The following is a 111,466-nucleotide window of genomic DNA, read 5'->3' as shown; positions in this document are numbered from 1 at the left end:
CAAATACCATCACACTGGGGATTAGGCTCTAACATAAGAATGTTGGCGAGACACATTCAGTCCATAGCACCTGGTATGGTCCTTTGTATGAAACCCCCCCCTTTTTTTTTTTTTTCTTTTTTTGAGACAGAGTCTCACCCTGTCCAGACTGGAGTGCAGTGACGCAATCTCGGCTCACTGCAACCTCTGCCTCCCAGGTTCAAGCAGTTCTGCCTCAGCCTCTCGAGCAGCTGGGACCACAGGCGGGCACCACCATGCCCAGCTAATTTTTGTGTTTTCAGTAGAGATGGGGTTTCACCATATTGGCCAGGCTGGTCTCAAACTCCTGACCTCGGGAACCACCTCCTCGGCCTCCCAAAGTGCTGGGATTACAGGCATGAGCCAGTGCGCCTGGTCAAAACCTCTATATTTTTATTGAGTAGAATAATGTAAAACGAGCCCCAATGCCATGTGCTAGATAAGTCATTAAGCCTTTAGTTTCCTTGATTTCTCCACATGTAAAATTTGAGTAACACTAAGAAGATCGAGAATGTAGGTAGAAATTCCAATTCTGGGGAATACTGGTTTGAGACAAGAGGGCTAGCTAGTTTCCTGCTCTCATTCCTCTGCAATTCAATATATTTTACCCTGAGCATGGTGTCATGCACCTGTAGTTCCAGCTACTTGGGAGGCTGAGAGCAGGAAGATTGCTGGAGCACAGGAGTTCAAGTCTAACCTGGGCAACATAGGCCCAGTCTCAAGTAATTAAATGCTCTCTGTCCTCTTACAGCAAATCTGACTATCCCCAGCTTCTGTTGTTTCCCTAGCTGTCAGGGTGCTCACTGCTCTCTTCTCTTCACTTTGATATTTGCCGCCTTTTGTTCTTGTCTCTCTCATGGAGAGTCTGGCTTCACCTTTTTTATGGTGATAGTTCAAAGTTTAAATCTCCAACATTAGTTACTCAGATTTGAATCTTGTTTACAGATGGATGGAATTTGCTGTTTAATTTGCAAATTCTAAATGGAACTCATCAACGTTTTCTCCAACCTCAAACCTATCTATTACCCCTCTTACCTCTTATTCAGCCTTGGTGTGTGTTTGGCTATATATACTATTCTACCTGTATAGATGATGTCAGTATAAAAATGCTGAAAGAGAGCTCAAAGAAAATGGGTCACGTACCCTCAAATTGAATTCTGATTCTGTCACTAAGCAGCCATGAAGCCATGAGACCTTGTGCAAGTATTCTTTTCCAGACATAAAATATTACCTAATGAATATGCATTTCCAGGGTAGAAGTGTTCCTTAAGTACATTTTTAAATACAGTCATGCATTGCTTAACGACAGGGATATGTTCTAGGAAAAGCACCACTAGCCAATTTCTTTGTTTTGTAACATTACATAGAGTATACTTATACAAACCTAGATGGTATATATTTTTATTTTCTATATATTTTATCATATTGAAAACCAAATGTCCCAGCATCATTACTGAATATCAGTCATTTCCCTACTTGATCTGCGGTGCCAACATCAAGTGCAATATATTAGGTTTCTATAAATGCTCCCTTAAACACTTATGAGACCACTGTCATATATGTGGTCCATCATTTGTCTGAAGCACTGTTATGTGATGCATGACTGTAACACTATTAGGCGGGGAAAGTAGAGTCCCCTTATGAGAATTGCTGCCCTCAGTTTTCATAGAAAATCTTCATTATGCATCCAATGATTTATTTATAGGAAGTGAATTAATGTATGACTACTGCAGCTATGAAAGAAATACAACTTGAGAGGCAGTCTATGTGACCAAAGAGTTGGGAAATGCTTTGGCTAGTCTTCTAAAGTGTACAGTCTTCTAAGGTGACCAAAGTGATAGACTTGTGATTCCTTTGTTGTCGTCTCATCAAAAGTCTGATCTTACCCCCAACCTCCAACCAAAAGATAGGGATCTGCAGTGAGAAGCTCAGCAAAGGGATTAGAAGCCAGAATGGCTGTACCTAAATGGCCAAGTCAGGATGCCAATTACTGGGTGCAGTGAACTGGCTTAGGGATTTACTCCCTCACATCCATTTGACCCTTCCTCTTTGAAACAATGCAAATGGAGGAAATGCTGACAACATTGATTCTAGCTGAATGGGCATAGCATTTAACTGGTTAAAAGGCCATTGCTACCCTCTTGTCTTTCAGAAATGGCCATGTAATTCGCTTCTTGCTGATGAGACACAAATAAGAGGATTGTTGGAGGTTTCTAGAATTCTTTCCCACTCTGGAGAGCAATTGTAAGCACTTGTTTGTCTCCCACTGGATATACGCAAGAAAACATGAAGCACTAATTGCGGCTGGTAGCTGTCTTACCACCTAGGAGTAGTGAATCAGCCGTAGAATGAGGCTGAAAAGGTGAACAGCAGAGTGGAGAGAAAGAAAAACTCATATTTGATGACCTTCACTGAGTCTACCAACCACAAACATGTCCTACCTCTTAACTTGCATTGCATAAAATTAAAAATTTCTTTAGTATTTAAGTCTGAGTTGGGTTTTCTGGTACTTGCAGCCCCTCAGTATCCTAACATACGCTTGCGATGAAGTATTATCCTCTAGTTGTCTCAAATATATGGTGATGTACTGCCTCCTAAACAAACAGACATATGTTTTCTTCTACTTCTATATCACCTATACTTGTGGAACTCAGGCTTCAATCTGCAGTAAACCACCTGAGGAGCACACTAAAATGCGGAGCCCAGAGGCCTACCCCCAGGGATTGATTCCGTAGGTGGCTATAAATCCATTTTCTTTAACTTTAAAACAATATTTTAGACACAGGGTCTCACTATGTTGCCCAGGCTAGTCTCCAACTCCTGAACTTAAGAGATTCTTCTGCCTCAGCCTCCTGAGTAACTGGAATTACAGGCACATACCACCACACCCAGCTCACGAATTCACTTTTGACAACCCAGGTGACTGTGACACAGAATACAACAAACACTGCTGTTGTTCAACCGATATCCATTTCCCTTTTAAGCCTTACTAAGAAGACCAAGATTTCATAAGGGTAAGAAGGTGAGGTGCCAGTTCATCTCAAGGTGAATTTTGAAATAAGTGTGGCCATGTGACAGTTCTGGCCTAGGGTCAGGTCCCTTCCTAACTGAAAAGGCAAAGCCTCATTAGGAGAAAGCTCCTGGAAAACAGTTGGGAGGCCTGGTGTTAACAGGTGTTGTTTTGCCACCATGAGGACAAATATCACAAGCCAAGGATAAAGGAGAAGTAGGCTACAGGAACCCTGGGTCCGTAAAAACATCCTCAAGCAGCTGCACCACTCCTGTCCGCCTATTTCCAGACATCCAGTTAAACTGGAAAGATGGACCCCTATGTGGTGATGCCATTGTGGTCAGGTTTCCGTAATGTTGAGAAACACCTCATATTTGTTAACATACAGATGCTCCAAGGACCACGCTGAGAAATACTGCCTTATTAAGCTAGGTATCCAGAAGTTTCTTAATGGTTTGAACTTGACTTCTTCTCTTGTATTCCCTTCTATTCTTACCTGTGTCAGAGGTGTGTGAACCACAGCAACTCCATCTTAAATAGGAGCTGGGTAAAATGAGGCTGAAACCTACTGGGCTGCATTCCCCGACAGTTAACGCATCCTAAGTCGCAGGATGAGATAGGTCAGCACAAAATACAGGTCCATAAAGACCTTGCTGAGGAAACAGGTTGCAGTAGGCCAGCCAAAACCCACCAAAAGCAAAATGACAAGAGTGACCTCTGGTCGTTCTCCCTGCTACACTCCCACCAGTGCCGTGACAGTTTACAAATGCCATGGCAACGTCAGGAAGTCACCCTATATGGTCTAAAAATGGGATCCACCCCAGTTTAGTGTACCATCAAGAAATAACCATAAAAATGGGCAACCGTCTACGGAGTAACCATTCTTTTATTTCTTTACTTTCTTAATAACTTGCTTTCACTTTGCACTCTGAACTCGCCCTGAATTCTTTCTTGCACAAGATCCAAGAACCCTCTCTTGGGGTCTGGATCTGCACCCCTTTCCTGTAACATATTTCTGGTGACCACAAAGGGACTATCGTGCAGAGACCCTGACCAACGGCTACCTTTGCGTAAGTAGTGGGGTCCTGTAACATCTTTCTGGCAACAGGGGAAGTGACTGTACTGCAGAAACCCCCGACCCAAAGGCGAACTTTGGGTAAGTGGTGGGGTCCAGTAACATCTTTCTCACAAACCACAAAAGGGACGATACTGAGGAGACCCCCCCCAAACCCAAGGAAAATAGACTGCAGCAATGATTGGATGACTTGGGGTAAGCGGTGGGGTACCCAGGTAAAGAATGGAATTGGGTTAGAGGTCCCCCTTAGGGGAATTAAGAGTCTCTCCAAAGACTGAGTAGGTTAAAGGCCCCTCTTAATAAAAGGCAAGGACGCTTGACTGACCTTGGGTTACAGGCCCAACTTAGGAGGGTTAGAATCCCTTCTAAGATTTAGGGGGTTGGTTAGAGGCCCCTCTCAGTAAAGTCCCTAAGAACAGGTTTGGCACTATGGGATGTTAACTGCTATTCTCTTTGGATTAATCTGCCTTGTACTCTTTGCTGACAGCTATGGGTGACAGGATTAGGCATGTACAGGATCATGGGACATGGGGAGCTTTTCCCCTGCTAAAAGGGGAAACTTGAGAGCTAATGGGACTGCTGGAAAAGACTCCTTTGCTACCAACAAGCGGCGGCCTGGACTTTTTCATTGTCGGAGGGAAAAAGTGGGTTTCCCTGGCTTCCCTAAGCCTTCACCTTCCCCACCCTGCCACAGGCAATACGTTCCTTCTCTACCTCCTTTTTTTTTTTTTTTTTTTTTTTTTTGAGATGGAGTTTCACTGTTTCACTCAGACTGGAGTGAAGTGGTATGATTTCGGCTCACTGCAAACTCCACCCCCTGGGTTAGAGCGGTTCTCCCGCCTCAGCCTCCCTAGTCGCTGAGATTACAGGCACCCGACACTACGCCTAGCTAATTTTTGTATATTTAGTAGGGATGGGTTTTTGCCATGTCGACCAAGCTGGTCTCAAACTCCTGACCTCAGGTGATCCATCTGCCTCGGCCTCCCAAAGTTTTAGGATTACAGGTGTGAGCCACCGCTCCCGGCTCTACTTTTCCCTTCCTATCTTTTATTCAGGGCAACCATCTTGCCCAGAGACCACATGTTGAAACTCCAAGTCAGAGGTTGGATTAAAGATGACAGGGCCCATTTGGGGGCAAGTTTAAGCCTTGCCAGTTTGATATTGGGTGCTAAGCAGAGTGGCTAATGTCTATGTTTTATCACATGTATTTTGCTCTGGTCAGAATGAAAAAAATAATTTTCCTTTATGATGCGGCTTGGTCCCTAGGGCAGTGGTGCCACAAGCCAGATCACTAGGGCCACTCAGGGAAAGGGAAGCCAGAAGCCTGGCATGCCAGCAAAAGGGTAAGCATTTCCGGCCAGTTAGATTTCTGGCTTCTCTCTCTCTGTGCAAACGGTTAAATGAATGATAAAAAACAAATGAAACAAACACAGTGTTTATCTCCTCTGTAAAGTTTCAATTAATGTGAAAAAGAATTCTAAGGCTAGTCTTAAGCTGATGTATTTTGTAGTATAAATTTGCTTTTCTGTGTCGAGGGGTACCTTCAGGATAAAACATGGACCTAGAACACCTGTAAGCCTGCTTTTCAAGACCCAGCAGGCTGGTCAGTAGCAAACTGGACTGCAGTTCCCTAAAACAAACAAACAAAAAACTGGATAAAGTCTCCACCTTGTTTTATGTCCTTGGGGGCCTGACTTTTTAACTATGTGGCAGTACTTTCTTTTGGTCTCCGCCTTCAGGGAACAGGAATTTTAGGGTTCATGTCACAGTTAGCTTTAAAAACCATATTAAATAGTTAAAAGTCTTCGCAAGCTCAAAATTAACTATTCTAAATTCCTGGGAAAGGAAACGGAGGCCGCCCTGTGCTGTAGCTCAGTAACAAAGGTTTTTGCACTTTCACAGTGGTGATCCAGGTCCATTTCCCCACCCAGGAAGTAAGTTGTTTCTGGTTTAATATCTGCACGACCTTGTCTATTCTGTTCTCCTCCAGGGACTGTCTTAAATTTTCCTTTCTCTAACCACCTGGGAGGTTACCTTTGGTAAAGTTCAAAAGCTAGAAATATTGGCTGTTTGGCATAAGAAATTCTAAAAGGACTTTTGAGTGCTATGGTTAAAATCAGTTTAATTAAAAGCAGATATTCAAGCTCTAACAGCCTGGACTCCTTGGGAAAAGAGGCACCAGAGACCAGTTGCCAGGCCCTGTTCTTCCAAGGGCTCCACCCTAAAGCCAGTAATCCAATTAAGAAACTTAAAACTTGGCAAATGAAAAATTTTACAACTACTGTAGTAATCTTCTGTCTTTCTGTGTAGCTATATATGTGTTGTGTGTAATGTTTATATAAAAGAACCCTAATTAATTGGCTTAAACATAAATAAACACTTAAATATTTTGAAAGCAAAATAAAAACTGTAATGCCTTTTAGTTCATGTAACTTTAGTAATTTTGGGGAAATAAAAACAGTTTTAAAATGATTGATAAAAACATTTAGTCTAAATCATGCAGATCAGATATTAAGTTTGCTAAATGCTTTAAGGTCATAAACAGCTTCTTTGACTTTTAAAAATTGTTCAATTTACCTACTTTAAAGCCATTAGATTCTAGATATGGCTTGGGGACATGTGAAATTAGCCATGTCCCCTACCTATACAAAGAAGATTATTTAAAAAGAGATTTTATATAAAAAAGGATCTCGTGTGATAAATTCTTGCCCTAAAGTTAAATGACTGGTTGTTTAAAAGGAAGAATATTTAGGGCAAATCAGAAAGTCCAAGAATGTCTTAGATAGTCTGTGTAAATTGTGAAAGATTTGTGAAAGGGAATTTATGCAAGAAACATTGTACAATTCAAAGGTTGTTAGGCCTCCTAAATGCTTCGTAAAATGCCACTATGACTCCTACTGTACAACTTGCCTGCTTTACTGCTAGATAAGGCATGGGAACATGTGGAGTTAGCCACACCCCTAGCTATGCTGGAGAGTCAGCCCTTATCTGCACTTCTGCCTGGTGTGTCCTAGGCTAGGCTCCACACCTAGCATACAATTCAAATTGCTTACTAACCAGGGCTTTCACCAAAAGTAAAAGTCACTAAAAGTTAACATTTAAACATGTAATTGAGACTATTGAAGAAACACTTTTACCTGTAAGGTGTGCAAGGAAAGTAAAATGTATTTTTGGTAAAAGATGACAAAAAGGCATGAGAATGTAGATTTTTTTTTTGCCTAAAGGGTTAAAGAATTGTTTTAAGTAAGACAGAATAAAGCTAAAGGTTTAAATAGTTGTAAAAGGTTTGTAAAAAAAATAATTATAAAAGAGAGTCTGTGTGTGGACATTGGCTGAATTAAAGGGATATTATTCAGTTTTTCTATAAATTAAACATTGGAATAAAAGCACAACAGGCTTTTCTTAGAGCAAAACCGTGCTTATGATCTGCTCTTTAACAAAAACTTGTAAAGGGTTATAAAAGGCTTATGAGAATCTTACCTTATGGTCAAACTAAGATTGGATGGATTTATTTATAAGGTTTTATTAAGAATTGGGTTTGACATAAATAATGCACTAATGCAACAGTGACATTTGGTTTATTCGGTACAAAAGTCATAAAGGAAGTATTGTCAAATATAAAATGGTGTTTGGTTTTCTTTGGGCTGTATTTTCGTAACTGTGTTATTGGTATATATTCCAAAATTATGGGAAACTCCTATAACTCTGATATGACTTAGTGTACATTATCAGTAACAATTATAATTGTTACACAAAATCACTGTATGCCACAGAGGTAACAAATTTCCTTGTCAATTGTTTCTTTGACTGTGGCTGCCCTAAAACATTTTGTAAGCCACAGACAATTGTTAACTTGTTTTAATCCTCTTCAGAAGGTGGTTTATAATCAATTATAGAACTCTAACAGGTGTTCTTAAATGCAGGTTTTTCTAATAACTTTGGAGATTGTAACATTAGAATAGAGAAAACACCTTTTAGAACTCTCATGAAGAGCTGGACTGTTCATGAATATAAAATAGAACAGGTCTTAACTAAATTAACTGAACCAATGGAAGACTGAAGTAATCCTTTTAACTTTGCTTAAAATGTTGCTGATCCTTTGTTTTGTTTTTCAGAGTCAAGGAAACTTTTCTTTTGAGCTTTTCTATTTATAGCTTTTAGCAATTGAGTAAAATATACTACTGTGAACAAAATTTGGAGTGTATTTGTTTCTCTCTACCTGATTTCTCCAGAATTTGGAAACTAGTTGTGAGTATTCTAATTTATGGCAATATAGTTATTTGCATAAGTACAATCAGAATCTGTTTTCTTTTGTAAAAGGGCACAATTGGAGAAACTGGTTATTTTACCAAGGCTTTTATTGGAACGGTGTGTTTTCCTTTAAGGAATTAAAATTAACGTGTAGAGCCAGTAAAAGCCCTTTGGGGAACTGGCCTCATACCTTGCCTACACAGTCCCTGTACAGGGTTTCTGACTTGTGGTAAGTAAATGTCACTTTCTATCAAGTCCAGTAGAAGTAGAAGTAAGTTATCTTGGGACTGCAAGAGGAAAGAAACTTACCCAATTCATAGGTATTAGAGGGTACAAACCCATGGCTGGACTCAGCTTTTAAAAAGTCTTATCTGAGATTCCTTATAAAACAGAGTTCTATCAAAGCCAATTTAAAAACCTATGTGAAAAATAATTATTCTTGCTGCACTTTATACAAATAATCAGGCCAAGTATAATAAAGTAAATCAGTCTCACCATGATTTGTCTTTAGTAAAAATGGATAACTGGAGAGAGAAATATTATGTTTCAAGAACTATGGGACACTTGTTATTAAATTCTAGTCTCATTAGTTGTTTCTGTTTCTGCAATTTAGGCTAACCCTGCTTACTCCTGTGAACCAACCAGTAATCTCTGACTGTTGCTCAGAAAAAAACAAGAGAATGGGTAATATAAAAGTCTGGATCAGTATTCTAATTCTGGGCACATTACAACCAACTAACCCTATACCAGCTTAGCTCTAAAAGTTGCCCAGTTCATGAAAAGCCTTCTAATTTAGTTTACTTAGAATATAACTTTACTTATTTTGCCTTACTCTTGTGGAATATATTACTGTTATATTCTTTGTGTAGGAAAACAGAACAAGCCTACTAAATGTTTCTTTCTTTTTTTTTTTCTTTTTTTTGAAATGGATTCTCGCTCTGTCACCCAGGTTGGAGTGCAGTGGTGTGATTTCAGCCCACTGCAACCCCTACCTCCCGGGTTCAAGTGATTCTCCTGCCTCTACCTCCTGAGTAGCTGGGACTACAGGAGCACGCCACCATGCCTGACTAATTTTTGTTTTATTAGTAGAGATGGGGTTTCACTATGTTGACCAGGCTGGTCTCAAACTCCTGACCTCATGATCCACCCACCTTGGCCTCCCAAAGCGTTGGGATTACAGGCATGAGCCACCATGCCCGGCCCTAAATATTTTCTTAAATTAAACACTTATTAATCTTCCAGATATCACCTTTTGTCAAAATTCAAGAATTATGAATGAACCTTACCATACTGATGCTTTCTTACTAAACTCCTCTCCACCCTGAATGCAAGAGATCCTCATAGTTAGGCAAGAATATCATCACCCCATTCAACCTGAAAAAGCTACAGAAGATGGATCTTCATCCCTCTGCAACCCTCAGGATTAAGGTTTCCCCCTCCTTTTATAAAAGGGAGGGGGAAATGTCAGAGACATGTGAACCAGAGCAACTCCATCTTAAATAAGAGCTGGGTAAAATGAGACTGAAGGTTACTGGGCTGCATTCCCAGACGGATAAAGCAATCTAAGTCAGAGGATGAGATATGAGGTCAGCACAAAATACAGGTCATAAAGACCTTGCTGATAAAAACAGGTTGCAGTAAAGGAGCCAGCCAAAACCCACCAAAACCAAAATGGCGACAAGAGTGACCTCTGGTTGTCCTCACTGCTACACTCCCACCAGCACCATGACAGTTTACAAATGCCATGGCAACATCAGGAGGTTACCGTCTATGGTCTAAAAAGGAGAGGCATGAATAATCCACCCCTTGTTTAGCATATCATCAAGAAATAACCATAAAAATAGGCAACCAGCAGCATTCGGGGCTGCTCTGTCTATAGAGTAGCCATTCTTTTATTCCTTCACTTTCTTAATAAACTTGCTTTCACTTTGCACTGTGGACTCGCCCTGAATTCTTTCTTGCATGAGATCCAAGAACCCTTCTCTTGGGGTCTGGATCTGACTCCCTTCCTGTAACACCACTATTATGGTTTTCTTCTAACGTATTATGTATTCCTTTCAGTCTTGTTGAGATGAAAAGGAATAATGGGTTCTAATAATAAACAGTCAACCATAAAACTCAACTTTATTTGATTTTTAAAAATAAAATGAAAGGTGACATCAAACAGTACTATGCAATATGAGAATATTAATTTCTCCTAAATTTTACTGAAAGCAAAAGTTACTTACTGAAAGTTACTAAGATTGTGGAATATAATTCAGTTTTTCAATATTTACCAAATTGGGAAGGGGAGAACAGCTACACTCTGGAAAATATTAGGGAGGCACTAATTATAACAATTTCACAAATGAAAATTACAGATTCTATGCTTTAGATAGTAACATATCGGTTATACAATACTTTTTATAATGCACTATGTTAAAATTTGCTCTTAGCTGGAAACAGGGTTTCATTTGATAAGACATATATTTCAGTGTATTTTATATTATCCCGAAGAATTTTTTAACATTTCAAATATAATGCAACTACTTAAAATTAAGAATTTTTACAGCAGTCCATCCATTGCTTATAAAATAAATGCAGCAGTAACCTGTTTCAGTAGCTTCTAAGTAAACTCCTTGGAGATAATCCTTTAGTATTTGAGTGAGGAAAGTAGCTTGGTCTTTAACCTGACTCCACACATCATATTTGTATCATTAATACCCTTTTCTAAAATGGTATTCAGTTTTCAACTATAAAAGAAAGTCAAAAGTTAAATATTAGCCTATAAACATTTCAGGAAAAACTTCTTAACTGTTAAATGGAACCAGAAAACTTATGTAAGCATTTCTATTTTATTATCTGAAACATTCCTCCTAAAAGATCTTCATGTGAAGAATTTTGAATGATGCATATAATTAGTTACATGTGCATCTCTACGCTGTCATCTTGTGAAGAGATACTACATTAATTCAATGAGAGTAGTCTATCAAAGGTGTGTTTAAGAAGAAGAGAAATGTTACAGAAGTTGAATTCCAATTAACTTTATGACTGATTGCAGGGCCACTGGAAACTCTTCTTGTAAATCAGAATGGGAATCTTCTTAAGTAATGGGGGCTGGGCAAGATAGTAACAAATGAGGAACTCAATTATTTGACTCTTAATTCCCCTTTGTGAAATAGGGTCCCTTTAAGAGAGAGGAGAGGAAGGCCCTGGGAGGGATGCCTAAAAAGAACAAGGTTACCTGGTTTAAAGGAACTATTGACCATAAATTTGGTCAATGCAACTTTTCTTTCCCCAACAAATACACGCAAACCACCTTGATTATCATAAATAACAGTGGCAGGACCAACATTGCTATTAGAAGGGTCTTTGGGCTGGGGATGAAGTGGGCCAAGGGACTTCTCTTGCTGTTTATGGCCGGGCGTGGTGGCTCACGCCTGTAATCCCAACACTTTGGGAGGCCAAGGTGGGCAGATCATGAGGTCAGGAGGTCGAGACCATCCTGGCTAACATCGTGAAACCCTGTCACCACTAAAAATCAAAAAAGGTAGCTGAGCATGGTGGCATGTGCCTGTAGTCCCAGCTACTCCAGAGGCTGTGGCAGGAGATTTGCTTGAACCCAGGAAGTAGACGTTGCAGTGAGTCAAGATTGTGCACTGTACTCCAGCCTGGGTGACAGAGTGAAACTCCGTCTCAAAAAAAAAAAAGCTGTTTATTTGGGATGACTTGGCACCTGGCTGGGAAAAGACTAAAGGCCCTTGAAGCCTGTGCTTAGCACCATCACTACTATCTGGCCCACTTCAGCATTTGCCTAGCATCCTATTACCCTGTCAGAGTCATCTGCTCTTCCACTCCACCCAGCAGTCTGCTCTGGCCCAAACAGGAGGCCTAATAGAGACCTCTAGAGTCATGAGTCTTGCAGGCTGCCTCACCACCACCAGACTTGTCTCTATTCTGTCCTGGTCCCATATGAAAGGCCCATGTTCCTTTTCAACTCTAGGCATGACTTCCAGCCTTCTCAGACTTCTCTAAATTGGTCCTGGTCACTGAAGAAAGAAGGAAAACATGTGGGGGCAAAAATCTACATGACTCTCCATAACAAAATGTTTTGAAGTCTCTTGTTTTATCTTAAAAATTCATGCAAATTTGTCATCCTACTCGATAATAAGTTTTTTAATATAAAATGTTTTAAATAACCCGCTAGTTAAATGAGTGAACCTTTTTCTTTAAAAGATGCTCAAGTAAAATTGGTACTCTAGGAAGATGTCTATGATCAGCCTGTGACCCCACAAATTGCAAGCATAGCAATCTATACATCCAGGAATCCACACTCCAAAGGCAGAAGCATGGAGATTTAGACTCTGGTGTCTACATGTGTGCATGATGTATGTCCCTCCTCACCACAAATTCCATAGATCCCTATTCTTTGACCTAAATATCAGTGAGGGGGGAAAAATGGGGTGGGGCAAAATTACGTCTTTCAAAAATACTCTGTAATTTTAATTTTTAAGTAATTCAGATGGGCTTTATTCCAATTTGTCCCAATTAATGAGTTGTAGCTAGGAGTGTCTTTTCTCACCACCTACATTTTGCTATTTTACCTCAATTTGTTTTAGCTGTATAGTTCTATATTTGCAGTAAGAAAAAAATATAATCAAAGTGTCAAGTTTATTACCTCATCTCTTGTCTTCCAGTCATATTCTCTCCCTGTTGTTCGAAGACCAGTGTCGACTGAGGTTAACCAAATCCGATCATTGAACAGAAAAAGTAAATTAGGAATTTAAGAGTAAAGGCAACCAGAAAATATTTTGAAATATCTATTTGCTTTCTCCCTATAAGTCTCCCTTTTCCCTTCCCCCTCTCAAATGTCCCTGTTTTTTCTTCCCTCAGAGGTTTGTGGTAGGCTCCCTAAAGTCCAATACAAGGGCTGACAAACTCATATGGGAATAGGCAGATCACGTAAACAGTTGAAGTGGGCTGGGTAAAGGCAAGAGGGAGCCGTGTGGACTGTGGCAAGCTGCAGAGCGTCTGCTCCCTCTATAGACGCCAACTGATACTCAGCCCTATCTGTTGCCACATACAGGAATGAGGGCTGAGTGCTGGCTGACCTTATTTTTTCATGAAAACTTCAAAATCTGCATTTTTAAAATGCAAAACATTTGTTTCTATTTGGCAACTAATTTTAAAATTTTAAAAGAAAACAAGTGACTCTTAAACAAATTAAGAGTCAAAGATCCAGTCCATGTGCCTACCATTTGTGACTTTTGTCTCAAACCCATGAGGAATACAAAGTGATGTGTTTCCCTCTATCTAAAAATGATTACAGAGGAACTCATGAAGAAAAGGGGCCTGTGAGCACAAGAACACTAGGGACCTGTGCCCTGCTCCCTGACAGTGCTTAAGATCTCTGACTCAATAGCACTTCTTAGGGTGACCCAAGGGGGCTGATGCTAGGCCCTGAGTTCCCAGCCTTGCCATAGACTCCTGTGCCCCAAGAGTGATTTGGAAGCAGCAGAGCAGCAGACTTTCAGAGACTGTGTGGGCTGGGGAAATGGTCATCTCAGTGCTAGCCCACTTGGACAGGTGACCCAATAGCAGAGGAGGCTCCCTAAATCACAGTGCTATGTATGACCCTAGAAGAGGGGGTGGAGGGTGAGCCACAGGAACCTCTGAGGTTCAAATTGCTGCCAAGGGAAAAGTATAATTACTTATTGAATATCTGTCTCTCCTCCCTGTGAAGGCAAATACCTCATCTGGCTCACTCACCGATTGGCTCTTGGCACAGTACCCAGCACACAGTGGGGCTGAATTTTATAAAAAGTATGCAATTGAGAAATAGTGAGATATAAGATACTGAGAAAACCTCACTCTTCGTACACAATTTGAAATCATGTAAATCCCTCCCCCAAAGCAACGATTCATTAAGAATTGCATAATAGATAAACCGATGGATCACATGAATTGTAAACACTGGGATGGTGCAGGTTAGAGTTGCAAACCCAGAATGTGTCCTCAAGCTGGGACAGCTGGGAGAATGTTGTCATTGGGCTTGGGAGGGCAGGGATGCTGAGCAGAAGATGAAAGATCCTGAGTGTGCTTTTTCTAGCAAGCTCCTCCTATCAAGTCTTCTCTGTATAATGCTTAGCATCATGATGCATGCAGTTGGATGCTAATAAACGTAACTATAACTACTCAGTGACTATCAAAGCATACTCAAAGCAAGTCATTTGACTTGTAGCTGTGACCATGGTTTGGAATACTCACTGAGCATGGGTAAGGTTCCCTCTTCCCTTCAGTTGCTGGGAGCAAACCAGCTCTCCATACCTGGGCTCCTGTGAGAGAGTCTGTTCCCTCCCCATTCCTGCACTGCCAGCACCATGTGGTTCCAGCCTACCAGGGCAGCAACAGAGTGCACCGCAGAAGCTGCTCTCCCCTGACTAGTGTATGGAGGGAGGGACACGGCAGAGGAAGGAGCCACCTGGATTTTAGGGTCTGGAAGTCTCTCATATGTGACCTCCCAGAGCAATGTGGCAGCCAGGGTGGGCCCGAGGATGGGGACTAATGATAAACTCACATAGTGCCCTCTCAAATCACTTTCTTAGAGTTAAAGGAATTTTACATGTATTGAAGTTCCTTCTCAATAGTTTTCCTACCACTAAAGGTCTATCCCTTACCCATGACATTGGTGTTACTATTCCTTTGGGTAAGCTCTGATGCTTGGACTATTAGCAGCTTGCTTAAATCAGAAGTTCCCTGAACCTAGAGGAGAAAAGTCAAAATTAGTCAAAAGAGCATTCTTTGATCTCTAACCTGGCTTCTTTCTAACCTTTCCAAAAAGTATAAAAAATAAGCCAAAGCGTAGAGCTGGGTCTTCAATCTTGGCTCTGTATTCTAAATTTCAAATCCTCTTTGATGTTGAGAAGTCTTAGACCAACAAATTCTCCTTGCATATTTAGACACCAGAGAGGAAATTTCTACACCTTACTTGTAACTAGACTGGAAATTCCCAGTTTGGAAAGCAGGGAATCCCCAGCATCCAGTAAGCTACTTTTACTCCTACACTGAAGCTCAAGGGCTCAAGGCTCAGCATTCCCAGGATGGCAAGACTGTCTTCCTTTCTTAGACCATTTGTCCTATGTGCCATAAAATCTGCCTCCCAGAATGCCAGCAGCAAACAAGGAATCATCGTAACTATCATTTTTAGATTACCACACATTATCTCATTTAATCGTCACAATAACCCGATAAGATGGCTGCTGACCTTATCCCTATCTATCTTACTAAGAAGGAAATTGAGGGTCAGAAAGGTTAAGCAGCTTACCTAAGCTCAAGTACAAGTAGGCACAGGGGTCAAGTTTTAAGTCTAAGTGTGCCTGACTCCAAACCCGGGTCTCTTAAGACACTAAGCTGCAGTACTACTCCTATTGCCCGCTTGCCTCTTACCTCCATCCTTTGTTTCAAAACTAAACAAGATTTTAATTTTCTATTAAAAACATTTAAATTACCTTCATCATCTGAATTGATGAAAGGTATAAAGTAAGAATGTTTTGAAAGGAAAAAATTCACTTTTTAGGTTTACCAACTTTTCCAGGACAAATTTTCCTAATGAATTTTCACAGTCTGAACTGGCAGAAAAGGTCTCTCCCATAGGGGAGAAACGTACTCCCAGATTTAAAGAGATGTCGTCTCTTCCCATGGCCTCTTGGTCCTCCCCATTCCTCTGTCCAGTGGCAGGCAGCTTGGACCATTAGGGAGTTTGCTTCTACCCTTCCCATGCCCTGTTATGTCCTAGGTGGTCACACTTCCTTTGTCATTACAGAGGTATGGAATGCTGAGACCCAGGGCCCAGGATCTACTATCAAGTGCCCACAGCCCCTAATGTGGCAACAAAGTGATGTGGCCCCTGCTCTACTCCTTTCTTGTCAACTGGTGCAGATACTTCCAGAGCTATGCAGATACTTCCAGAGCTATGCTAGAACATAGCATCATTGCCTTGGTGTAAACCAGGGAAAACTTACTGCATCTCATCCTTTCTCTGGCACAGCCACATGCCAGAGCAAAGGGCGTGCATGGCAAGCAAACAGCAGGCAGATTCCAGCTCCCTGTCGCTTGGGCACACCCTTGTGTGGGGCACCTGTACTACAGTACACAGAAGCCCTTGGTACATTTTTACTGTTTGCAAAAGGCAAGTAAGAACTACAGGGTCATTCCAGGTTAAATTTCTTTTTAAGGTGGCCAGTTGAGTTTTAAAGTCACTTTTGAAGCACTGTGAAAAGCAAGAGACTCTTTAGAAACAATACTTCTTACCTGCTCACAGGTTGTAGGTATAATGCAAGGTGCAAAATATGGTTCCTCTGTCTTAGTATCAATTACACTGCCATACACAATGATAACAAATTTCATGGTCATATTATCAATACTCATTTCATTATAGCTTGATAAAGTTTCCACATATGCTTGATTGAACATCACACACTTCTGAAACTTTAAGTCCTACGATAAAATTGCATTTTTAAAAATAAGTCATACAAACTGACAGATGGTATCAAGAAGAAAACAGATTCACTGATCGATCTGAATTATTTGAGGATGTCAGAAGGTACACGGCCCCTGGCACCAACAGACAGGATTTATTTAGCATTCAGAATGGCCTCTGACAAATTTCTAAATTCCAAGTGTTTGTGCTGTTAATGGGACCTGGATACTATTGCCCAGCCCTAATTTGTGAGCTGTCAGCCACAGCAGGGTACTCGGCTATGACTCAGGAGATTTCTATTTGCACAAAGACCCAGAGTCTTAAAAGATTCAGAGGGTCACCTAGCAGTAAGCTTACATTCCATTTGACAGGTGAATAGGAATAACACAAAGCCAAAAGAAAGCAAGCTAGAGTCTGAGCTATACTTCAAGGCTCAGAGTCATAGACTTTAGAACTGGGAGGGAGCTATTATGGGTTGAATTGGGCACACACACACACACACACCCCACCTCCCACCCAATTCTTATGCTGAAGTCCTAACTCCCAGTGTCCTGGAATGTGACTTTATGGAAATGGGTCACTGCAGATGCAATTAGTTAAGATGAAGTCATACTGGAAGAAGATGGGCCTCTAATTTGAATAATTAGTGTCCTTATAAAAAAGGGAAATTTGGACACAGACTTGCACACAGGGAGAACGCCACGTGAATATGAAGGCAGCTATTTATAAGCCAAGGAGGGAGGCCTGGCCCAGATTCTCCCTCACAGCCCCTCAGTAGGAGCCAACCCTCCCAACACCTTGATTTCTAATTTCTAGCCTCCAGAACTGTGAAACAATGCATTTCTGTTTTTTTTTACGCCACCCAGTTTGTGGTACTTTGTTACAGCAGTGCTTGCAAACTAACCCAGGAACTTAGAGATCAGCCCAACAGTAGGAATCTCCTGCACAGGACCCTGACAGGGCTGTCAGCTCAGTCTAAACATCTCCACCCCCAAGCAGGGCACGGCTACAAGAGCCAGTCCTTGAATCTCAGTCATTGACAGGCGAATCATACATTTATTTGCTGAGGGCACCAGCACAACTAGGACACCAAAAACATTTAAAAATTAGCAAATTTATCTAGCATTTCACAACCAGAAAATCTAAAAACAATCAGCTGTTTTAGTTTGATTTCAAAATGCATATACATTTTGAGTTCTGTGATTTAGAGGGAAAAAAATCTTAATTGGCTAGTTCTTTAATGGGAAAAAAACAAAAAAAAAAAAGAAAGAAAGAAACTATTAAATAGAGATTCTCTGTTTAAAAATAGACATTTTTTAATGTTTTGTATCTGTACTTTCTCATTTATATAATGAATATGTGTTGCTTGTGAATTAAAAAAAAATGTAAAGGACATTCACCTTATTATTGAGTCAAGTCTGAGTCCATAGTTTCTATCCATTCGTCCTAATTCTCACCCCTGGAGTTTCATACTAGACTCTAAATTTGTCCCACTCCTCATGAAGAGGCAAGGTAAAAGGAAAAGAGAAGAATTCCAATCCCCGTATCCCTCTGCTAAAATTTTTCTGAAAGTTATTATTGCAATATAGTAAAAGAAACCTTACTGGCGTGTATGACACACTCATTTTTTAACCCAATGTTTATTTATATCCAGTCGCTCAGTTCAGTGAATATTACTGAACTTCAGATCTTTCCCAGTTCACTTCCCCAGTTCCGACTCACTAGCTAGTAAGGGTTCCAACAGTTACTAAATAGGATACAAATGTGAGATTGTAAATTGTGCTTGTCCAGAGACAAACTTGAACCACTACTGTTTGGAGGGGAAGTCCATGAGAGAGGCTCAGTCACCTCCACAAAGATTTTGAAAAGGCAGGAGATTTATAGATTTATATTAACATTGGCAGAATAGGCAATAATAAATACAGACGGAGCGTTTGTTAATACATTCTGATTAACACTATGCTTGGTTCAGGGGGGATCTACCTATTTTGAATTTGCTAAATCTACCTTTTTTTTGAAATGATTGCAAGTAGCTTGGGAAAATTAGCTGTGACAAAAGGATTGACAACCTGTAGGAACTCAGGATAAGAGAGCAGTTAAAATTCTAGCAATCTCATTTTAGAAAATCAGACACAGGGCCAGGCACGGTGGCTCACGCCTATAATCCCAGCACTTTGGGAGGCCGAGGTGAGCAGATCACTTGAGGTCAGGAGTTCAAGACCAGCCTGGACAACATGGTGAAACCCTGTCTCTACTAATAATAATAAAAAAAATGAGCCAGGGCTAGTGGCAGGCGCCTATAATCCCAGCTACTTGGGAGGCTGAGGCAGGAGAATTGCTTGAACCTGGGAGACAGAGGTTGCAGTAAGCTGAGATTGCACCATTGCACTCCAGTGTGGGCAACAGAGTGAGACTCTGTCTCAAACACACACACACACACGCGCGCACACAAATTTCCTTTCTATTTTTGTCTCAAAAATATGAAACGCATTCTGTAAAAAATACAATGCATAAAAATTCAATTTATTAATATTTTAATCATGTAACTTACCTCGTCAATAAGACTTGATTCAAAATACTGGTAGGCAGTACTGAGAGCAAGCTTTAGCCATATTTTATATTCCAGAGATGGCCAGAAGGCATCAAAGCCTTCATATAAATCCTCCAGGGAGATAAAGCAGGCCTGAAACAAAAAGACCGCAGGCCATAGCAGCTTGATTTGGAACTAAATTACAAGACCATCAAAAAACAAGATGCCTGCGGATTTAACCTTCAGAAAAACTATCAATTCTAGCATAATTATGACACTCTTGTCATTTAGAAGCATTTGTATTGTGAAAATGGTTGTTTGCTAAGTATAAGATGATAAAATGTATGGTGCGATTAAAGCTATATACTTTAATAAGAGACCAGAAAAATGTATATCAGTCAATAGATACAATGAAGGATATGGCTCATGAGCCCAAAGCCCAGGATTCAGGAACTAAGCCATATGAACTTATCTATTTTTATTGTCATGGTAGATAAAGTGAGCTCATTCACGGTATTTGTTTCCAGAGGCAAATAGTTTACCTGAATAAAAAAAATACACTTTCAGATTCAAGTTACACGAACTTCAGTGAATTCAATTCAGCCTTATGACTAAACTCATGCCTCTTCCAAAAATAAAATGACATGAAATAGCTAAAACAACATTTCCTTCCACTCCACACACCCCTAAGACTCTGGATCCTGCTCTGTTGCATCAGATCGTCTCCAAAGATTGAGAATTCTTTGACTCATTTCTTTTTTTTTTTTTTTAATTATTTTATTTTACTTTAAGTTCCGGGATACAAGTACAGAATGTGTCAGTTTGTTACATAGGTCTACGTGTGCCATGGTGCTTTGCTGCACCTATCAACATATCATCTAGGTTTTAAGCCCCACATGTATTAGCTGTTTAACCAAATGCTCTCATTCCTCTCACCCCCTCAATCCCCAAATGGCCCTGGTGTGTGATGTTCCCCTCCCTGTGTCCATGTGTTCTCATTGTTCAACTCCCACTTATGAGTGAGAACATGCAGTTTTTGGTTTTCTGTTCTGTGTTAGTTTGCTGAGGATGATGGCTTCCAGTTTCATCTATGTACCTGCAAAGGACATGTTCTCATTCCTTTTTATGGCTGCATAGTATTCCATGGTGTGTATGTACCACATTTTTTGATGGGCATTTAAGTTGGTTCCATGTCTTTGCTATTGTGAATAGTGCCACAATAAACATACATGTGCATGTGTCTTTATAGTAGAATGATTTATATTCCTTTGGGTAGAATTCGGCTGTGAGTCTATCCGGGCCTGGGCTTTTTATGGTTGGGCATATACCCAGTAATGGGATTGCTGGGTCAAACGGTATTTCTGGTTCTAGGTCCTTGAGGAATCACCACACTGTCTTCCACAATGGTTGAACTAATTTGCATTCCCACCAACAGTGTGAAAGCGTTCTTAGTTCTCCACAGCCTCACGAGCATCTGTTGTTTCCTGGCTTTTTTTTTCCTTTCTTTTCTTTTTCTTTTTTCTTCTTTTTTTTTTTTGAGACGGAGTCTCACTCTGTCATCAAGTTAGAGTGCAGTGGTGCATCTCGGCTTACTGCAACCTCCACCTCTTGGGTTCAAGCAATTATCCTGCCTCAGCCTCCTGAGTAGCTGTGACTATAGGTGTGCCACCATGCCCAGCTAATTTTTGTATTTTTAGTAGAGATGGCATTTCACCATGTTGGCCAGGATGGTCTCAATCTCTTGAACTCATGATTCGTCTGCCTCGGCCTTCCGAAGGGCTGGGATCACAGGTGTGAGCCACCACGCCTGGCCCATTTCCTAACTTTTAATAATTGCCATTCTGATTGGCGTGAGATGGTATCTCATTGCGGTTTTGATTTGCATTTTTGTAATCAGTGATGTCGAGCTTTTTTTCATATGTTTGTTGGCCACGTAAATGACTTCTCTTGAAAGATGTCTGTTCATATCCTTTGCCCACTTTTTGATGGGATTTTTTCTTGTAAATTTGTTTAAGTTCCTTGTAGATTCCAGATATTAGACCTTTGTCAGTTGGGTAGATTGCAATATTTTTCTCCCATTCTGTAGGTTGCCTGTTCATGTTGTGCAGAAGCTCTTTAATTAGATCCCATTTGTCAATTTGGGCTTTTGTTGCAATGGCCTTTGGCATTTTTGTCATGAAGTCTTTGCCCATGCCTATGTCCTGGGTGGTATTGCTTAGGGTTTCTTCTAGGGTTTTTACGGTTTTGGGTTTTACATGTAAGTCATCTTGAGTTAATTTTTGTAAAAGGTATAAGGAAGAGGTCCAGTTTTGGTTTTCTGCATATGGCTCGCCAGTTTTCCCAGCACCATTTACTGAATAGGAGATCCTTTCCCCATTGCTTGTTTTTATCAGGTTTGTCGAAGATCAGATGGTTGTATATGTGTACGGTTATTTCTGAGGCCTCTGTTCTGTTCCATTGGTCCACATGTCTGTTTTGGTACCAGTACGATGATATTTTGGTTACTGTAGCCTTATAGTATAGTTTGAAGCCAAGTAGCGTGATGCTTCCAGCTTTGTTCTTTTTGCTTAGGATTGTCTTGGCTATGTGGGCTCTTTTTTGGTTCCATACAAAATTTAAAATAGTTTTTTTCTAATTCTGTGAAGAATGTCAATGGTAGTTTGATGGAAATAGCATTGAATCTATAAATAACTTTGGGCAGTATGGCCATTTTCATGCTATTGATTCTTCCTATCCACGAGCATGGAATGTTTTTCCATTTGTTTGTGTCCCCTCTTATTTCCTTGAGGAGTGACTTGTAGTTCTCCTTGAAAAGGTCCTTCACATCCCTTGTTAGTTATATTCCTAGGTATTTTATTCCCTTTGTAGCAATTATGAATCGGAGTTCATTCATGATTTGGCTCTCTGTTTGTCTGTTGTTGGTGCATAGCAATGCTTGTGATTTTTGCACATTGATTTTGTATCCTGAGACCTTGCTGAAATTGCTTATCAGCTTAAGGAGTTTGGGGACTGAGACAATGGGGTTTTCTAAATATAGAATCATGTCACCTGCAAACAGAGACAATTTGATTTCCTCTCTTCCCATTTGCATATCTTTATTATTTATCTTGCCTGGTTGCCCAGCCAGAACTTCTAATACTATGTTGAATAGGAGTGGTGAGAGAGGGCATCCTTGTCTTGTGCCAGTTTTCAAAGGAAATGCTTCCAGCTCTTGCCATTCAGTATGATATTGGCTGTGGGTTTGTCATAAATAGCTCTTATTATTTTGAGATATATTCCATCAATACCTACCTTATTGAGAGTTTTTAACATGAAGGGATGTTGAATTTTATTGAAGGCCTTTTCTGCATCTATTGAGATGATCATGTGGTTTTGTCATTGGTTCTGTTTATGTGATGGATTATGTTTATTGATTTGCATATGTTGAACCAGTCTTGCATCCCAGGGATGAAGCTGACTTGATCGTGGTGGATAAACTTTTTGATGTGTTGCTGGATTTGGTTTGCCAGTATTTTATTGAGGATTTTTACATTGATGTTCATCAGAGATATTGGCCTGAAGTTTTCTTTTTGTTGTTGTTGCACCTCTGCCAGGTTTTGGTATCAGGATGATGCTGGCCTCATAAAATGAGTTAGGGAGGTGTCCCACCTTTTCAATTTTTTGGAGTAGTTTCAGAAGGAATGGTACCAGCTCCTCTTTGTATCTCTGGTAGAATTTGGCTGTGAGTCTCTCTGGTCCTGGGCTTTTTTGGGTTGGCAGGCTATTAATTACTGCTTCAACTTCAGAACTCATTATTGGTCTATTCAGGGATTTTAATTCTTCCTAGTTTAGTCTTGGGAGGGTGTATGTGTCCAGGAATTTATCCTTTTCTTTTAGATTTTCTAGTTTATTTACATAGAGGTGTTGATTCTCTGATGGTAGTTTGTACTTCTGTAGGGTCAGTGGTGATATCTCCTTTATCATTTTTTATTATGTCTTTTTTATTTCTCTCTCTTTTCTTCTTTATTAATCTAGCTAGCAGTCTATCTACTTTGTTAATTTTTTCCAAAAAATCAGCTCCTGGATTCACTGATTTTTTTAAAGGGTTTTTTGTGTCTCTATCTCCTTCATTTCTGCTCTGATGTTAATTATTTGTTGTCTTCTGCTAGCTTTTGGACTTGTTTGCTCTTGCTTCTCTAGCTCTTTTAATTGTGATGGTAGGGTGTTGATTTGAGATCTTTCTAGCTTTCTGATATGGGCATTTAGTGCTTATAAATTTACCTCTTAACACTGCTTTAGCTGTGTCCCAGAGATTCCATTATGTTGTCTCTTTGTTCTCATTGGTTTCAAAGAACTTCTTGATTTCTGCCTCAATTTCATTATTTACCCAGGAGTCATTCAGGAGCAGATTGTTCAATTTCCATGTACTTCAGTTTCCATGGTTTTTGAGAGAGTTTCTTAATTCTGAGTTCTAATTTGATTGCACTGTGGTCGAGAGAGAGTTTGTTATGGTTTCGGTTCTTTTGCATTTGCCGAGGAGTGTTTTGCTTCCAATTATGTGGTTGATTTTAAAATAAGTGCTGTGCGGTACTGAGAATAATGTATATTCTATTGATTTGGGGTGGAGAGTTCTGTAAATGTCTATTAGTTCCACTTGATCCAGAGCTGAGTTCAGGTCCTGAATATCCTTGTTAATTTTCTGTCTTATTGATCTGTCTAATAGTGACATTGGGGTGTTAAAGTCTCCCACTATTATTGTGTGGAAGTCCAAGTCTCTTTGTAAGTCTCTAAGAATTTATTTTATGAATCTGGGTGCTCCTGTATTGGGTGCATATATATTTAGGATAGTTAGCTCTTCTTGTTGAATTGATCCCTTTACCATTATGTAATGCCCTTATTTGTCTTTTTTGATCTTTGTTGGTTTAAAGCCTGTTTTGTCAGATACTAATATTGCAACACCTGCTTTTTTTGTTTTGTTTTCCATTTGCTTGGTAATTTTTCCTCCATCCCTTTGTTGTGAGCCTATGTAGGTCTTTGCATGTGAGATGAGTCTCCTAAATGCACCACACCAATGAGTCCTGACTCTTTATCCAATTTGCCAGTCTGTGTCTTTTAACTGGGGCATTTAGCCCATTTACATTTAAGGTTAACATTGTTATGTGTGAATTTGAGCGTGTCATCATGACGCTACCTGGTTATTTTGCACACTATGCAAAATAGTTGATGCAGAATAGTTGATGCAGTTTCTTCATAGTGCCATTGGCCTTTATATATTTGGAGTGTTTTTGCAGTGGCTGGTACCAGTTGTCCCTTTCCATATTTAGTGCTTCCTTCAGGAGCTCTTCCAAGGCAGGCCTGGTGATGACAAAATCCCTCAGCATTTGTTTGTCTGGAAAGAATTTTATTTCTCCTTTTTCTATGAAGCTTAGTTTAGCTGGGTATGAAGGTCTGGGATGAAAATTATTTTCTTTAAGAATGTTGAATATTGGCCCCCACTGTCTTCTGGCTTGTAGGGTTTCTGCTGAGAGGTCCACTGTTAGTCTGATGGGCTTCCTTTTGTAGGTGACCTGGCCTTTCTCTCTGGCTGCCCTTAACATTTTTTCCTTCATTTCGACCTTGAAGAATCTGATGATTATGTGTCTTGGGGTTGATCTTCTCATGAAGTATCTTAGTGGTGTTCTCTGTATTTCCTGAATTTGAATGTTGGTCTTTCTTGCTGGGTCAGGGAAGTTCTCCTGGATAACATCCTGATCCTGAAGTGTGTTTTCCAACTTGGTTCCATTCTCCCTGTCTCTTGTAGACACTCCAATCAATCATAGGTTTGGTCTTTTTACATAGTCCCATATTTCTCAGAGGTTTTGTTTTTTCCTTTTCATCCTTTTTTCTCTAATCTTCTCTTCTTGCCTTATTTCAACAAGATGGTCTTCAGACTCTGATATCCTTTCTTCCACTTGATAGATTCAGCTACTGATCCTTATGCATGCTTCATGAAGTGTTCATGCTGTGTTTTTCAGCTCCATCAGGTCATTTATGTTCCTTTCAAACTGATTATTCTAGCTAGCAGCTCCTGTAACCTTTTATGAAGATTCTTAGCTTCTTTGCATTCGGTTTGAACATGCTCCTTTAGTTCAGCAGAGTTTGTTATTACCCACCTTCCGAAGCCTACTTCTGTCAATTCATCCATCTTATCCTCCATCCAGTTCTGTGCCTTTGCTGGACAGGCATTGCGATCATTTGTAGGGGAAGAGGCACTCTGGCCTTTTGGGTTTTCAGTGTTTTTTCGTTGATTCTTTCTCATGTTCATGAGTTTGTTTAATATTGATCTTTGAGGCTGTTGACCCTTGGATGGGGTTTTAGTGGGGACTTTTTTGTTGTTGTTGATGCTGTTGTTGTTGCTTTCTGTCTGTTTTTCTTGCAATGGTCAGGTCCTTCTTCTGTAGGGCTGCTGCAGTTTGCTGGGGGTTTGCTTCAGGACCCATTCATCTGGTTTGCTCCCACACCTGGATATGTCACTCGAGGAGGCTGAAGAACAGCAAAGATGGGTGCCTGCTCCTTCCTCTGGGAACTCTGACCTTGAGGAGCACCAACCTATGCTCCTGTATAGGGTGTCTGACAACCCCTGTTGGAGGGTCTCAGCCAGTTGGGTGGCACAGGGAGCAGGACCTATTTAACGAACCACTTTGACTGTTCCTTGGTCTTTGGCTCATTTTTATTTTAATTCCCCACACCTAGTGAAATGTCTGGACACTTAGGTGTTGAATAGATAACTTCTTACTTAGCAAATGAAACATAGAAGGAAGTTTAAAAACAAATATTCCTTTTTTAACTTTTAAGTTCAGTGGTACATATGCAGGTTTGTTGCATAGGTAAACTTGTGTCATGGGGGTTTGTTGTACAGATGATTTCATCACCCATGTACCCGTAGTTATTTTTCCCGATTCTCTCCCTTCTCCAACCCTCCACCCTCCAAAAGGCCCCAGTGTGTTTTTTTCCCTTCTATGTGTCCATGTGTTCTCATCATTTAGCTCCCACTTATACGTAAGAACATGTGATATTTGGTTTTCTGTTCCTGCATTAATTTACTAAGAATAATGGCCTCCAGCTCCATCCACAGTTCCTGCAAAAGACATGATCTCACTCTTTTTTAGGGCTACATAATATTCTATGGTATATATGTACCGTTTCTTTATCCACTCTATCACTGACAGGCATTTAGGTTGATTCCATGTCTTTGCTATTGTGAATAGTGCTGCAGTGACATATATGTGCATGTGTCTTTATAATAGAATGATTTATATTCCTTTGGGTATATACCCAGTAATGGGATTTCTGGGTCAATGGTATTTCTCTCTTTAGGTCTTTGAGGAAACGTCACACTGTCTTCCACAATGGTTGAATTAATTTATACTCCCACCAACAGTGTGTAATTGTTCCCTTTTCTCCACAACCTCTCCAGCACCTGTTACTTTTTGACTTTTTAATAGCAGCCATTCTGCCTGGTGTGAGGTGGTATCTCATTGTGGTTTTGATTTGCATTTCTCTATTGATCAGTGATGTTGAGCTTTTTTGCATGTGCTTGTTGGCCACACGTATGTCTTCTTTTGAAAAGTATCTGTTCATATCCTTTGCCCACTTTTAACGGGGTTGTTTTAAAAACAAATATTCTTTAAAAACACTGTTGTCATAATGGTGACCATTTATTGAGCACCTTTATGTGTCAGGCATGTTACGTAGATGTTTTCCTAATCCTCATAACATCAAAAGGTAGGTATTCTCTCTACTTCATAAACAAGGACACTGAGACTTAACGAGGTTAAATAACTACTCCCTTAGGCAGGATGCAGTGGAGCTTGGCAGAGCCTGGCATGTGAGACACTAAATCTGCCTTTTCAGCTACGTTACCTCCCAATAGCTGGTTGGGTGACTAAGATGTCAAAATCTGAAAAAAGAAAAGATGCTGGCATTTTTTACTTACTTGAGGAAAAATTAATAACTCATGACAGAACCATTTTCCTACCTGTAAACTGGTTTCACAGATGACAGTATATTCAATTTCACACTTAAGCAGACAGTTTAGCTCTCCAATTATGTCCCCAGCAGTACAGAACTCTGTAAACATGTCACTGGACTTTCTATCAGGCCTTTGGCTACTCTCTATTCCAAAGGTAGGAGATAAACTATGCAACTGCAAAGGGAAAAAAGTGTGCAAAGGGAAAGAAAAAATTAAAATTTTGATCAAATCATAGGAGCTCCCACTATTTCTTACAACTTTCCAATGGAAGACAAAGATCTCCTGTCAGGTGTGAAAGAAGAATTAGGCTTAAGGAAAAAAATCATGATTTCTTTCACATTTCAACTCCCAAGGCAAGGATTTTTTTTCTCATCTTTAGTTTTACAGATGACCCCTATTTACAACTTTCTATTTATACCTATCTTATATAAAAATCCCACCAGGGCTGGGCACAGTGGTTCACGCCTGTAATCCCAGCACTTTGAGAGGCCAAGGCAGGTGGATCACAAGATCAAGAGTTCGGGACCAGCCTGGCCAACGTGGTAAAACCCTGTCTCTACTAAAAAAAAAAATACAAAAATTAGCCGGGCATAGTGGCGTGTGCTTGTAGTTCCAGCTACTCAGGAGACTGAGGCAGGAGGATTGTTTGAACCCAGGAGGCAGAGGTTGCAGTGAGCCAAGATCGCACCACTGCACTCCAGCCTGGGCGACAGAGTGAGACTCCATCTCAAAGAAAAAAAAAATATCCCACCAAACCTGGAAATTATAGTATGCAACTAATACAATCACTCATTGAGTCCACTAGATATTCTTACCACAATGGGTTAATGCATCACGTGGAAATAACTTTTGATTGCCTGGGCACATAAATCAAATATTATGAATTAATATGCCTCCAAACCAAGCCATGATGTTAATGAAAGCCTTGTCTCTTTTCAAAATGCTTAAGAAAAATTACCATGCAACATCAACAGGAAAAGGTTTTAGGAAGAACATAGGATGGTTGAGTTACTTCAAGAAAATAACTGGTAGGCATAACTGGAGAAAGCAGAGAGGTATCAGATTTTAGGGGGAAGCTGAAAGAATTGGGATTAGAAGGATTACAGAATTTTTCAGAAAATTTAGCTGTAAACATCAAAGAGGAAGGGTATTGTTTAAGACACAAGAAACAGGACACAAAAGGTCACTCTCTCCCAGCAATTAGCATTCAGACTTTTAAAAGCATTCATGCTTCCAGAGGAGTTTGATTTTTTTTTTTAAATGGCTGTAATTTTGAATGCAATTCAAAGGATCTTTGAGCAATGAAGAATGCCTCTGCTTTTTGCAAACGAAGAAAAGATTATGACATTTGAGGTAGGCAGCATTTGAAAGGAGGCCCCCCAAGATTCCTGTCTGTTGCTCAACCAAATACTAATCTAGGTACTGCAGTGAAGGGACTTTGAAGTGGAATTGAGGTTGCCAATCAGCTGACCTTAAAAAGATGATTTATGGAGTTAAGGATACTAATCAGCTGACCGTAAAAAGATCTACAAAGTCCCTTCACAGCCGTTCCAGATTAGTGTTTGATTAAACAACAGACGGGAATATTGGGGGGACTGTAATCACATGAGCCCTTGCAAGTAGAAGGGAGTCCATCAGAGAGAGATGTGTGAAGGATTCCATATGTCTTTGCTTGCTCTGAGACGTGAGGACCTGCACGCAAAGATGAAAGAGAAGCTCTAGGAGCTCAGGGTGGGCTCCAGCTGACAGCCTTGAAGAAGCAGGGACTTCTGTTCAATAGCCATAAAGAATAACTAGATGTGCCAACAACCTCAAAGAGCCTGGAAACAGATTCTGCCCCTAGAGCTTCCAGAAGGTAATGCAGCCCTACTGACATCGTGATTTCAGCTTCTTGAGACCCAAGCAGTGAAATCAGCAGAACCCATTGGATTTCTGACCTACAGAACCATGAGATAATATATTTAGGCCACTAAATTTGTAGTAATTTGTTGTGGTATCAAAAGAGTACTAATATAACCTCTTCAGACCAAACATCATTGGACTACAGTTTAATAAGGCTTAGCTAGTCCAGTCACTGCAGGACAATCCCCAAAGAAACATGTTACAGCGAGTTGCAGCTTTTAAGTATTGAACTTGCCACATTTCATAAATACTGGCAGCTGTGTGTTTTTCCTAGCATTCTAATGGGAGTATAGTATAATGGCTAAGCACATGGATACTGGAGATAGACTACATGAGTTCAAAGTAATCTTTGGCCTCTGAGTATGTGTAGTTGGGGCCAAGTGGATTATTTTTTTTCTGTGCATCAGTATTCTCACGTAAAAAATAGGGTTGTTGGCCGGGTTCGGTGGCTCACACCTGTAATCCCAGCACTTTGGGAGGCCGAGGCAGGTGGCTCGCTTGAGGTCAGGAGTTCAACAACAGCCTAGTGAAACCCCATCTCTACTAAAAACACAAAAATTAGATGGGCATGGTGGTGCGTGCCTATAATCCCAGCTACTTGGGAGGCTGAGGCAGGAGAATCTCTTGAACCCGAGGGGGAGATGTTGCAGTGAACTGAGATGGCCTCACTGCACTCCAGCCTGAGTGATAGAGTGAGACTATCGCCCAGGCTGGAGTGCAGTGGCAGGATCTCAGATTCTCGTGTCTCAGCCCCCCAAGTAGCTGGGATTATAGACATGTGCTACCATACCCGACTAATTTTTGTATTTTTAGTAGAGACAGGGTTTTGCCAAGACCAGGCTGGTCTTGGACTCCTGCCTCATATGATCCACCCGCCTAGCCCTCTCAAAGTGGTGGGATTACAGTTGTGAGCCATCGTGACTGGCCCACATTGCCTTTCTCGACTACCTTTTAAAAAATCACAATTAACCTCTTCATATCTCCATCATCTCTAACATACTGTAAACTTATTTGTTTTGTTCATTGTCCCATCTCCTTTTATCCCTCTACTAGAAATTAGGCTCCAAGAAGGCAGGGATTTGTGTCTGTTTTGTCAATCCCATGCCTAGAATTAATAGTGCCTGCCACATGGTGGTAATGAAGCAAGTATTTTGTTGAATAAATGAATGAATGGATGAATGAAAAGTGCTTAGAATAGTGCCAGAGAGTAAATAAGTGTTATATTGTGTCAGTATTCTATTTATTATAGTAGTTTATTTCCATGATATTTTAAGGTCTAATATACGCATTTCAAAACCAGAAAGCCGAATGTATTATTTTTCCCATAATAAGGATTTGTCATTTTATGACTATCATCTAGGATGATCTAGGAATTATTTGGTTCACAAACTGGGGCTCACCCATGAATTCAGCTACTAAACTACTGTTATGCAGATACAAAGGATTCTTGTCCGCATCACTCTACTGAAATCGCTCTCTCTCTCTCTTTCTGTCTCTCTCTCTCTCTCTGGTCAACAAAAGCCTCCCATTGGACAGATTAAAAGTGATATTTTTGATCCTCATCCTAATTCCTTTACGTGAGTAATTTAAGTCACGCCAAGTATTGATTTTCTTGTCTGAACATTCAGAAAAATCTTGCTTCCTCCCAGGATTGCTGCAAGAAATAAGTAAAGACTATGACAGCATTTTGTAGAATGGGAAGCACATTTCAGGTGTTGCATATTTATCTCTCAGCTGTCATGCTCAGAGTAGAAATGGTTTCATCACATTAAAAATTTAAACTTTTTCAGTATCTAAATTTATTCTTATTCTACAATTGCATGTTTCAAAATACATTTTAAGTAAGAAAAACAAACAAACAAACAAACCAATAGTCCCTTACAATTGCCATTCCTGAAATAATTAAGTAGATTCCTTGTGGCATTTCACCTGCTTTACAAATGATATCTCCGTAGTCAAAACAGGCAAGTTTGGCTCTTTCCTGGGTGGGAAAAAAAGGAAAAGAAAAAGAGAGTCAACATATATATGTTAGAGAGATATATATATATATGATTTTATATATATATGTAATCATATATATATGATTTTAAAGCTAAAATAGCTTCCAAGTAGCATAAAACACAAACTATATTCTTGGTTTTTTACTGAACTGTAACGTGCTAATATACCACATCAACTTCTAGAAATAAAGGAACAGGCAAACAAACTTTGACTTTGTGATTAGTACTCAGCATAGTAACTGATATAACTATGGAATGAATATGCACATTGATGAATGAAAACTTTCTTTTCAGCCCCGTTTGGGGCTTGGGTTATAATGGTAAGCTAAACAATTTCCCTGCCTTCAAAACAAACTTTTAGTTAGGTTGGGTAGATATTTACAATCAAATGGGATAATTATGACAAAGAAGACAGGGACAGGGTGCTATGCAAAAAAAAAAAAGTGCAGAAAAGCCACAGGATCCTATCTTGGTTGTTCAGTGAGGCCTTTACAGCAGACAGGACAGCTAAGCTGAGACTTGAAAGAGGAGGAGCAGATAGCTCGGATAACATGAGTTGAAGACCTCCAGGGCAGAAGATTCATATATGCAAAATCCAGAAGCAAACTGAACGTCTGCAGTTAGGGTAATAGCAAAGATTGTATATGTCTCAGGCAGGGAGGGATGGAGACCAAGGTGGAGCCATCCACTAGGAATCAGCAGGTGCAGTACCTGCATCTACAATACTTTTAGACACTTATAACAATGTTTTAATGTCTTTTAGAATCAGGAGGAAAATTAGTTTTAGATAAAGAAAAATGTTTTAATATATAATACTAATATCTTCATTGTTATACTAACACAGTCATAAAGTCTAATTTTTCATAGTTTTGTGGAGGAAGAGGCCCATGAAGGCAGAAGTGCCCAGGGCCCCTGAGAGTCATGATGTTCTCTGAGCCCTCTGCAACTGCCCTGACTTCATCTGCTCTCTCCAGCACTGCTCCTGCCAGGGGCCTCTGTGCTGCTCCTGGAACACACCAGGCACACTTGGCCTCGGGGCCTCCTTGCACCCACTACTCCCTTTGCCTGGGGTGCTCTTCTCTAAGACACTACCTGGCTTGCTCCCTCCCTTCTTTCACATCTCTCTTCAAATGTCACCTTATTAGAGCAGGCTTCCATGGCCGCTCTGTATTACCTTTTCCCTCGTTATTTTTCTCTGGCACTTATAACCATCTGATAGGCTATATGTTTATGTGTTTGGTGTGTTTATTGTCCGTCTCCATCCATATAACATAAGTTTTATGAAAGTAGGGACTTCAGCCAGGCACGGCGGCTCACGCCTGTAATTCCAGCACTTTAGGAGGCCAAGGTGGGTGGATCACTTGAGGTCAGGAGTTCAAGACCAGCCTGGCCAACATGGTGAAACCCCATCTCTACTGAAAATACAAAAATTAGCTGGGTGTGGTGGCACATGCCTGTAATCCCAGCTACTTGGGAGGCTGAAACAGGAGAATCACTTGAACCCAGGAGGCGGAGTTTGCAGTGAGTCGAGATTGCACCAGTGCACTCCAACCTGGGCAGCAGAGTGAGACTCTATCTCAAAAAAATAAATAAATAAAATAAAATAAAAATTAAAAAATGAAAGTAAGGACTTTATCTATTTTGTTTACTGCCATATTACCAAACCTAGAACAGTCCCTGACATGTAGAGGATATTCAATAGATATTTGTTGAAAGAGTCCAAAGTCCTGTTGCAACCCTCAGCTGACAGAGCATGAACTTGAACACACCTGAGTTCTCACCGTTCCCTATTATACTACGTCCAATCAGCTTTACTTTTACACTATCTGCCCGGTCTGTATAGTAACTTAAATTCGAGACCCTTGCTCTAAAAAATGTCTCTCCAAGAGCGTACATTGAGAAATCCAGAACTCTACAACATAAAATAGAATGGGATTGGTAACAGTCAGACACATATAGCTACTCCCAAGCAGATAAGGCATTGTGAAAAACTATCTTTGCCCTTTAGGCTCAAAAAGAGATTTATTCCTCCTTTAGACTTTCCTGGGCCTCTGTCTTGGCTTTCCCTGAATTGGCCAGTATGTGACATGCTTTTCTGTTAATCTTTCATTAGGGAGTGGAAAAAATAGATAATTATCATCAAACCTGAGCCAGAATAGAAAAGAAAATCTTTACCTTGAAGAAGTCAATGAGAACATCTTTACCTTCCAGCCAAATGATGTTGTGAAGGTATTTGTCAGGAGTTGGGGGTGGGATTGCCTTTGGAAAGTTATTTAGTGCTTTTAATTTTTTAAGAAGTACCTAAAAACAAATAATCAAAATAATGGGGATCAGATCCTGTAACAGAAAATGGACAGTAGGCAAAAACTAAGGAAATCTAAATAAACTACTGTTAGGCAAGTATAACCTTGATGTTTGACTCACAGCTTCTCTCTTCTATCTAAATTCCTCTAACCATTTTTGTCCCTAGTCTCCCCTTATTACTATTTTCACTGACTTACTAACTCGGATTGAACCTATCATCTTCATAATTCAATTGACACAGTGGATGGAGAAGCAGAAAAATCTAGTGAGTCTATAGGGTGAGCCAAAGGAAGATGCCATAGAGGGCAACCCTGTTAGGAAATGGAAAATCTAGAAAGTTTTCTACATCTCTGTTCAAATCCTTTCCTTAGGCCTTGTCACATAGGCTGGCTATTGTGGGTTCTATAAAGTACTCTGTGTCCTTTTGATAAATCCCCCAACCATTTCTTTCCTAACTTAGTTCAAGTTGGTTTCTGTTACTTGCAATCAAGTAGTTTTGACAAATGGAGTGTACTGGCTAGCATTGGCATTCATCGTCCTTTGCATTATCAAAGGTTGAAGGTGATTCTAGACTTACCACCTGTGGTTAAACAATTTTTTTCAATCTCCCTCCTTATTACACACTGCTAAAGCAACCATGAAGGCTGGGGTATTATGCAGACAGAATCAAGCAAAATTACCTTATTTATCTCAGTGCTTTCATGCTTATCAATAATGCCTCTTGAACAAAGGAAGGTGAGATTTTTTAGAGCTTTAGCAATCACATTCCGGATTGCCTGTTTAGTCTTCAAAGCAATGACAACATCACGACCTTCATGCTCTATGAGTCCTACAGCAAAGAAAATAAAATTCAGTAAGTGGCCTGTGCAATAACCACAATAGCTAATATTAGTATAATACTGTATAATTTCCGAAGCATTTACACAATATTCTTTTATTCTAGTTTCATGCAGAACTCGTGAGGTCAGCAGGACAAGAGTTATTTTCAACCCTATTTTACGGATGAGAACATTGGAAACTGGCTTCCCCCACCAGCTAAGAGAAAATCAATCTGTCTTATCCCCGTGGCATCTCCTCTATATCTCTATTATGGAACTCATTACATTATCGTGTTACTGTTTTTACTTCTCTGTCTCATCCTCCATATTGTATAATTTTTGTTGGTTAGATGAATACATGACAGAATGAAAGTATCCCTGGACTTTGGCTGGTGGGTATTTCTGAGATCAAGGCGCATATTCTTTCCCCTTTAGTAAACCTCAGAAGACATGAACTGGACTGTGAGTCAAGGCTAAAATTGCATCTGTTTCATCTTCGTATTCAACATTGAACCCAATGCTTGCCATATCGAAGGTACACACTCTTTTTTTTTTTTTTAACTAAATGAATTGACCACTAAAGTGAAAGGTAGCAATGATCAAAAGCGTAGGTTTTAGTGTCAGATACACCTGGGCTAGAAACCTGGCTCACTACTTACTAGCCATAGGGCCTCAGGCAAATTAACCTCTCTAATAATAGTATTTGCCTCATAGAGTAATTATAAGGATTAAATGAGATAATGTACATAAAGAGTTAGCAGTTCTTGCCATGATAAGCATTCAGTCATCAGTTGCAGTAACCACATGAAAATAAGCGCTGCCTTTTAGAGTAGTGAATTGAGAAAACTTTGTAATATTCCATACTGATCTAAAACATAATATAAAGCAGCTGTCCTAACCCCTAATCTTTAAAAGCACAGAAATAAAAATCTGTCAATATGTAAATGGCAACAATGGGTCATGGGTTTTCTGAGATAATGCCAAAAGATCCTAATCTATTGTCTCTAAACTTACACTTTCATTCATTAGACCACATTCTTTCCATTTTGATTTAGAAAGTGTAACCCCATATGGCATCTTACAATGTGGTCATGAATATGAAATGGTTTTACTTTATTTTCTTTTCTGATAACTTCCATTTATTAAGGGCCTTCCGTATGCCAGGCCGTCTACCAGATGCTTTTGCACACACTGAGAGCCTGGCCCACAGCCCCACATGAGGAAAGCTGACCCAAAAAACTTGGCATAAAATCCTTGGGCTCTGTGCTTCAAGTAAAGTGGAGTGACTGGAGATACTCAAGAAATGACATTCGTTGCAGGCCTACATTCCAGAGTATCTTTGCAAAAAACAAAACAACGAAACAAAAACATTTTGTCAAAGGTAAGCTTTACGTGTCTTTTTCTTCTAACCTTGAGGACTCTGATCTTGCCACCTTAATACACTTCCCACACTCCTCTCATTCTTTCCTCCACACCCCCATAACAACTAACAGGACTCTGCTAACTTTTTCAATTATCTATTGATACGCTCATATACTCCACAAGATTCTGCACTGTTTAAGGGTCAGGATCTACCCAACTTTGCTTTCCCATACCTGGCCCATTAGCTGTGTTTAATAAATGCTTGTTGAATGCATAAATGAATGAGCAAGTAAACGAAAGCATGAATTGTTCTTCTTTTATTAAATTATAGGATAAGAAGGTGTGACTTTAAGAACTCAAGATACTTCAACTGCCTACCTAATTCTTTGACAGCATCCTGTTTGTTGGTTTCCAAAATTTCATATAGTTTCTGTAAGAAATTAAGACAAACACTTATTTCTTATTATTGATATGGTTTGTGTCAGAAATTAAGAAAAACATGCATTTCTTCTTATACTCCTGAGAAGTATATTTATTATACCAAGTATAGTTCTGGCCTTCCTTTTATTTTTATTTTTTGAGACAGAGTCTTGTTCTGTTGCCCAGGTTGGAGTGCAGTGGTGCGATCTTGGCTCACTGCAACCTCCACTACCCGGGTTCAAGTTATTCTCATGCCTCAGCCTCCCAAGTAGCTGGGAATATAAGTGTGGGTGACCACACCCAGCTAATTTTTATATTTTTAATAGAGATGGAGTTTCTCCATGTTGGCTAGGCTGGTTCAAGGAACTCCTGACCTCAGATGATCTACCCACCTTGGCCTCCCAAAGTGCTGGGATTACAGGCATGAGCCACCACACCCAGCCTGGCTTTCTTTTTAAATTCAGAGAAAAGGAAGTATGGTAGAGGACATTTCACTTAGTTAACTTTAGAAAAGCTATTGGCTCAATTCTTCCCTCTGGGTCAATTCTGCTGCTTTGCCCATGCTCAGACGTCAATCTCAATGAGTCTAGTACGGTCAGTAGCTTGCATAACTACTGTGCCTAATACTTATCAGAAAAGATCAGTATGTACTCCACTGTGCACCAAGGAGAATTCTCATAGGCAGCGCCTGATTTGGGAGTGAGCCAACTGAGCAGCTAGTTGGGAGGCCATCCTATCAGGAGCACAAAAAGAAGTAGAAAAATGAGAAAATACGATATTGATTTGTTCATATTTCTAACAAATAACTCCTTAGATAACTGAAGAAACCACTGCACTCCACGACTAACCAATCTCTGCTCAACCAATCACGCAACAGGTGTTTGTTGGATGCCCACTATGTCCCAGGCACTTTTCCTCTTGAAGCTTACCCTCTAGCTTTGAGTCACTGGGGAGTTTGCTCTTGGCTACACCAACAGTCCTGAAATCACACAACTGACAGTTCTTCAGGGTTGTCAGGTACAGATGTCTGAAACTCTGCCTCAAATAATGCATGGCATAGTGCTCTTTATAGCGAACAACTGGTTTGTTATCTAAAGTTTAAGCAAAGTTAAGTTTTTGTGGGGTTTTTTTGTTGGTTTTTGTTTCGGTTTAGAAAAAAATCACGTGTAACGAATCCCTCATTTTGAATATAAGAATAAGGTATATAATATTTATTAAATTATTTCTTCTTACTCGATAACATTGCATCGATATTGGGAAGGTGCCAAATTACTAGCCTGTCCACAACCAATTACCATCCTAGTCCAGCCCTGCTTGCATAGCTGCAAAGATAGCAGTTAGGCCCCCTTCACACCAAACTAGACTTACAGCAACCCTGTAAGACTGCTCTAGAACGCCTTTGCACAGAAGCACATGGGAACTGACTCCTGCCTATAGAGACAGCATAATCATGAAAGCCTGGGGATATATTTATTTTTCTTAAGGTGAGCTGCCACAGGCCAACTTCCAGAACCAAGTCAGTTTCAGAATCAACACCAGTTAGACATCTAAACACATCTCAAAAGGCCATTTAAATCTTTACTGGTGCCTCTTTTAAAACGTCACAGGGGATTCACTTCACCTGTGACACGTCAAGGAAACTGCCCTCAGATGCCTAGAAGGCATCTTCTCCCAGCTCCTGAAAACACAGTCTTAACTCCCCCCACTGGCTCTTCTTTTTCTTCTCTTTTCCTCCTACTTCTGAAATCTTTTCTCCTATGAATAGCTCTGTGTTCTTTCTAATGCAGATCAGTCCAGGCTTTGAGTAGTTCTTTTAATTTTCTTCTCCATTCTTCAAAGTAAAGCAACAGGAGAGAATTCTGCTACACATTAATGTTCAATCCAATAAAGGTAGATATCTTCACAGCCTCTTTTCCTCTTCTGATTTCAATAAGTAAAGAGCCTCTCTTGACTGAGGTAATGCAACCATCACCACAAAAATAGGCACCATAACCAGAAGACAAAATCTCCAGGCCATCCATGGTTTTATGTATCCACACATACTCATTGTAGTCATCAGGATTTAAATCCATCTCTGGTTAAAAATCAAGAATGTCACTTGGGCTGAGAAAACACCTTTCAGCTGTTGATACTGCTCACCTTAGCCCCTCATTGACACATGTGAAAATGTAACCAAAATCACCAAACATTGGGGGCAAAAACAGAATGAAATATAGAAACCAAACACAACAAATAGGAGAATGAACCCCAAGGAAGCAGAAGTAACACAGGAAGCAAAAAATCTTTTAAGATGAAAAGAAGATTCTAGGTAATGTTATATTAATTCTTTTAAAGCAAACAGTTGTTACAAAAAGGAAGCAACTACAGTTTTTGGAGATCAAAAAGTAATTGTCAAAAAAGTTTAAAAAGTTTAATAGATGGGTTAAACAGAAGAATGAACACAACTAGAAATTTAAAAATTTGTAAACTGGAAAATCAACTGAAAGATTCTCATTGCAAAGAGCAGAGTTGACAGTTATGAGTGAAAAATAAGGAAGTTTTTTTATCTAAGGAATGAGAGTCTCCTTTACATTATCAGGCCCAAAGAAGCATGAGAATGAGACAGCAGTCACGTTCCACTTTCCCTACTCTTTGCAAGTGGCTGGTAGTAGACAGACTGGTGTGAGGGAGCCTGGTTAGGAGGGGATTCACTCCACCTCTAGGCTCCCATCTAGTATTTACTGCATAGTGGCTGGAAATGAAGAGGATCTTAAATGACAAAAAATAAATACTTCTACTCACCCACCCCACAGTACCAGGATTTCAAGTTTTCACTGTCAAATCTTTGTTCTCTTTTCCTCTATTCCTCTCTTCGTAAGGCTTACCCTTTCTTTGAAGCCTTATTCAAGTCTCAAATCCTGCCTAACGCCTTTGCAAGTGCCCTGTCTTTTAGAGAGTGTTACAGAGACATACTAGATCTCTTCTCTATACTCTGCACTCAGAAAAGAGATAGTGTATTTTCTGCTATGAAGATAATAAATGAGTTTGATGATAACTACTGAAATATAATGATCAGAGACTTTTCTCTGCAGCACCTCGTATGATATAATAAACAACTGAATCCATTTCAACTGTTGGAATTTGTCTGTTTGGTCAAACATATATAGAACCAGTCTTAAAAGAAGTGAATACACCTAAGGTGTTTTTCTCCCCAAATGACCAGTGCTTGTTTCTCACCTGATATATTGATTCATGGACAGATATTTGTTTTATTAGAAGTTTGGCATCTTCTTGACTTTTGATATAGCCTTTTGTAATACTATACATCAAGCTGAGGCGCTTTTTGATCTGCACATCTGCAATATTTATCAGTATTGGTACTATTATCTGGAATAATGAGAAGAAGAAAAAAAACCTGTACATTTTATGAGGAAAAGCACCCTGTGAGGCAGAAATTCATAGCGTCATCTCCAGACCAGCAACAGCAGAGCCCACAAACTTGTTAGGAATGCAGATTCTCAGGTCCCACTGGAGACCTGCGGAATCAGACACTCTTGGGTGGGGCCCAGTAGTCGGTGTCTTAGCAAGTCTTCCAGGTGATTCTGTGCTTACAAAAGTCAAGACCCATTCTCTAAAGAAGGCGAAGCTTAGTGAATAATTGACTCTTGCTTTAGGGGAAAGTCTCTAGCACTGCCTTTTCCCTCATTCTCTGTAGCCCCAGATTTCAGAAAACCCCTAACCACGTCTCCTAACCTAGGTCATAGTTACTCACTGAACAAATCATCTCTCTGTGCCTCAGTTTCTTTACTTGCAAAATAGGAAACTTAAGGTATCTAAGATCCTGCTTAGTTCTATATTTCTCCAATCATAAGCTAAGGCAGGCTAGTGTCATGACTTAAGAGAATGGGATTTTAAATATACACCTCTCTAAATTCAAATGCAAGCTCTCCTATTTACCAGCTCTGTGATCTTGAGCAAGTTATTTACTGACTTTGAGGACTCAGTTTCCTCATGTGTAAAATGAGGAAATAATATCTAAGTACCAGAATTCCAATAGAGCTGCTCCTCAAAATCCACGTAGTCACTCACACAGACGGGGGCTTCCCACAGGGTTAAAGTCACGTCAGAGCACAGGGGCAGATGGTGAGGGACTGGGTAACAAGGGAAGAAAAAAAAGTGAACTGGGAGATGGCATTATAGTGAAGGAGTTACAAGAGCAGAGAAGGGAATTTTTTTTAAGCTGCTATTTTGCCTTTGAAACTTTGGGCAAAGGGAGAGATGTTTAAAGAAGATGTTTTCAAAGTTACACTCTGCAGTGTACTGACACTCTTTGAGCTGTCCTTTAGGGCACCTAAAGATCACCAATATTCTTTCAAGTTTTCCAATGCAGGTTTGTTTCTTTTGAAAGCCACATTATGCTGAGACTGGCTATGAGCCACCTAACTTCACAGAGTGGTGAAATCTACCTCACAGAGCTATTCCATTAATTAAACTAGATAATTTATGTAAAGTGCTTTACACAGGTCCTGGAAAATAGTGAGTGTTCAATTAAAAACCATGATAATATACTTCACTGAGATTTGTCAGAGCATGCTAGACAGAAGGGATGACTGGTTCGGAACATTGCTGCCCACACTCTGATCAGATTTGGTTTATGTAAAGTCCCTAATTAGGCAAAAAGAGTCAGGCTGGTGGGATCAGGGGAAAGCAAAAGGAAGCAGCAGATAAGCTGCAAGCCTGCCTTTGTTCATGGACCAGGTTGCATTGCCCTCCTGCACAAATAACTCAAAATCTTCCTGTGCCCAACCACCACCAGACTCCAGCAAGTTAGTTCACTGCAACCGTGGCGTTAACCGCACAAAGCCCTTTTCAACGGACAGCATAAACGCTATCCTATAAAATCTCCAGCAAGCCTTTGTTTCTTCGCAGTTGCCTTCTTTCTTGCAGGCTGCCCATTGTTTCCCTGGCAATGTATTTTTCTACTGTCTCTAATAAATAAATATGCCTTTCTTTATCTACAACTGTCTTGGTAAATTCTTTTACTGCCACGCCGCCAGCCCAGATAGCTGTCGCTCCCCTGTGACAGTTTCCACAATAATACACTTTTAAATCTTTGTTTCATTTTAAATACTCTTCACAAAGTATTACTTCTAAAATAATTATTTTACATTTACCCGCATACGATCTCTATATAAATACTGATTACCTAAAGAAACTTCTACCTTTGATTTTAAGTCTTTGCCTCACACAACACATCCTGATTTCTAGCGTAGTGTACCTGATGGTGGAGTTACACCTTACATGAGAGCTTTGCTTCAAACTCAGCTCATAAGGCTAAAAGCACATGGAATCAAAATTACCCTTTAAACCAGGTACAGTAACTCTGAATAGTAATTCTTATGAACACTAAAGTTTGGTTACACCAATGTAGAATAAATGAAGGAACAAAAGAGAAAATCTGTAAGCACAAGCTGGATAGTCAAACAATTCTGCCTTAAAGATAACTATTATACGTTGTGGAGAATGGAGACTAGGTGGGGGAGTCTCATGTGTGCATTTTACCATCAGGGTTTATAGCAATTTTTTTTTAATGTTAAGTCTCTGTATATAACTTCAATAAATACTAACATGATGGATTTGCTTGATGTAATAAGAATTAAACAACAACAAACATGGCATGGCAAGTGAAATCATTTAAAGCCCTGAAGTTAAAAGTTTATGTAATGCAACTCCATTGGAAAGAGAGAAAAGAGGTTTAAGATTTGAAACTGAAACTATAAAAATCTGCCTTCAGTATCAAAACCAGAGTCATGGAATGAAGGCATAGTAATTGTTAAGGCAACTGAAGGCCACGGTAAAATTAAACTCCATAGGTAGTATGCTATGTGACTGTGGAGCTATGGAGGAAATATTTTTGCTTCTGTAGAGTTTGGGAGACATGAACAAATTTTACTGAAACTTAAAGAACTTGTCTTTGGGTTACCCTGCTTCTAGTGACACCAAGATTTTCATTCATTCACTCAACACATATTTACTAGCGTTTACTCTATGCCAGGCACTGTTCTGGAGGCAGAGGTTACATCAATGACCAAAACAGGCCGAGTACGGTGGCTCATGCCTGTAATCCCAGCACTTTGGGAGGCTGAAACAGGAGGATTGCTGGAGCCCAGGAGCTTGACACCAGCCTGGGCAATACAGTGAGATCCCATCTCTATTCAAAAATGTAAAAAGAAAGACCAAAACAAAGATCTCTACCTCATGGAGAGTACGTACCATATACAGTAAATAGCTGATAAGTACTATGGGGCAAAAATTAAAGTTGAGCAGGTAGAAGAGAATCAGCAGGAAGAGGTAGAAATTGAGGGTGTGAAGGGTGGGTTGCCAGTTGACATAGGCTGGTCAGGAGAGGCATCTGTGACAAGGTGAGATTTGAGCAATGGCTTGAAGGTGATGAGAAAGGGAACCATGCAGATACCTATTGAGAGGGTGTTCCAGAAGAGACAACTCCTGCTCTCATTTCTTTCAAAACAATGAGGTTTTTTACTCACCTAACACAATGTAAAAAAAGAATTTAAAATTTTTATTTTATTATTTATTATTATTTTTTGAGACAGGGTCTGGCTTTGTCACCAGAGCCATCATTGCACTCTGTCTGACTGGAGTGCAATGGCATAGTCTCAGCTCACTGCAGCCTCAACTTCCTGGGCTCAAGTGATCCTCCCACCTCAGCCTCCCAAGTAGCTGGGACCACAGGTGCACACCATCATGCCCAGTTAATTTCTTAATTTTTTCTAGTGATGGGGTCTTGCTATGTTGCCCAGTTTGTCTCAAACTTCTGGACTCAAGCAATCCACCCACCTAGGCCTCCCAAAGTGCTGGGATTATAGGTGCGAGCTACAACTCCTGGCAAATCTTAATATTTTAAAACGTGAAATCTTACCTTGAAGAGAGGAAGAAATCTAATTATTCTTAAATATCCCATTATTACTGTAAGCTGAATAAGAGCCAAGTTGTGTCGTCTCAATTTCACAAAGTATACACAAAAGATATCAATGATTCCAACAACCAGGATAAAAAATTCCAAAGTATTCCAATATTGTCGAAAATATTTCCTTTTCAAAATTATTATCTGTATATAAAACAAATGTATAGGTGTCATTTCATAGCACCTATACAGTAATGTTGGGGGGAAGGAATCTATAAAATTAACAATTAAGTTCTTAACTACAAATGAGTTATATTCAAAAAGTTGAGCTTTAAGTTATTCATCTGGAATCCCCCCAAAAATTCTTTTAACTCTTCACCATTTATAATTTGGTTAAAAATATATACTCTATAAGAAAGCTGGAATGCCAAAAACAAGCAATAAAAATAGCAGCAAACAGATTCATTGCAATACTATTAATAATAAAGTATGAGAGTAATGCTCAGAAATCACCTTACACATTTATACTAATAATTAACTCACATTTTATGACAAGGACCTAGCAAACCAATTCTTATTCACTTATTTATTTCTTGTATCATTACACAAAATATTTGAGGGAAACATCCATGTCTGGATTTTCAATTATCCTTTACCTGATACTTGAGAATCTCTCTACTTTTATGATACTTAACTGATGTTCAATACTATGACTCTTACACTAATTTCACTATTAAACTCGGAAAATTCAAAAACGTTACTAAAATTTCAGGATCTCATCAACTATCATAGCAAATGGTTCTTGGTATCAAGTCACTTCAATAATATGACAAAATAGATTCAAAATACCTGAATTGCTCTTTTTATAGATTCTATTTCTATTTTTAACAGTACCTTCAATGTTGATTCTAATACATATAAAAACATAAAATAGTAGTTTATTGATATCAGTGCTGACACATGTAAATCTCTTGCCATTGGCCACAGATGTATCATCATAGGATAAATATATATCAAATTTATAATCTGTCCTGTATATTCAAATTCTTCAGAAAATACTATGTGAAATATAAAAGTCAGAAAAGCATTACTCCTGAAAAGAGATCAAATAAAATGTTAGATCACTTAAAAGTATAATTAAGCAGCTGAAGTTCAACATTTGTTTAAATAAATAATTAAAATTAATTTGAAGACTATACATAATATAAAATAAAGGAAACAAAACTCAAAAGCATACTTTCTATACATAAAAATCATAATGAAGAAAGGTAAAAAATATGATTTTTAAAAATCCATATCAGGGATGGGAAGCATTTTTAAAACTCAAGGCTACAGTACCTTGGAAACAATGCAAAGATTCATAAATAAAAGCAAAAAATAAATAAATTTAGAGGAAAACAAATCACACATTGGATTGTTTAAAATCAAGAATGGGAAAAACATTATATTAAATAATTACTATGACATGTATTTATTCAGACTTTTCATTCCATCTAAAGTAGAGCATGACAAAAAGAAATTCTCTGGATATATGTCAAGATCCTACACCTTTGATTTTTTGTATATCTCTTTAAACTTATTAAATGGAAAAAAGTTTTAAAAATTACTAGAATTTCTTATAAAAAGTTAATGCTCACTTAAAATTTAGCAGCATTAACACCCTTGGTATATTCTTGTTTTGACATGTTCTGTTGGTAGAAAAATTATGTCTCTCTGCTCTAAAAAGTATGTAAGCTCACAATTTATAAAACTAAGTAAAATATCTACCCCAGTTAAGTAAAATCTGTGTTTTGTGATATTTTGGAAAATTGGTTACAGGTATTATTAAGGGCATGTTGTGTTTTTCCTAATTATAGATCCAAAGAATCACGCAATAGAACAGATGAAATTAAACAGAGCTAGATCTAGTCTATAAAGTTAGCTATTTCTCATCCCTGCGCTATGTTATATCAAGAAGAATATTAAGCAGCCCACAACACACTATAACCCTCAGACACAGCAATTAAAACTTGAAGGATCCAAATGTGACCATCCTCTTTCCCTTCCTGACAACTCTCTAATAGAGATGTCATTGAAGCTGCTAAAACAGAATGGAAGAAGAGAAGCAAGCACCACTCAATCAGTGAAAATAAACCGTAATATAGTTTTTCTTAAGGAAAATTGAGATAAGCTATTCTGACAATGTAGAAATGGTAGTATTTTCAAGTATATTTCTATTAAAGGTTCACAATACTTACTCAGGTGGAATAAAATGTATCTTTTCTTTACGATAGTCCAAGAAAGTTAAAACAGTTTTAAACTTCATAAGCCAACTTCTAGTTCTCATGTAAGTTGAAACATCATAAATACTCATGAATCTAACAGAGAAAAATGTACATATGTGTTATAATAAAAAGCAAGTGATATACTTTGGGTTAATATAAAAGGGGAAGGTGTACTAAGCATACATTTAATATGGACCACCAAATAAGCTCAGTTGCATGCCTCTGCATCCATCTACCTATCCATCCATGGTCATGGTACAGGAGTAGTTTTAGCATGAGACCCCTGCTGCCTCTGTTCCTGACCAGAGGTTGAACGTAAGTAAAGCTTCCCTAGACCATTTCTTTGGAGTGTGGAATCAAGCTTTCCTCTGTCATGTTGGTCTGGCCCAACCCTCTCCAAGGCCCTGAGGGCTCTAACTTTCCTAAACTTTATTCCAGTGACTGGTAACGATCTTCCAAATAGATTACCTGGCTGCTGAAATGTTATCTATCACCTAGCCAGGATCTCCTATTATTATTGCCCCACAGCTTTGTGTTAGATCACCTATTATCTAATGTTTGCCAGGACTGTAACCAGATATTGTTATATCTCTAAGATACTGAGCTTTTCCCACCAGACTTAAGTGCATTTGTCAGCACCAGCAGTTGGGTCAATTCTTCCAGAGCCTGCTCCACCCCAGGGAGCAGTCTAATGGCAGCCTCCAGGCTTCTGAACCTCCTCTGTCTGGTAATTTAAAGTGAAGATAATATAAAGGCAAAATAATTATAATAGTAATTGAAGTTATATAAGTTCCCTTTCATGGATTCCCTGGTGTCTTATCTAATTACATGATAGTCCAATCTTTCTCAGACTCCCCTAATGTCACCAAGGTTATAAAACTTCAGGGAAAAAAAAATAAACAATATAAAAAGTAGATGGATAGATGGATGGAAGGACAGACAGATGAACAGACAGAAGATGGATAGATATAGATACGTGAAATAATAGATTGATCAATCTGGACATTTAATTATCATTTTATTCATTCTTCATCATATAGCCATTCAATTTTGGAATATCAATTAAAGAAGTGTTATACTTACTTTCCTTGGGTGGAGTAATAGCATTTTGCCGCACCAATTAATATCCGGGCTGCCTCTATTTCAAGAATTCCATTGTTACGCTGTTTTTCAAAGCTGCTCTAAACATACATTAAATGAAGAAAACAAAAGATTAAGACATAAATGGAATGTATTCTTCTTAACCCTTACATAGCCCTCACTATTATTACTGAACTCAATATATCAAAATATGCTATTACAAAAAATTATATAGTAGGAAATAAATTTCATTCAATGCAAATGTTTACAGAATACTCATTTTTATAAAGTACAGTCCTGAATGTTACAAGAGATAAAAAGGGTCTTAGCTTTCTAGAGACTCAAAATGTATACCACTCAGCCAGGCATGGTGGCTCACTTTGGGAGGTCGAGGCAGGGGGATCACTTGAGTCCAGGAGTTCAAGACCAGTCTGGGCAACATGGTGAAACCCCCCATCTCTACTAAAAATACAAAATTAGCCAGGCATGGTGGCGCATGCCTGTAATCCCACCTACTCAGGAGGCTACGGCAGGAGAATCGCTTGAACCCAGGAGGCAGAGGTTGCAGTGAGCCGAGATCACGCCATTGCACTCCAGCCTGGGCAACAGAGTGACACTCCATTTCAAAAAATATATATATATACACACACACACACACACACACACACATATATACACAACTCAAAGAGTTTACTTTAGTAATATAAATAGCATCAGTAGCATCATCTTTTTATAGCAGAATAGAGCGTGCAAAATATTAATTCTAAGTGTAACTAATCATTTCAGTCCCACATGGAACCATCAAAAGAAAAAGATAGGCTGTATTATTGTGTCAATCCTCCCCCTAAAATAGCAGAAAAATTATAGCTTCTACATGACACTGACATTACATTCAGAGGTTAGCGTTACCTCCTGGAACTGATGCCTACATTTCCTCACATACTGACCATATACTTCGCCTATCCATTGTTTAGAAACGTTGGCTCCAACCGCTACTGCATTTAACATATTTTCTCAAGTCTTAAAATTCGAGGGATGATAGTCATTTCAGGAAAGGAGAGAATTCGCGCCACTTATATCTCAAGACAATTCTCATTCACTCATTAGCTCCTTTTCCAGAAGATAGAAAAATGAACCACCAGTAACAGCTTTGATAAAGGATATGCAAATTCTGAAGCTGCCTTCCAAAGGGTATGGGGCAATGGCCAGGCGCTCTCTACTCTGAGGGTTACCAGAGCACTTAGCGGATTTCTCCACATTGCAAGCCTCCGTGATGGCCCTGGTAGGATGTCCACTGTGAGAAAAGTATGTCCCAGAAGCTCAGTCCTGAGGCCTACCTCTAGTATTTACACTTGTAGTGTTTCCAGGCATGCCCATCAAGAAGTAGGCCTGGATCAAGAAAATTACGATTTACTAATATGATGGATTGTTTATTTATTCATTCATCCTTTGAACAAATGTTTATTAAATGCCTACTCTGTTCCAAGCCCCGTTTTAGGGCAATGAAGGTATAATCCAAGGCTTTAAGGGGTTCACAATCCAGTGGGGCAGGGGAAAAGTTAGATGCATATATGATAAAGCAAGAAATTAAGGGGATAACATTCAGCACAGGGTATTAATCAAACTTGATGTGGAGATGGGATCAGAGAGAGTTTCTTAGAGGAGATGGTACCTCAATTGAGTTTTAAGGAGAAGTACAATTATCCAGATGAAGAACGGTGGTGGGGCGAGCAGAGTGAAGAAAGAGGTGGGCAGAGGGTAGCATCTCTGGTGCATGTACAGAGGTGAAAAACAGTATGCTGCGTGCGGTAAAAGACAAGTTGTGGGGCACAGCATCAGTCAGAGAAACAGTCAGAGGCCAGATTTTAAAATACCTTGTATATTGCACTTTGACTTAATTTTATAGGTAAACTTTTCTTGGAATGTGATATACTCATTCTGTGAGATACTCCTTCAATCCCAATGCCTGAAAAACTATGCAGGGCAGGGGAAAGGGTAAGGAAATGTTGCACTCAATAGTCCCTCTTGGAGAAGCTCAATGTATATTAGCATATTAAAGATTCTGAGAAGTTCTACAAGAAGTTCTAAAAGAAACCCATTTAACTTTATTTAAGCCACCATTTCCCAAAGTAATTTGAGCATGGAAACTTCATTTTTCATGCAGTTACTATTAACATTCCATGGAATAAGTGTTCTTTGGAACTCACAATGGAAAATGTAGGCACTGAGGAGTCATTTAGGGTTTTAAGCAGGAAGGAGGTATAGTCACATGTCTTTTAGTAAGTCACTGTAACTTGAGAATGGAAATATTGGAGGCAAGTGGACCAGTTGAAGGTTACCGTCCAGACAAGAGATTATGATAGCCTAAATTAAGATTCATGAGGACAGAAAGGGGTGTATTTGACAAATATTTAGAAAGTAAGATTGATAGAGCTTGGAGAAGGGTAGAGGAAGAGGACTGACTCCAGCAACCAATGGTCTAATTCACTAACACTTGGAATATAACAGTAGGCTTGGGATGAGTTCAATATGGATTTGAGGTAGAGTGAAAGGAGAAGCTGTCTAGCCACCACTGGATTCATGAGTCTAAAGAGCTGGTGTTGAAACGTGTGGAAGGAAGATTATAGATTTGTAGAGCATCTATGCATAGCGTTAAAATCATGAGCCTAGCTGGGAATAAAGAAGGAGAGACTATAAAGTAAGAACAGTGGACAGAGTTAATTGTCCTGAGGTGCACCAACATTAAAGGGTTAAAAAGAGTTCATAGAGGAGACTGAAAAGGAAACGGGTAACAAACACAGGAAGAACGCCAGAGTAGAAGGTACTGTTAGGAAAGCTATTCAAAAATAGCGTGAAGCAAGTCCTTCCATGGGACTGTTGGTTTTAAAAAGTAAATGTGGTAGGTCATTATAACAATGACTGCAGTGTATCATGCCTCCCCGTGTCCGTGCCCGCTTTGCAAATGGCATCACTGTTTCCCCATTAAGAGGTGTAATCTACTTTTCTACTCATTGACTCTGGGCGGGCTTTGTGATTTGCTTTAACTAATAAAATGGGGGTAAAAACGACATTGTTCAGGCTCCAGAGCCTGGAACTTAAGAGGCTTTGTGGCTTTCCCTCTCACCCTGTTGAAACCCAGAGACCATGCTGTGAAGAAGCCCAGTCCAGCCAACTATAGAGAACAGGCCATAGAGGGGAGAAACAAAGCACCCTGGAAGACGACTAGTATCAGCTGCCAAACCCTCCGACCATAGTCGATCTAGGAAATGACCACAGGCATATGAGTGATCCAAAATGAGACCAAGAGTAGAATCATCCGGATTGCCAACACACAGAACCGTGAGAAATAATAAATCATTGTTTTAAGCCACCAAGTTCTGGGTTGGTTGGTTAAACAGCAGAAGCTGACTAAAACAGGAAAAATCAGTATCAATTGTGGAGAGCCTCCAGAAATTAAAACACACTGCATTAGCTTTGGAACTGGGCGGTGGGCAGAGGTAGGGGGGCAGTGAGAAGACTGTTAGTGGAAGCTGGAAGAGCAGTGGGGAAACTACAGCAGGAGACTGGAGGGAGGCAGCCATGCTACCAAAAGGCAGTACCACTGACCAGGCTGTCACCTGAGGCAACGTGGAAGACAGAAAATGTACCTCATGAATCTGCTAAGAAGATTTCTAGATTTCTAATATTCCAGGAATATTAAAAGTACTGCTTTTTTTAGCTTCATATAACAAGATAGAGAAAGACAGAGACTGGGATAAACCAAAGAGAAATAGTTCAGTCTTAAAGCAGAACTTAGAGAAAATATAGAAGCCATGATTTGCCAAGTTGGAAACTAAACGTGTTTCTCATCTGTGGTTTCTCCAGCTGGCAAAGATCTAAAAGTAAAGACCAAAACATGCCAAATTGTAAAGAGCATCACTGCTGAGAAGAAACTGCATCAACTAACGGGCAAATAACTGGCTAACATCATAATGACAGGATCAAATTCACATATAACAATATTAACCTTAAAAGTAAGTGGGCTAAATGCCCCAATTAAAAGACACAGCCTGGCAAATTGGATAAAGAATCAAGACCCAATGGTGTGCTATATTCAGGAGACCCATCTCATATGCAGAGACACACATACACTCAAAATAAAGGGATGGAGGAAGATCTACCAAGCAAATGGAAAGCAAAAAAAAAAAAAAAGCAGGGGTTGCAATACTAGTCCCTGATAAAACAGACTTTAAACCAACAAAGATCAAAGGAGACAAAGAAGGCCATTACATAATGGTAAAGGGATCAATTCAACAAGAAGAGCTAACTATCATAAATATATATACACCCAATACAGGACCACCAGATTCATAAAGCAAGTCCTCAGAGACCTACAGAGAGACTTAGAATCCCACACAATAATAATGGGAGACTTTAACACTCCACTGTCAATATTAGACAGATCAACAAGACAGATGGTTAACAAGGATATCCAGGACTTGAACTCAGTTCTGCACCAAGCGGACCTAATAGACATCTATAGAACTCTCCACCCCAAATCACCAGAATATACATTCTTCATAGCACCACATCACACTTATTCCAAAATTGACCACATAGTTGAAAGTAAAGCACTCCTCAGCAAATGTAAAAGAACAGAAATCACAACAAACTGTCTCTCAGACCACAGTGCAATCAAATTAGAACTCAGGATTAAGAAACTCACTCAAAACTGCACAACTACATGGAAACTGAATAACCAGCTCCTGAATGTCTACTGGGTAAATTTAAAAAATGAAGGCAGAAATAAAGATGTTTTTTGAAACCAATGAGAACAAAGACACAACATACCAGAATCTCTGGGACACATTTAAAGCAGTGTGTAGAGGAAAATTTATAGCACTAAATGCCCACAAGAGAAAGCAGGAAAGATCTAAAATCAACACCCTAACATCACAATTAAAAGAAATAGAGAAACAAGAGCAAACACATTCAAAAGCTAGTAGAAAGCAAGAAATAACTAAGGTCAGAGCAGAACTGAAGGAGATAGAGATAATAAAAAAAAAACTTCAAAAAATCAATGAATCCAGGAGCTGGTTTCTTTAAAAGATCAACAAAATCGATAGACCGCTAGCAAGACTAATAAAGAAGAAAAAAGAGAAGAATCAAATAGTCACAATAAAAAATGATAAAGGTGATATCAGCACCGATCCCACAGAAATACAAACTACCATCAGAGAATACTATAAACACCCCTACGCAAATAAACTAGAAAATCTAGAAGAAATGGATAAATTCCTGGACACCTACACCCTCCCAAGACTAAACCAAAAAGAAGTTGAATTGCTGGATAGACCAATAACAGGATCTGACATTCAGGCAATAATTAATAGCCTACCAACCAAAAAAAGTCCAACACCAGATTCATAGTCGAATTCTACCAGAGGTACAAAGAGCAGCTGGTAACATTCCTTCTGAAACTATTCCAATCAAGAGAAAAAGAGAGAATCCTCCCTAACTCATTTTATGAGGCCAGCATCATCCTGATACCAAAGCCTGGTAGAGACACAACAAAAAAAGAGAATTTTAGACCAATATCCCTGATGAACATCGAAGCAAAAATCCTTAATAAAATACTGGCAAACTGAATCCAGCAGCACATCAAAAAGTTTATCCACCAAGATCAAGGTGGCTTCATGCCTGGAATGCAAGGTTGGTTCAACATACACAAATCAATAAATGTAATCCATCACATAAACAGAACCAAAGACAAAAACCACATGATTATCTCAATAGATGCAGAAAAGACCCTCAACAAAATTCAACAGCCCTACATGCTAAAAACTCTCAAAAAATGAGGTATTAATGGAATGTATCTCAAAATAATAAAAGCTATTCATGACAAACCCACAGCCAGTACCATACTCAATGGGCAAAAACTGGAAGCATTCCCTTTGAAAACTGGCACAAGACAGGGATCCCCTCTCTCACTACTTCTATTCAACATAGTGTTGGAAGTTCTGGCCAGGGCAATCAGGCAAGAGAAAGAAATAAAAGGTATTTGATTAGGAAAAGAGGAAGTCAAATTGTCCCTGTTTGCAGATGACATGATTGTATAGTTACAAAACCCCATCGTCTCAGCCCAAAATCTCCTTAAGCTGATAAGTAACTTCACCAAAGTCTCAGGATACAAAATCAATGTGCAAAAATCACAAGCATTCCTATACACCAATAACAGAGAAACAGAGAGCCAAATCATGAGTGAACTCCCATTTACAATTGCTACAAAGAAAATAAAATACCTAGGAATCCAACTTACAAGTGATGCAAAGGACCTCTTCAAGGAGAACTACAAACCACTGCTCAACGAAATAAAAGAGGACGCAAACAAGTGGAAGAACATTCCATGTTCATGGATAGGAAGAATCAATATTGTGAAAATCGCCATACTACCCAAGGTAATTTATAGATTCAATGCCATCCCCATCAAGGTACCAATGACTTTCTTCATAGAATTGGAAAAAACTACTTTAAAGTTCATATGGAACCAAAAAAGAGCCCGCATTGCCAAGACAATCCTAAGAAAAATGAACGAAGCTGGAAGCATCACACTACCTGACTTCAAACTATACTACAAGGCTACAGTAACCAAAACAGCATGGTACTGGTACCAAAACAGAGGCATAGGCCAATGGAACAGAACAGAGCCCTCAGAAATAACACCACACATCTACAACCATCTGATCTTTGACAAACCTGACAAAAACAAGAAATAGCGAAAGGATTCCCTATTTGACAAATGGTGCTGGGGAAACTGGCTAGCCATAGGTAGAAAGCTGAAACTGGATCCCTTCCTTACACCTTGTACAAAAATTCATTCAAGATGGATTAAAGACTTAAATATTAGACCTAAAAACCAGAAAAACCCCAGAAGGAAACCTAGGCAATACCATTCAGGACATAGGCACGGGCAAGGACTTCATGACCAAAACACCAAAAGCAATGGCAACAAAAGCCAAAATAGACAAATGGGATCTAATTAAACTAAAGAGCTTCTGCATGGCAAAAGAAACTACCATCAGAGTGAACAGGCAACCTACAGAATGGGTGAAAATTTTTGCAATCTACCCATTTGACAAAGGGTTAATATCTAGAATCTACAAAGAACTTAAACAAATTTACAAGAAAAAAAAAATCAAACAACCCCATCACAAAGTGGGCAAAGGATATGAACAGATACTTCTCTAAAGAAAACATTTATGCAGCCAACAGACACATGAAAAAAATGCTCATCATCACTGCTCATCAGAGAAATGCAAATCAAAACCACAATGAGATACCATCTCCCACCACTTAGAATGATGATCATTAAAAAGTCAGGCAACAACAGGTACTGGAGAGGATGTGGAGAATTAGGAATGCTCTTACAGTGTTGGTGGGACTGTAAACTAGTTCAACCATTTTTGAAGACAGTGTGGCAATTCCTCAAGGATCTAGAACCAGAAATACCATTTGATCCAGCAATCCCATTACTGGGTATATACCCAAAGCATTATAACTCATGCTACTATAAAGACACATGCACACTATGTTCATTGTGGCACTATTCACCATAGCAAAGACTTGGTACCAACCCAAATGTCCATCAATGATAGACTGGATTAAGGAAATGTGGCACATATATACCATGGAATACTATGCAGTCATAAAAAATGATGAGTTCATGTCCTTTGTATGGACATGGATGAAGCTGGAAACCATAATTTTCAACAAACTATCACAAGGACAAAAAAACCAAACACCGCATGTTCTCACTCATGGGTGAGAATTGAACAATGAGAACACTTGGACACAGGGCAGGGAACATCACACACCAGGGCCTGTCGTGGCATGAGGAGATAGAGGAGGGATAGCATTAGGAGAAATACCTAATGTAAATGACGAGTTAACGGGTGCAGCAAACCAACATGGCACATGTATACGTATGTAACAAAACTGCACATTTGTGCACATGTACCCTAGAACTTAAAGTATAATTAAAAAAAAAAAAAGACCAAATCCAGGGTGCTGCCAGTAAAATATGGCCTCAGCTTCCAAATCAAATCAAGGGTGTGGCTGAAGGCCCTTTGTTAAGACCACCCAAAGATTCAAGGTTGAATTTTGTCTACCTTCTCAACAAGACTAAAGGCCACCTCAGACTCATATCTGCATTGTCTGACACAGTCAACAGTCCACCTGATAAGAAATTGTGAAGTGGGGTGGACTAAACCAGAGTCATTGAAAACAAACAGTTTTTACGGTAATTGTGCTAGATTGGACAAAAAGGGACAGAGACAGTTCTAAGTGAATATAAACCTCCCAGTTTTCTACAGGCAGAAATCAAACTGAGAAAGTCACTTGGCTACAAGCATGGATTATTTCCTACAGAAATGGAAAGAATGAGGAGAATTGGTATGTGTGCACAGATGGATTTCAGAATTGCCATGGACCAGTAATTTCTCAAGCCATCCCATTCTTCCCTGTCTTAAACAGTGGTGTCTTTTGATCATCACTGAATACTGGGTGTCTAGGGGGCAGATAACTTGTCTTTTTAGTTCACAGGTCTCTAGATCAAGAGGAGTCACACTTCAGGAGAGGCAACCAAGGAGCCTCTCACCTGGATTGCAGATCATGAGATACTGGACTTCGAATCTGATAGCAAATAGGATGTAGCTTTTTGGATTCTTGGAAAAGGGTGAGTCTGTTTTACATGTAGGAGGGGTAGAAATATTGTGGCCAGTGGGCAAACTGTGGAACAGTAAATATGGCCACAAATTCTGTGTATGTCTTACTATTAAGAAGTTGAGTCTATTGCCCCACCCCTTGACTTGAGGCAGCCTCATCCACAAGTCTGGAAGTTAGGTACTGGCCCTTTTGCCTCAGTTTTCCTCTAGGTGGCTTCTCATTCTTCAGAGGCTAGGTCATCTTCTTGCATGGCAGTCTCAGGGTGGCATTCAGAGTGGAAAAAAGGTAGAAGCTACAAATCCTCTCAATGCCTAGGCTCCAGAACGTTCACAAAGCCACTTTTGCCATATTTTATGCTCAAAACAAATCACAAGAACAGCCCAAATTCAAGGGGTAGGATAAAGATACCACTTTTTAACAGGAGGCTCTGCAAAGAATTTGTGGCCATACGGAATTTTCTACTGTGGACGAGAGCCTTTCAAACTCTGAGAATATGTTAAACTAAGTATAGAAATGTTTAAAAGAATGAAAATAATTTCTTAAGAAGAAATATGTTCTTCAAGCTGGGAGCGGTGGCTCACAACTGTAATCCCAGTTCTTTGGGAGGCTGAGGTGGGCAGATCACTTGAGGCCAGGAGTTTGAGACCAATCTGGCCAACGTGCCAAAATCCCACCTCTACTAAAAATACAAAAATTAGCTGGGCATGGTGCCAAAACCCCATCTCTACTAAAAATACAAAAATTAGCTGGGCATGGTGGCACACACTTGTAATTCCAGCTACTAGGGAGGCTGAGGCACAAGAATCTCTTGAACCCAGGAGGCAGAGGTTTCAGTGAGTCAAGATCATGCCACTGTACTCCAGTCTGGATGACAGAGAGCCAGACTCTGTCTCTAAATAAATAAATAAATAAATAAATAAATAAATAAGAAGAAATATATTCTTCAACAGAAAAAAATGAAAGCAAAAAGAAGGAATTTATATGTTAATAGAGATTTGAAGGACATATCAGTTCACTGCAATGTGTGGACTTTACTGGAATTCAATTTGAAAATATAAACTGTAAAAATAAGTATTTGTCACATTTTTGAGACAATTGGAAATCTTACCACCGACTCGATATTTGATGTTATTAAGGAATTATTATTCATGTTTAAGTATAATGTTAGTATTTTATGTTTTAAAAAATACTTTAAAATTTAAAGATATATACTGAAATATTTACAGATGAAATGATATGCCATGTATGATTTGTTTCAAACTAATACATAAGATGGGGTTTAGGATGCAGCAGGTATCGGTCACATGTGGATGGTTTTTAAGGTTGGGTGATGGGTACATGAGGATTTATTACACTATTCTATCTACTTTTGCATATGTTAGGAATTCTTAATATTGACAATAAATTTTAAAAAGAAACTAAAAAGGAATTCTGGGCATAATTAGTATTTTACATACATTTTATATTGAATAAAATTTGTTCTATTTGATTATAACTCCAGTTTAAAATATATAATTTGATGAGCTGGTGTAAACTTGATTTTACCAGGTAATCTTCCTACATTTATATTAGAACATTTAAATATTAGTATTACAACATTTCAAGAGAATTTTCGATTCATTAGATTTATTTTAGCTTATTGTATCTCTAACAGCTATATTAGCACTTGAGAGAATTTTGTATAAATGGAACTCAGATATGTTACATTTATAAAAGCAATTTAAATATTTGAAAATGTTTAATTATCTGGTATGTAAATAGCACCAAACATTATTCTAAGGGCCCTCAAAAGTGACTGCTAAAATTTGCCAGACATAGAAACAGGATAACAAGGTTTGTGTCTTAAACTTAAAGCCTCAGGAAGAAGGAAATTTTTTATTTTTTGACTTTAACAAATCACACATTAATTTTAACAATCAACAGACTGTCAGAAGATGAAGAAAAGTTTTCAAGTCATCTGAAAATCATACGCCAGGATTAAAGACATTGCAAGACAAGAAATTTTAAAACATTATGTGAACAGCACCAACCATTTGTATTGTAGCTACATGCAATCTGGCTTCTTCTATTAAAGCTTCATCTGTTGTGGATTCCATCTTCATATCCTCATGTGAAACGTGGGAAGACTGAAACGTACCAGACGACAGTTTAAAACATAAAGAGATAAAGTTAAAAATAAGTAAAAATGATTAGGAACTGGCAAGTGCTACCCTCAACAAAGATTCCAGTAATTCAAAGCAGAATTGCTAGAATGAAGAGCTGTGTATAACGTGGGTAATGTTTTTTCATGTAAGAAATGTTGCCTTCAATTGTGCTAAAGGAAATATTCATTTGGGGAGATTTATATCCCAAATTCTTCTCTAAACTTATCTATATGCTTGACTGCTCTCTAAATCAGCCCGTGTTTTCTGCTCTTTATAACACTCCTACCAGGAGAGAATTCTCAGTATCTTAAGCCATTAAAAACATTGTCTTGGCAGAGGCCATTGATTGGTACTCAACCAGCCAGATCGTAAAAACATCCATTCTCCTGGTATTTGGCAAATAAAGCTGGATAACCAAGACCTTCTCTTTAGAGACAGAATTCAAACTCATTTCACCAAAATAGCAAAGCCAGTAACTCTCTCCCCTCAGTTTTCTGACGTTTAATTAGCAGAATCAGGTCTTTAACAATAGACTAAAGCAAGCGAGGCAGACCAAGGGAAGGAAAGGAAAACTACTTTTTGCCAGGTATCAACTCACAGGAATATATTCGATCCTCGTTTTATCTTCTACTAAGGTCCAATTAACATTTGTCAAAATTTTTTCTCCTTTAGATAAACTTATTGTGTTCTGTACTATCTCCTGTATGTGCTGAGTGGCATTTTGCAAGGCCATTTGTCTTGGGAGGGAAAGAACACACAAATCTGTGACAAAGACAAAAGCAAAGGCCTTAATAGAGTACAGTGATGACTGCAAGGGAAAGCAAAAAAATGTTGCATGATTATGTAGTGAAATCTTGAGATCACCTGCAAACCAGAGTGGTTAGAGCAAGGATAATTTTTCATACAAAACTTTCCAGAAGATTACCGAACTATTTGTTTCTTTTTGGCTGTATAGCTCAACTTTATCTGACTCAACTGCTAAAAAATGTTTATTAGTTTCCCTGCTTTCCCTATAGCTAAAGACATGACTACTTCAACGCACCCAATCCATATTTCTCAAAGTGTAAAGGGTACAGGTGGAAGAGCTGCCTATTAAACTATGCAAATTCCTGGGTTCTACTCCATACCTACAGAATCAGATTGGCCTGAAAATTTACATTGTAACAAGTTCTCCAATTGTTTCTTATACTGTACATAATAACATTTAAAGGCCAGTGCAATAGAGATCCCTCAAATTTAACATCTCAGTGTTCTGGCCAGTGAATCAATATGTTCAAAACGTGTAGCATTTTGCATTTTCTTGAGGTTTCTATAAGGTTCACTTACCAAAGAGAAGAGTTTAATGAGTAAATGAGCTTAGTCTACTTACTCACAATTCCATCTCAATAAAGCTGTTCTCTCCTTATAATTGCATACGAAATGTCTCTTCAAGGGCTAAATGGCTTCTAAATGTTTCAGTGTAACTTTATTTCACTCTCTATGGGACACTGGGTACAATGGAGTGATTTGAAGTTTGGGGATCCAGAAAGGTCTGCAGAGATAGCCCTCTCAAGCATCAGAATCAATTCACTGTAACCCAGAGCACAGAGGCATCTGACTACCTGCTGCCTTGGATTTAAAATTCCCAGGGCTAAGACCACACAAGGAGAAAATGTATTCGTTTGCCCAATTAGATACCAACCATATGATGGGGCAACAGCCACTTTCCAGTTACTCAGGGGAAGTATGAAGGCATGTGGGCTACTTGGTGGCACCAGTACATCTGAATGTACTCCCAGTGTTTAAGACAATCCTGGAAGAGTATGAGGAGGGACCGCTTAAAAGCATTAGACCAGGTGGAAGGAGTTGGTTTGAGCCTCTGACTGATAAAACTCAAATCCGACAAGCAGCTGTTAAATGTGTACCACATGGTATTTCTAGAAAGAATGAACATTGAAAAGATAAAGTACTTGCTATATAATCTTTATTCCAGAGTGAGTTAAAAGCAATTCTGAAACTTGGTTAATACAACCAAAAATTTATAGAGGGGGAAAAAAAGAAACAAGAGAAAAAAAGCATTGTCATGGTAGTAAAATCTCTCACTGTTCTCACTTTTGAATACAGAGTAGGAAGAATCACAAGAAAGAAAGCATGAGAGAAACCCACATATTTTGTCTTCAAAAAAGACAGCCAACTGGGTCCGGATCCCTTGCAGCCAACGGGATTTGGTGGGAAGGAAAGTGTGAGCAAGATTTCAGGCATCAAATTAACTTCACTCATGCTGCCTTGTGAGCTTTTGCCAATCCAAGCACAGCTTTTCACTATAAACAATAACCCGAGACCATGCATGGTGGCTCACACCTATAATTTCCACACTTTGGGATGCCAGGGCAGGAGAATCCCTGAGCCCAGGAATTCAAGACCAACCAGGGCAATATAGTCAGACCCTGTTTCTACCAAAAAAGAGAAAAAAAAATGAGCTGGGTGTTGTGGTGCAAACCTATAGTCTCAGCTATTTGGGAGGCTGAGGCAAGAGGATCACTCAAGTCCAAGAGGTCCAGGCTGCAGTGAGCCATAATCACACCACTGCATTGCAGCCTGGGTGACAGAGTGAGACCCTGATTTTTTGTTTTGTTTTGTTTTGTTTTTCGAGGCGAGCTCGCCCATCACCAGGCTGAGGCAGTGGCACAATCTCGCTCACTGCAACCTCCACCTCCCAGGTTCAAGTGATTCTCCTGCCTCAGTTCCCAGAAGCATAGGACTACTGGCACGCGGCCACCACACCCAGCTAATTTTTTGTATTTTTAGTATAGATGGGGTTTCAACCATGTTGGCTGTGGACATCTCAATCTGACCTCGGGATCTGCCTGCCTTGGCCTCCCAAGATTACAGGCGTGAGCCACTGCACCCGGCCCTGTATCATTTTTTTTAAATGAAGAAGAACAAACACAGCCTGTTGGGGTGGTGAGCACCTGTAGTCCCAGCTACTCTGGAGGCTGAACCCAGGAATTTGAGACCAGCCTGGGCAAGATAGTGAGCTGTCAAAAGAGAGACAGAGAGAGAGGAGGAAGGAAGGAAGGAAGGAAGGAAGGAAGGAAGGAAGGAAGGAAGGAAGGAAGGAAGGAAGGAAGGAAGGAAGGAAGGAAAGGGAAGGGAGGGGAGGAGAAGGGAGGGGAAGGGAAGGGAGGGGAAAGGAGGGAGTAGTGGAATGGAAAGAGGGAAGGAAGGGGAAGAGAAGGAGGGAAAGGAGGGGAAAGTGGTGGAAGGGAGGGGGGGAAGGGGAACGGAAGGGAGGGGAAGGGAGTGGAAGGGGCCCACCAAAGAGAGCGTTTTAAACCATGTACTAGCCTCACTCAACCATTGGAGCCCTTTGCTTTGAGGTGGGCTGTCACAGGAAGTTCTGCAACAGTGTTTTGGGGCACAGTTCTAAGAATGTGCAGGACTTTCTGAAAACACCCAAGCAGAACAGTGTTGACTCTTATGAGTAGAACAGGATAAATATATCAGGCTACTGCCATATTTAGAACAACTCTCCTTCAACATTATCCTTCCTTTGCCCTCATTAGTTCCATGCTCTACAAGAAACCTTTTGATTACCAATCTGGTTTATCAAGAAAATTGGTATCAGAAGTGAATACTGTGATAATGGTCACAAAAATTTCACACATAGAAATTCATCCTCATTATAAACTAGTAAATCGGCCTTCTGGTTTATTGCTGAATCTGTGAGTGTGCTGCAGGCATGCCTTGTTTCATCATGCTTTACCTTATTGTGCTTTGCAGATATTGCAGTTTTTACAAATTGAAGGTCTGTGGCAACCCTGCATCTACCAGTCTAGCAGCACCATTTTTCCAACAGTATGTCCTTGCTTCATGTCTCTGTGTCTACATTTTGGTAATTGTCACCATATTTCAAACTTTTTCATTATTATTATATCCATGATGGTGATATGCGATCAGTAATCTTTGATATTACTAATGTAATTGTGTTGGGGCACCACAAACCGCACCCACATAACACAACAATCAGTAAGTGTGTGTTCTGACTGCCCCTCAGACTGGCCATTTCTGCGTCTCTCTCTCGCCCTCTCCTTGGACCTCACTATTCCCTGAGACACACAATATTGAAATTAGGCCAATTAATAACCCTACAATGGCTTCTAAGTGTTCAAGTGAAAGGAAGAGTCACATGTCTCTCACTTTAAATTAGAAACTAGAAATGATTAAATTTAGTGAGGAAGGCAGGTTGAAAGCCAAGATAAGCCAAGCACTAGGCCTTTTGCACTAGTCAGCCAAGTTGTGAGTGGAAAGAAAAATCTCTTGAAGGAAATTAAAAGTGTTACTCCGGTGAACACACAAATGATAAGAAGGCAAAACAGCCTTATTGCTGATATGGAGAAAGATTGAGTGGTCTGAATAGAAAATCAAACCAACACAACATTCCCTTTAGCCAAAATCTAATCTGGAGCAAGGCCCTAACTCTCTTCAGTTCTATGAAGGCTAAGAGGGGTGAGGAAGCTGCAGAAGAAAAGTTAGAAACTAGCAGAGGTTGGTTCATGAGGTTAAAGGAAAGAAGTCATTTCCATCACATACGAGTGCAAAGTGAAGCAGCAAGGGCTGATGTAGAAGCTGCAGCAAGTTATCCAGAAGATCTAGCTAAGATCATTGATGAAGGTGATTTTCAATGTAGATTTCAATGTAGATTCAGCAGACTTTCAATGTAGATAAACAGCCTTATATTGGAAGAGGATGCCATGGATGACTTTCATTACTAAAAAGGAAAAGCCAATGCCTAGCTTCAAAGCTTCAAAGGACAGACTAACTCTTGTTAGGGGCTAATGCAGCTTGTGGTTTTAAGTTGAAGCCAGTGCTTACTTACCATTCTGAAAATCCTAAGACTCTTAAGAATTAAGCTGAATGTATTCTGTCTGAGGTCTAAAAAAGAAAAAACAAAGCCTGGATGACAGCACATCTCTTTGCAGCATGGTTTATTAAATATGTTAAGCTCACTATTGATACCTACTGCTCAGGAAAGAAAGATTCCTTTCAAAATATTACTACTCACTGACAATACACTTAGTCAGGCAAGAGCTCTGATGGAGATGGACAGGGAGTTGAATGTTGTTTCCCTGCCTGCTAGCACAACATCCATTCTGCAGCCCAAGTATCAAGGAGTCATTTTGACTTTCAAGCCTTATTATTTAATAAATACATTTTGTAAGGCTACAGCTGTCATAGATAGTGATTCCTCTGATGGATGTGGGGAAACTCAATAATAAACCTCATGAAAAGAATTCACCATTCTAGGTGCCATTAAGAGCATTCATAATTCAACATTAATAGGAGTCAGGAAGACATTGATTTTAACCTTCACAGATGACTTTGAGGGGTTCAAGACTTCAGTGGAGAAAGTAACTGCAGATGTGGTGGAAATAGCAAGGGAACTAGAATTAGAAGTAGAGGCCGGGCGTGGTGGCTCATAGCTGTAATCCCAGCACTTTGGGAGGCCGAGGCGGGGGGATCACGAGGTCAGGAGATCCAGACCATCCTGGCTAACACGGTGAAACCCTGTCTCTACTAAAAATACAAAAAATTATCTGGGCATGGTGGCGGGCGCCTGTAGTCCCAGCTATTCAGGAGGCTGAGGCAGAAGAATGGTGTGAACCTAAGAGGTGGAGCTTGCAGTGAGCCGAGATGGTGCCACTGCACTCCAGCCTGGGCGACAGAGCGAGACTCCATCTCAAAAATAAATACATAAATAAAAAGAGCCTGAACATGTGACTGAATTGCTGCAATCTCAGGATAAAATTTGCATGGATGAGGAGTTGCTTCTTATGGATGAGTAAACAAAGCGCTTTCTTGATATGGCGTCTACTCCCGGTGAAGATGCTGTGAACTTTGTTGAAAGGACAGCAAAGGATTTAGAATATTTTATAAATTTATTCGCTAAAGCAGTGGCAACAGGTTTTGAGAGAATTGACTCCAATTTTGAAGGAAGCTCTACTCTATGTAAAATGCTATCAAACAGCACTGCATGCTACAGAGAAATCTTTCATGAAAGGAAGAGTCAGTTGATGTGCCAAACTTCTTTGTTGTCTTGAAGAAATTGCCACAGTCACCCAGTCTTCAGCAACCACAACCCTGATCTGATCAGTCAGCAGCTATCAACCATGCACCAGCAAAAAGATTGTGAATTGCTGAAGGCTCAGATGATTGTTAGCATTTTTTAAGCAAGAAAGCATTTTTTCATTAAGGTATGTAAATAGTTTTCTTAAACACTGTGCTTTTGCATTATAATTGACTACACTACAATGTAAACACAACTTTTACATGCACTGGGAAACCATATAATTTGTATGACTTGCTTTATTGTGATATTTGTTGCATTATTTGCTTTGTCATATGGTCTGGAAATGAACCTGCAATATCCCCAAGTTATGCCTGATAGGTAAATCTCCAGTAGTCTGATCAGTTTTAAATACCCGGACAAAATCAGGTCTCTGTAGCAGCAAAGCTGAGGATCAGGCCATGGCATATTGAACTATACTAAGGCTCTGCTATAAGACTTTGCCTAATCTCACCCCAGTTTTCCCCTCTCCCCTTGACCATACTGCCACCAAGTATCTTATCCTGGATTTCTCTACTGAATGTGTCTATTTGTTATTTTATTATATTTATGCATTTTACTGTAAATGGCCTGAGATTCCTTTTAGAAATAACCGACTGTGGCAGAGCCTGCTGTTATCTCCCAACATCCATTCTCTTCTTCTTCCTTCTGCCAATAGAATCTCTAAGTTTTGGCTGATCATATCGCCAGCAGGGAAAGATGATATTTCCCAGCTTCCCTTGCCCATGTGTGTTCATGTGACTAAGTTCTGGCCAATGGAATGTGAGTGATAATGATATATACAGAGGGAGGCTGCTTACCCTCCATTGCCACACACCCTTCCCCCACCATTTCCCCTTTCTAGTTGGTTGGATTGTAGACATGGTAGTAGTGAGCAGGCTTCTACCCTGTGGACAAGAGTAGCACCCTAGGGCATGGAAAAGCAATCAAAGGACTTGGATTTCTAAACAACCTTATAGAGTAGAACCATCTCACACTTCTGGACTTTTTGGTGGAGAGAAAAAAAAACCTTCTGTCTTGTTTAAGCCTCTGTTCATCTGGCTTTTGTTAAACTGGCTGAAGCAATATCCCAAGCAATATGCATCTAAATATATGAATAAATGAAAAATGAATAGTTTCTAAATCAATTCCTTGAGCTTCATGAGAAACGTGCCCATGATACCCAACAATAACCTGTTTGTATTATTCTCCCCAGCTAATTCATGAATGAGACATATACTTTACCTAACTTCCTGGCTGACTGAGTCATCACGTATGAATTTATTCCCATTGTCAATAATGATACTACTTGCACATAGAGTATAAACTAAAAACAAAGCACATAAATAGTTAGAACCAAAATATTAAATAAGTACTCCAACAGCAATCATTGTTCAATTAGCCACCAACAAAATTCTATTAATATCTTAATCCACATTTTAAAATCCTGTTTCTGACAAGTCAGTTAAGGCAAAAAGGCACTTTTGTGGACATTGCCTGAACATACTACACTGGGGCAGACATTAATTTTCAATCTGAACAAGGAAAACAATAGACTGGAGATTCTGTGCTAAGGACACTGAGGGAGGAGCTCTCCACAGTTGCCACTCGAGGCAGCAGTCATGCAAAGACAGCACAGTGGTAGCCATCCCAGGCATGGCTGTGGAAACTGCGGGGTGGAGAGAAAGCCCAGCAACTGCAGGCGGTGGTGACTGTGGGCAGCAGAGGGATATGTGCCTGCCACCAGCATTTACTACGGCTGTACCAGAGGTTCTAAAGGAGAAGGCAGTGGTGAGGCCTGGAGAGGCGCTGTGTGGAAGCAGAAAGATAACCAACATTTGTAGGCCATGACTTTGCCATTTCTTAGCCATGTGACCGGGGGCCAGTTAATTTAACCATCACTCTGAGCCACAGCATCCTTCACTGAAAAGAGGAGTTAATAGTAATTTCTCCTCCAGCGTCTCGCACCCTTAACTAATAACAATCACCTGAAGTGCTTGTTAAACATACTGACTCCGCTGTGGGTTGTGATTGTGTAGGTCTAGGGTGGAAGCAATGGGACTCTTAACACCAGACAGAACTAAGAAACACTGTAAAATGATACCCAGGTGCTGGTTAACTTCTCATTGACTTGGTTTTAGGCCAATTCCTTGCATAAAAGAGAATCGAAGGAGCTGTAATGTTGATTATTTTACTTTTCTTTTGGAGCATGGAAAGAACCAAAGTCTTTGCAAAACCACTGGTTATTTGAACTCAAAATTAATGCCCAGATCAGGCCCGTGGATATAAAACCTCAGAAAAAAATGTGGTGAGGAATATGAATATGATACTCCATCAAAAATAGCACTTCCTGTTTGGAGTTAGGGCACCTGAGGTCTTTCCCTCTTCTGCTACATACAGAAGGCTAAAACTCTTTGATTGGATTTCTCCACATGCAAGATGGAGATGTCAATAGTTGCTCCCAAAAAGAAGGTATTAAATAAATACTGTATTCCTTGGGCCTTTGGGACAGCAGCAAAATAGTAAAGAAGAGAAGTTCTGGGATGGAAATTGGACAATAGCGACAAACTCTGTACATCTACCTCCAGATTCCTTGGTAGATGAGTCAGTGCTCTTGAGCTCACATCATTCAAGAGGTTTTTCCCCTCCCAGAAACAGATTTGGGGTTTATCTTATTAGAAGGTAATGAGAGGCTGATCCTGGAGATTTCTAGCAGCTTCTGGAAACTTCTCTAGCTAGCTCACAATGCTGTCACAAATGACAAAGTACACGGCCAGCAGTTGCACTGGGCTCTTTGAATCTTGCCTGGACTGTCAGATGCAGCCACCACCAGACTCCCCAGAAATCCACCAGCTAACCCATGGGGAAAGGCTTTGAGAAAGAGTGGAAAGGAAATCAAGTTTTGTTTTGTGCTACAGATAATGGAGTCTTTGCCCAGAATTTTTCGAGAAATAAATTTTTTAAAATTAGCCCTAAAGACATAAATCTAACTAGACCCTTAATTTAAAAATGTATAAAATATTTCTTATTGTGGTATACTTACCTAGCATTTCAGTTTTTGTTCTAAGAACTATAAGGATTAGAATGCTCTTGACAAGAGTATTGTTTTTTCATACTTTCTGGCAGCTATTGAAAAATAGTATTTGTACTCGGGTCTGGTGGCTCACGTCTGTAATCCCAGCACTTTGAGTGGAGGCCGAGATGGGCAGATCACTTGAGGCCAGGAGTTCGAGACCAGCCTGGTCAACATGGCGAAACCCTGTCTCTACTAAAAATACCAATAATAATAATCCAGATGTGGTTGTGCACACCTGTAATCCCAGATACCTGGGAGGCTGAAGCATTAGAATTGCTTAAACCTGAGAGGCAGAGGTTGAAGTGAACCAAGATCGTACCATTGCACTCCAGCCTGGGCGACAGAGTGAGATCTTGTCTCACCAAAAAAAAAAAAAAGAAAAGAAAATAGCATTTGTCTGTTCAATAACATTTATTGAGCATTCATTAAGTGTCTGGTATTTTATTAAGCATGATCTCAATTCTCAACTGAAAGTTGAAGCTCAACAAGGCTGGGGAACTTCCTCAAGATCACCCAGCCTGTGAATGGTGGAGTCTAGATCAGAGCCCCAATGTATCTAATACCACATCCATAACTACTCCATGAGTTGGTCCCTTTCACATTCTTAACATAAATAACGTTCTGCTCTGTTCCTTTCTACTTAAAAGAATGCATTTTAAAAATCTAATTCAAAGCTGGTGAACTTTATTACTGGGTTCTCTGACAAGTGGGCAAGATAAGTAAAAATGACAAATATGAATAATCATGAGATATGATCTTTCCTACCATTTGTGGTACGTCTACTTTCTGTTCAGCAAGATTATAAATATCAGGAGCCAAGAGTAAATTAAAAACTCCTTTAATTCCAGACCACGTGATTACAACTCCCCATCGCCAGTTATATTCATAACTTGAATGCATCAAAATAGGGCTCACTAACAAAATAGTAAGCAACCTGTGGAGAGGGAAACATTAAAAATAAATCACACCTTGTTTATTAATATTATTCATAGTTGAAAGCATGTATTAAATACTAAATTCAATATAAAAATTTTCAGGAAAGAAAAAAAACAATGTAATTTATTGTTAAGTCCTTCCAATTTTCTCAGACTAACCAAATCTACTATTTAAATTTTGCACATGACACTCAAGTCTTGAAAAATAATGCTAGAACTTCTAAACAAATATAAGGAATTATCATCAACACTACTGTATAATGTTTGGATTTGGGTAGTAAATTCTCACAGGGAAGCCTCTTCTAAGAATGCTGACAAGCTCATCTACTCCTGAAAAGTCATACATGACTGGATTCAAAATTACAATGGGGGCATGTGCAGATCATGACTCAAATGTAAAATTATTTTAGACACATTAATAAACTTAACCCAACCAAATGTCTGTTGAGCTCCCACAAGAATCATAAGCTAAATGTCACACAAATAATTTTAATTTGCACCTTCTTGCTCTCCAGATTACTTTTCTATAGGAGTGCCAAAATTTAAAATCTATCATTAAGGGACTGGCCCTGAGAGAATATCAATCCTGTACTTCAGATAATTTAGAACAAATGAAATTTCAGCAAAAGTGAAAGCAGATGTGTTCTTAGCCTCAAAAAAATATTGTGTATCGGTTGGTCAGCTATAATTGCACAAGTCAATTTACAGAATTCCAGTCATTGAGAAACAGAAAATCTACAATTACCACCTATAATGTATAAAATTATTTGGGCAAACTCCTCTGCCTTGCATGCAAGCCTTCTGCAACATGACTCTTACCAACCTTTTCAGCCTTACTAAATAACCTTTCCCTAAAATATCAGAGTCCAACCAAAATAGAAACAACTTATGTCATTTCCTGATATCAAAAACAGGGAGACAGAATAGCAAATACTCTGAAGTCAGTCTACCTGTGTTAAATCTAGGCTTGCCTTTTACTAACTGCATAACTACGTAAGCAAGTTATTTAATCTCTCCGTGTCTCAGTTTCTTCATCTGTAAAATGAAGATGATAACAATTGTACTTGCCTCAAAGGATTATTGTGATAATTCAGTTAAATGAGGCAATACTCAGGGCTTAGAATGATGCTTTGCATGTGGTCAGCACTCAATACATAATCAATACATAATTATAACTATATATGATACATATGTATCCATACAAAATATTCAATCAGCAATGCTTATTATGTTCATGTATTCCCATTTCTTTATCTTGGCTCATCCTCTCTGAAATATTTTTCTCAAGTCTTTACAGAAAACCCCCACACACGTCAAGGGCCAACTTAAGGATAATTCCCTCCATTAAAGCTTTTCCTCTGGTGACGTGGAACCATCAATTCAGCAAGATCTCTGGTACTCACTGGCCATTTGACCTTGGAAAAGGTCCTTTGCTTTTCTGGGGTACGATTTCTTCAAAATGTAGAAAATAACAGAGATAAATAATTGGAGATGATAATTCTTATCTCCTAGTGTTGTTATGAAGATGAAATAATGGATGTATACCTGAGTCAAACAGTGTGCTAAAGCCATGTTTCTTTCTTTATGACCAATCTCAACTTACACATGAGCTCTCATGGCAGAACGAAATGTTAACTTTCAAATGGAATAACTTAGTCTTTTCTAGTTTAAAGATTCTTTAGGTATAACTTGGTCTTGCCTATACAAACAGTCAATTCAAATTTCCCTATAAAGAGCAGTTTGTCCTGTTTTCCAAGATGCTCCCCCTGCCCTGCCTTCCCAAGACAGGGTCTGGAAACTCACATAACTCATGGCATCAGGGAAAGGCTTGCAGAGAACGTCTATTGATTTAGGTGACTTGTGTTACTTGTGTTTGGCCTTTGGCCCCTGTTCTTGAGACATCTACTGGGAAGTATTCTTGGTCTATTTTTTTTAGCAAGGCCAATGCATGGTAATTGCTCGGATGACCTGTCTCCTCTACCAACTAAATGACCACCACCACCACCCAGCACTGCAGATCCCTTGAGGTCTGCTGCCACTCCCATTCGACCCTAGGTTTGAATGGTCTTCCATGCAGCCCTCCAACTTGGGGTCACTTTGGTGACCCTTCTGGCAAACTCACCAAATATCTTCTGAATTCACCACAGAGGAGGAAAGAACTTCAGGTTCCTTCCATGTCAGAAACAGATTAAGTAAGGATCAAAAGTACTATCTTAGGCCTATTGTCTACTTACCATTTCTGCTCAGTAGCCTTAGGCCCATGTCACTCTAGGAGGCTGTATTTTCTCAGAGTTCCAAACTGGAGGTACAGGTGGGGATGTGATGGGAGTCGACAGTGTCCTCACCCTGGTCTCAACCCCCTCTATAATCAGCTATGTTCTACTTCCCCTTCCTGTTTGTCATATCCTCCATTATCTTCACCATGGCATAAAAGAAAATTATGTAACCTGAATCTACCAAGCTTGTCTCTTGATATGAAAAAAGGATATTTTCAGAATTTAACAAAGTCTTCTCTTCTTCAGCAAAGCCTGGCTTTCAGAACCGTTGTCTCATTGTGTGGTCTCAAAAATATTCAGAAATCAAGAGCTACATATAAACTCTTTATTTTGGAATTTCATCATAAAATCTTAACCTTTTTTAGCTGAATAGAAGGAAGGTCATACATAAAGAAGTATAATACGAAAAAGAAAACACATTCGTATATTGCAGGAACAGCACTCCTTTTATAATGGATATTGTAGTGTTCCATTTAGACATCCTTTTCGGGGCTGACAGCCCATCCTCCAACTGGTAGGAATTTGAGGATTTAAATGGGCCTGCATGGCTCTGCCTCTCACTGCACATTGCTCTGGGCCACAGGGACTTGCCCTCCTCAAAGTTGTTGCCTCTCAAGGGATAGCCCTTGGCCAATGACTGCATTATGAAGATAGAAAGGCCTGTTCCCTTGTCTCAGTGTGGGATGACTCTGAAGGGCCCTTCCAGCTCCACAGTTTCCCATAGCTCAGGGGAGCCTTGAATGAAACTGTGCAGTGGGTCAGTTTCTCCCCTTGCCCAATTCTGCCTTCCACACTTGCCCAGTAAATCTTTGGCCAACAACTCTCCCAACTCTCCCAACCCTCCCTCTCAGATTCTGCTCCCAGGAAACCCAACCTATGACTCCTTCAAATTTGTAAATCTAGCACAGGGCAGGCATTCCACAGAACCCCTCAGCTAGCTATGAAGCCTCATACCACGTTTCTTGTTTCCTTCCTTCCTTTCTTTCTTTCTTTTCTTTCTTTCTTTCTTTCTTTCTTTCTTTCTTTCTTTCTTTCTTTCTCTTTCCTTTCCTTCTTTCTTCTTTCTTTCTCTTTTTCTTTCTTTCTTTCTTTCCTTCTTTCTTTTTCTTTCTTTCTTTCTCTTTCTTTTTTATTTTTATTTTTTTTTAGACAGAGCCACGCTCTATAACCCAGGCTGGAGTGCAGTGGAGTGATCTTGGCTCACTGCAACCTCTGTCTCCCAGGTTCAAGAGATTCTTCTGCTTCAGCCTTCCGAGTAGCTGGGATTACAGGTATGTGCCACCGCGCAAAGCTAATCTTTGTATTTTAGTAGAAACAGGGTTTCACCATGTTGGCCAGGCTGGTCTTGAACTCTTGACCTCACATGATCCACCCACCTTGGCCTCCCAAAGTGCTGGGATTACATGTGTGAGCCACTGTGCCTGGCCCCATAACATATTTCTTAAGCCTCCTATATGAAGCTTATCCTTCCTTATGTCATAGTTATTTATATATTTATTTTATCCCTCCAACTAGATTTTAAACTTCTTGAGGAGAGGTACTGTGTTTTATGCATCTCTGTGAACCCTGAGACTTCACACAGCAAGTCCTATTGTATTTACATGGTCACGGTCACTCCTTTTTAGAGAAAGAGACGTGGGGTTGCTGTTTGCCTGGGATGGAGCTGGGGGTAAGGGATGTCACCAGAGACCGGGGGAAAAAAAATGTGCCATATTGTTTGACTTCTGAGCTGAAAGACGACTTATTTTTAAGACAAGTTTGCATAGCTGTACAACCAAGATCTGGAAGTAGAATTAGCTGAATCAGCATCCTCTGACCTCAGACTAAAGAGTTGATAGGAGACAGTGTCTCTATTCTACCCTTAGTTCCAGCTCTTCACACTGGGAGAAGCTGGTCAGAGAAATGTGGGGTCCTGCTGATGAATGGAGTATGGATGGGAAGTCTGACAGTCCCTCAGGAGTATGACTAACCTGAGGGACTTAGATACAACAGAGTCTGGACTAGAGCCCCTGTCCAGGCGACAGCCTTCAAGGACATCAGCAACTGGTCCCAGAACAGGCTTGATCAGATAAAATGAACATCACTGGTCCCTTCCATTGTCACCACCACTGGCCAATCACACATGAAAAAGATCAGCCACTCCCACCCATTCCCCTAAGGACTGACCAATCACATAAAGGACACACACACACACACACACACACACACAAGCACACACACACAACTGTAACCAATCTAACAATCCTGAACTGACCTGGGAAGTCACTGGATTGGAATGAATTTACCTGATTGTATGTAAACTAAATCCACCAGGATCCAGCTCACAGCTATATAGTAAAGCCAGTTCTAGAAATAAAATTTCATTTTTTTGAGTACTAAAAATCTGGGCACCATTTTAATAGGAATTAAGTTATATGCTCATTACAACTCTATAGGGAAAAAAATTCATTAAGGTCATCGTTCAAGTCAGAAACTAGCCCCTGTGCCCAATGGCTATTGAAAAAATTCAGAGCTCCCTAGAAGTGTTGACTGCAACATCAAAGAGGCCAAATTAATCTTTGTCAAGGTGAAAATCAGTTATACTTGTTTTTTCTAATTTTGTACTTCATCAAAGTGAAATTCTGAGGTCTGAATTTTTTAAAATATCTTTTAATGAGTTTCATAATGTTTATTTTTCTGATTATCAAAAATGCAAGCAATCTCACAAATTGTAACTTTCAGTCTACCTTCAAAGATTATTAATTTTAAATATTCTTTAAACATTTTCTACATAACGGAGCTTAACAGATTAGGAATGATTTTCTATTAATCTTAAAAATATACCCACCAAGGGTAAGTGATTTTATAAATGGAAAGTGCAAGATTTTCTTGTCCATAATTCACACACCTCGGGACCTTTGGATTCTTTCTAACTTTTCATCTCTGTGAATACGACTACAATGAAAACACTTTGAAAAAAATCATCATCCAGATTTTTTAAAAATTTTAACAGCTTCATTGGTATACAGAAATCTGCACATATTTAGCATATATAATTTGATGAGCACATTGTCCACTCCACATTTTAAATCACATTCTTACAAGTGGAATACAAACATTAAATCATTAACTATACAAGTAAGTGTTCTATAATACTTGCAGGGAGTGCTAAAAGGAGAACTACACAGTGACAAAGAGTGTGGGAGAGCAGTGCCTCCCCTGGTGGAGGTGGACAGCAGGGACCAGAAGCATGGAGGCTTTCCCTGAGGAAGGATAGTTTGTCCTGTAATCTGAAGGTACCAGGGGCCAGGATGAAGGACAGCCAGAGGACAGCTATGGAAGGACCTGAAGGAACAAGTATCTGAGGAACTTTGTCACACGTGTTTGGAGTGAAGAGAGCAAGCAGCAGAGGGTCCTTTGAGCTGGCTGATGAGGGGGGCAGGGCCAGTGTTTTTCACAGGGTCTTTATCACACTCTCACAGGGCTGAATGCATGAATTTTAGGAACCACTGATTTTACCACTTTTCATTTTATGTTTAAAAATTTCTAGTGGGTTTAAAACTTCAACATGTTTTAGCCATTAATATTTCTTCTTTTATGAACTTGTCATATCCTCCATAATGTTTATTATTTTTTAAATGCCCCCTCAACCCAGCTTTTCCCAACTCCAGGAAGAACCGGGAAGAGAAGGCAAGGCCAATCTAGTTACTTTATCTTGGTTTTAAATGATAAAACAATACATGAATACTGAAAAAAAATCTTAAATAGTAAAAAAGTATATGAAAAATTTTTTAATTTTCAATTTTTGTGGGTACAGAGTAGGTGTGTGTATTTATGGGGTGCATGAGATATTTGATACAGGGCATGCAATGCATAATAATGACATCATGCTAAATGTGGTATCCATGCCCTCAAGCATTTATCCTTTGTTACAGATAATCCAATTAGACTCTCTTAGTTATTTTTAATTGTACAATTAAATTATTATCAACTATAGTCACCCTGTTGTGCCATCAAATACTAGGTCTTACTTATTCCTTCTATTTTTCATACCTGTTAACCATCCTTACTTTCCCCCCTTATCCCCCTACTACCCTTCCCAGCCTCTGGTAACCCCCTATGAACTCTCTACCCCCATGAGTTCAATTGTTTTAACTTTTACATCCCACGAATAAGTGAAAACATGTGAAATTTGTCTTTCTGTGCCTGGCTTATTTCACTTAACATAATGACCTCCAGTTCCTTCCATATTGTTGCAAATGACAGGATCTCTTTCCTTTTTATGACTAAATAGTATTCCATTGTGTATATGTACCACATTTTCTTTACCCATTCATCTGTTAATGGACACTTAGGTTGCTTCCAAATCTTGGTTATCGTGAATAGTGCTGCAATAAACATGGGAGTGCAGATACCTCTTTGATATACTGATTTCCTTTATTTGGAGTATATATGCAGCAATGTGATTGCTGAATCATATAACTCTGTGTTTAGTTTTTCGAGGAACCTCCAAAATATTCTTTGTAGTGGTTGTAGTAATTTACATTCCCACCAACAGTGTATGAGAGTTCCCTTTTCCCCACATCCTTACCAGGATTTGTTATTGCCTGTCTTTTGGATATAAGCCATTTTAACTGGGATGAGATGATATCTTGTTGTAGTTTTGAGTTGCATTTCCCTGATGATCAATGATGTTGGGCATGTTTTCATATATCTGTTTGCCATCTGTATGTCTTCTTTAGAGAAATGTCTACTCAGATCTTTTGCCCAATTTTTAATCAGATTTTTAGATTTTTTCCTATTGACTTGTTTGAACTCCTTATATATTCTGGTTATGAAACTCTCATCAGATGGGTAGTTTTCTTTTTGTCTTTATTTTTTTCTTTTCCTTTCTTTCTTTCTTTTTTCTTTTTTTTTTTTTTTGAGACAAAGTCTCACTCTGTTGCCCAGGTTGGAGTGCAGTGGTGCGATCTCAGTTCACTGCAACCTCTGCCTCCTGGGTTTTTCAAGTGATTCTCCTGCCTTAGCCCCCAAGTAGCTGGGACTACAGGCACACACCACTGCACAGGTGGGTGGTTTCCTCCCATTCTGTGGGTTGTCTCTTCAATTTGTTGATTGTTTCCTTTACTATACAGAAGCTTTTTAACTTTATGTTATCTCATTTGTCCATTTTTTTCTTTGATTGCCTGTGCTTGTGGATTATTCCTCAAGAAATCTATGCCCTGCCCAGTGTCCTAGAGGGTTTCCCCAATGTTTTCTTGCAGTAGTTTCATAGGTTACAGTCTTAGATTTACATATTTAATCCATTTTAATTTGATTTTTGCCTATGATGAGAGTCAGGGGCCTAGTTTCATTCCCTTGCATATGGATATCCAGTTTTCCCAGCACTATTTATTGAAGAGACTGTTCTTTCTCCAATATACATTCTTATCACCTTTGTCAAAAAAGAGTTCACTATAGACATATGGATTTATTTCTGAGTTCTCTTTTCTGTTCCATTGGTCTATCTGTCTGTTTTTATGCCATTCCAATGCTGCTTTCATTACTATAGCTCTGCAGTATAATTTGAAGTCAAGTAATGTGATTTCTCCAGTTTATTGATTGATTGATTGATTGATTGATTTTGCTCAGGATATCTTTGGTTATTCTGGGTCTTTCTAATTCTTTCTTCTCAAGCAATTCAGGAGAACTGCTTGAGCCCAGGAGTTCAAGACCAGCCTGGGCAACATGGCAAGACCCTGTCTCAAAAAGAAATAAAAAATAAAAAATAGTGTGAAAAGCCTTAGAAATCTGCCTGGTGTTCTATTCTATTGTGATTAAGCTGGTATTCAAACCACAAGACAAAGTTCTTCCCGCTCTTTCCTCCTTTTTCCACAGGCAGGAAAGCCTTTCCCCATGGCCACCACTACCACCAGTCCCCTGGGATTTCTGCCACACCACCACCCATGTCCACTTAAGGCCCAAGGGCTCTTCAGCCAGCTTGTAATGAATGCTGCCAGGCCTGAGACCCACCCTTCAGAGCAGAGGTCTCCCCTCTCGCTCAGGGCAAGTTCAAGAATGCTGTCCAAGAGCCTAAGCCTGATCTTGGGGACCCCAAAAGCCTACTTGGTGCTCTACCCCACTGTGGCCAAGCTGGTACCTGAAGCCAGCACATCTGAGTCTCCCCAAGGCCCACAGCATACTACCTGTGTATTGCTGTATTTACTCAAGGCCCGAGGGCTCTTTAGTCAGCAAGTGATGAATCCTGCCAGGTCTGGGTCCTTCCCTTCAAGATAGCAGTTTCTCTTCTGACCCAGAGTGTGTCTAGAAATGTTGTCCGGGAACTAGAGCCTGAACTGGGGGCCTCACAACTCTGCCCAGTGCCCTATTCTGCTGTGGTTGAGCTGGTATCCAAGATGCAGGACGAAGTTCTCTTTACTCTTCTCTCTCCTCTCCTCAAGCAGAAGGAAGGAGTCACTTTCATTGTTCTGAGCTGCGCTGCCTGAGGTTGTGGGACGGGTGGCACAAATATTCCCCCAGCCACCCTGTCTGCTGTCTCACTAGGTCACGCACTGCCCCGGTCCACTGACTCTGAGCCAGAACAGCATCAGGACTTGCCTAAGAATTGCAGTCCTTGTATCCTAGACTGCCTTCCAAGTTCACTTAGTATCCCAGAGCACTTTAGCCCACAGTGGCAAGCTTGCCGAGAAACTTAAGTTCCTCCCACTGGAATGGGCACTTGCCCTCGGCTAGGACTGGTCTAAATATTCCTTCTGTGGGCAGGTGCTGGCTGAGTTCAGCACAGTTTTGCTTTCCACTGTTACAGGGCAGCACTAGGTTCAATGCAAACTCCCGCAGTTGCTGTGGTCTGCCTTCTCCAAGTGCACAGATTCTCTCTCTGCACCACACAGCTGCTTTGTCGGGGGAGGACAGGGGAGGGGTGGTGTCAGCAATCCATGACTGTTTTTCCTACCTCTTTAGTGCCTCTTTCTGCAATATGAATTTTAAAGTAGGTACTGTGATCACTCACTTGATTTTTGGTTCTTATGAAGGTGCTTTTTTGTGTGCGGATAGTTGTTAAAACGTGGTGTTCCTGCTGGGGGGTGAGAGGGATGATCAGTGGAGCCTTCTATTCTGCCATCTTGCTCCATCCTCAGTAAACATTTTAAAAGCTAAAATGCCCTGACTTTGTCCCCCTTCACAAATCCCATTCCCCAAATGAAAGTAACCACTCTTAAGGGGCTGATGTACATCCTCCCAGGTGTTTTCTTAACTCACAAAGGCATTCATATATGGGTTCTTTCTCTTACTTTTTTTCATACTTACCTCTCTATCTTCATCTCCTGCTCTCCCCTCTCTGTTTCAGTGACCAAGGCCTCCCTGCTGTTTATTGCACATACCAGGCTGGCCCCTCCCTTAGGGCATATACAATTATGAGTCTTTCCTCTTGTATCTGCCTGGCTCCCTCACCTCTTTCATATCTTTACTCAAATGTCACTTTCTCATTGAGGCCTACCCTGCCCACCGGGTTTGTATTGCAGCTTGCCATCTAGTGCTGGCACAACCAACTTCCTTCCTCACCGTGCTTTATTTATTTTCATAGTCTTTATTATTTTCTAATATATTATATTCATTATTTAACATGATTTTGGGTTTTTTCCTGAAAACCTCAGTTACACTGTAAACTCCACGATGGCAGAAATTTTCATGTTTTTGGACTATTTCATCCATTGAGGTGTCCTAAGTGCCTGGAGCAATGCCTGACATTTAGCAGGGGCTTGATACATATCTGCTGAAAGAATTAACAAATGCAGTGGTGGTGTGTTTTCATGTTTTAATTTTATTAATAATGTTTTGTTTTAAAACCTACTGATAATTTCTTTGGAGAATCCTTTCATTATTTTGAAGCTTCAAAAGTTGTCTCTTATCCTGAGAAAATAAGAATAGCCACAATCATGGCAAAAACTCACTTCACTGAGCATTTACTATGTGCCAGGCATGGTGCTAAATTCTCGTACTTGCATTACCTCATTGAGTCCTCACAGCAGCCCTCTGAGATGATCTATTATTGTGCCCATTCTACAGATAAGTAATTGAAACTTAGATTAAGTAATGACCCAAAGTCACATACATCGTCACAAAGCTAACAAGTGTGGGAGATGGAATTTGGACCCAGAAATAAACATAAACACCTAAATTATACTAGGGAGCAATGACTAACTTAAAACCTATTTTTTCAGAGTCCAGACAGAGAGCCAGAGAAAAGACGATAAGATGGCTACTGATTTCAAAGCTGCATGGGAACAGCAGGCAGGCACCAATTTAGGCCCCACTCTGATGGGCTGGGGGATGGGTTGGGACTCAGGGCTGTATACATAGCCTTCTGTGTGAGAGTGACAATCTGGGTTGCATGCAGTGCCTTGAGTCAGCAGACTCAAGTTTCCATGGGAATATACTATAAGACAAGCTACCTTGGTCACCATCCTGAGTGAAAATGACAGTGTTTTTGGAAACATTGTCATAAATTCTTATGGAAGACACAACTACCATCAGTGGGCAATGGCATTCTTGAATAAGGATGCTCATGGAGTCAGGTTTAAATCCCAACTTTGCTCTTATGAGTTGAGTGACTCTAGGCAGGTTTTTACATTCTCTGGGCTTCATCTGTGAGGTGATGCAATAGCACATACATCACAAGGTTATATTCATACTAATGGCATACGGTACCTGGTAAATGCATTATCATAGCTATTGGTATATAGCATGATAGTGGCTTTCTCATAGCTATTGATGATAATAAATTATGATGAAATTCCACAAAAATGTTAAGAGCAATTAATCTGGTCCAGTGATGCTCAACTTTAACATGCATACAAACCACCTGAAGAGCATGTTGAAACTGTTTCCTGGATCTCATATTTAGAGATTCAATTCAATAGGTTGAGATGGGCCCATGAATTTGCATTTCTAGCTTCTGGGTGATGCCAATCCCTCTCATTTTATGGATAAAATCTTGAAAAATAAACACCCCAAGTTGCACAGCAAGCTATTGTCAAGGCCTTGACAACAATGCAGGTTTCCTGGCTCCATGTCCAGAGTCCTTTTTGCTGTATGTCACTGCTTTGTAATTCTAATTCTGGCCTTGAGAATCTAAGTCAGTAAACAAACTTTAAAATATTATTCTTACCTTACCAAATTCACTGTTGTAAATAAAATGACTATGAAAGTTATAGTGTAAAGTTCATAATGGTCGAGTTCTCCACATCCAATCACAATGCCAAAGAAAGTGTATATTAAATGTTCATATACACATGAAAAAATTCTTAAGAACCTAGGATGAATGAAATAGAAATGAAATTTTAAGCAATCATCTTAAAAATATATTTCCTTTTCACATAAAACATGTATCTTATATCTTCCATGATGTCTTAGCAGAGGCCCTTGCCTTCATCTCTGTTATAGTCAACACTTAAAAGAATTTTGTTGGATCTAAACACACCCAGTTCCATATTTTTCATTACCTTCATCACACCAATACCCATGGGCTGCTTCTCACAGTAGAATAATAAGAGCAAGGCAGAACAATGAGGACCTCCCCCCAAGGTGATGGTTTATCAGTTTCTCTGGGATTCAGTGAGAGCATGTCAACTGTTGGGCCTGCTGCTGCTAAACCCAGAGTTGCAGTTGCTACCAGGAGGTACCTCAGTAACTTTAACTTTGCAATAGCTAACAGGATCATCTCAATGCTCTCTGCACAACCTCTCCCTCTGTGACCCACACGTACTCTTCTATTTACTTTGAAAGTCTCCCCTGTCTGCTTTCCTGTCTACTGCATTCCTAAAAGTCTTGTAAGGCTAACTCTAATCTCATGTTGTCCATGAAAGCATCTTAAGCACCCTAGGTGGAAGTAGTCCTGCTCTGAATTCCTACGGTGCTGTCTGTACTAATGTAGTTTTTAAGCAGAAGAAAGCATTACAATCACCCAGATTGAATTCTATAAATTGACAGAACCACCCCCAGAGATTCTTACTGAGTAGACCAAAGCACATGGGTTAGGGCAGGGGGCTGAGGCCTCAGTAGAATACACGTTCTGTTCTATATGGTTCCATGTGGTAGCATGCCTGGGTCAGAGCCAAGTATGACTTCCACAAGCAGATCTCAAGGCCTGCCTCCTCTAGATTCTCTCTCTTGAGACTTTCCCTTTCAGCTGACTGGGTAAGTGTGTCACAAACCAGTCTCCTTACAGGTGGATCTCAAAATTTATGCTCGGAAAGAAGCAAAAGGAAGCCTCGTTTTAGCTGCAGACATAAACCATGTTCTTTGATACACACAGCAGTACCCCAATCAAGGAGATAATTTCATTCTTCAAGTGATTTCTATCTCTTGATTCAATTGATTCTGAACCCCTACAGGGAAGAGGGGGGACCTCAAACCCCAGTGCATAGTTTTCAAAAAATTCGGAAGTCATGGAATAACTGACTGAGTTAAAAACTTTTTTTTTTTTTTTCTTTTTTGAGATAGAGTCTTGCTCTGTTGCCCAGGCTGGAGTGCAGTGGCTCGATCTTGGCTCACTGCAAGCTCCACCTCCCGGGTTCACACCATTCTCCTGCCTCAGACTCCCTAGTAGCTGGGACTACAGGCACCCGCCACCACACCCAGCTAATGTTTTGTATTTTTAGTAGAGACAGGGTTTCACTGTGTTAGCCAGGGTGGTCTTGATCTCCTGACCTCGTGATCTGCCCGCCTCAGCCTCCCAAAGTGCTGGGATTTCAGGCGGGAGCCACCACACCCGGCCTGAGTTAAATACTTTAAAAAAAATGTCATGTGGGTACAGTGGCTCATGCATGTAATCCCAACACTTTGGGAGGCTAAGGAGGACAGATTGCTTGAGCCCAGGAGTTCGAGACCAGCCTGGGAAACATGGTGAAACTCCACCTCTACGAAAAATACAAAAAATTAGCCGGGTATCCTGGTGCATGCCTGTAGTCCCAGCTACTTGAGAGGCTGAGGTGGGAGGAACGCTTGAGCCCTGGAGGTGGAGGCTGTAGTAAGCTTTGATAGCGCCATTGCCCCTCAGCCTGGGAGGAAAAGCAAGATCCTGTCTCAAAAAAATTTTTTTTCAAATCTCTCTACAGGACCTAAAAAATGCATTATGTATACAGTAGAACTTGAATAAATACGTAATTATTCACACATATTGTTACTTTCTTATAAAAACATGTCTGCCACTTAACCATGAGCACCTCTGAGAAGGGACTTATTTTTGTAGCCCCACACCTAAGATGCAATATCCAGACCACAGCAGACATTAAGAAAGGATTGGTGGAATGGGTGAAAAAATAAACAATTGAGTGAATAAAAAGTAATTTATAATGATGTCAACAGACAGCGCCACTGAGCTCGGGAAACTGTCTACATTGAGCATTACACCAAGTAGATGTTCTATGAACTGGTTATTCCCAAGCTTCTGGATTTAAAAACACTGCAATGTTTCATTCACATACACACAAAACTGGAATAGTTTTAGGTGCCCATGTTTTTTGTTTGTTTGTTTGTTTGTTTGTTTTTGTTTTCTGAGACGGAGTCTCGCTCTGTTGCCCAGGCTGGAGTGCAGTGGCGCGAACTTGGCTCACTGCAAGCTCCGCCTCTGGGTTCCTGCCATTCTCCCGCCTCAGCCTCCCAAGTAGCTGGGACTACAGGCGCCCGCCACCACGCCCGGCTAATTTTTTCTGTATTTTTAGTAGAGACGGGGTTTCACCATGTTAGCCAGGATGGTCTGGATCTCCTGACCTCTTGATCCGCCCGCCTTGGCCTCTCAAAGTGCTGGGATTACAGGCGTGAGCCACCGTGCCCGGCCGCCCATGTTTTTTCATTTTGCCAAATAGAAAAGAAAATACCATCTTCTATCATTGGAATGTCATAAAAGAAAGGACATTATAAACAACAAAAAAGTAGGACGGACATAATTTCACAGTAATGCATAGTCCTTATATTAAATAAATTAATTTTCATGGGAAAACTCAGGATTATGGCTTATTTTTCTCAGTTCGACATTTGTTTTCATCTGATGTGGGAATTTCTATATTAGACGATGATTTGGTATTCAATAATTTCTGAACCAATTCTCTAATTTATCATAGTCTTTCAGGGAAAGGCTGACATTTCTTTGCACAGACAGGCAAATGATTTTCCCTCTATCCATAGATGCATTTATTACCAGGAGTAAAGGGTAGGTAAGAGTTTTGTTGATGTTACATTTTTCTGCTACTCTTCTTTTCCAGCTCTTCCCACATTAATATACTGTTATTTACGCACATTATGAAGGAAACAAAGGAAAAATGTATCTTTTTAAATCTCCATGGTTCAAAGTAAATTTTTATCAGGTTACATGCAACAAAAACACCATCGTTTCTGAGCCACTGACACTTTATTCATAACAGGAGTATCAATTAATGCTGATAATTGTTGGCACCTTAAATTATTTTCAAATATAACTGATAACAAAAATAAAATTTTCAAGATAAAAAAAGGTTATGGAAAAAGAGTTTTACTAGTGTCCATGAAGGCGAGACCTCTTATGCACTAAACTGCTATGAGATCCATCAAAGGGCATGATAGGAAACTTACTTAGTAATTACAAATTCTATCTTCGGTTTAAAGGTTAAAGAATCTAAATTCAGTCCTACAGCGACTAAGGCAAGAGTGCCTGACATTCCTAAAAGTTCCACTGGGGAAAAAAAGAAACAAATGAATCAAATGCATTGTATTCATATCTGTACACTGAGATACTTTATCTTGAATAAAGAATTGGTGGGAATCTTAAGAGAAGTAGCAGTTCTTAGAAAATTGCTTCAAGGGATTGACCTAATCCAGTAAACCCAGGACTGGCAAACTTTTTCTATAAAGGGTCAGATAGTAAATATTTAGTGTTTGTGATGCATACAGCCTCTATTACAATCGCTCAACTCAGCTGTTGTAGTACAAAAGCAGCCATAGATAATATGTAAACGAATGTGTCCAGTGAAATTTGGTTTATAGACACTGAAGTCTGAATTTCACGTAATTTTCATATGCCACAAAATATTCTTTTACGCCATTTTAAAATGTAAAAACCATTTTTAGCTAACACGCAGATTTGGCCCAAGAGTCACAGTTTGCCAAGTCCTACTGGAGACCATCACTGAGGATAGGCTAATGGAAAAGTAAGGTCAACAGCCCTCAGGGTGTCCTTTAAGCATCTCAGAAATACTGCACTACATGTGCTGGGAGTTGTGAGCCAAGCTCAGTACTTCTGATGACTCCAGTTCCTTACATCTGCTTTTCTTTTGCAGATATAGACCTCCCTAATTAAACTTGTAATTTGCTGGGCTCTAAACAAATGTGTAAATGTATTAATAGTCTGAGGCAGGAAACCCAACCTGAAGGATATTTGAATACCATAAATACTCTGCAGTCTTAGGCTGCAGAGTCTTCAAATAGAACACTAAAACCGTCAGACAGAAAGGAAGACAAAGAACATGAAAGATAGGATTGGAAGAGCTTTGGGGCAAAGCAGAGCTGGTTGCTTTTGGAACGTGACCTCACCTTCCTCCATTAGTGGCCCTGTAACTATAAAATAAATGTAAAAAAGTTATGACTCATAGTTGTGAAAATTAAATTAGAAAACACGAAAATGCTTACCACACTTTTAAAGCAATGAATAAGTGATAATACTATCATGCTGTTAATTGTTTTTATCTACTTTATTGCTTAGTAAATATTGTTTATTAATTTAAAGAGGAGTTTACTATTCTTTTGGTTTATCTAATCACAAGTTCACTTTAGACTTCTTTTTATCTACTTATTTAACTGAATTTACTTTAAATAACCAATGACAATAAAACCAGGAGTGCCACAAACTGTGATGACAGGGAAACTATCTTTCAATTTCCAATTCTCTATAATCACTATTTTACAAAGAAGGGACAATGGAATTAATAAGCCCCAGTTACAGGCAACAAGGGGATGCATTGTTTGTAGACTTTTAAAACAATTATAAAGATGACAAAAACTCCTTCTACTTTTTATTATCTCCATCCCCTCCAAAATTCTAAACACCGTCACTTGATAAAATATTCCTCCTTGCTAGGATGGAGGAATCCCTCGTGGAATGCCTCTAGCCTACACTTTTATAGAACCCGTGTTCTTTCATGAATTATACATCAACACTCAAAGAGGTGACTCTCCAACCTCAATCTGATGCTCTCTGGACTTAAGCCAGTTGATGGTATGTTCATTAGTCAGGGAAAAGAACAAAATTAAACAACGTGAAAGAAATGTAACATTAGAGAATGTACAAGTGAGAATTTTATCTACATTTCAGCTTTCTGGCTATGGAACATCTCCTTGTAACACTGCCTTTTTCTGACTTTGCTTTCAGGAACTTACTAAGTATGAGTAAAGGACTGCCTGAGGTTGTTTTTTAGTTCCTGAAGCACAGGAAAGTGTAATAGAGGAGGGAGGTGTATTGGTTTCCTGGGACCGCCATAATTGCATAGCACAAACTGGGGGGCTTCAGCTACAGAAATGTATTGTCTCACAGTTCCCGAGCTAGAAGTCCAAGACCAGCAGGGTTGGTTCCTCTGAGGGCTGTGATGGAGATTCTGCCCCAGGCCTCTCTCCTAGCTTCTGGTAGTTTCAGGCATTCCTTGGCTTATAGCTGGTATTCTCTCTGTGTCTTCACATAATCTTCCCTCTTTGTGTGTCTGTCGCTGTGTCCAAATCTCCCCTTTTTATAAGGATACAGTCATACTGGATTAGGACCCACCCTAATGACTGCATCTTAACTTGGTCATCTACAAAGGCCCTATTTCCAAATAAAGTCACCTTTACAGGTATTGGAATGTAGGACTTCAGCGTCTTTTGGGGGGACACAGTTCAACCTAAAACAGGAGGCTACCTAGCAAGCTTTCATTCTGAGCAGTGGTACAGCGCTGCCTTGAAGCTACAAAGAATTATTGGCTGAAATCAGTATATATAGCATACACAGTGCTGACTCTGGGATGTATTTAAGCCTGAATGGTTAATGCTAAATTCCTACCTTCTATTGTTCATCTACACTCTGCAGTAAGTCTTACTTGATCAAATGCAACCAAAAGACAGATACTTCCTCTCTGCTGCTGACTGCTACAATCTTTATTTTATTTTATTTATTTTTTTTTTGAGACGGAGTCTTGCTCTGTCGCCCAGGCTGGAGTGCAGTGGCGCAATCTCGGCTCACTGCAAGCTCCGCCTCCCGGGTTCACGCCATTCTCCTGCCTCAACCTCCCGAATAGCTGGGACTACAGGCGCCCGCCACTGCGCCCGGCTAATTTTTTCTATTTTTAGTAGAGACGGAGTTTCACCATGGTCTCCATCTCCTGACCTTGTGATCCGCCCGCCTCGGCCTCCCAAAGTGCTGGGATTACAGGCGTGAGCCACCGCGCCCGGACTGCTACAATTTTAAAGGCATAATTTCTAGAGAAAATCATCATTCTCTTTAAGGCTGATTCTTAGAGACCTGGTACCTGCTCAGGAAAGTTAATTGTTAATTTTTTAGTAACTTTGTGAGCAGGTTGCTACCCAAAGCTATCCTTGAAATCAGCCACAGTAGATGTATTTATCCCATGAAAATTGACAAGCACTACAAATAGGGGCTTTTTCTCTTCCCAGAGAGCCAATTTACCACCCCATCGCTGCCTAACTCAGTCTCCCCATTTTATAGGTGAAGGAACTGAGGGTAAAGCTTAAACTAGAACCACGGTCCTGGCTCAGTTCTCCATGATCTCCACCTCCTAAAATCTAAACCACAAGTGTCTCAATTGTTTAAGGATCTTTTACTCCACAGCTATGTGACTTATACGCCTTCATATAAATCAGCTTCAAAGTCTTATTACGCCGTTTAGTTAGCACAAAATAATCAGACTTCACAATGCTTAAATATATTTTTGGTAAACATTTGATTTGAATTGAATTGGGGTTGAGCTGAATTGATCAGCTTTTTGGCTGGATACCTGAATGAGCATAAGGAATTCATACTGCTTAACCAAATAACCCTATTCCAACTTGAAAAGTTGTATGTCAGAAATGGGAGTCTTCTAATGTGGCAATAATGCTAAAAGACTCTAGGGAACCCCATTCTACCTGCGTGCCCTCAATTCATATACATCTGGTTAGGATGATGCCACACATTGACTGGAAGCACCTCCATTTTTTAGAAGGAAAAGGGAATAGGAACTCGTATCTATTGACTGCCCTACCTTGAACGCAGTGATGTGCTGGTAAATGATTAAAGTCAGCTCTTTTCTGCAATCATACAGGCAGTAAGGGGAAAAAACTTTTTAAAACCCAGTTCAAGGTTGGGGCAGTAGAGGGAACTCTGAGTTGCAGTGAAGCAGTGTCTTCCAATTTCTGTGGTGTAAAGACTTTCACTGTGGCCAATTTCGAGCTCTCAACATAATGTCACTTGAACAGAGTTTGAAAGAGAAGAGCATAATCAGCTCTGGCAAGCCAGCAAGAGCTATCAGCACACCAGCAGGAGTCATATGACAGATTATCTCATTAATGCCTGCAATACCCTTAATACATTAGGTGATATAACACTTTTTTTTTTTTTTTTTTTTTTTTTGAGACAGAGTCTCACTCTGTTGCCCAGGCTGAAGTCCAATGGCATGATCTTGGCTCACTGCAACCTCTGCCTCCCAAGCACAAGGGTTTCTTGTGCCTTAGCCTCCCCAGTGGCTGGAATTACAGGTGTGTGCCACCACACCTGGCTAATTGCTTGTACTTTTAGTGGAGACAGGGTTTCACTATATTGGCCAGGCTGGTCTCAAACTCCTGGCCTCAAGTGATCCACCTGCCTCAGCCTCCAAAAGTGCTGGGATTACAGGTGTGAGCCACTGCGCCCAGCCTATCATACCACTTTTAAAGCTAAGGAAAGTGAATCGTAGAGAGGTTAAGTAATTTTCCAGGGTCACCAAGCTAATAAATTGCAGAGCTGAGATTTGAACTCAAGTCTGCCTAACTCCAAAGCTCTTCTAGGACTAGTAGCAGTTTATTCAACCAACATGTGTTGAATTACTATCAGGCATATGGCAAGCTCCAAACACAGAAAAGAGAATAAATAAAAAGATGACTAAGAGCCTCTACTTCAAGGAACTCACAGTCTAGTAGAAAGATAGACTAAATTAAATTTTTTTCTTCAAACATTTAAGGCATCTATAAAAAACAGCACAGGAGAGGGGGAAAATGAAGAAATTTGAAGGAAATGAGCCTTCAGCGAATGCTTTCTATAATTTTTCTGATTCAGGGGAGTGAGTAACCCTCAGGTGGCAATTAATCTGTAGAAGAAGCAGCGCTTTTAGGTAACTGGAGGTGAAAGAGAAGTAATTAACCTCTTGATACCTGAGGTCTTTCAAGAACTGAAGTTTCTTCACTGTGTGAGATGACAGCAAAAGTGGAATTTGACAGTTTGACCACAGTTATGTCTCTTAGGGACCGGGCGCCTCAGTCAGGCCAGTAAACACTTAAATCTCCATTTCATTGGACTAAACTAGCTGAAGGTCAGCCAGTGCTGGGCATTCTTACTCCTGTGATTATTTCACTCTCCTGCTTCTCTTTCAACAATAACTATACCTCTCCTTTCCCGACTCCTAGCCTAAGTGAAGGCTGCCATGTCTATAGTCTCCTCAATTTGGCATCCATTGAATTAAAGGCTGTTGATCTAGAAAAGCCTCAGGAGCATCTCTCCCAGCCTTCTCAGTTTGCAGATGGTTTGTTCTCAGGATTATAGCAGAGAGTTCAGTGTTGATTCCTCTGCCTGGGGAATACCAGTGACTATGTACAAAGTTAAAGGAAGAGTTCAAAAAGAATAAGAGAGTAATCACAGAGAACAGTGCAAGGAAATTGGACATGGAGTTGAAGTAAAAAGGATATTGAGAAAGACTAGGAAAGAGCTAGAGGTGAGTCAGATAATATGAGAAGACACACAGTGGGACCACAAAAAGGAGGAGAAGCAACTAGATTCAAGATCAGGAAAAAATAAACATGTATAAAGCTTACTTTAAGGACAGTAACTTTTGTATTTACTTCTGCCTTACCAATATAGAAAGTCATGTACACCATTGAAAAGCAGAGAATTATATTAGTCAGCATATTGCTAAAAACATCAGCCAATATACACCGAATGATTTTTGCACACCAATATCCAAATATTATGCTTCCCAAAATGTCCAAGATGAGTCCAATGCCTACATGTAAATCTAAAAAAAAGGAAAGAAAGAATAAGAAATAAAAACTTGAGCTATAACTTTCTTTTCTTTCATTGACGGCATTTGGGTCTTTGCACTTTGGTTTACGTGTGAGATTTTGAGTGGGGACCTTATTTTTCAGCAAATAGGAGTATGTCTCATGAAAGTCTGGTAAAAGCCTCTCTCAGAATAACCTTCCTTTACAGTCTGCAGCTTAAGGTTTGCTTCTCTAGGGATAGAAGATTCAAATGTCCTCAGGAGAAAGGCAAGGAGAATAAATGTGAAAAACTTGTGACAAATGGGTTTAGAGTGAATGTCTAAACAAACAAAAAAAAACACTAAATTAAAAATTTTTTTATGAACTTATCAAGACCAAGCTAACTAGGCCCAAGGTCACTGCTAACCTGCAGTTAGTTTATGTCCCCTACCCCCAGCCCAGGAGACATTGGAAAATGAAGATGAGACATTTTCATTAGTCACAATAACTGGGGGCACTAGTGGCAGTTAGTGGGTAGCTATAAGGGTAGTCCTACATTACAAAGTCCTAAATGACAAAAATTGTTCCACCCCAATGCCTGGTAGCTCCCTCACTGTGAAGCACTGCACACCCCTCTTTATTCATTAATATTTATTTCTCCTTTTAGTATCTTCCTCCTCTTGTGACTATCACAAAAGTATATCAGAAAAACACATTTTCCCCCTTCATACTGTGATTTTTTTCCCCCCCTTTTCATTTCTACTAGTAACACATCTGGAAACCTAGCAAGGCAACAGCTTCATATCCCAGTGGGCTTTAGCTGCAGGAATCTGGCTCTTGTCATTTCCAGGACTGGATTCTCCAGTCCTGCATAGAATGTTCTGCTTTCACTCTCAGACCCAAATCCAGAATCAAGCCAATTCTTCGCACTCACTCACTGACATCCAGATTGATCCAGGAAAGAAGTAAGTCTGAGCGAGCTGACACTATATTGTCTCTATTGTGACACTATATGTGTGCACACGTGCATTTATGCGTATTGAGAAAAACTAAAACACTTTTTGAATGTTCTTTCCCCCTTAATGTGCAAGAACACACATGCAGTACTCCTTCGGGTATCCATGGGGCATTGGTTCCAAGAACCCCTTTGGATACCAAAATCTGCAGATTCTCAAAACCCTGGATATAAAATAGCATATTATTTGCATATAACCTACAGCACATACTTCTGTGTACTTTAAATCATCTCTAGGTTACTTGTAATACTTAATACAATGTAAATACTCTATGTAAATAGTTATTATACTGTATTGTATTTTAATTTGCATTTTTTTTGTTGAGTTTTTCTGAATATTTTGTTGCATTATTTTTGTTGAGTTTTTCTGAATATTTTTGATCTGCAGTTGGTTGCATCCACGGATGCAGATGGCCAACTATGATTTTTTTCTTGTTACTTCATATATCATTGTAATCAGCACAAAAGTAAAGTATAGAAAAGGCAGCAAAGTTAAACATCTTGAGTGTATTTTAATTTTAATGAGAATGATTTTAGAAAACATACAGACCAAAAAAATGCTCCTACCTCTAAAAATAGAAAAGCGGATTCCACTGCCCCGAAAATTTCCAAAAAAAACTGATGTGATGCTACAAATGATCAATGATTCTCCTCTAATGAGATCAATGTACATTTTAGAAATGCCTGAAAAAGGAAATACAAAATATAACTCAATATGCTACATGAAAATAATGTTCTTGCACAGGAAGCAGAAACAGAAGAGAAAGAATAGAAAAAGAAAAAAAGAAAAAACAAGGCAACTATGACTGGGATAGATCTGCGAGACAATCACAATCACCATTTTTATATTTCTATATTGCGCCTCCTGTATTTGCAATGGCAAAGAAACATGGCGATAGCACTGCTTGTATTGCTCATTGTCTCAACCGTACTTGAGTTTCAGAATGAGACAAATACTTCTCAAGATACCACATTTAGTTTGAATAAACCTGAATCAGATTCCAAAATAACCTCATTTTAGAAATAACTACAAAATAGGACACAACAATTCTACTCCTAGGTATATACCCAAGGTAATTGAAAATGTATGTGCACACAAAGATTTGTACATAAATATTCATAATAATATTATTCATAAGAGCCAAAAGGTGGAAACAACTCAATGTCTATCAGCCGATAAATGGATAAATATATGTGATATATCCCTACAATGGAATATTATTCCTCCAGAAAAAGAAATGAAGTACTTACTGATATATATTACAACCTGAACCTTGAAAACATTATACTACGTGAAAGAAGCCAGACACAAAAGTCACATATTTTATGATTTGATTTATATGAAATGTCCGTGGTAGACATAGAGACCAAAATAGATTGGGTGTGATTTCCAGAGGCTTGAGTAGATAAAATTCCACAGCCAAATTTCCATCTAACATCATTTTCTTTTGGCCTAGAAGACATTTAACAATTTTGCAGTGCAGGCCTGCTGATGATAAATTCTCTCAGCTTTTGTATGTTTAAGAAAGTCTTCATTTTGCCTTCTCTTTCAAAAGATATTTTCACTGAGTGTAGAATTCTAAGTCTGTTGTCATTATTTTTGTTCCTCTAAATACAATGTGTCTTTTGTCTCTGGCTGTTTTTAAAATTTTCTCTTTATCATCGGTTTTAAGGAATTTGCTTTTTATGTGCTTTTTGTGTCGTCGTCTTTATAATTCTTGGGCTTGCAGTTTATTGAGCTTGTTGAATCTGTAGCCTTCATTATTATCAAATTTAGAAACTTTTTCTCCAGGATTTCTTCAAATTTTTTGTTCCTCCCTCTCTTTTCTTTTAGGGACTCATACATTAGGTCATTTGAAGTTGTCCACAGCACAATGATGCTCACTTCATGTTTTCTGGTCTTTTTCTCTCTGTGTTTCATTTTAGATAGTTTCTATTGCTACATCTTCAAGTTCTCTCATCTTTTCTTCTGCGGTGTCTAATCTGTTGTCATTAACAGTCACAATCATCTCATTTTACTACTTGTTACTACCTTTGACTATGACAGAAGGCATAAAAATACTGGTTAAACAGGTTGAGAGACTACTAGCACATTTGATTTATCTGGTGAAGAAATCCTTTAATTCTTCTCTCACATTTGGTGAACTAATCAGAACAAGTAAGGTATAAGGCTTGGTGTATAAAGTTTTGGATTTGATTTATATTTTTAATAGTAAGACACAACAAGAATTACTCTCCACCTTCTCTTTTGGCTTAATGTGGACCTAATTTATATTGATTCATTGTAAAATTTGGAAAAGAAAAGAATAAAACAAATCTTCTATAATTCTATGATGACCCAGATATAACCATTTTAAAGTTGAAGTCCTTTTCTAAGCATATGGTTCTTTTTACTCAACTGAGATCATACTAACACTCTGTATTTTATTTCTTTACAAGATCCTCTTCCAGATTTGCTTTAAAATAAGAGTTAAGCCCTTACACTCTTTTAAAACAGGTAATGGATAGACAATTTCCTTTTAACTTACATATGAACGTCTACTACATTTTTGACTGGGCCAGTCCACCTTAGATTTAGGTTGCACAGGTTTACAGTGCAGACAGGCACCTCATCAAAAGAAACACCAGTAACATTATAGAAATTGTAGTTCTGTATATTATGATAATTTTAGGCATTTGGCAAAAAATAGTTTTTCCTTTAAAAAATTAATGTATTATGACTATTAAATAGAAGAAAACTGTTTTGAAGGAAGAACCATTTATCTAATTCACACACAGAGACAATATGATGCTCCAGCCAACACCCAAAACAAGTGAGAGTGACTTTCCCCATAAAATTAAGTCAAATTTGTCTTATCAGGAGACAATGCTACTGGATCCAGAATCCATCTAACCTCCTGAGTGTTGCTGACATAAAAAAATATATAAATTAAGAGCCAATCCAATACCTTCACTAGTTTTGTCTTAAAGAAATAGAAGACTTTCAGCCGGGTGCAGTGGCTCATGCCTGTAATCCCAGCACTTTGGGAGGCCGAGGTGGGTGGATCATCTGAGGTCAGGAGTTCGAGATCAGCCTAGCCAACATGGCAAAACCCCATCTCTACTAAAAAATACAAAAATTAGCCAGGAGTAGTGGCACATAGCTGTAATCCCAGCTACTCAGGAGGCTGAGGCAGGAGAATCACTTAAACCCAGGTGGCGGAGGTTGCCATGAGCCAAGATCGTGCCATTGCACTTCAGCCTGGGGTACAGAGCTAAACTCCATCTCAAAAAAAAAAAAGAAAAGGAAAGAAGACTTTCTACTGTACTCCTTTTTTTGAAAAAAATTGAATGTTGAAACTGCAATAAATAACATTTATAGTTTATTATAACCATTTACAGTCAAGAGAGTGCAGAAAGGACAGCAGGAAGAAAAATGAGGTAATGAAACACGAGGTAAATACAAATGGTTGAAAGAATAAGACAGGTAAGGAAAGACAGAAAGAAACTGTACTTACAGGAGCAAAGGGAAAAAAGAGAACAGGATCAGAGTCTTTGAGAAACATATCTACCTTGTAACAATTTAGAACAGAACCTCCAAAAGTGCCTAAAACCCTATGTTTTCCCAGCTAGGAGTATGAAAATAAGACTATCACATGCTGGAAAGGTTGGAGGTTTCTCACTCCAATCATAAGGTAGTATATTTCCACTAAATACAACCAATGTTTTAAAATTTGTTAGGAAAATATTTCTGAGTCAAAAAACAGAAACCATAGCATATAGCCATTCACGTTGGTACTTCTGTGTTAATAAAACCTGACTTTTTGGCCCAGTAATCCCATTACTGGGTATATACCCAAAGGAATATAAATCATTCTACTATAAAGACACATACACACGCATGTTTATTATAGCACTATTTACAATAGCAAAGACATGGAACCAACCCAAATGCCCATCCATGATAGAGGATAAAGAAAATGTTGTACATATACACCATGGAATACTATGTAGGCATAAAAAGGAATGAGATCATGTCCTTTGCAGGGACATAACTGAAGCTGGAAGCCATCATCCTCAGCTAACTTACACAGGAACAGAAAACCACACACCACATGTTCTCACTCATAAGCGGGAGTTGAACAATGAGAATATACGGACACAGGGAGGGGAACAACACACCCCGGGGCCTGTTGCGGGGTGGAGGTGAGGGGAGCGAGCTTAGAGTACAGGTCAATAGGTGCAGCAAACCACCATGGCACACATATATCTGTGTAACAAATCTGCACATTCTGCACATGTATCCCATTTTTGTTGTTGTTGTTGTTTATAGAAGAAACAAAGAAAAAAAAAAACCTGACAATAGGGGGATATTTCAGAGTGAAATCATCTTCCACCTTACCAAATAATATGGGAAATAGTGCAGGACTCCAAGTCCTCTTGGGAATAAGCTTTTATTGAGTAATATATTTGAGTGCCAGACTATATCTTTACCGCTTTTCTTGAAGATAAACTATAACCCCCTCCACCACCTGCCAAACCTTAGCTACTCCAAATGGAGGCAGTTCTAACAAGAGGTAGCAAGGCCTTGGAATAGTCTCGTTAGGGATCTTTAATGTTTCTTCTTATTGGTAAACAAACTCACCAACTTAGAATATCTACCTTGTGGCTGAGAATTCACTGGAACAGAATAAGAATGCCAATTTTTATCACCTTCTAGAAGGTTACATTTTCTTTGAAAAAAACTGAAAAAGTTCCTTGGAGATTATAATTGGCACTATTTATCTCATCTCCTTGGTGGTTGTCTTATTTGCACTGTCTCCTTCAAGTCAGTCAGTGCTCTACCTCTCAAAGTGAAAAAAAAAGCACGGATTCTTATTCTTCCGGGTGCACAATTCATGCAAGAAAAATGTAATCAAAAGAAAATAATGTACCCTTATATTTTCAAGATAAGAGAGAGAAATAAATGTGACATACCAATAGTTTTTAGTGAATTCACAGAACGGAGAGGATCTGTAATGCCAAGGGTGATGCTAAAGAGTAGGCAAGATTGCAAATCCCATGAAGCTTTATTGAATTTTATAACCACATATCCAAGTATGATGCTTGCTGTAGAAAAGCTAATTAATCCAGTTAACAAGACCTGTGAACCAATTCATAACACAGTATTAGACTTAACATCTAAAGATGGCATGATGGCATTTACTTATATCCTAAGAGTCAGATCTTGGTTGTAAATGTTATACAATTACCCTGGAAGATAACTTTAAAAGGTATTCTAGTTTAACCACCTGCCACAAAGAAACTGCCCCTTTCAAATAAGCAAGATTCTACCTTATTATTAAAAAGACTGACTCAACTATCTTTCTTGTTGTTATTCTAGTTCAATAGTTCTCAATATTGAAAGGTTCTTAAAACAGAATGCAAATTTCTCCTGCTTCTATATAAAACATATCCTGATTAGTTTGGAAAGTAAATTGTTACTGACATATTGTATCTAGTACATGACACAAATTTATATACCAAGACTCTAAAATATTCACAGAAAATCTCCCCCTTTACCTTTTATTAATTGTAAAACAAGTAGTTCTGCAATAGAGAAAGGGGAGGCCATGAAATGCTTGAGATTAAGTGATTTACAGAGTTTTGTAATTTCTATGCACACATTGTTTATGCCCAAGTATAAGAAAGTATTCATTTTTCAAAATTATCCTCAGGAAAAAAATAGTTGTGTTATTCAATCCTTTTCTTATTTTCCATCTCTGTCTTTTGTTTTACTTTCTGTGAGGTTTCCACAATTTGCCCATTAGGTCCTTTTATTTCTTTATCTATCGTAATGTCATATGGTTTTTCTTCTTAAATCTCTTAAGAGCATGAATTACATTAAGGAATTTTTTAAATGTTAAATTAACTTGTTCTGGAATAAACACAACTTGATCATGTTTTTATTATTTATATGTTACTGGATATATTTGTGCCAAAATTTTGTGTAGAATTGTTCTATGTTTGTGGGTGACATTGACTTATGATTTTTTCTTTCTCTTAATATTTCTGTATAGTTTTGGCGTTAAGGTTAAACAAGCCTGATAAAATAAGTAAGGGAGGAGGCCAGGTGCTGTGGCTCATGCCCATAATCCCAGCACTTTAGGAGGCAAGGCAAGAGGATCTCTTGAGTTCAGTAGTTAAAGACCAGCCTGGGAAACATAGTGGGACCCCCACCTCTAAAAAAAAGGATTAAAAATTAGCTGAGCATGGTGGTGCATAACTGTAGTACCAGCTACTCAGGAAACTGAGGTGGGAGGATTGCTTAAGCACAGGAGTTTGAAGTTGCAATGAACCATGATATTACCACTGCACTCCAACCTGGGCAACAGAGCAAGACTCTGTCTCTAAAAATAAAACAAAGTAAGTGTGGGAGGATTTCCCCTTTTACTCTTGTCTTTAAGACATAAGATTGGTGTTATCTTTCACACTGGTTCACATAACTTACATTTAAAATAGTTTAGGTATCATTTTTTTGGAACATTTTTATTTGCCAATTCAATTTTTAATGATTATGGGACTATTTGGGTCTTTTTAAATTCTAGAATAGACCAGCCACGGTGGCTCATGCTTGTAATCCTAACATTTTGGAAGGTTGAGGCAGGAGGATTGCTTGAGGCCAGAAGTCTAGAAAGCAGCCTGGACAACAGAGCGAGACCTTGCCTTTACTAAAAATAAGAAAAAATTAGCCAGGCATGGTGGCATGTGCCTGTAGTCCCAGCTATTCCAGAAGCTGAGACGGGAGGATCACTTGAGCCCAGGAGGTTGAGGTTGCAGTGAGGGGTAATCATGCCACTGTGCTCCATTGTGGGTGACAGAGCTAGACTCTGTCTCAAAAAAAAAAAAAATAGATACATAAATAAATAAAAAGAAATTCTAGTGTAAGTTTTGGCAAATTACATATTTTTAGGAATTTCCCATTTTGTCCAAGTTTTTAAATATTTTTGCTGAATCATAAAGAAAATAAGGCATCAAAACTAGAGGGATGCAGTTAAAGCAGTGCTTAAAGGGAAACTTATAACATTAAATGCATATATTGGAAAAGAATAAAGGTTAAAAATGTTTATGATTCAATTAAGCCTAGCAGTAGGTTAGATATTGTTAAAGATAAAGTAGTAAATGAGAAACTAAATTTGAGGAAATTACATACAATAGAGTTCCGAGAGATAAAAGACAGAGAATTAAAAATCATGGAGAATATGATGGAAAATCTACAACTAATGGGAATTTAAGAATGAAATAACAAGCCTGGCGCAGTGGCTCACTCTTATAATCCCAGTACTCTGGGGGACCCAGGCAAGCAGATCATCTGAGGTCGGGAGTTCAAGACCAGCCTGGCCAACGTGGTGAAACCCCATCTCTACTAAAAGTGCAAAGATTAGACAGGTACGGTGGCGGATGCCTGTAATCCCAGCTGCTCAGGAGGCTGAGGCAGGAGAATCACTTGAACCCAGGAAGCAGAGGTCACAGTGAGCCAAGACTGTGCCATGGAACTCCAGCCTGGGCAACAGAGTAAGACTCCATCTCAAAAAAATAAAAATAAAAATAACAGAGTATAGAAAATATTTAAAAGATAATAGCCGAAATGTGGCTAGAATTGATGAAATATATTAATTCTCAGATTTAGTAACCATAAGAAGTCTTAATATGTATAAATAAAAAGATACTAACACCCAGAAACATCACAGTGAAACTAAAATAGTCCCCCTTTATCTGCAAGGGATATGTTCCAAGATCCCAGTGGATGCCTAAAACCACGGATAGTACCCAACCCTATATATACTATAGTTTTTTTAAATGCATACATATCTATGATAATGTTTAATTTATAAATTAGGCACAGTAAAAGATTAACAATAAGTAATAATAAAATAGAACAAGTATAAGCACATGACAGCATCACTACTCTTGCATTTTGGAGCTATTAGAAAGTAAAATAAGGGTTATATGAACACAAGCACTGTGATACTGTATGTTCTATCTGATAACTGAGATGGCTACTAAGTGACTAACGGGCAGGAGATAATGTATACACAGTGGATATGCTGGCCACAAAGACCACTAAATTTAAAAAGATGACTACCCACAGACCTTTAATGGAAAGGACACAAAATCACAGCTAGATAGGAGTAAGTTCTAGTGTTCTAAAACACTGCAGGATGACTATAGTTAACAGCAATATATTATATAGTTTCACACAGCTAGAAGGAAGACATTGAATGTTCCCTACATGAAGAAATAATAAATGTTTCAGATGATGAATATGCTAATTACCCTGATCTGATCATTTATACATTATATATATTGAAAGATCACTATGTATTCCATAACTATGTACAATTATTAGCCAATTTAAAAATATAATTTTTAAAAAGCTGCTAGAGCAAAACTTCAGGAAAAAGGAAGCTGAATCCGGAAAGATGGAGTTGGATGCAAGAAGGAGCAGTGAGCAAAGAAATTGAAATTGGTAAGCATTTAGATGAGTGTAGAGAAGCACTGGTACCTAAAACATTACAATCACAATAATAATGACAATGACTAATTTCAGGGATGGTAGTATTATGTCAATAATGTAATGAAATATAAGATGAGAAAGGATAATTAAAGCATTCTGAAGTTCCTGCATTATTTGGAGGAAGGTAGAGACATTTAGCTTTAGACTTGTTAAATCAAATATAATTATTAAAATTTAAGATTTTTTAAATGTACGAAACCAGTAAGAGAATTGTATTTAGGAATATAGCAATTTTGACTGCATTTAACAGAAAAGAGTGCTTACAGTGTCAATAAATGGAGATTTTGGTCGTTTTGTTTTTTGTTTTTGTTTTTGAGATGGGGTCTCGCTCTGTTGCCCAGGCTAGAGTGCAATGGCGCAATCTCGGCTCACTGCAACTTCTGTCTCTCACGTTCAAGTGATTCTGCTGCCTCAGCCTCCCGAGTAGCTGGGATTACAGGTACACGCCACTAGGCCCGGCTAATTTTTTGTATTTTTAGTAAAAGCAGGGTTTCTACTAAACCTGACCTCGTGATCTGCCTGCCTTGGCCTCCAAAGTGCTGGGATTACAGGCGTGAGCCACCGCGCCTCAAGTAACCCTAAATCCAGAATAAACAGCCTTATGTTAGTATGTTGGCTCCCAGTGCTCTTAAGGACCCAGGCTCTTTTTTCTCTTTATGTTCAATCATATATAGTGCCTGTTCTCATGTTCACTACTTCACAATCTCAAGATGAATACTCATTCTAGACCACTGGGAAGGCTCCAGGCAGAAAGAGAGGTAAAGCAAAGAGCAAAAAGCACATGCCAGCTGATTTAACCCCCTTATTAAGGGCTTTCTAGAAGCCCATTCAGCAAACTTTTGTACATTTTTCATTGGCCAAACTATCTTCTTAGGGTACCAAAGTTGTTAGGGATGCTTGGAAATATGACATTTTACACTAGACCTATTGCCATACCAAATGAAAAATTTTAAGTTTCTGTTAGTGAGAAAGAGAGGGAGACTGCATATTGGATAAGCAACCAGAAATGCCTGCCACCAAAAAATAGAACATGAAACTTTTAAATTAGTAGAAGGAACAAAAGGGATAAAGGAAACTGAATTAATTCAATTAATTGAGAAAAGGAAGAATGAGACAAAGCATGGCAAATAAAAGGATAAAATAATATATGAGAAAAAGTTCAAATATATTTCTTTTAAAAACTTTATTTTCAATTTATAAACAGTAAAATCTACTCTTCGGGTGTACAGTAATATGGGTTTTGATAAATGCATACAGTTATGTAATCACACCAAAACTAAGAAACAAGACAGATACATCACTCCCAAAAATTTCCTCATGCTACATCTTTGTGGCCAATTCTTTTCCCCAACCCCATTCCCTAGCAACCGATGATGTTCTCTAGACCTATAGTTTTGCCATTTTTAGAAGGTCTATGAATGTAATTATATAATTTGTATGTACCCCTTGGAGGCTGGCTTATTTCTCTTAGCACAATGCATTTTAAATTCTTCTTTGTTGTGCCTATCGATACTCCATTCCTTTTTTATTGCTGAGTAATATTTCATTGTAAGATGTTCCACAGTTTATCCATTCACCAGCTGAAGAACGTTTGAGTTGTTTCCAGACATTTGAGGTTATAAATAAAGCTACTATACAGATTCATGTAGAGGTTTTGTAAACATAAGTTTTCATTTCTCTTGGGTAAATACATAGGAGTGAGATTGGTGAGTCATGTGGCAAGTATATATTTAACTTTATAAGAAACTCCCAAACTGTTTCCCAAAGTGGTTGTACCATTTTGCCTTCTCTCTAACAATGTATGCAAGTTTCATTGCCTTCATATCTTCACCAGCACTTGGCATTAACAGGTTTGTTGTTGCTATTCCAATAGGTACACAGTGGTATCTCATTGTGATTTTAGTGTGTATTTCTCTAGTGACTTATCATGTTGAGCATCTTTCCAAGTGTTTTTATTCCATCCATATATCTTCCTTGGTGTCTCAAATCTGTTCAAATCTTTTCTCTTCTAAATCTATTTTTAATTACAATAAATACTAATGGACTAAACTAGTTTTTAAAAAGAAGCACAAATTATCAACCTGTATAAAATAAAAAAAATCCAACTGTATACTCTTAAAAACATACCAAAATCTTGAAAACAAAAGGATGGAAAAATTGTAGCAGGCAAATACCAAAATAAAGCTGATGTAACTGTAGTAATACCAAATAAAATTGTTTTAAGGCAAAAAGCATTATTTGGGATAAAAGGGAAACTAAATAATAAGAAAAAAATTAACTGGGAAAAATAGCAATACTTGTAGACACTTAATAACAACCTCTATTTGTATAAAGTAAAAACTGACGTAATTGCAAGGAGAAATTGATAAATCCACAGTGATAGGGGAAACTTATTAAATTGAACTGAAAAACACTATTGGGAAAAACATAGAAGATTGAACTTCATAATTAATAAAACAATCTACTGAACAAATTTAGACCCCTACACTAAATAGAGAATATACATTTTTACAGCACAACATTTTAAAAAATCATGTACAAGCCTACAAAGCAAGTTTTCACAAATCAAAGAATTGACATATAAAACACATTCTCTGATTATGGTGTGATAAGAGAAATAATAATAAAACATCATATTTGGAAAATTCAAAACAATTTTTACATAATTAATGGATCAAAAAGTATAAGAAAATGTAGAACTGGATGATGATGAGTACACTAAAAACCAAAACATGTGGGATACCACTAAAAAGAAAATTTAAAACCTTAAATGCACACAGAAAACAAAAAAAGCTAAAAATGAACCAAATATTAATTTAAGATGTTAGAAAGAACAGAATAAAACCAAAATAAAGTGTTCTCTGAAAAAAGAAATAAAACAGTACAACAGGTATGATTAAGAAAAAAAGAGAGAAGGCACAAGTAACAATCTTTGCAGGGAAAATGGGCAAATCTACAGAAACAGTTGAGATTAAGTCAGATGTGGGACTAGAATCCAGATTCTGACATTTATTATCCTTATCTGTGACCTCTAAGCTTCAATTTGCTCATATGCAAAATGAAAATGATGTTTACTCTGATATTTACACTGAGAATGCCTAGTCACAATGGTCACTCAGCAAATACTAATTCCTTTCCTCTCCCTTCAACTCTTTTTAGTTAGTAGTTCTGTAGAATGAAGAGGGCAAAACAAATAAAATATGAGATTTTGTGAATTATTAATCATCTATATAGGCAGCCATATTCTCTATCAACATGCATAAGCAAGAATTGATCATACTTTGTTTTAAATGTGATCTTACCTGCCAAAACATATTCTTGAGTATATAAAAGTCTACATCCAAAGCAACCATAAATATAATTAAAGGTGAAAAGTAAGAATAAAGTGAAAAACTTGATGTTTTTAGAAGAGGGTAGACAATTTGGTGCACCTAAAGTAACAAAGACAAACAAGAAATTAGTGTGCTACCATTTCCAAGTATTAGAAATTAGGTTGATGCTATGTCAATCAATATAAATTTTAGAATCTTTCAGTATACAGCTAATGAGAGAGTATCTACAAGGGCAGTCTTAAGGGTCTTGTGGTAGATTGCTTGATCTAGCCATCCAGATAAGTTATCTATATAGACCTCTATTCACCAGAGAATTGAGTGGTTTTCGGCTACACAAACACTGCTTGTGGTGTGCAATCAGTATTTTCAAAAGTAGTATCCCTACTGTTGGTGATATCAGAAAATATTTTTGGTGATTCACAGGTAAGCATTTTTTAATTTGACTGTTAGATGTTTATTTCAATTCGCTTTAGGTGAGGGAAAGAATCTTAAACAGGTACTTGTTTCACAGACATTGGCTTAGGATTTTTAAATCTTTAAGTGAGTCAGTAGAGAAAAATAATTCATAGAAAATAGCAGATTGTATACATAAGACATAAATCATGAAGGTTGTACACAGATTAATGGAAAATACAACAACAACGATTGAAGTGCTATAAATGTTCCCTCCTAAAAAGTTTATTTTGGCCCAATCGATAGTTTAACTTTCATTACTTCACCTCCCTATCCCTCAGTTTGCTCATCTGTAAAATGGAAATAGAGTATCTGTTTTCAATGGGTTGCTGTTAGAGTGAATAAATTAACTCAAGGGTTAATAAACTAATAAATTAATAAATACAAAGCACTTAAAAGAGAGCCTGGCACTTATTAAACACTCTAAAGATGTCAGCTAGTAGTACTGGTGGTATTTCAGAAGATTGGGAAGAAGCGTTTACAATCCTAGATGGGTACAAGCATTATCTCCATTTTAAAAAAATAAAGGAATGAGTGGAGGCAAATTGTTATTGATCACACTGCTATGCAGTTGAAATCAGAAGTTAATACTAGGTTGATAGTGAATGAATGTTTTCTTGTATCTATGGTACATATTATATGAAGCATGTTTTACATTTAATCTGGCAGTGACCTTGCCTCATGATGAACATAACTGCTACCTTTTATAAGCAGGTCCCCCCCGCCCTTTTTTTTTTTTTTTTGAGACGGAGTCTCGCTCTGTCGCCCAGGCTGGAGTGCAGTGGCGTGATCTCGGCTCACTGCAAGCTCAGACTCCCGGGTTCATGCAACTCTCCTACCTCAACCTATAAGCAGGCCTTGTATAAGGCAAGAGCAGGGAAGAAGCCAGTGTATGTGTGCAGGGTAAGGAAGCCAGAGCAAGGCTTCAGAAGCAGATGATGAACCCAAGAATGCAAACACATTATCCTTGCTTGCTTTTTTTTTTTTTTTTTTTTTTTTTTGAGACGGAGTCTCGCTCTGTCACCCAGGCTGGAGTACAGTGGCGCGATCTCAGCTCACTGCAAGCTCCACCTCCCGGGTTCACACCATTCTCCTGCCTCAGCCTCCAGAGCAGCTGGGACTACAGGCCCACTACCAAACCCGGCTAATTTTTTGCATTTTTTAGTAGAGACGGGGTTTCACTGTGTTAGCCGGGATGGTCTTTCCTTGCTTTCTTTCCTTGTTTTCTTTTTTCTTTTTTTTTTTTTTTTTTGACAGTCTTGTTCTGTTGCCCAGGCTGGAGTGTAGTGGCGTGATGTCAGCTTACTGCAACGTCCGTCTCCTGGGTTCAAGAGATTCTCATGCCTCAGCCTCCTAAGTCACCAGGATTACAGGCATGGGCCACCCCTCCTAGCTAATTTTTGTATTTTTAGTAGAGATGGGATTTTGTCATGTTGTTCAGGCTGGTCTCAAACTCCTGACCTTAAGTGATCTACCCACCTCAGCCTCCCAAAGTGCTGGGATAACAGGCGTGAGCCATCACCTGGGCACATTTTCCTCTTATTACTGCTCTTTTGAAGCTTCCCTAATTGATATGTCCTCTACTGTGGGGTTTTTTTGTTTTTCAAATTTTTAAATACCAGATAGAACTTTTTGAGTAGCTGTTCCCATAAGAAAAAACATTCCATGCATTCAGGGATGAGATGGGAGTGGACTTTATTTTTGGCATTTTTCCCTTTAATTTAGTCTCTAATTTATTGTACATACAGTACCTCAACAGAACTGTAGGCCATCTGTCCTATCACAAATCCCGAAAGAGAAAGAATTGTCAAAACAATGACTTCGGAATTCTTTAAACACATCTTCAAAAGCCCTAAAGAAATACATGTATGTGTTATTTAAACATGGTAAGTTTCAAAGCAATTTAATTAATATTTCTTTTCTCTAGTTATTTAATTTTAAACTTCTGAGTGTCATATTCTTGTGGATGAATCACTGACATCTGTTATAAATGCTGTCTCTTAAGGATATGACACATGATGAGGCATCTCTCACAGATTTGCCTGCTTCCAGTTTGCCTGCCCAGTGACACATCAGAATAATGTATGGGTTTCTTACTAATGGATCTGATGGTGAGAAATTACGGAAAGCCCAATTTTACATCTACATAGTACACCTTCTATTAATAATTCCTCATCCTAAGCTATAGCGACATATTTCTAAAATTTTCCCAAAAGCCAGAAACACATTTAACTGAGCTCTAACTATAGAGAAAACTGCCTTCATGACACTAGTAACAAAAGCCACTCATTATTCTCTATCTGCACTTTCTTGCATTGAAACCTCTACTCTATCTGAAGTTATTCATTTCATTGCCTCTAGAGACAATATATAAACTATAATACAATTAATTTATGCCTAGGGTAAGATTCATTGGCATCCCAGATTCTGCATTTCCTGACTTCCAGTTATAAGTTAAGCCACATCATTAAATATTAATTGAATACAGAAGGCCTCGACTTACTTTGGGATGGTGCAAAAGTGATACACATTTGGTAGAAACTGTACTTCGAGTACTCATACTATTCTTGTGTTTCGTGTTTAGTACAACATTTACTAAATTACATGAGATAGTCAACACTTTTATTATAAAATAGGCTTTGTGTTAGATGATTTTCCCTAACTGTAGGCGAATGTGTTATGAAAGCTTTTAAGGTAGGCTAGGCTCAGTTATGATGTTCAGTAGGTTAGCTGTATTAATGCATTTCAACTTACAATATTTCAAATTTATGATGGGTTTATTAGGACACAACCTGAGAATCAAGGAGCATCTGTATTTGTTATAGGTAAGACCAGATAAAGATATGTTTTTTACACTATTTCTGCAATGCTCTTTACTACTGGAGCATTTGTCTCTACAAAGGATATAGAGCTAGTCCATGGTCATCAGCACCTTGTGATATCAAAAGGAACCAAGGTCATTAGTGAGTATATTAAAGATTCCCAAAGAAAGCAATTTCACTCCTTGATACAATGGGTAAAATTGAAGGAGTTTATACACATTTGTTTATTTGTTTCTGTATAGTATTCCTAGTTCCAGAAAGGATTTTAAAGCAGCTATTTTTCCTTTTTCCTAATCCCTAGTGTTGAATTGTGGGCTAAACCATCTGTGTGTTGGATATGTAACTCGATCTGCATGAATATCATTCTCTATACCTGTTGAATTCTCAATCATTGTTTAAGAGGTCCTTATTCGTGAAGTCTTTCCTAATTTTCTTCTTGGGGTTGGGGTGGGTTATTTATCTTCCCTGAAGAGAGATCACACCAAAAGCCATAATAAAATGGACAAAATGAATGACATCAATTACGTAAGTCATGAATTGTATGCCTGGGCTCTATTTGTGTGTTTGATCCCATTGTCCTCCCCTCACCTCAGATATTTTGGTCAGGTTAGGTCTGGCCAGGCAGGCAGTGTACAGCTCTTCCTCCTTCTTGTGAGCAGAGAATCTTGACCACACCTTTATAGTTATACTTAACACATTGCGTAGTAATTATGTGTTTGCCAATCTCCCCCATGAGAGGGCTCCTTGAAGTTAAGTTGTTCTTCTTACATGTCTACCTCACTACCATGCTCAGCAAATGTTACTGAATACAGGAATATAGAATAGACACTACTTATAATTAAATGAAGCGAGATTGACAGTATTCACTCATGTCTTGTCAGTTCACTGGGCCCCTTCTTTTGATGTTATGTAGTTGTGATGGCTTTCCCCATTGACAGAAGGTTCACAGGGCAGAGGAAAGATGAGTTTCCAAAACAACCACCTACCTCCCAAAACAACAATGAAACATACAAGCGTTGTGAAATGTTGCTCTTCAATAAGGTAGTCAGCTGGCTGCCCGCAGAGTAAATCAGGTCCGTTACTTTTGTTTTGTGCCCGGATGTAAGAACTCATTTTTGCTGCTGCTTTTCCCCAGACCTAACTTGATGGAGTGGTTTGGTTATTATGGACACTTTCACTTCTGCACACTGACCTGTATAGCATGCAAAAAGAACATAAGACCTACCAAGACCCAGTTAATCCATACCCTTTCTACCTAAGATTGTGCCACACTCAGATCTGTCTGAACATGTCTCTTCTTGTCACAGGGCACACATTAATACCTCTTGCCCTACCTTTTGCTCCAAGAACATTTTATAGGAACACTAACAGCAATGTTACTGTTTACTCCCTGTACTGTTACATGTATATGAGAGAGGGGGTGCATTGACTGGTGCACTTACCATTGTAATGATATAGTAATGTGCTTTCTTTCCCCATTGGACAGTGAGTTTCTCAAAGGCCAGGGCCCGAACTTTCCTTAAGGCTGTGCACGTAGTATGTAGCATGAGATAGGCTGTCCAAAAATATTTGATGGGCTGAACTATTTGAGGGGAAAGGAGCAAGGATAAATGTTATGCTCCCCCTTCTCTGTGGGTATAAATCATTCTCGAATTCCATTTTACCACTCCCACCCTAATATCTCTTTTTCCTCTCTCAGCACCCTTCAAATAAAAGATAGCAAATGGGAAACAAAGTCAAAGTTGAGTCACACCAGTTAAGGTCGGGAGTGAGGATAAGGGTGAATAACCTAAAAATAAAGGAAAAGACCAAGGTTGAGGTTTGATCATATGATGCCTTTGAGTGAATTAGAAAAAGTCCCCCTTCCTCAGAGCAATGAAGCCTGACAACAAGGCACATGGCTTGGCATGTGACTACCAGGCTGGATTTCAGTCCCAGTATCCCACCTCAGTTGGTGCTCTGTATAGGATGTAACCAATGCGAATCTATGCAGTGGTCCTGAGAAAGATTTGTTCTGTTTTATTTTTCCTTGCAGCTAGCCTTAACCTAAAAATCCTAGAGGTTCCTCAAGTATCTCCAATAATATTTAAGGCTTATCTTTGGTCCTTTGTTTTGTACTTGTTTGGTCTACAGGTCACAATGATTCTGGTGTGAAGCAGAGGATGGGCCAGAAAGAGATTCAAAATGCTACATCTTCAAATCACTTCACCTGTCCCTCAAGTAGCCCTTCAGGCCCTTGGCATCTTCAACTCCCGCTATCCTCATGTGTAATGACCCTCAAATTAAGTTCTTCTACAAATTACCCAGATCAGAGATATGTTCCTTAAAGATTAAGCTGCTTCAAAGTTGAAATTGAGATGAAGACTCTCAAAATCCCAAAATACAATGCACAGTTATGTTTCTGTTTGCTAGGGACAGTACTACCAACTGATATCACACCAAAATCCATTTCCATGCCTACTTCCCATTGGTTTCTTGCCAACCTGGTTTCATTCTGATTGGCTGCCTACAATATCCCCACCCCCAATCCAGAAGAAGCCAAGTGATCTAGTTCTGGGGAAGCTTTCATTTTTTAACCCTCAAGCTATGTAGGTACCCACAACTGTTTTAACTGATTTTTTTTTTCTTTTGCTGACATTGTAGAAGGAATTCATGAATTGTACAAGTATAATCAAAGACAACCAAAAATTTTTACTTTTCCCTTCAAAAGCTAAGTGTAGTGTAGCTCCCCCATAGTCTAAGTTAGAGAAGACTACTAACAGCCTGTTTTTCCTTCTGTGGTCAGCTAGCCTTATCTGTACTTGCTAGTTTCACATTCCCTGGGGCTCAGCCAGTTCCTGCTTCACCTCCCTAGCACAACTGCAAACTTACAAGGTTAATACAGAAACATGGTTTCTCAGAGATGTGGAACATGCAGTATAAATGTAAAAGACTGATCAACTGCCTTTGTTCTTGCTTCTGTGAGTACACTTTCTGCATCACGTAGCTCGTGGCCACTGACTGCATAAAAGGTGGCTGCTTTCTTTGTCTGGGGCTCAAACTTCCCTGGATGCTACTCCTACTGAGCCAGGTGATCACCTTTTAATAAAGACCTTTCCTGAACTCACACTGTTCAGTCTCTCCCATCTTTGATTGTCCCGCCACATTTCTGGCGGCCTGTCCGGGATTGGAGACAGCAGGATTCTGTCTCCTCTGCTTGTGGGCTAGGGCCCCAGGACATGGGAGTTGTGGGACCCTTGGCACCACTGCGTAAGACTTAGCCCAGAAGGACAACGACTCTCCCATGTCTTGCAGCCTTCCCCTGACAGTGCAAATGGAACCAACTCGGGAGTTGCAGGACAGTCACAGGAGCAGCGCGCAGGCAGACTACTGAACTGCAGTAAGGTTGGCCCCTAGGAAAGTCCATCCCATAAGGACGGAAGGGAGCTTGATCACCTCCCAGGGAACAACCACTTATCCAACAGAGGAGCTGGGGGTGGTAGGAGTGGCTTGCCAATTTGGATGAACCTCATGTCCCCACTAACGTGAACTGGAAGAACGGAGAAAATGGGCTGATAGAGCAGCAAGTGCAGCAAGGTAGGGCTTGCTGGCAGGGTGACAAGAGTGGCTTGCCACCCCAACTGGGAGTGTGTGGGTTTGTGTGCACCTATCTGGGACACAAGAGAGGCTCGTTTCATCCAATGAGGAGTCCTAGGTTAGGAGTGGTGTGTGTATGTGTGTGAATGTGGGAGCCTAACTAGGCTTACCTGGGACACGAGAGAGGCTCGTTTCATCTGATAAGGAGTCCTGGGGCAGGGGAGGTGTGTGAAAGTGTGTAAAAGAGATGGTCTTGGGAGAGGCCAACACAGGGAGTGATGTGGGGAGGTGCAGATCTCTTAGTCCAGACTGTGTCCTCCGAGCTGAGTGTGGGACTAGCCAGACCTAGGTCACTGCGTAAGGCTGAGAGGATTAGCTTCATAGCTTCACAGCAGTAGTTGACTGTGACCTGGCTAAGCAGCATCCTAACCTCCAGTAATAGGACCTGGTCTGGTGAATCCAAGAGTGAAAGTGAGAGTGAAAGTGTGCCGTGAGGGAGGAAATGTGAGGAAAAGTGTCAAAGCCAACTCCATTAGAATATATGTTGAAGAACTTTAAGAAAGGTTTTTATGGTGATTATGGAATGAAGTTAACACCACAGAGGCTAAGAACCCTTTGTGAAATTGACTGGCCCTCCTTTAATGTAAGGTAGCCAGTCAAGGGAACCATAGATAAAGAAATAATTGGCCGAGTGTTTCAGGTTGTCACTGGGGTCAGAAAACAGCCTGGGCACCCTGATCAGTTCCCAAACTTAGACTCCTGGCTGAGTGTGATTCAGACCTGTCCAAAATGGCTACAGTCCTGCTTTGAGGATTATTGTAAGACTCTAGTGGCTCGTACAAAACAAGGAACCATAGAAAAGACCCAAATCAGGCGCAAGGGCTGCTGAACTTGCTGAGATACCGAGAGGCTCTAATACAAGGAATAAAGGCTGGAGGGAAAAAGGCAATGAACATTGCAAAGGTTTCAGAGGTTCATCAGAAACCAGATGAAAGCACCAGTGAGTTCTATGAGAGGCTTTGTGAGGCTTACCGGCTCTACACACCTTTTGACCCAGAAGTGGCAGGGAATCAGTACATGGTTAATGTGGCATTTGTGAGTCAGGCACAAAATGACATTAAGCGAAAGTTGCAGAAGCTGGAGGGGTTTCAAGGTATGAACATTTCCCAGCTTATCCAGGTGGCAATCAAAATGTTTGTAAATCAAGATGAGGAAGCAAAGCGGGAGGCCAAGCGTAGAGCAAAGGAAAAGGCAGAGTTCTTGGCCACAGCCCTGGTTGAAAGAGAGACTGGATTTGCAAGAGGATGTGGACGTGGTCGTGGACGCAGTCACAGAAGAGGACAAGCTAGCCCAGGTCAGGAGACCAGGACAGGTCAGGAAGATTGGCCTAGACTAGAGAGAGATCAATGTGCAAGATACAAGCAAAGAGGGCTTTGGAAAGATGAATGTCCAGAGAAAGAAAAGGACAAGGACAACAACCAGGGACAGAATGACTGGACAGGGCCTCCTTCCACTGCCAGGCAAGGTGTAGTAGGATCCGACATGGATCTAACTGGGCTGGCAGGAGCCAATGGCTACCTTGAAGACTGAGACAGACCAGACTCCATCTCATTAGGCCTCAAGGAGCCTATGGTCTCAATGGTGGTAAGGGGCCGAAAAATAGACTTTATGGTAGCCACAGGTGCTGAACACTTGGTTGCGACTCAAACAATTGGGCTGTTATCAAAAGACTATGCTAATATTATCGGGACCACAGGTCACAGAAAAGATATCTTTTTTCAAATCGAAAAGATGTATGATTGGAGACCAAGAGGTTCAACACGTGTTTTTATACTTACCAAACTGCCCAGAGCCACTATTGGGAAAAGACTTATTACAAAAACTGCAGGCTCAGATCTCCTTTACACCAAGTGGAGACATGACTTTAAGCCTAAGGCAAAGAAAGGCTATGGTATTAACACTCACGTTCCTGAAAACAGAGGAATGGAGACTTTATGAAAGTAGTTGCCAGGAGTGTGGAAAAAGATAGAGTGTGACTGAAGGAGAAAAACTATTCACAGACTTACTTCTTAAGTTACCAGGAGTCCAGGCAGAAGACAATCCCCCGGGGCTGGCAGTGAATCAAGCAGTTGTCATAGTAGAGCGACTACAAGGAACCTACCCAGTGTGGATCCGCCAATATCCCATTCCCATGGAGGCCAATTGAGGAATTGAAAAACACTTAAAAAGGTTCCTTGAGTTTGGAATAATAGAAAGATGTGTTTCCTCATGGAATACTCCCCTATTGCCGGTGTTAAAACCTTCTGGTGACTATCCACCTGTACAAGACTTAAGGGCAGTCAACAAGGTGGCAGCTATACTGCATGCTATTGTGCCTAACCCGTACACTATGCTTGGACAAATACCTGCTAGTGTCGCTTGGTGCACATGCTTAGACATAAAAGATGCATTTTTCTGCATTCATTTGGCCCCTGTAAGCCGAGATATCTTTGCCTTTGAGTGGGGCCCATCTCAGTATACCTGGACTAGACTTCCCCAAGGATTTAAAAACTCCCCAACTATCTTCGAAGAAGCACCTGCCTCAGACTTAAAGGCTTTCACGCCACCTAGGACCGATGTGTCTTGCTGCAATACATAGATGATTTGTTGCTAGCTGCACCCACCAGAAAGGAATGTATCCAAGGACAGAGAGTCTCCTTCAAGTGCTGTGGAAAGCTGGCTATAAAGTATCTAAGGAAAAGGCACAGATCTGTGGCCAAGGACTCCAGTATCTTGGATTTTACATCTCCCAAGGGTGGTGTGCGCTTGGGCAAGAGCAAAAAGAGACTATAGCATTCCTCAGCCAGACACAAGGTGACTAGTGCAGAAATTCCTAGGGGCAGCTGGTTTCTGCCACATGTGGATCCCCAACTACTCACTCTTAGCAAAACCTTTTAATGAGGCAACGAAAGGTGGGAGAAAGGAGCCCCTCCTTTGAGAAAAGAAACAAGATATGGCTTTCAAGAAAATTAAGAAAGCCTTAATCCAGGCACCAGCACTAGGGCTGCCAGATATGGCAAAGCCGTTTTACCTGTATGTTCATGAAAGAAAAGGAATGGCTACAGGGGTCTTAGTGCAAATGCTAGGGTCATGGTATCAGCCTGTAGCATATTTGTCTGAGCAAGTAGACTTGGTGGCTATAGGATGGCCACCCTGTTTCAAGGTGCTGGCCACCACTGCCTTGTTAGCTGAGGACGCTAACAAACTCACATTTGGACAGAAGCTGATAATTTGGGTGCCCCACACAGTTGTCACCCTGATGGAACAGAGAGGACACTGTTGGCTCTCTAACCCTTGGATGCTAAGATACCAAGGCCTCCTATGTGAGAATCCATACATCACCTTAGAGACTGTGAATACCCTAAATCTGGCCACACTGTTACCAATAGAATATGCGGAGCATGGGAAGCCCCCGTTATATGCCCCAGGGTACCACTGCTGTATAGAAACAGTAGATGAGGTCTTTTCAAGCCAAAAAGACTTGAAAGACCAGCCTCTAAAGGACCCTGACATTGAATGTTTTACTGATGGAAGCAGCTTCATATCTGAAGGTATCAGAAAGGCCAGATATGCAGATTAAGCTCAGTGACCAAAGCCTGCCCTCTACTGGTCGGAACCTCAGCACAGAAGGCAGAACTAATAGCTCTCACAAGAGCACCACTTCTAGTGAAGGGAAAGTCAGTGAACATCTATACTGAATCAAGATTTGCTTTTGCCACCTTGCATGCTCATGGAGCCATTTACAAAGAAAGAGGACTGTTAACTACCGAAGGAAAGAAAATAAAAACCAAAAAAGAAATAGAGCAGCTCCTAGAGGCTGTATGGGCTCCAAAGGAAGTAGCAGTTATCCACTGTAAAGGACATCAAACAAGAGGAAGTGATAAGGC

At 39.4% G+C, this 111,466-nt stretch overlaps 1 protein-coding gene and 1 long non-coding RNA gene across 5 annotated transcripts; one reads left to right on the top strand and one right to left on the bottom strand.

The window, feature by feature from the left end:
* Positions 1–10,257: 10,257 nt before the first annotated feature.
* Positions 10,258–107,265, bottom strand: SLC9C2 (solute carrier family 9 member C2 (putative)). Of its 4 annotated transcripts, none has more exons than XM_009194432.4 (29): positions 106,268–107,265; positions 105,407–105,546; positions 104,951–105,156; positions 102,894–102,994; positions 100,660–100,788; positions 93,778–93,943; positions 89,389–89,505; positions 87,680–87,841; positions 82,191–82,290; positions 78,751–78,894; positions 67,160–67,328; positions 64,564–64,645; positions 57,832–57,995; positions 57,120–57,215; positions 46,390–46,487; positions 45,280–45,399; positions 43,937–44,135; positions 43,058–43,246; positions 39,355–39,504; positions 36,097–36,148; positions 34,219–34,367; positions 33,410–33,535; positions 31,117–31,215; positions 27,339–27,506; positions 19,364–19,495; positions 16,644–16,829; positions 15,011–15,095; positions 13,012–13,067; positions 10,258–11,086 (listed from the first exon to the last, which is right to left on the bottom strand). In XM_009194432.4, the coding sequence occupies exons 3-29, from the start codon at positions 105,075–105,077 to the stop codon at positions 11,051–11,053; spliced, it is 3,402 nt and encodes a 1,133-aa protein (XP_009192696.1). In that variant the 5' UTR covers positions 105,078–105,156; positions 105,407–105,546; positions 106,268–107,265; the 3' UTR covers positions 10,258–11,050. The 4 variants fall into 4 exon arrangements, with proteins under 4 accessions (XP_009192696.1, XP_021786115.1, XP_021786111.1 ...); XM_021930423.2 differs by having other exon boundaries at positions 13,012–13,085; positions 15,013–15,095; XM_021930419.2 differs by lacking the exon at positions 105,407–105,546 and having other exon boundaries at positions 106,174–107,265.
* On the top strand, positions 32,874–36,082 carry LOC103880088. The gene is made up of 3 exons (XR_002518841.2): positions 32,874–33,463; positions 34,482–34,891; positions 35,504–36,082. It is a non-coding gene; the product is annotated as an uncharacterized LOC103880088 (long non-coding RNA).
* Positions 107,266–111,466: the final 4,201 nt, after the last annotated feature.

This window comes from Papio anubis, chromosome 1, assembly GCF_008728515.1.
Source record: "Papio anubis isolate 15944 chromosome 1, Panubis1.0, whole genome shotgun sequence".
In the NCBI taxonomy this organism is placed as follows: domain Eukaryota; kingdom Metazoa; phylum Chordata; class Mammalia; order Primates; family Cercopithecidae; genus Papio; species Papio anubis.
This window is presented reverse-complemented; position numbering and strand designations above follow the sequence as displayed.

What these genes read in the sequence shown, in the direction of transcription:
- SLC9C2 (XM_021930419.2), bottom strand. Translation starts at nt 105,077, where the DNA reads ATGAGTTCTTACATCCGGGCACAAAACAAAAGTAACGGACCTGATTTA. An exon ending in AAAGCACTGAGATAAATAAG is followed by an intron (nt 33,536 to 34,218) that starts GTAATTTTGCTT and finishes ATTTGTTTTTAG; the next exon opens with GTACTTCTTAAAAAATTAAA. An exon ending in ACTGGAAGACAAGAGATGAG is followed by an intron (nt 11,087 to 13,011) that starts GTAATAAACTTG and finishes TTTCTTTTATAG; the next exon opens with TTGAAAACTGAATACCATTT.